We start from the raw sequence: 113,249 nt of genomic DNA, 5'->3' as shown, positions 1-113,249 counted from the left end.
AGGGGAAATGGTGAATTATTGTATATTCATACCACAAGAGAGTAAGTAGCATTAGAAGAATAAGGCACATCTGTAAGAATTAATATAAAAGGACTTTGAAAAACAAAAAGAATTAGGTGCTTCAGGTGGTTCTGTTAAGATAATCAGACCAAGGTAATGATAGAAATGCAAGTCTGAAGTTATCTCTGGATCACTCAGCTAATCAGATAGACATAAAAGAGTCAAATTAATTTTACTCTCAAGAAAACTAGTTTTTATAGATCGAAAATATGTAGGTAGAAAACAGAAAGCCTCAAAGTTTAGGGGAAATGACAATCAAGTGAAGAAACGGTTAAAATTTTTAATGTTTCCTGTCTTATCTTGGCTTATTTCCCCACTATTCTCCTTGATTTTTTATATCTCACAGCACCCTCAACTCTCAGAACCTGGTAGTCCTGCCACACACAGACTCTCTGTGATTCAGAGGTAACTTCAGATTTGCATTTGTATTGGGTCCGTCAGAACCACGTTACTCTAATAAGTGTTTTCTAATTGTCTAGGATAATTTATGTATGGCATGACAGTGGATTGTTAAGTATAACTTAATGAGAATTTTTGACTAATTTGTAACCTACATTTTTTTTTTATTTCAGCTCATCATGGGGGTACATAAGTTCAGGTTATACACATTGTCCATGTCCCGCCCATCCCCCCCATAACCTACATTCTTTAATGTTCCAATAGCAAAACTTTTGCTTTCCCTGTACAGTGAATTGTGTTTTATTTTCATTGAGATTTTTATATGCCAGATTTATTTTAGAGTTTGCCAACATTGTCAAGATCTGCGTCTGAGACTGCACTGTTTTGCAAAATTGATTTGAGTACTTCAGTTAAGGTTTATGAGGAAAATTTCTTTCAATACCATAAACATATTCAAATACTTTTTTAAAAAAAACATTTGCTTAAAATGTACTTTTTGCTAACATAAATTTCCCACCCCTCTAGAGTTGGAAGTCTAAACATTGAAACATTATGCTACTATGTGAGAATGAATATTAAATTAATTAATTAATTAATTAATTTATTTTTTGAGACAGAGTCTCACTCTGTTGCCCGGGCTAGAGTGCCGTGGCGTCAGCCCAGCTCACAGCAACCTCAAACTCCCGTGCTCAAGCGATCCTCCTGCCTCAGCCTCCCGAGTAGCTGGGACTACAGGCATGTGCCACCATGCCCGGCTAATTTTTATATATATATATATATATATATATATATATATATATATATATATATATATATATATTTTTTTAGCTGTCCAAATCATTTCTATTTTTAGTAAAGACGGGGTCTCGCTCTTGCTCAGGCTGGTCTCGAACTCCTGAACTTGAGCGATCCTCCCTCCTCGGCCTCCCAGAGTGCTAGGATTACAGGCGTGAGCCACCGCGCCCGGCCGATAATGATTTTAATATTCAAAGAGAAACTGACTAGTTTTTCAATATCATTGTATATAGTGACAAAATTAGATTTCAAAAATTTTATTATTTATAACATGTCAATATGTTTACATGTTCCTATATAAAGCATTATACATATATATTTATATCTATGAATTAAAATTTCCTTTTAAATGTCTATGCCTTAAATTTACTTGGTAATATTTACCCAAAATTCTTGTACACAGGTTTCTTTTTTTTATGGCTTTTTTTAATCTAGAAAGAAATTAGTCGTCCTTTGTTTCTAATATGATATGAATTCTTTTACATTGTGTTTGTGATGCAAATTCAAGCTGTTTGTAGCTGATTCATTGAAATAAATGAAATGGGGTTTTTCAGCAGAGATATTTGAGGTCTTTACCTAGGACAAAGTAAGTACTTTTTTATAAGCTTAGCTGGAATAAAAGACTTCTTTCTGGTTTTGTGTTAAGTCTGACCTCTATGGATTGGGCTTCTCCTAAGTGATTCAAGTTATCCATTATTTAGTGAGACAGTCAGCAATGACTGTTCCAAACTGCAGCTTTCAATGCTCTGCATTTTCAATGACTTCTGCCTTCTTGGTTGGCTAATTGGGGAGCTTTCTCCATTCTGTATGAAAAGGACTTTTTGTGCAAATGGTGCATTGATTGAGGGAAAATTTATTTGGGGCTTACTTAATGAGGGGTCTCTTCAAATACTTTTCTGAGGGTAACGTATGATTTAGGAGCAAGTGGGCTACTGTGTTCTTTTCTCAGGACCATTATATTCTTTTTTACAGGTGACATGCATTTGGAGAATAATAAACATAGTCTAAAATGTAAGAAAAAGCAAACCAGAATTCACATCTCCCTTAGGCACACATGACAAGTTCTTTCTTTTTTCTTTTACTTATCACAGTGCTAGAGTGAAAGGCAGAAGTGTGTGAGGCTGAGTAAGGCTGAACATGATTAAGTGCCATTAGACTCGTCAGCTTTCTATCTCAAAGTCATCGTTACTTATTTCCTAACTCATATTCATGTAGGAACGTAAGAAAGAAATACTGAACACATAGGATAGGAGGGTATTCAGAAGATGAGATGTTACTGAGGAGTCTACATACAACACATACCAATCAATCTAGGAGTGAATAAACTCCACTATACCCCCATGAAATGAGATGTAGAGACATTTCCATTAGAGTGGTCTGAAACTTTAGGCTTTGCTGATATTGTTTAACAAAACCATAATACAGAAAAGAAACAACAATTTTATGTATATACTTTTAATAAAGGACATAGGAAGATAAAGCTGGCCAGCATTGTCAGTATTTCTGCAGCAAGACACATGGTTTTAAGAATACTATATACAATCACTTTTAGCAGATTGGTGGAAAAAAGGATTTGTGGCAAATTGGCAACTTGAGCTTAACTGCTGAGGTCCCCAGTGCCTTTCTTTTTCTGGCTCTCCGATACAGTTCATGTATTATTACCAAGACCCAGTCCCAGCTTTCCCGCTATGTTCCTTTGCAGATTTAGCCAGCAGGGTGAAAGCAATTATTCCTTGAATGCATCTTACTGTTTTTTTCCTTTAACACCATTCCCTACTAAGAATCTATCTCCTGATATATTGAATTCATTGTCTATTTTAATTCATTCTGCTGATGGCCATGTACAGGCTGCTCCAAATAACACATTTAATGGTTTTGGACACTGTGCAGGACACAGCCCTAGCCCTTTTGGGGAAGTAAACACTTATGTGTTGCATGCTGTTAGGAGCCACCCATTTATTATTACATTATATCCCACATGCAAAAGGCTACACTTTAATATGGTACACTACAGCTATGGTTGAAGAAATGCAGATGTACCATACCTAATCAACCATTTCCTACTAACTGGATGGAATTCATGAGTTTTCTAAGAACATGGGACTTGTGGAAGAGCCTGATGATCTTGTTAGATGTCCTCTATGCCTCTGCACAGAACCTGTCTTTTGTACCAACTCAGTCTCTCAGCCACTCTGAGAGCACAGGCTCTGGAATATATAAATGGAATGTTCTTCACCTGCTTTGATTGTTAGACTTTTTTTCTAAAAGGAGAGGACAGAGAATCATTGTTTTAAAATATTTGCTTTTGATGACCAGGCAGCCTGCTTTGGGGAAAGTGTGTGTGTGTGCGTGTGTGTGTGTGTGTGTGTGCATGGGCACATGTATATGTAGATACGTGTGACAAGAGGCAAAAAGGGCTCTGAATGACTTATATTCCTGTGAATTTGGGCCTTGTTAAATTTTAGATGCATGTTACAATAATGTATATTCAATACTCTTAAAACATACCTGCTAAGATTGTGCTTAAATCTCCATTAACCTCGATGTCTACACATTGTGCAATTTGGCATAAACACGGGAAAGCACATTGTTTTTTCTGGCAAAGACAGCCTGAGATTGGGCTCCTGGGTGCCACAGGAGATAATGGCACTGGTGAAAGATATGTGTCACACAGGGCAAGTGGGGGAAACAGGCACATATTGCATTTCTATCACACAGAAAATAAGAATTGTATAAATTGCACACTTTAAGATTTTTGACAAAGTGGAACTCTTTTGGAATGTGATCCTGTCCTAATTGCTCTTAATGTTCTAAGTTGTTCCATGGTAATTCCAATACTAGGAAGCCAAGTCAACAGTATACTGGACATGGTAACTGTGGGCTCTGCCCAAGACAGCTATGTGCTTTTAGAGGGCACTTCATCTCTTTTCCCCTTAATTTTTCCAGCTATACCACGGGGAAAATAATTTTAATTCACTTTCCAAGGACATTGTTGGAACAAATGGGAAAACATTAACAAAGTGCTCTAAGCTCTGTAAGAACAAATCAGCAATGAGCATGGAAGAAAGGATGAAGGACACTCTTTTGCTTAGAAATACTATTATGATTAAACTTTTCATTCTAGTCCTGAAATTAAAGACATATAAGAGCACTAGGGAGTTAACATAGCACCTTTCAGCTGTAGGATTCTAACAACAAGTATCTTCATTTTGCAAATGGGGAAGATGAGTACCAAAGATTGAGGAATGAGATCCCATAGGGGTTACTGGATAGGGATCCAAGGAAATGCAAGCAAAGAAGGCAGATCAGGGTATGCTAATTATTAAACAAACCGATGTCTTCGGGATCAGTAACCAACCAGTTGGATGCCTACGTACATTGGTCAGTACTCAAATGATCCATGGATAGGGATATCATCAGAGTCTATATACTAATGGGATCAAGGTGCTAAAATAAGGATAGGGTTTCTTTTTTCTCCAAGCCCCAGGTAAAACCCTGATTTAGGGTGGGCACGGTGGTTTACACCTGTAATCCCAGCACTTTGGGAGGCTGAGGCAGGAGGATCGCTTGAGGCCAGGAGTTTGAGACCAGTTGAGTAAGACCGTGTATCTACCAAAAAAAAAAAATCCCCCTCAAAACCCTGATCTATTTGGCCTTTTGAAGATAGTGTAAATCTGTAAGACATTTGACAATCAGCTTCGCGTTTCCCTCCAAACCCTAATCTATTTGGCTTTTTGAAGACAGTGCAGATCTGCAAGACATTAGACAATCAGCTTTGCATTATAGCTCTCTAGAGTTTTACCCTCCCAGTGCTTCCCTGTAGTTTACTGACACTTTATTTTATGACCTTATTTCTGTGGGAGCTGACTGCTGATATACTCTATGCATCAAAGAAGTTCTTGGTGCCTTTCTGACTTTGAATCATAGTTAGCAGCTGCTCTGCCTAAACTCTTGGCAGAAGATGATAGATGGGAAAGGGGAAGATTGCTTTGAGGCCTACTGTCTGTGCAGTAAGTAATGGCCCTGCATTTAGAGAACGGTACATTTCTATATGAATAGAAGGCAAGGCTTGTCCGTCAGAAGACCATGTGGATGACCAAATAACCTTTCAAGAGAAATCTAAACAAGAGAGTGTTTTAGAGAAAGAGCAGAAGGGGGATAACTTTTTTCCATCTGAACATATAAGATTTCATCATGAAACCCAGTGTACATAGTCTTCTAGGCTGCTTCCTGGCTTCTGAGTTTGAGAAACAGGCCCTAATAGATTTACTCATGTCTACTATCTCTCAAATGAAATGCTGACCCATTCATTTAATTTATGCTAAAATATCACCTTGGTCTGGGAGGCTGAGGCGGGAGGATTGCTTGAGGTCAGGAGTTCAAGACCAGCCTGAGCAAGAGTGAGACCCCCCCGCCCCGGTCTCTATAAAAAATAGAAAAATTAGCCGGACTTAGTGGCGCACACATGTGGTCCCAGCTACTTGGGAGGCTGAGGCAGGAGGACTGCTTGAGCCCAGGAGTTTGAGGTTTCAGTGAGTTACGATGACACCACTGCACTCTAGCTGGGGTGACAGAGTGAGACCCTGTCTCAAAAAAAAAAAAAAAAAAACTCACCTTGGTTAAAATGACCTAGGGAGTCCAAATGAACAGGTTTTGTTGTTGCTTTAAAAAGCCAGACTGCCCACCTTCTCAGCTCCACTGGAGCCCCAACACCGAATTGTTTGTGGCAGGTAACTAACTCTCTTTTACTCAAGAAGATTTTTTGGGGGGATAATTTAGTAAACCTAACAATCCCTCTAGAAGCTCAATTCCTTGATATCTGTAAAATGCCTCTAACTCCCACTGATCTCTTTAAGAGTTGTGAGCTTTTATTGTCAGCAGGTGGGCACAGGAGTGCTGGTTGAAAAATGAAAAACATCATTACTCTTAGGTATTATTATTATAAAGAAGCAGCATTAGTGTTCATACTCATTGATTCAGGCACTAGGACTGAAAAAAAGGCTGATTATAAATAAATGGGGAAATGGACGTAAACTATTTTAATGGCTAAACTACCACTGAAGCTAGAAAAAAGAAAGCAAGGAAGGAAGGGAGGGGGGAAGGAAGGAAGGAAGGAAGGATTGGCATATTTGGTTATCACTATCTGTACATTAACCCTTGCTGTGAAAACAGATTTTTAGTGCTACTCCTCAGGCTAATGTCAGCTGTGAAACTTTACCCTTATGAATAGTATTGTCATTAAACCTGAAAATGACCCTGAAAAACCCTTAACAAAACATATGGTCTATAATTTAGGCTTGTAGTTTTTCTTTATCATAAAAGTAATTCATAAAGGCTAAAATAAAGCTAGGTAGCACATAAATGAATAAAAGTAATTGGAGAATTTCACCACAGCCTGGCATTAAAGGTCTTTAAAACACTAATTGTTATGTTTAATAAAGTAGAAGTCCTGACCTGATCTGATTTTATCTTCTCAATTAGCTGTGGTACTTTCAGGAATCTCTGTGACAGAGAACAGGTTTTACATTGTTGTTCGATTCCCAGTTTGAAGACCTTGGTCACAGTGTATTGAATTACCCTCTCAAATTTTAGATACCTAATGTAAGGATGGTTTAAAGCTCAGCAAATATTTAAACTGTTATTTAGAGACAAAGCATGATTAAATAAATGCCTCAGATTTTTTAACCTTAATTTTCACAACACGATAGCAGAATTTTGTATAGATATGCTGCACATACACATGTCTATAAATGCACATGCACACAGCAGCAAATATAGTCTGATTCCCCTCAACATCAAAAAGACCCTATAGATATAATTCATAGTCTTTCTATGGGAATTAAAGACTCCAAAGAAGTCTTCTGAATTCCCTCTTACCTGATAAAATGAATGAAAAAATATATATTTTACATTTAGGCATTCACAGATTGGGGGAGGGGAAATGAAGAAAGAAAGGAAAACTGGCTTGAATTAACTGCTACCAAATTGGAGTTCAGTCAGTAAATTAAATAATGTAAAGTCCTGAAACATTTGCACAGCAAGTATTTGATGGAATGCTTTCAAATTGTGAAGGTTTCAATCCAACATGGTGACTTATTTTGAAGATTAGAATGGTTCCCAACAATGAACTCTATAAGCCTCGTGGGAGATGGTGGATCCTGGGAATGAAGAGAAGAAATTCACAGGTGAGCTGAACAGCTGTAAATATTCACACGTTAACACCCATTTGACAAGAATATGTAACCACTATGAAAAGCATAGATTAGCATTGAAAAATGTTAAGTGAAAAAGGAAGGATGCAAAACGCTATCGGTATTTTTAACCTGAAAATTGTCATCTGGAACAAAAGACTGAGAAAATGCACTAAACTGTTGAAAGTGGTGGATTCATGGGTAATTTATTTTCATTTTCTCTACTTTCTACTTGTATTTTCCATATTTTCTTTAATAAATGTGTAATTTGATAACTTAAAAATAATTTATTTTTAAAATCCACACAGAAATTACATGAGCTTTGAAATTGGGCAATTCTCAATTTGAATTCTATTATAGCTTTGCCTCTTGGGCAAATAATGTCAATGGATCTTAGTTTTCATATCTGCAAAACAGGCATGATAAAGTCTACCTAAAGCAATATCTGGCATATAGTAGGCCCGCAAGTAGCTTTTATTAGTATAAGCTTTCTGGAAAACAATTTGGCCATATACATTGGGCCTTTAAAAAATTCATGCCAGTAATTTTGCTTCTAGGATTCCTTTTCATGGAAATGATTACAAATGAGCAGAAAAACTTATGTTCAATGATATTATTCACATTATTCATAATAGTGGAAAATTGGATAAAATCTTAATGTTGGATAGCATAGAATGGTTAAATAAACAGTACCTTGAAATAATGAGAAATTATTTTTGGCATTAGTGAAAAAAGCAGAAATAAAAAGAGAACATAGATCTTAATTTTTAAAAAATATATTCATAGAAAATACTGGAAAGATACAATAAAATGTTAATGAGAGTTATCTTTAGGTGGCAAGATTATGAGTGATTTTAATTTTCTTCATAGATTTTTCTCTTTTCTATTCTGAGTATGCTTAATATACTTTTGTTTAGAGATGGGGTCTCACTATGTTGCCCAGTCTGGCCGTGAACTCCTGGGCTCACACGATCCTTCTGCCTCAGCTACATGCCTACAGGCACATGCCACCACACCCAGGTAATATACTTTTAAAATTAATTCTAATATGTATTATTATTTTCTGATTATAAGAGCAATGCATGTTCATCATAGAATACTTGGAAAATATAGAAAAGAATAAAGAAAAATAATGACCTATAATCAGAGGTCTGTTTTCAGAGACTGTTTTCCATCCTTCCTCCTCATTCATTCATTCATTCATTCAAGAAATATTTACTGAATACTTACCATGTGCCAGGCACTGTGCTAGAGGCAGGTACTAAAATGTGAACAAGACATAGTCACTACCCCCAAGGAGCTTACAATCTTGTGTGGGAAGCAGACAAGTAAATATTATAGCACTGAACAAAAGTCTCTTGTAACAGTATTATGGTAGCACCAGGAAGAGACATATAGCTCAGCTGTGGGGTCGGTCAGTGATACCCTAAATAAGTGATGTGGAAGCTGGAACCTGGAGGATAAATATTATCCAGCTAGCTGAGGGGTGGAGGAGGTGAGAGGTTGCTGAGGAAGCCTCCCAGTCAGGGGCATGTTTGAGGGACTGAAAGAAGTAGAGCATAGAGTGTGGGGATAGGACCGGTGGAGAGGAAGCTTCAGAGTTGAGAATTGTGAGATGAGCCTGGAGAGACAAGTAGGGGCCAGATCATGAAAGGGTTTGTAAATCATGGTAAGGAGTTTCAGACTATGCTGAGGCCAATGGAAGAGCCATGAACAAATTTGAAATTTTCATCATTCTAGTTGTAATATGAAGAATGGACTGGAAGAGGGACAATATTGAAGGCAGGGAGACCAGTTAAGAGGCTATTTCAGTGATAAAGATGACACATGATCTAGAGGTCATAGTAATTAGAACAGAGAAAAGTGCACAGCTTCCAGAGCTAGAAAAGAATTATAATCAACATACCTTGGTGATTAATTAGGTGGGGGTGAGGGAAAAGCAGCGAGAGCAAAACAGGAAATGGATCTTTTTTTTTTTTTTTGGTTGGAGTGAAGTTGAAAGGCACTTGGTTACTCAGGTCTGGAGCTCAGGAAAGAGTTCTGGGCTGGAGACACATATTCAGTAGTTAACAGTCTATATATATGGCCTTTAGCCAAAGAACGGATAAATTCCCTAAAAAATAAGTAGGGTGATGGTCAGAAGAAAACCCAGCAAAGTTTGGGAAGACACTATTCTAAGGAGGCTTCCAGTGGTAGAGGGGAGGGAAGGAGAGTGTAAGAAGTTTGAGAGAAAGTAAGAGAAGGTTTTCCTTTTTGCTTTAATTTTTAAAATTTAAATACAGTAAAATTAACTTTTGCTTGGTATGTAGTTCTGTGAGCTTTTACAAATGCATAGAATCTTGTAACTATCATCATGGATAGAATGTGGAACCTCCCCTCACTCCTAACCCTGGCAACCACTGATGTGTTTTGCTCCCCATAATTTTGCCTTTTCCAAAATGTCATACAAATGGAATCTTACAGTATGTAGCTTTTTGAGACTGGGTTTTTTCACTTACCATAATGCATTCAAGATTCATCTATGTTGTTGAAAGTATCAATAGTTCATTCTTTTTTATTGCTGAATAGTATAGTTTGTTTATCCATTCACATATTGAAGGATATTTGTTTTGTATTCCAGTTTGGGGCTATTCCAAATAGAGCTGCTATAAACATTCATATACAAATTTTTATGTGAACACAGGTTTTCATTTCTCTAAGGGAAATATTCAGTGTTGGGATTATTGGGTCAAATGGTAAGTGTTTGTTTAACTTTATAAGAAACTTTATAAGGAACTGCCAAACTGTTTTTCAGGGTGGCTTTACTATTTCGCATTCACAACAGAAATGTATGAGAGTTTGGATTGTTCCACATTCTTGTCAGCACTTAGTATTGTCACAATATTTTAAAAAAATTTTATCCATTCCAGTATTGGTGTAATGGAATCTCTTGTGGTTTTAATTTGCATTTTCCTAATGGCTAGTGATGTTAAGCATCTCTTCTTGTGCTTATTTGCCATGAATTTGTATATCTTCTTTAATGAGGTGTGCATTCAAATCCTTTGCTCATTTTTTATCATGTTGATTTTCTTCCCTTATTTTTGAGCTTTTATAGCACTTTACATATTATGGCTATAAGTCCTTCATCAGATATGTGTTTTGCAAATATTCTCTCCAGATCAGTAGCTGGTTAACCTCTTTTTTTTTTTTTTGGTTTGTTTGTTTTTTGAGACAGAGTTTCACTCTGTTGCCCCGGCTAGAGTGCCGTGGTGTCAAGCTCTCAGCAACCTCAAACTCCTGAGCTTAAGCAATCCTTCTGCCTCAGCCTCCCGAGTAGCTGGGACTACAGGCATGCGCCACCATGCCTGGCTAATTTTTTTCTATATATATATTTTAGCTGTCCAGATCATTTCTTGCTATTTTTAGTAGAGACGGGGTCTCGCTCTTGCTCAGGCTGGTCTCAAACTCCTGATCTCGAGAGATCCTCCTGCCTCGGCCTCCCAGAGTGCTAGGATTACAGGCATGAACCACCTCGCCCCGCCTGGTTAATCTCTTAACAGTGTTCTTTGCCGAGCAAACATTTTTAATTTTGTTGAAGTCTAATTTGTAATTTTTTTCTTTTATGTATATATATATTTTTTGATTTTATTTATTTATTTATTTATTTTTTATTTCAGCTTATTATGGGGGTACAAAAGCTCAGGTTATATATATTGCCCATGTCCTGCCCATCCCCCTGAGTCAGAGCCTCAAGCATGTCCATTCCCCAGACAGTGCGCCTGGCACTCACCATGTAGTCATACCTCCATCCCCTCCCCCCACACCCCCCCTCCCCGAGTCAGCACCTTCAAGCATGACCATTCCCCAGACGGTGCGCAACGCACTCATCATGTAGGCACACACCCATCCCCTCCCCCCAACCCCCGCCTCAGTCTGATATCCAGTTAGTATCATTCCCCAATATGCATTTAGGTGATGATCAGGGAAACCAATTTTCTGGTGCGTACATGTGATGCTTGTTTTTCCATTCTTGGGATACTTCACTTAATATAATGGGTTCCAACTCTCTCCAGGAGAACCAAAGAGATGTCGTATCACCGTTATTTCTTATAGCTGAGTAATACTCCATGGTATACATATACCACAGTTTACTAATCCATTCGTGAATTGATGGGCATTTGGGTTGTTTCCACATCTTTGCAATTGTGAATTGTGCTGCTATAAACATTCGGGTGCAGGTGTCTTTTTTATAGAATGACTTTTGTTCTTCTGGGTAGATGCTCACCCTTACTCTGTCGCCTGGGCTAGAGTGCCGTGGCGTCAGCCTAGCTCACAGCAACCTCAAACTCCTGGGCTGAAGCAATCCTCTTGCCACAGCCTTCATAGTAGCTGGGACTACAGGCATGTGCCACCACACTCGGCTTGTTTTTACTATTTTTAGTAGAGACGGGGTCTCACTCTTGCTCAGGCTGGTCTCGAACTCCTGACCTCGAGCGATCCACCCGCCTCGGCCTCCCAGAGTGCTAGGATTACAGGCATGAGCCACCACCCGCGGCCTTTTTTGAGTTAATTTTTGTATATGTTGTAAGGTGTATATGGTGAGGATGTCCAGTTATTCCAGTACCATTTGTTAAAAAAACTATTTCTTTCATTGAATTGCCATTACACTTTTGTGGAAATATCAGTTGATAATTTTTATGTAGGTCTATTTCTGAATTTTATTGTCTGTATTTTGTATTTTATCTTCTTTCATTGGTTTATGGGACCATCTTCCTGCCAATATCACACTGTCTTGACTACTATAGCTTTATAGTATGTCTTAAAAATTGGATAGTTTGAGTCCTTTAACTTTGTTTTATTTTTTCAGAATTGTTTTGGCTATTCTAGTTCCTTTTCTTTTCTATATAAATCTTAGAATCATCTTATGTTTCTTTACAAAAAACCCTGCTGAAATTTTAATTGGGATTGCATTAAATCTATATATCAACTTGAAGAGAACTGATATCTTAACTATATTGAGTCTTCTGACCCATGAACATGGTATGTCTCTCCATTTATTTAGGTCTTCTTTGGTCTCTTTCACCAGTGTTTTGTAGGTTTCAGCATTCAGACCCTGTATATGATTTGCTAGATTTATACCCAGCTATTTAATTTTTTTGCAGTTATAGATGGTATTGTGTTTTTAAGTTTGGATTCCCAAATGTGCATTGCTAGTGTACAGAAATACAATAGATGTTTGTGTGTTGATCTAGTGTGCTGTGAACTTGCTAAACTCCCTTATTAGTTCTAGGAGTTTTTGTAGATTCTTTGAGTTATCCATATATGTAACAATGTCATCTGCAAATAAGGATAGTTTTATTTCATTTTTTTTTCTAATTGGAGTGCCTTTTATTTCTTTTTCTAGCCTTATTGCTTATGTTAGGACTTTCATTATAATATGGGATAGGAGTGATATGAAAGAACGTATAAAGCTGTGGTTAATGGAAAAAAGAACCACCAGTAAGTAAGTAGGTAAGTAGTGGAGACATATCAGGTCAGTAGAGGCTGGAGATCACAAATTTGTAATCAGTTGTAATCAGTATTTGTAATCAATTGCATTATTTTTGTAGTATTTCTCAGCAGCCTGGGTACAGGAATAGAGAAGGCAGACATTTGGATTGAATTTAGAATTTGAGATTTTACTGGATAGGGTGGCAACAGAGTTAGTGAGATAAGAACATTGGCAAAAGAGAGGTTGAAGTAAGTGTCTAGGCTGGATAGAGAAGGAGGTTACCCGTGTAAAAATCTTTGTCTTTACTTATATATATATATATATATATATTTTTTTTTTTTTTTTTTGAGACAGAGTCTCACTCTGTTGCCCGGGCTAGAGTGCCGTGGCATCAACCTACCTCACAGCAACCTCAAACTCCTGGGCTAAAGCGATCCTTCTGCCTCAGCCTCCCTAGTAGCTGGGACTACAGGCATGTACCACCATGCCTGGCTAATTTTTTCTATATATTTTTAGTTGTCCAGATAATTTCTTTCCATTTTTTTAGTAGAGACGAGGGTCTCGCATTTGCTCAGGGTGGTCTCGAACTCCTGAGCTCAAAGGATCTGCCTGCCTTGGCCTCCCAGAGTGCTAGGATTACAGGCGTGAGCCACCGTGCCTGGCCTTTACTTATATTTTTGTTATACTTCTTTTCAGTGTTTTTTTCTATATGTAGATATACTCTAATATCTAAATGTTTAAAATTAAAAATGTAACTTTATAATGTTTTCAAGGTTCATCCATGTGGTAACATGTATCTTTTTGTTGCCAAATAGTATTCCATTGTATGGACTTACCACATTTTATTTATCTATTCACCAGTAGATGGACATTTGGGTTGTTTCCACTTTGGGCTATTACGAATAATGCTATGAATATAGTCATGTACAAGCTTTTGTGTTGCCATATATTTTCATTTCTCTTGGGTATATACCTAGGAGTAGAATTGCTGGGTCATCTGGTAATTCTATGTTTAATATTTTGAGGAATTGCCAAACTGTTTTCCAAAGTGACTGTACCATTTCATATTCTCACCAGCAATGTATGAGGGTTCTGATTTCTCCACATCCTTGCCAATACTTGTTATTATCTGTGTTTTGGATTATAGCCATCCTAGTGGATGCTAAGCAGTACTTCATTGTGATTTTGATTAACTTCCCTGATGGCTAATGATGTCAAGCATTTTTATGTGTTTATTGGTCATTTGTGTATCTTCAAATGTATTCAGATCCTTTGCCCATTTAAAAAATTGGTTTTTTAGAATTATTGAATTGTAACGGTTCTTTATATATTCTGCATACAAGTATCTTGTCAGATATTTGATTTGCAAATATTTTCTCTCCAAAGACCACATATTGTAAGATTCCATTTATAAGAACTTTCCAGAATAAGCAAATCTATAGGGATAAAATTGTGACCGCCTAGGAATGGGACTAGGAGGAATGGGGAGTGACTGCTATGGGGTTTCTTTCTGGAGTAATGAAAATGTTCTAAAATTGATTGTGGTGATGGTTACATAACTCTGTGAATATACTAAAAACCACTGAATTGTATGGTTTATGTGGTCGAATTACATGGTGTGTGAACTGTATCTCAATAAAGCTGATAAATATACTTTTAAATTTAAACTGCACTGGGCATCTACCCAGAGGAACAAAAGACATTCTGTTAAAAAGACATCTGCACTCGAATGTTTATACCAGCACAATTAACAATTGCAAAGATGTGGAAACAACCCAAGTGCCCATCAATACATGAGTGGATTAATAAAATGTGGTATATGTATACCATGGAGTTCTCAGCCACAAAAAACAATGATGAACTAGCACCTCTTGTATTATCCTGCATAGTGCTGGGTCCCATTTTACTAAGTGAAGTATTACAAGAATGGAAAAGCAAGCACCATATGTACTCACCATCAAATTGGTATTAACTGACTTAACTCACCAACACTTAAGTGCACATATAGTCGGGTTTGGGGCAGGTGGGAGGGGGGAGGAAGGGATGGGTATATACACACCTAATGGGTGTGGTGCGCACCATCTGGGGCATGGACACGCTCGAAGATCTGACTTGGGTGGATCAAAGAGAATATATGTAACCTAAACATTTTTACCCCCATAATATACTAAAATAAAAAAATTAAAAACACTGCACTCATATACCTTTTCACATAACTCTATTAATTATTCTACAAAATAATTATTTTTAACAGTTGTACAATATTTCATCACAATGATGTACTAATTTATTTCACCACTTTTCTACTGCTAGATATTTAGTTTTCTTTCAAATTTTCTGCTCTTAAAGTGATGATAAATAGTTGTGGAGATTTATGATTATTTCACTAAAATATATTCCTACAATGGAATAGTTACCAGATAAAATTGTATTTTAAGGTTTTTATACATGTTCCCAAACTGCACTCAAAAAATTATCTATGAATTTAAACTCACATCAGCAGTGTATGAGAACATCTGTTTCAACATGTTCCTGCCAACACTAGGTACTATAAATTGTAAAAATTGGCTGATTTAATAGAAAAAAAATTAGTATTAAATATTTTAGGTTATTTTAATTTGTATTTCTTTACAGTGAAGTTGAACAATTTTTATGTTTATTTTTCATTTTAGTTTTTATCTGGTTCATTGTTCACATCCTTTGCCCATTTTCTAACTGCTGTGTTTTTCTTTTGCTTACTGATTTTCAAGAGCTTTGTAAATTAAGGATATTAAATTTTCCATGTTGTATATTTATTTGCCAAGTTTGTCTTTTTATTTTGAAGAAAATATCATCTAGAATCAGTGCATTGTTTTGGGTAAAAGTTATGGCAATACATTTTTATGTACAAAAATTTGAGACAAAATGAAAAAATGTTAGCATTTATTAATTCTAAGTTGTAAACACATGGGTATTCACTTTATTCTTTATCCTTATTTTAATTTAAAAAACTTTTCAAAAGAAAATAAAGAAAAATAAGTATAAGATATCTAATAATTTGGACATACATAACATTCATCCATTCTACTGATAGACATCCAGGTTGTTTTCAGTTTGGAGCCTTTACAAATATCAACTGTAGTAATTATCTACATATATTTTAAAAAATTCTTCATATCTTGATAAGTTTTAAAATGCTTCTCCCTTTTTTGCTGGATTGAGTTGGTTACCTCCTCTTATTGTGGAGAGGACTCACGTCATCCTGCTTTTTGATCTTTTTACATGTGTAGATTGTATTTCTCTAAGATCTTCCATCTAGATACTTAAGTCTTAAAGCCTTGGCCTTTTTTCACAGTTCAGCTCTTTAATTTTTCCCCTTCCTTCTCAATAACATGAGCATGGATTCAGCATGTCCTCAAAGCCTGCCTTGCTCTGAAGCATCTGATTCTAGGGACTCTTTATCAATGCCTGTAATTTGTGGGCCTGAAGAAAATTATCCATCCTTGCAAATGTCTTCTGCTGAGTTGCTCTACACAAAGTAAACTACCCGAAGTAAAACTACCCACTTCTGCAGAGAACAGTGTAGTGAAGAAGAAAGATAAGGTCCAGGTCAAGAAACAGAAGAGCAGAACTGTGTTCTCTCTGACCCAGTTGTATGTACACAATGATAGATTTCAGAGACAAAAATATCTCAGCCTCCAGAAGATGCAAGAACGTTCCAATACCCTGAACCTTACTTTGCTACAAACAGGTTGAGACTTGGTTCCAGAACCAGAACATGAAATCTAAGAGGTGGCAGAAAAACAACTGGCCAAAGAATAGCAACAGTGTGACTCAGAAGGCCTCAATACCTACAGAATACCCAGGCCTCTACTCTTTCTACCACCAGGGATGACTGATGAACACATCTAGAAACCTTCTAATGTGGAGCAACAAGACCTAGAGCAACCCAACCTGGAACAACCAGTCTTGGAGCAACTATTCCTGGACTAGCCAGACCTGGTACATCCACGCCTGGAAAAATCCTTTCCATAACTGTGGAGAGGAACCTCTGTAGTCTTGCATGTTGTTTCAGCAAAATTCTCTTGCTAGTGATTTGGAAGCTGCCTTGGAAGCCACTGGAGAAAGCCATAATGTACTATAACAAACCACTAAGTATTTTAGTATCCCACAAACCATGGATTCATTCCTAAATTACTCCATGACCATGCAGCCTGAAGATGTGTGTAGATGGATATATTAGTCAATTTCAGTCTGGGAAGTGGCTGAATCTGCCTTCCCCCCTCGTAGGATTTTTCTTGTTTTAGAGCTAAGTATTCTGCCATGATACCCTGGTTCTCACTGTGCCTACTGTGTCGATTTGAGGGTGGGGTATAATTGGAGTCTAACCAAAGAAATTCCAGTAATCTTGACTGCTACAGACAACATGATGTCGCTGGATATAGACAAGTAGATATAATAATAGTTTGGATATCTTTAATATTTAGAATGTAACCACAAGAATAGGAAGTAAAAAGTACAAAGATAAGTCACGGATTATCCCCATTTTCCAGGATTGGGAGGCTTCATTTATTACAAACCTCAATTGTTCAGGTAAAGTGTTAAGCTGTAATACACTTCATTGATTTCCTCTACCTCTTTTGGCTCTGTGTTTTACTACAACCCCTAATTTGTTCATTACTCTCATACTTGTAGACAGATGTTTTGTATTTGGCTGCTTCATGGTGATATCAGTACCAGTATGGCTGGTTTAAGTACAAATGAATAAAATATCCATTTTACCAAAAAAGAAAAGCTTCTGCCACTCTTACCTTCTGTGTTTCCAAATACTTTTCTATTATTATCTAAACATGACTTTGTTGCTCCCACAAAACTAATCAGTTTATTTATTTATTTATTTATTTATTTATTTATTTATTTATTTATTTATTTATTTTTTGAGACAGAGTCTCACTTTGTTGCCCGGGCTAGAGTGAGTGCCGTGGCATCAGCCTAGCTCACAGCAACCTCAGACTCCTGGGCTTAAGCGATCCTCCTGCCTCAGCCTCCCGAGTAGCTGGGACTACAGGCATGAGCCACCATGCCCGGCTAATTTTTTTGTATATATATTTTTAGTTGGCCAGATAATTTCTTTCTATTTTTAGTAGAGACGGGGTCTCACTCTTGCTCAGGCTGGTCTCGAACTCCTGACCTCGAGCGATCCACCCGCCTCGGCCTCCCAGAGCTAGGATTACAGGCGTGAGCCACCGCGCCCGGCCCACTTTATTAATTTACATAGACAGAGTACCCTGGAAAAGGCATTGCTTAAAGTGAATTTTGCTTACCTCAGGAAGCATATAAAAATGTATTTCATAGTTCAATAATCACTCAAGATGCCCTAAAAAAGGGTAACATGGTCATATAAATTTGGGAAATAACTTTTTCCACTTTTGGGGATTCACAAAGTTTCTTAGCATACTAAAAGTCCTGATAAGTACTGCATTAAAGACAAAGTTCCATGATATGCACAAAAGAAAGAATCCAATAGTCAAATAAGTTTAGGAGGCTACTACAAACTCCTTTTTTTTTTTTTTGTGAGACAGGTTATCTCTCTGTTGCCCGGGCTAGAGTATAGTGGTGTCATCATAGCTCATTGCAACCTCAAACTCCTGGGCTCAAGTGATCCTCCTGCCTCAGCCTCCCAAATAGCTGCGACTACAGGTGCAAGCCACCATGCCCAGCTAATTTTTTCTATTTTTAGTAGAGACAGGGTCTTGCTCTTGTTCAGGCTGGTCTCAAACTCCTGATCTCAAGTGATCCTCCTGCCTTGGCCTCCCTGAGTGCTAGGATTATAGGCGTGAGCCACTGTGCCTGGCCTACAGTTTCCTTTTGAGAAGTTAAAAGAGTTATTAGCATAGTAAAGGTCCTAAGAATTCCTACACTAAAGACAACTCTGTAATTTTGCTTATATAGGGTTTCATAAATTTATTCACCAGAGAACTTCTTTTCCCTTAAATATCTGACATGTCCAAGTACTGGTGTTTTATAGAATACCCTTAACAAAATGCTAAAATAAGAAGATTAGAGAGATGAGCACCATGGCTAACTGAAATCTAGATACTACTACCATACAGGTTGACTTACCTAAACATCGAGCATTTCATCAGGACTTTGGATAGGAAAACAGATTTAATTCTTCCTTCTTTTTAATCATTGATTATAAGTGAAGGTTTTTAAATGTACTGCCATAATAGAAATAGCATGCTTTGAGGTCGGACAGACCTGGGTTACAATCTTAGGTTAGCCACTTACCAGTTAAACCTCTCTGCACTTCAGTTTTCTCATAAGTAAAATGGGAATAATAACATTCATCTCACAGAGTTGATGTGAGGATTAAATAAGATAACCTATGTCAAGCTAAGTGGCTGGCATATACAAGGTCTTATATAGTACCTGTACTTGTATACAGTAGAAATTCTGTAAGAGAAATAACTGAAGACCTGAGAACCACAGACTGATAGGCTTCCAAATAATTGCTAGCTTTTTTGTGGGAAAAGAATGAGAAGTCTTATCAGAGCAGAGCTTTGAGTTCCCTGGTATTTCTGTTACTAAAATCCTCCTTGTAATACTGAATGACACTGGGTTTATTTACCTTTGAGTTTTGCAAAGAGAAGGTTGTTTAGCTTTTCGCTAGGCCAAAGAGAATCCCATTTGTAAAGCTGTCTGCCACTGATTAACAAATTAGTACCATTTTAGGAGGGTTGGAGTGTGGGGATGGTGCTTTTTGCCTGTTAGTGGGTATTATTAACTCACATAATGGAGTCAGGCAAGAAGAACCTATTTGTAATCTATACCATTTCAGAGAACTGGAATGCACCAGGTCAAGGGTTAAAATTCACAGTAGGAAAGTAAATAACCTGAATGTGATGTTTGTCTGTTTCTGGATCCCCTGGGGTCTTTTAGCACAAGTGACACAAGTGTGAGTTTGCAGGGAATAAGGGTGTCTTTTTCAGTACACTGCACAGGGAAATTATGTATAGAACTTCTGCTATGAGTGCAATATAAGAAAGAAGAGTTTAATATCTTGTTCACCAGGATGAGAACTTACTCCTTTTCTAGTTCTGCTCCCAAGGCTGCTTCTTGGCAGTTCAGGTGGCACTGTATGTGCCTCCCTCAGAATACTAACCTGTCTGAGAGATGCAGGAAATGTGAAAACTGCTATGTTTCCGTTTCCACAGCAAGAGATGATGAGCCTTCTGGATAATCTGTAAGGTTAAAAAGTGAAGATGATCAAATGCCCCTGTGCTTTATATGGGTAGGTGTTCATTCATTTTTCCCTTCTGTCCAATCACTGGAAGCAGCAGACATCTGCAAACCTCTAAAGATTGGTGTGTTACACAGAAGCATTTGTAGCCAGTCCAGACATTCACATTCCAAGAGTAGTCAGCCTGATACACTATGAACTAAGATTATTTTATTTATCAGCATTATCTGATCTATAATACTGGCTGGTATGTGGCTGTGATAATATTAATAGCTCAAGACTATCTGACTTTAATGGAATGTTTTGGGTCTTGCTACTTGCAAAATTACCCTATCTTCCTGATATTCCACTGGACATAATTGAGATAGCTATTACAGTACTTTAGGTGTTTGTGTGTTTCTAAGAAGGAATGAATTATCTAGAAAATAAGAGGCTTTGGGATTAACAAGCAACATTATTTATGGTACAAATGTTTTTGTTTCTGACCTCTAGCCTTTTGGGAGAGCAAAGTACACTCTGAATCAGCTTGCTTAATGTACAGATAATCACTTTTTTCATACTCACAGCATAATAACGTAATAATGGGCCGGGCACGGTGGCTCATGCCTATAATCCTAGCACTCTAGGAGGCCAAGGTGGGAGGATTGTCTGAGCTAAGGAGTTTGAAACCAGCCTGAGCAAGAGTGAGACCCTGTCTCTACTAAAAATAGAAAGAAATTAGCTGGATAACTGAAAATATATAGAAAAAATTAGCCAGGCATGGTGGTGCATGCCTGTAGTCCCAGCCACTCAAGAGGCTGAGGTAGGAGGATCACTTGAGCCCAGGAGTTGAGGTTTCTGTGAGCTAGGCTGACGCCACGGCACTCTAGCCCATGCAACAGAACGAGACTCTGTCTCAAAAAACAAAAGTGGCTCTGAGAATTCTGTCTTTGTGTTTGTCAAACAAAGAGAAAAAGAGGCAGCAAGTGCTTAAGCATACATCTCATACCGCTTGTCCAACATTTCTACCAAGAAGGCAATTGACAAAGAGTGAAAGACAATTCTGGAAGTGCAATGAACTTCCTTGCCTTGCTGCTAGAGAGAAGTGACGCTAATTTGCTCAGTTGTCCACTCCTTGCTGATGATAGGCTGTCTTAGAATTTTATAGGTGTGGTTTGGCAATGAGCCTTTCCAGAAATTGGCTTTTAGTATTCTGCTAGGTGGGTTTCTTTTACTTTTTTCTACTGCAACTTGCACTCTTATTTGGCACAGAACACTTATTCCAAGCAATTATTTGAATTAAAATCATGTACTTGCAGACACTGGGGCCTGAGCTGAAAAACCCGATTATCAACTCCCTTCATGGTTGCACTCTGAGGGTTAGATTAAGCTAAGGCTGCAAAGATAGCTCACTTCGTGAGGACTAAATTGAAAAATGCAGATACCTCAAGAAATCAGGCTATTCATAATAGAAGACAAATACAGAATTTAGGAAGTCAATTCACCTTCTCCTTCTACCATCTGCCCCTATGTTGCTTTCCCCAACCCTACCTGTTCTTGCTGCCTATGCAGTAGTAATTTCACCATTATTCAACAGATGTCTACTTGAACCAAAAATGATGTCATTTTAGTTTTTAGTGTATGCTGGTGAATCTCTTGTTCTCTTCCCGTCTTGTCCTAGATCTCCTCCTTTCCTTTAAAATTCTAGGTTCTCACATAAACCCTCGATACTATGTGAAGTGACTGTGGCAGTATATGTACACATCTTTCTAGCCATTGGTTCTCAGAGATTGGGAAGAACAGGGAAAAAAAAGGACACAGTGAAGTCTGGAAGAACTTAGGTTGAGTCGTGACTGCTGTATGTATGACCTTACATAAGTCACATTGCCTCCCCAGCCTCAGCTTTTTCATCTGTAAAATAGGGGCAATACTCTCTCATTCACAGTATTTTTGGGATACTCCCCCAAACTATGAGAGTTCTCTAATGTTCTGTCCTTGATCCTCTGACTTTCTATTTCATCATTCATTCCCTTGTCCACATGGATGTATGTCAACACTGCTTGGGTGATTACATTTTATCTCCTTTCCTTAGTTTTATTCTTTCCTTGATTATCTCCTTTACCTCTATGGATTTAACTGCCATCTCTATACAAATGACTTCCTTTCTCTAGACAGTGGAATTATTTCCAGTTATTTAAAATGTCTTTTTTTTAATCCTTCCTCTCCACTTCTAGCGTTACTACCACTCATGAAGCCATTGTGACACATGCCCAGCTTTTTGCTACTCTTTCCAGTTCTTGTCTCTCCAAATTCCAATCCATCCTGCATACTAGTTCCTGAGTAGTCTTTCTAAAATTTACCTTGCATTATATCAATATATTACTCAGGATCATAAAATTAATAGTTATTTTCTATTATATCAAGTCTACAAAGCCCTGTACCATCTGGCTACATTTTACTTGTCTAAGACTATAGCCCACAACCCACAGTGCCTACCTGGTACTTCAAAATGGATGGCTTCCTCAGTGTTCTTATCACATTCATGTTGAACCTCTTACCTGGAATGCTATTTCCTTCTTCCTAGCATCTATCTTGATGTTACCCATCCTAACAACATCTAGCCTAAGTCCTGCCTCTCCCTCAAAACTCTCACTAGTATAGCCCATACACTTTTCCCCTTTATTGATATACTCAGTATTTAAGCATCACTAACAATCACATACTTAACACATGTACCACACAGTGCCTAGCACAGGGCTAACCCTACATTAGGTATGTAATTATTAGCATCATTTTATGGCAATGAGCATATCAAGTATCATGTTAGACTTATGTGCTTTTCTTATCTTTTCCTGAAATTGCAAATTCCTTGAGGGCAGAGGTCACCTTGTATTTAACTTTATATCCCTCCGCGGTACCTTGTTTGAAGTGTACCCTAGGAAATGGTTTCCAAATTGAACTGAATGATTAGAGACTTGCATTATTTCAGGAACACATACCAATTTAGAGCTTAGGGTTGGACAATGTAGGTAAAGCAGTAAAATAAACATCCATCGTATTACTGAATGAGGCCAGCTTTCTAGGAGCTGAGGATATAGATACTCCCTCCCTTCTTATCTAGAAACATGGGGGATTAGAAGATGAGGGAATTCCCAGTTAAAAAAAATAAATAAATAGAAACATGGGGGAGAAGTCATTTGGAAAATTCCAAGCTACCCAAAGGAGTAACCCTTCCCTAGCCCAGTGCATTGTGTTTGATGCTTTCAGGGATGAAACCTAAGATTCCTACTCTGAAGAAAAGGCAAATGACAAGTATGAGAATAGGTTATTTATAGGCCAGTGACCAAAATGCTAAGTAGAAGTGGTAAGAGGGAGCAACTGGGTATATACAGAGAGAACCCATCAAGAAAGAAATTCAGTTCTGGAATGTGGAAGGTATATTAATAATGTAAGTTTACACTGGCCTCTAGTTTGTAATAGCATTACTTCTGAAAAAAAGGAACATTTGGTAAAAGATATCAGGTTGTGGTTATTCAGTTTGACATCTGACCCCTAAGTGTCAGATGGTATTATAAAGTATCATACCGTAGAGGTGAAGATAGCTTAGAAATCATGGAATTGAAACTGAGGTCCAGAGAAAAGGGACTTTCCAAAAGCCACACATTGAACCTAGTGGCAGAACTGGGAAATGTTTCCCATGCCAGAGCTCTATCCAGGTTTCCCCATCCTTCTATTTTTGGTGATAGAGGCACAGGAGCTGAGATAATTTGCTTTCAAATGGACCTTAAAAAGGTCTGTAAATTGAAAAGGAAACAGGAGCAAAAGAGAGATACTGGGTGGTATAGTGGCTAAGGGTTTGGACTTTGGAGTTGGGATCTGTCACTTACTAGCTGTGCGACTTTGGGTTTCTCTGAGCTTAGTTTCCTCAGCTATAAAATGGGTTTATTTAATATTTATGACCCACAAAATGATTATGACTATTAAATGTTACAAAGCCTATAAATCACCTCATGCATAATAGGCATTCAACAAATGTTAGTTGCACCCTTTGAATCGATCTAACAATCATTTTCTATATGCAGCCTTATTTTGCCAGGGTTGCAGAGAAAATTGAAATGAAGGTGATGAGGTCTTTGATTTCAATGAGTTTCCATCTAGTCACCTACTGCCCAGACTCTTTACTGGAGCCAGGTTAATTTCTTCATGTCCCCCTCACTTAGCTTGTGGTCTTGTGCATTACAACCTATGACTTTTCCTGTACCTTCTGCCTCTTCATTTCTTGCCACCAATCCAGATGCTATCTAATTTTTAAGGCCCAAATTTTACTTCCTCTGTGAAGTCTTTTCTCTGACCAGCCCAGCCCATAGGAAATCACTCTTTCCTTTGAATTTCCATAGCACAAACTTTATGGTTCTATTCATTTGACCAATAACATATCCTGTATTGTGGGTTTTTTATTTTTTGAAACAGAGTCTTGTTCTGTTGCCTAGGCTAGAGTGCTGTGGCATCAGCTTAGCTCACAGCAACCTCCAACTCTTGGGCTCAAGCGATCCTCCTGCCCCAGCCTCCCAAGTAGCTGGGATTACAGGCATACACCACCACGCTCAGCTAATTTTTTCTATTTTTAGTAGAGACAGGGTCTCACTCTTGCTCAGGCTGATCTTGAATTCCTGAGCTTCCCTCCCAGAGTGCTAGGATTATAGGTGTGAGCCACCATGCCCGGCCTGTATTGTGTTTTGTTAGGCAATTTTTCATGTATGTGTCCTATATCCCCAAATAAATTTAACAGATATTAGTTTTTCTCTCTTCTCCCTCCTTTGCCTATTTTATTCTTGATCAACCAGCCAGACATCCTACCCCACAGTGATACTGCCTGTCATATGTAGGAATAAGAGACAAAAAGGTTTTTTGAAAAAGATCCACTTATTTAATCATCCTAAATATGTAATCATATTTCATGAAAAGGTTTGTTTGGTAAGATGTCAGTATAGGCAAAGGTATCTTAAATTCCTATATAGAGAGAGTTGGTAAAGAATTGACTGAGACTAAGGACTCTTTCATAGTTGGCCCTACCTATCGCCACCATGCATGAAAATAAATAAGGGCAATTTGGTACCCCTCAAGAAGTATATTTTTTGAGGTAGAAAGCACAAATTTAACTTAGGACCCTGTCTAAGTCCTGTGGCAGTGTTTTAAAGTTCCTCAGGCATAATAACACAGGCCTGAAGAACTAAGTGATAAAGTAATTTTTTCTTCAAACAAGATTCAATAGCTGTCTCTGACTGGGAGGTGATTGCACAGAATATTACCCAGAGAGGCTTCTAAACAACAAAGCTCTTGATGTGAAAGCCCTCTCATCTCTGAACCAGAGCTCTTGTATACAGGATATACTTAGAAAGTCTGAGTTGTGATGAGGAGAAGGGCTCTCACCAATCCTTTCAGAAAGTCTAGGGATCACAGCAATCTCTGGCATATGATGGAAGTGTGCTAAGATAGAAGTATCACTTCATCATCTGCCTGAAACAACATCTTCTTCTCATCACACCCCTGTCTGTATCGCCCATAGAATAAATTTCTTCTAAAGAAATTTGTGTGTAAGGCCCTACCCAAGTTGATACCAATTTACCTGCTGAATTAATCTAACAATAATTTTGTATGCATAACTCTATTTTGCTAGGGTTGCATAGAATACTGAAATGAAGGTGATAAGGTCTCTGATCGCAATGAGTTTCCGTCTAGTCCTCTACTGCCCAACTATTTACTAGAGCCAGGCTACTTTCTTTGTGTTCCCTCACTTAGCTTGGGGTCTTGTACAGTACAACCTGTGACATTTCTTGTGCCTTCTGCCTCTTCATTCCTTGCCACCAATCCAGATGCTATCTAATTTTTTAAAAGCCCAAATTCTACCTCCTCTATGAAGCCTTTTCTGACCAGCCCAGCCCACTGGAAATCACCCTTTCCTTTGAAATCCAATAGTACAAACTTTATGGTTCTACTCATTTGGCAAATAACATATCCTGTATTGTGTTTTGTTAGGCAACGTTTTATATATGCATCTAGTCTACCCAAATAAATGCAAGACTTTTGAGTACAGAGACTATACTCTATAATATACCTTATAGGTCCAATTGCATTCCCCTAATATGCTCTCAATAAATACTAGTTTATTTCTTCTATTATTCTTTCTAATGGGTTATTTGTCATGGTAGCAGAAAGCATCAAACTGAAAATAAATCAGAAAGATCTTCTACCTCAAGCAGTATTAATGGGTGTCATACAAAGAAAGTTGTATCCAAATAAAGGAATAAGAATTTAGGCTATATATAAAACACTTAATATGCTAGTGTCTGAAGTCAACATTTTTCTAGATAAGTGTCCAGCATTTGATGTGAAGGAGATTAATTCCTCCAAGCCCTGGTTATCGTTAACAAGATAACACTGTATTAGCAAACTAAAGCAAATTTTTATTTTTGTATTATTAAGTTTTTTTACTTGATAAAAATAGCCCTCCTGGTATATACTCTATAAATATTATCAAAATAAAGAGTTCATTTTCAGTCTCATTACTGAAGCTAAAAGCAGTTTGGCTAGTTAAGGAAAGTTCAGTTCTTTCACCACTAAATTCTTTTAAAATGTTTTTGTCATAGTACACTGGTAGAGAATAACTGGAATAGGCTGTGCACAATTATCATGTACCCTGGGGCTTAATCATGACCTGGAGCTCCCTACTGATCTCTGAAACCAGGCTGATGGAAGAGTTGGGTGAGAAGGAGGAAAGAAACTGACCTTAACTTCTTTACTAGGAAATAAAGGAACTAAGTCTAATGAATAGAGGTCATGTAATTACATTTGATAGATGCCAACGTTGGTACTTACATCAAAGCCAAAACTGAGTTCAGCTCCTGTTAGATAATCACAAAATAGATGTTCTTGGCAATCACTGTTTTGAAGACTCTAATTTGTGGGTTCAGGAAGGGGAATTATTGAAAGGCAGATTACTATCAGTTTAGGTTTATCTAGAAAATAGGGGGAACTGGGAAGTTCCTTATAAAGTCTGGGACAGCTTTAAGCTGGAAAGTTCTGACCTTCTCTACCAGGGTTAAGCCTAGACTGTTAAGAAGTTTTGGCTGGTCTGAAGGTAGTGAGTTATCTCACTTGATTGTTCACAGTCAGTTACAGATTGAACTCCTTGTTCTACTACTTTCTCCCCTCCTCACTACTGCACTTGACTAGTCTTAAAAAAAAAGTAAAAGAAATTTCATAGCTACCATCCAGGGCTCAGGTGACTTACTTCCCTTATAGCCTGGGCAAATACACACCCATGATAGCAACCTCATGGGAGAATATTAAGAAAGATGTTATCTCACCAATCATACTATATATTTTTACATAGTTCAACTTGGGCTTCTCTGTGGGAGGACCCCAACATAAGAACTGCAGATCACTATAAGTTGCTTATTTAAGTCAATGTGAAAATAAACCTCTTATGCCTTCTTGATAAGTTCTTCAGAGTAAATTTTCCTAACAACTGGGCTATATTTCTATTTATCCTAAAGTATTTTTGGATGAGAATACCTCTCAAGCCAGCTAATATCATCATTCAGTCAATGGTATTGATAAAAGAGTTACTCCTAGGTGATGTTACCAACATGTCAGAGCAGGATATCCTGGCCTTCCTTTCCCCTGGAAAAGGCGACAATTTGGAAGCTATCTATGAGCAAAAGTAACTCTGGAAGAGTTCAAGAATCCACTTAGGAAGGTACAGCCATACGGTGGAAGAAAACACCCAAGAATAACCACACAAAAAGGGCAGTAAGGAGATTTTTATTTTGCCTAAATTATCCCATCCCCTAAGCTGGCACTGCTAAGCAGGGACAGGGCATAAATTTAACCAAGGAAGTCAAAGATCTATACACTGAAAACTAGGAAATGATAACAAAAGAAACTGAAGATGCCACAAATAAATGGAAAGATACCGTGTATTCATGGATTGGAAGAATCAATATTGTTAAAATGTCCACACTATCCAAAGCAATCTACAGATTTAATGCAATTCCTATCAAAAGTCTAATAGCATTTTTCACAGAAATAAACATACAATTATAAAATTTGTAAGGAATCACAAAAGATCCTAAATAGCCAAAGCAATCCTGAGAAACAAAAACAAAGTTGGAGACATCACACTTCCTGATTTAAAATTATATTACAAAGCTATAGTAATCAAAACAGTATGGTACTGGCATAAAACCAGATACATAGAGCAATGAAACAATATAGAGAACCCAGAAATAAAGCCCAGCATATATGGTCAACTAATCTTTGACAAGGATGCCATTAATACACAATGGGGCTTTCCATTGTGTATTAACAGTCTCTTAACAAATGGTGCTGGGAAAACTGGATATCCACATATAAGAGAATGAAATTGGACCCTTATTTCATACCATACACACAAAAAAATCAACTCAAAAATGGATGTAAGACCTGTATCTAAGACCTGAAACCCTAAAACTTCTAGAAGAAAACATATGTAAAAAGCTCCTTGACATATGTCTTGGCAATGATTTTCTGAATAGGACACCAAAAAGCACAGGCAAAAAAACCACAAAAATAAATAAGTGGGGCTACATCAAACTAAAAGCTTGTGCATAGCAAAAGAAATAATCAACACAATGAAAATGCAGAATAAACTAGACACTTTAAGTTCCAAAACGGTGGTGTATAAAAAAGCTGGCTTCACTCTCCCCCTCAGAAAACCAAAACCAAATACACAGTGCTGACGTTATCACCAGCAATATCCAGAACTCAACTATGAGGATGAATCAGTTCCTGGAGCCACAGAGAAGTGAAAAATATCCAAGCAGACAGTAAGAGAATTGGACTTCCATATCCCTGACACCCCCTCCTCCCAATCTATCTGGCACCAAGCATGCAGCAAAATGTCCCCTAGGCTCAGGTTTTCTACACTAGAAAAAGTGAGAGTGAAGTAGACAGCCAGCTTCCCCATCATCTTGGGTTCACCAGTAGGAGACTGTCCCTTCTTCAACCCAAGGAAAGCAATGGGAGTGTCTAAAGAGAAAAATATTCATAAGGACAGCCAGAAACAAAGCAGGGAGGTGGGACTACCATTCTAAGCTCTGGAAACCCTGTTCTTTCACTTGGCCAAAGAAGATACCAACTCAGAGTGGCTGTTCAGCAGCACTATGTTGTAGGAGGTATGTTTCATAGGACCTCTGAGAATGAACCCTTTATCAGCCTTCCCACACTGCCAGGATATTACCTTTGGAACCTCCCCCATTTGGGACAGGCAGCACTACCATTGTTTACTAGAGCTGAGCCAAACCTGGACTTACGGTGACACCTAGTGCCAAAAAGGACACAGGGACCTAGCATGGAAAAAACTCAACAGGTAAATTACAAAGAATCTCTAAGCAAACATATCCAATAAAAACTGAAACAAGTTAGACAGAGAATACTGGAATAAATAATTCATCCTTCAATGTAAAGACATAGCCATACATCCTTAAGAAATAAGAGCAAACGGAACTATGACCTGCCCAAATAAATGGACAAAGCAAGGAACCAGTGACTGACCCTAACAATATGGCAATAAGTGACTTCTCTGACCAAGAATTCAAAATAGCAGTTTTAAGAAACTTTAGCGATCTCCAAGATAACACAGAAAATTCAGAAACTTATTGGAAGAATTTAACAAAGAGATTAAAATAATACAAAACCCAGAAATCGTGAAACTGAGAAATACATTTGCTGAACTGAAAAATTCATTAGACCCTCTCAACAGCAGAATGGATCAAGCAGAGGAAAAATTGGTGAACTTGAAGATAAGCTATTTAAAAATACACATAGGAGAAAAAAGAAAGAAAAATAAAAAGGAACACAGATGCCTACAAGATATAGAAAATTACCTCAATTTCCCAAATCTAAAAATTATTTGTGTTTAAGAGGAAGTTGAGCAAGAGGGAGAAAACTTATTGAAAGAAATAATAACAGAAAACTTTCCAAAACTTGAGAAACAGATAAATATCCAGGTACAGGAAAGTCAGAGTAAACCAAACAGATTTGACCCAAATAAGACTAACCCAAGGCATATAATAATCAAACTGTCAAAGATTAAGGACAAAGAAAATATCCTAAGAAGAGCAAGGGAAAAGAAGCAAATAACATATTAACGAGCTCCAATTCATCTGGCAACAGACTTCTCAACAGAAACCATAAAAGCCAGGAGGGAGTGGGATGACATTTTCAAGCTGCTGAAAGAAAAATACTGCCAATCAAGAATACTATATCCAGCAAAGTTATCCTTCAAATATGAAGGAGAGATAAAGTCTTTCCCAGACAAACAAAAGCTGAGAACATTCACCACCACCACAACCATCTTACAAAAAATGCTAAAGGGAGTTCTTCAGTCTGAAAGTGAAGGGGTGTAAAAAGATATTCCATGCAACTAGAAGCCAAAAAAGAGCAGGTGTAACTATACTTATATCAGATAAAGTGGACTACAAATCAAAGACTGGAAAAAGAGACAAAGAAGGTCATTATATAATAACAGGCTCAGTTCTGCAAGAAGATAAACAATTATAAATATCTACAGACCCAACACTGGAGCTTCCAAGTGTATAAATAAAACATTAATAGATCTAAAGAGAGAGGTAGACTGCAATACAATAATACTAGGGGACTTGGAACACCCCACTCTCAGTAATGGACATATCATCTAGACAGAAAATCAACAAAGAAACATTGGAGTTAAACTACACATTAGGCTTAATAGGCTAACTGACATTTACAGGACATTTCACACAATTGCTGCAGAATACACATTCTTTTTCATCAGCATATTGAATATTCTCCAGAATAGACCACATCTTATGCCACAAAACAGGTCTGAACAAATTCAAAATGGAAGAAATCATATCAAGTGTCTTTTCTGACCACAATGGAATAAAAATAGAAATCAATAAAAAGAGAAACTTCAGAAACTACATAAACACATGGCAATTAAACAACATACTCATGGACAGCCAATGAGTCAATGAAGAAATTAAAAAGGATATTTTAAAATGTCTTGAAACAAATGAAAATGGAGATACAACATACCAAAATCTATGGGGTACAGCAAAAGCACTACTAAGAGGGAAATGTATAGTAATAAACACCTACATCAAAAAAGTAAGGCCTTCAAGTAATCAACCTAATGATGCACATCAAAGAACTAGAAAAGCAAGAACAAACCAAACCCAAAATTAGTAGAAGGAAAGAAATAATAAGGATCAGAGCAGAAATAAACACAATTGAGACTAACAAAACAATACAGAAGATCAACGAAATGAAAAATTGGGTTTTTTAAAAGATAAACAAAACTGACAAACCTTTAGCTAGACTAATAAAAAAGGGAGAAGACTCAAATAAATAAATCAGAAATGAAAAAGAAGACATGACAACTGAGACCACAGTAATACAAAGAATCATTGGAGACGATTATGAACAACTATTCACTGACAAATTGGAAAACCTATCAGAAAGGGATAAATTCCTGGAAATACACAATTTATCAAGATTGAACTATGAAGAAATAGGAAACCTGAACAAATCAGTAATGAGTAATGAGATTGAAGCCATAATAAAAAGTCTCCCATCAAAGAAAAGCCCAGGTCGTGATGGCTTCACTACAAATTTCTACTAATCATATAAAGAAAAACTAATATCAATTCTACTCAAACTCTTCAGAAAAATTGAAGAGAAGGGAATACTTCCAAACTCATTTGATGAAGCCAGAATTACCCTGATACTACAGGATATCACTACAAAAAGAAAACTACAGGCCAATATCACTGATGAAGATAGATGTAAAAATCCTCAAAAAATTACTAGCAAACCAAATTCAATAACACATTCAAAAGATCATTCCCCACGATCAAGTGAGATTCATCCCAGGGATGTAAGAATGGTTCAACATAGGCAATTCAGTAAATGTGATACATCACATTAACAGAACCAAGAACAAAAACCATGTAATCATTTCAATAAATGCTGAAAAACCATTTGATAAAATTCAGCATCGTTTTATTATAAAATGCCTCATCAAACTGTGTATAGAAAGAACATACCTCAAAATACTAAAGGAAATATATGACAAACCCACAGTTAACATAATGAATGGGGAAAAATTGAAAACCTTTCCTCTAAGATCTGGAACAAGACAAGAATGCCCACTTTCACCATTTTTATTCAACATAATACTGGAATTCCTGGCCAGAGCAATCAGACAAGACAACTAGATAAAATGTGTCCAAATTGGAAAGGAAGAAGTCAAATTATCCTTGTTCACAGACAATATGGTCTTATATTTAGAAAACCCTAAAGACTCTAGCATAAAACTCTCAGAACGGATAAATGTAGTACAATTGCAAGGTACAAAATCAACACACAAAAATCAGTAGAATTTATATATACCAATAGTGAACAATCTGAAAAAGAGATCAAGAAAGCAATCCCACTTATAATAGCTACAGAGAATATAAAATACCTAGGGATTAACTTAACCAAAGAAGTGAAAGATCTATACAAAGAAAACCATAAAACACTGATGAAAGAAATTGAAGAGGACACCAAAAATGGAAAGATACTCCATGCTCATAGATTGGAAGAATTAATATTGTTTATATGTCAAAGCAACATATACACCAATGCAATCCCAATCAAAATATTAATGACATTGTTCACAGAAATAGAAAAACAATCCTAAAATTTATATGGAACCATGAAAGAGCCTTAACAGTTAAAGGAATCCTGAGCAAAAAAACAAAACTGAAGGCATCATACTACCTAAGTTCAAAATATACTACAAAGCTATAGTAACTAAATCAGCATGGTATTGGCATAAAAACAGACACATAGACCAATGGAACACAGTAGGGAAACCTGATATAAATCCACCTATTTACACAAAACTCATTTTTGACAAAGGCACCAAGAACATACAATGGGGAAAAGACACTCTTTTCAACAAACAGCTTTTGGAAAACTGGATAACTATATGCATAAGAATGAAACTAGACCCCATCTCTTAATATATACAAAAATAAAATCAAAATGGATTAAAGACTTACATTTAAGACCTGGGAACTATAAAATGACTAGAAGTAATGCTCCAGGACATTAGTCTTGGCACAGTTTTTCTGTGTAAGACCTCAAAAGCACAGGCAACCAAAGCAAAAATAGACAAATGGGATTAAATCAAGCTAAAAAGCTTCTGCACAGCAAAAGAAGCAATCAACAAAGTGAACAGACAGTCCACAGAATGGGAGAAAATATTTGCAAACTCTCCATCTGATAAGGAATTAACAACCAGAATACATAAGGAGCTCAAACAATTCAATAGCAAAGAACCAAATAATCTGATTTTAAAAGGGACAAAAGATATGAATAGACATCTCTCCAGAGAAAACATACAAATGGCCAACAGGTAGATGACACAATGCTCAATATCACTAATCCTCAGGGAAATGCAAATCAAAACCACAATGAGATATCATCTCACTGCACTTCAAATTGCTTTTGTTAAAAAGACAAGGAATAATATATGATGGTGAGGATACGGAGAAAGGGGAACCCCCCAGGCTGGGTGTGGTGGCTCACGCATGTAGTCCCAGCTACTCGGGAGGATGAGGCAGGAGGATCACTTGAGCCCAGGAGTTTGAGGCTGCTGTGAGCTAGGCTGACGAAGCACTCTAGCCCGGGTGACAAAGTGAGACTCTGTCTCAAAAAAAATAAATAAATAAAAAATAAAAAGAGAAAGGAGAACCCTCATACACTGTTGGTGGGAATGTAAATTAGTACAGCCACTATGCAAAACTCTATGGAAGTTCCTCATAAACTAAAAATAGAACCATCAAGTGATGCAGCAATTCCACTACTGGGTTTTATCCAAAAGAAAGGAAATCAATATATCAAAGAGATACCTACACTTACATGTTTATCACAGCACTATTTGCAACCAAAATATGAAATCAAACTAAGTGCTATAAATGGATGAAAGGATAAAGAAAATGTGGTATATATACACAGTAGAATATTATTCAGTCATAAAAAGATTGAAATTCTGTCTTTTGCTGCAGGATGGATGGAAATGGAGGTCATTGTGTTAAGTGAAATAAACCAAGCACAGAAAGAGGAATACTGCAGGTTCTCACTCATAGGTTGGAGCTAAAACAGTGGATCTCATGAAGATAGCATATTGATGGTTATGAGAGGCTGGGAAGGGTAAAGGGGTGGAGGGGGATGAAGAGAGGTTGATTAATGGGTACAAATATACAGATAGAAGAAATAAGACCCCATGTTGGATACATCAATAGGGTGACTATAGTTAACAATAATTTATTTTACATTTCAAAATAGTTAGAAGAGAATAATTTGAATGTTCCTAGCATAAAGATAAATACTTAAGATGATGGACAGCCTAATATCCTGATTTGGTCTTTTCATATTATATGAATGTATTAAAATATCACATGTATCCCCAAAATATGTACATTTATTATATATCAATAAAAATTTAAAAACCTCAGTGTAATTTCAAATTACTAGATTCTTTGGATTAATAATGTTAAGTAAAATAAGAATGGTTTCCTCATAGTGATATATCAAAAAAGAATAAATAAACTAGAATTTTGAAATCTTAATAAAAATGAAAATGTAACTTACAGAATGGGAGGAAATATCTGTGAACCATATATCTGATAAGGGGTTAATATTCAAAATACATAGGAACTTGCAAAATTCAAGGGCAAAAAACTGATTAAAAATTGAGCAAAGTATCTGAATAGATATTTTTCCATAGAAGACATACAAATGGCCAACAGGTATGTGAAAAGGTGCTCAACATAACTAATCATCAGGGAAATGCAAATCAAAACTACCATGAGATACCACTTCCTACTTGTTAGGATGGTTATTCTTGAGTCAAAAGATAAATATTGGTGAGGATGTGGAGAAAAGGGAACAATTATCCATTGTTGATGGGACTATAAACTAGTACAGCCATTATGGAAAACAGTATGGAGGTTCCTCAAATAATTAAAAATAGAACTACCATATGACCCAGAAATCCCTCTTCTGGGTATATACCTAAAGGAAATGAAATCAGTACCTCATAGAGATATCTGCACTCCCATGTTCACTGCAGCATTATTCACAATAAGCAAGATACGGAATCAACTGGAGTGTCCGTGGAAGAATGAATGGGTAAGGAAATTGTGATACGCACACACATAGAAAGGATTATAATTCAGCATTAAAAAAGAAGGCAATCCTGCCATCTACAACACCATGGATGAACCTAGAGGACATTATATTAAGTGATATAAGCAACATATAGAAAGAAAAATACTGCATGATCTCTTTATGTATGGAATCTAAAAAAAGAAAAAAAAAGAGTTGAATATAGAGAAACAGACTAGAATGGTGATTATCAGGTGCAGGCAGGACAGGGGGATGGAGAAATGTAGGCCAAAGTGCACAAAGTAAACAGTTATGTAGGATGAATAAATCTAGATATTTAAAGTACAGCATGGGGACTATAGTTAATAATATTGTATACTGGAAATTTTCTAACGGAGTAGATTTTAGGTGCTCTTGTCACAAAAAAGAAGGTAACTATGTGAGATGATGTACATGTTAAATTGCTTACCTGTAGCAATCATTTTACTGTGTATTTATATTTCAAAACATCTTATACATCTTAAATTTTTACAATGAAAAACAAACAAATAAATAAATACACATTTAGAAAAAACAGAGTTACTCCCTTGCAGTGGAAAAAGCCATAGCTCTGCTGCTGGAGTCTTTGTCAATGTCTCTGTTAAGTTTACTGCCTACAGAATATTGACTGTAGCTACCCTCTTCGGAGTTCCAGGGATGCTGCATCTCAAATATAATAAATGTCCATGATCAAAGAGCTCAACTAATTTTGAAAAAAGTAATGATTGGAAAATGGCACAGGCTTTATTACCTGCTGAAACAGTAAAAGGACATAGAACATTCAGAAAGGCACCAGAGCCATAAAGATAAAAAATATTGAGAAATCAGCCCTATAAGAAAATATCAAGGAACTAGGTTTACTCCCTCCTCCCTTGGAGAAAGCTGAGGGGGTCCTTTGTGGGTTTCACATATAAGTAGGCTCTGATTCACAGCAGTTTGCATTTAAGAATCACCCTGACAATCATACCCAACTTATTATTCATGCCACTTATGACAGGCAGAGCCATAGATGCCACCATTTGGAGGAAATGGATCCCAATTTGAATAGAGCAGAGTTATATTATAATCTCTAATTTTTATTATGTAAGTTAGAAGAAAATTTATAATGAGGAAAAGCAGTAATAGAACAGACATCTCTGGATCATTTCCTCAGAAAGCTAAAATGCAGCCTCAAGTCTCTCCAAAGTTTTAAAAAAGATGCCTTAAATTTCTTTGGAAGACTATATGGATCTGTATATTTGTATATGACCAGTAATGCACAGAAAATGGGGGCAACTAAGGATAACACAGAATCAACTGAACAAATAGTACAGCATGAGAACTTGCATTAGAGAACAGTATAGTTTTCTAATAGTCAAAGCTGTTAGATACTGAGATGGGTTATAAAGGAGAGTTGTGGAGTCTCCTTCAGTGAAAAAAACATCAGCTATTTGAGATGGCATAGTGGTCTTACTGAAGTTAAAGGTGGCTTACAGTATATGATTTTATGATTTATGTAAGCAGTAGTTGAATGCTTCAGGTAACATGCAATCACAGCACTGTGTCTCATATATGCTTGTCCAAAAGAAACACATGGCATTGTACTGGAAAAAACACAGGATTTGGAATCAAGATACCTCACTTTAAGTCCAAGCTCTACCTCTTTCTTGCTGTGTGATCTTGGATGAGTTACTTAATATCTCTGAATCTTGGTTTCTTCAATTATAAAATGGGGATGATATTAATAACAATGCCTACCTAACCTGACAGTTGTGAAGGTCAAAGGAAATGAAGAAAAAGTATATGAAAGTGCACTGTAAACTATACAATTATATACTAATTTTTATGATTGAATATTTTTGAAAAGGTTTGGAATTGGAGACTGCTTTACCATGGAGTACTACAGAGCCATAAAAAGGGTGAACTAGCACCTCCTATATTATCCTGGATGGAACTGGAGCCCATTCTTCTAAGTGAAGTATCACAAGAATGGAAAAACAAGCATTGCATGTACTCACCATCAAATCGGTATTAACTGATCAACACTTATGTGCACATTTAGTAGTAACATTCATCAGGTGTCGGGCAGGTGGTGGCGGGGAGGAGGGGATGAGTATATTCATACCTAATGGGTGTGGTGTGTACTGTCTGGGGGATGGGCATGCTTGTAGCTCTGACTCGGGCAGCGCAAAGGCAATATATGTAACCAAAGTGTTTTTACTACTGTAACATTCTGAAATTAAAAAAATTTAAAGCCCTCTTTGTATGATATGATGCTACATCTACACTTAAAGTGTTCCACTTGCCAACAGAAGGCTCAGATATGAATAGTTTTTTCCATAGTGGAGTTGTTTCAAACTACATTAGGACCTGATAAGTCTATGATTTCTATTAGAGTTTGGGTTTTTAAAACCAACACAAGAGTTCTTATCACTTGTGACTACTGTAAATAAAAGTCTATTTAGAAAGACTGAAGGCTGAAGGAAGGTAGGTCAAAATACAGTCAATTTTTCAATAATCAGCAGGAGGAGGTAAGAGAGTTGCTTGTGTTGTAAGTTCTCTGGGCAAGAACTGTTTTCTTTTTTAACCATAAATTTAAGGCTGTTTAGTCTCTTCTTTAGTCCTAGTAATAAACTTTTCTGTAAAACTGGACCTCTGGGTAGAGACACTGGGTCTGGATAATCTAACTGGGCGAAAATTTAGAAAGGCTTGCTCTCTACCTCTGGTCCCACCCCAATGCCTTTCCATGTCCTCATTCAGCCTCTTTCACCTCAGGTAGTTTGTGATAATTGGAAGTTCCTACTCAAAATTGCTGCCAGGTACTGCATTATTGGGACCAGTAGCTAAAAACTACTCTCTGATGGCTGGTATTAGCAACATATGCAAATGTTGGAGGCACAGAAGTAGGTATAGCAACAGGTGGAGACAAAGAATAGGGATGACAACGGAGATACATAACATGAGAACTTAAAATTTTAGCTCTTCACAAGAAGTCTCAAGATGACCCAATGATCTGGTGGGAGAAAGTTGGAAGGATAAAGTTCTGTTTCCTTATTTTTCCTTTGACCTTCTGCCTTTTAGAAAAGTAGACTACAAGCAGGTGTAGGCTTGCCCCTATTACTATCTTTTATTTTTTAATGTATTTAAACCATTCTAAAAGAGAATAAGATTTAAAAAAAATTCAACCAGTGTGAATGAAGTAGGATAAAGAAAGGTGAACTGTTGCCCATTGATTGAATTACAACTTCACATTCAAGCAAAGCACCACGAGTGATCACCTGGCTGTATTATTTACAAGCAGGCACAGTACTGTTTATTATGTTTCCTGATTTATCTGACTGGTTATATAAATCATGGTATCACAAAGCTAGTAAGGAGCCTTCCAAGCTGCTGTGTAATCTTACTGAAGCTACCATGTTTGCTAAACAAATCTGGCCATACTTGCCCTCCTCCAACCAGAGGGCATGTATGAAGTTGATAAGCTTATAAAAATCTTTCTGGACACTATTTACTCACCATGTTATACTGGCTATATTAACATGGACTTTATAGTGCTTGGTCTGCTGACGCAAGACTTCCTTCTGACCCTACTTACCTTGGTTGTCATCCTCATTGTCTTCCCAGGGTTCTTCATTTGCTAGCAGTGGGTTCTGTGACTCATTCATAGATCTCATAGGGAAGGAGTGTCCATCACCGGGGCTGATGGGGAAAGAATGGCTGTGAGCTGCTGCAGCTGATATAGACTTTCTATGAAGGCCATAATCCTCTTAGAAATAGGATGGGGGCATTTCTTAGGAATATTTAAGCTTATTGTCTAAAGCCATGGTGGAATAGGCTCTTAAAATAGCATTGCTCTCAATTTCCATATCTTGTTTATTTGTCTCCATCGCTGTTGACTGTTGTCGTTTGTAAGCAACTCTTCAATTTGCTTCCCACAATGCCCAGTATGGCAATATGCACACAAAGCAAGCTTCATAAATATCATTTAATGATGATGACCCCAATTTATAGCCCATTATCTTATTGCTTTGATTCTAAATTTTCAAGAAAGACGAACAGACTCAGAATCATTGAATACAGTGGAGATACGCTGCTGTGAATTGGTAAGAGATAATTATTGAGTGCCTTGTTATTTATTTGGCTTGCATGGCAGAAATGTTATTAAGGAACTAGGGGAAAGAGCCAGAGTTAGGCATCTCTAGAGTTTAGATTTTGGGGGCAATTATCCACATATGGTAATCCCACTTTGTGGATATCTATGGTAAGCTAGGGTCACCTCTCTGGTTAATTTCTGGCCATTAAGGGATGGGATACATTGGAAGAAACTGAGCTGGCTCTGGGTAGACTGGGATACAATTTAAACATTTGAGTCTATATATCTGAATGCATTCCAAATTTAAATCTGCGTTAATTTTGGATTATTCATTTTATATTACCTATTTCTTTTCTCCTGTTCATGGCTATACTTAATTGAAAGTTGACAGACTTTATTGACAGTAATCTACAGAGAATGTAAGTAAATGGGCTTTGATTATTTTTGTTTTTGTTCTTTATTCCAGAGAAGGCTCATTTTATAATAGATCTTCCTTTGATGTGGTGATGGTGTGACTGGGGTATAGGTAATGCCGGTAACAGTTATTAATCAATATTACCCACTGACATAGTTTTGTCTTGTGATTCATAGACCAGACAGTAGGATATACTACATCTCTTAAATACATGAGCCTGTAAAACATTGACTCGTGCAAAGAAAATATTAGGGCAATGAGTACCAGGGAGGTGGGGGGAGAAATTTTTCCTTAATTATCATCCTACCCCAACAAAGTTTCCTCAAATAAGTGAAATGGAATATATCTCTGTTGGAGGAGGAGCTCTAAAGGAGGCTGCAGGAAGGCTGTAAACAAGCTCTATTCTAGAGCTATTTTAGTTGATGGTCGTTCAATCTGATTCATGAAGTCACTTGGAGGACACAAGCTTAGCTCTGTGCATTTCTCATTCACTGATTTCCCTGCATTTTTTGTTGTAGTTCTAAGAATTACCTACAGTCTCTAAGTCAATCTTTGTTTGCTCCTGCTTTTTATTTTAATTTTGTCCTTCATAAAAATAATATTAGCATTTCACCCCAAAATATGAAAAATGGAGAAAAGAAAAATAATCTCTAAAACTATTGCCCTTACCACGTTTAGCATTTTTGTATATTTCTCTTCTGTTATTTTCCTTCTATAAATATTTATTTAAATTTTTAATCACAGTGTACATACCATTTTGGATTTTTCATTTTTCACTCAAAAATATGGTAAATATTTCCCTTCACTGTGACATAGTCTTTATAACCATTACCTTTTACTACATAATATTCCATCCACTGGAGATATAGATATGTACATATATAGATATTTCTCCATTCCTACATTATTGGATATTTAGGTTGTTTCCTAATTATCAACTGTAAATAACGCTGTGATGAACATTTTTGTGCATAGTTTATCTCTGTCCTTAGGGTAGATTCCCAGATATGGAATTACTGGGATGATGGACATGTAGATTCTTATGGTTTTGGAATAGATATTACCAAATTCAGTTATAAAAGATTGGGTACAGTTTATACTGCCACAAACAAAGCATGAGAATGTCTATTTTATCATACCCTTGCCTTTTGATTTGTCTTTACTAACCTAGAAATGAAAAACTTGGGGAATAGAGTTTCACATTGGACTGATACTTGCTATACACTACAATCAAAATTGAATTTGCCGCTTCAAGGCATGGTCCAGCATCAACTTCTTACAATGGTAATATTTACCTACCTGGACCCAATAGGTATTAACCAGAGCTTCTTGTTATCTCCAAACACCTGCTGGATATTCTTGATGAAGCCAAGGTTGAACCCATTTTTCTCTGGGCCACTTGTAAACACTGGAGTGCAGAAGGCCTCTGGGACAGGGTAGGGGAATTGAAGAAAAGAGAAAGAAAGCAATAAAGGAACAAATTTCAGCACAGTCATGATTTTACAATTCTCTATGAATATGATTTCGTTCTATGATATCTTTTTTTAAAATTTATTTTTAGTGTCATAATCTACAATTGAACTATGATATCTTTTTGCTGTGGCAGCACGGGCCCCTAGTTCTTAGTTATTGCTAAATTACTTAGTAAATATCAGTTTAATCATATAGTACAAACTAAGCTTGTTATTCAATATAAAGAATTATTTTAATAGAATCTCTTAATAAAAAGGCAGGGGAAACACACGATGGTAGAAATAATGAAGCAACTGTGGGGACAGTATGTATTTTGTACTACTGGATTTAAGGAGTAAAGGAACAGATTTAACAGCACTTTACTTGATTCTAAGTGGCAACAACAGCTAAATGGTCGCCATCTTTAGAGCTGGGACCAAAGTACTGACACATAGAGAGACAGTAATGATAGTGATTTTGTTTTGAAAAATTTCAGAAATGAAGATGTTCACGCTGAAGCTTGCAGAGTAAGAAACTGAGTTTTACTTCAGATAAAATATCAATGAGTGAACTATAATCACTTCAAAGACTATGAGGAATTGGACCATGTTAGTGTAAATTATTTTTAGACACACATTTATCCCATTAAGCAAACACTTTCACTGTTGCACTTTGGCTGAATCTGACTACTTCCCATTCGTTCTTTGTTTTCAGACTGTTATCATGAAGCTTTTAGTACTTTTCTACTTTCTAGTTGACCTCTAAAACAAATGTGTTAATCTACCACCCTAGCAAGTGCTACTTATATATTTGATTAAGAAATGGGTGCAAATACTTTCTTAGCTGTTAGCATTATTAGCAAATAAATTTCCATAGTTTAGTGGCTTTTGCACTAACTTTCCTCAAATCTACCCTAGCTAAATATTCAACATTTGGACACTTTCTCCTTACTCCTTATGTACTGATTTGTATATAATGTAAATATTTGTTGCACCATAGATGAAAAAAAAGTGTTGTACTGGAATCCATCAGAAATATAGTCCTCCAAATAGCAGCCTAGTGAATAGAGTAACTGACAGAAAATATGTTCATTTCTTGCACTCCTTTTCTAGAAACTCATTTGTTCATGTGTTTACCTCATATCCACAGTCCCTACACAGCTTCTTGATGATTATAGATATTCATTGATTTGATTTTTTTTCTCAAGCCTTTTGGATTCTTCTTGTTGGTTTGGATTTTTTTTTCCTCAGGACTCTTATTTTTGGATGTGCTTAATAAATTAGATTCTTCTATCTTTATTGACCTCTTCATTCTAACATTCCCTTCTGTACTGATTCTTTCCTTCATTTCCTCATGTGAACACCTTTTAGAAAACTTCTGAGCTATAAATCTGGGGAGCTATTATCCAAATATGTACTATAAAGAGCAATGGTCATTTTTGGTTTTGTGTGGGGTTTCATTCACTAATGCTCTTATTAGTCTGTAAGCTTTATTCACTATGGCGCTCCAGTTTGGTAAAATGTATTTCCATTTGTCTCAGTTTGGGGGCCAAGGGGTGTCACTGTGACTAAATTGCTTCATTGTAAGTTTTTCTCTTCCTTAGAAACAATCCACAGGTCACTCTGATACACATTAATATGTTTTTTTCCTAGTCTTAATATTCAGTCTTACCTAAGGTGGTTTTGTTTCTGCTGACAAGCCAACAATGGTAACCAAAGAGAATCACAAGGCTGACAAAAAACATGCAGGCCACAAAGAGGAGAAAAAGGACATGGAACTTAGAGCGAACACTGGGCAATTCCCCCTAGAAAAGAAATAATAAACAAACAAAACAAAAGATTAAGGTGGTAAAGCTTGGCTAGTTTTCCTATATAGGTTAGTATTAATAGTTTTTCACATGTATAAAATGTCTAGCTGTAATTTAAAAAATAGATTTTGTAAAAAGAAATAGATTTTATAAAATTCTTACAAAATGGTTCTTCTTATTGAAGACCATAACTCATTGTGGATATGATCTCAGCCTACAAGCCTAAAATGGATCCTTGCTTAAGCGCAGTTCAGTGTAAAATAGAGTATATAATGTACCAATTAGAAAAGGATAATGTGAAAAGGGTATACTCAGGCCATAATTGGCATACAACCTTTTAAAGCTTGTACTCCATTTAGTTTGAGATCTTGAAGCCATATGGTCATCCTCTTGTCTCAAGGTGGGCTATTATTCTGGATTCCTTATATGTCATGTTTCCTTGGACATATGTGTATTGAAAATGTCACAGTGATGTATGTAGGAAGTTAAAATATATAGGTAGAATTTTAAAATGTTCTACCTGTAAGTCATGACCTGATTTTAAAGCTGTTGCAAATTTTGTGTGGTTGGTTTTTTCTAGCTGAAGTGGAATGTGCTGGTATATTACATCCTGTGGAACAGCTGTTTAGACAGTAAAAATCAAGCAAGATTTTACAAGCAATTGTAAAAGTAGGTGGTTAAATATTTTTATAGCTATCTGGGACAACTTATTTTCCATGTGGCACCAGATTTTTTTTTTTTTACATGCAGCCTAGACTAGAATGAATGTTCTAAAGTTCTGTAGCATGCAGAGCATATAACATTTTGTCTTCTGAAGAGAACCTAAGAAAACATTTTCAATTCTGGAGTGAGCAGTTGGAGAAATGACTATTGTTTATTTCCTCTTTTCCCATGATGATTATTGTTTTGGTATGATGAATCACTTTGAAATATTTCCAAATGCTCTCTAGTAATAAAGTTAAAAGTGATTCTAAGTGAAGTGGACCTTAACTTCCAAATGCAAGAGTAATTGGGGGGTGGGGAGCAAAACCATCTACTCCAGTTTGGAAGGAGAAAGTTAAGGCTTGGCAACACTTGGAAAGTTCAGATAGTACAGATTTTTTCTTCTCTCAGTGAATATTTTTATTCATTTTTATGTAAGGAAATATTGGGAATCTTCCAGGTTGTATATATTTGAAGGATGCAGAGAAGTGGAAGTAAGCCAGTCAGATGCTTTTAGCTGAGGGGAGGTCTGGATGAAAATTGCATGGGGGCAGAGCAGCCCAGAAAATAGCTACCTCAAGGACTTCAACCTTTAGGAACCTTTATCCGAAACTCTCCTTTTTAAAAATTTTAAAATATCAGTATTATGTTTATTATTTATTCACAACATACCTGAAGTGAGAAAGTCAATGTAAGTGATACAAGAGACAAAAGTAAGTTGACCTACTGAAAATATTAATATGCCATAGCTTTAAGTTTAGCATAATTTAAGTCATAAATTTTTTCCACTAGCTTGCTGTGTGTTTATTAGTTATATTACTTTATCTTTTTCCTTTCTAAAATATTTTAATAGATTTAGTGGGTATAAGTTGAATTCTGTTACATGTCTACATTGTACAGTGGTGGACTCTGGTCTTTTGGTGTACCGATCACCTGTGAAACTCTCCTTTTTGAAATTATCCCTCTGCAAAATCTTGCCCTAAGCACCCCAATTGAATTGGATTGATTTTTGTTTATTTTGAATTTATAGAAAAGATTCCATATATTGCTTTGTAGTCGTTTTTGCCTTGACTGGGATTTTGCTTTCATAATCTCTACCTTTTGAGAAAAATTTTAAAGCTTAAAGCTCACATTTATTTTACTTCTTATTTCTCACATTTAAATGGGCAGTAGGAAATGTCTGGGCATGAGGGACTGAAATAAAGTCAGTCCACACCCTGTGTAGCTGAGGTGGAAGTTTCCCCCGACCCCAATTACTCTTGCAGAACTTTATTCTGCCTGCCATAGCATATCTGCTGTGTTGTTCCTTGATAGAATTCTTAATATGAAACTTTTTTTGTTAGAAGAGGGTGACAGCCCTATGTTCAAAAATACCTTCTCAGAAGATAACCAAGCTGAATCACTCAAAGCAATAACTACCAGAGACAGTTCAGAGGAATATTGGTAGAATAATGCTATTATCTTGTTTCTAAAATAATTCACAGTCTCTGTGAAGAGATTCATGGCCCAGTGTGAAAAGTGTGTATTACTACTTTTACATGAGGCAAAGATCAATCTCTTATGAAAGCAGCTATTGTTTAAATTAATATTGAGAGGAGAGAAATAATCTGATGGTTTTCTGAATTCTTTATTCTAAAGGAACTAGAGTTTCTTCATAGCAGAACGATAATGGGCAGTAGAACAGTGTGTAAGATCACTGGGCTTAGGATCAGACTTAGATAAAAGTCCTGACTTTGAAATTCACAAGCTGGGTGATCCTGGGCAAGTTACTTAACTACCAAGAGCCTCAGTTTTTATTATCTTTGAATGAGACTAGTAATTCCTGCTTTGCCTACTTCATAGGGTTGTTATGAGGATCAGATGAGTTAATGGATATGAAAGTGCTTAAAAAACTGTAAAGTACCATACAAATAGAAGTTGCTGTTCTTAGGGGCACAGCATGTCACCTTGATACATGGCTTTTAAAATACATAGCAGTGTTTATGTTTTCTTGTAAGGGGAGTTTAAAATTAAACTGAGAAAACCATCCCCTAAACCACACTAAAGGGCTCTCTGGCTGGAGAGACTGCAAAGAATCATTTCCCTGAACTGCCAATGCCCTTTTCCTTATGAGGGCAAGCCAAGACAGGTTTTCTTGTCTCTCATCTGTTGGGCATGAGCTAGTCAATTGTGGGAAAAAAAGTGAGGGAATAAGAAAAGGACAAGGCTGTGTTTACCCCTGGTATTGCTTGTGAATACTGGCACATTTCTGGGGATTAATTCATATCCAAATATCATCTTTCAAGAGAGAAAAAAGCATACAGCACCTGGCTGGCATTGTGGTATTTGATTATTGGCTAAGATCGCTAAAAGCAAAATGTGGGAAATGCAATATTATTTACTCTGTTATGAGGGTAAAAGGTGGTTCTTGAACAGTTGCCTACTGTTAAGGACTAAGAAAGGTCTGTAGTGAAGACCAAGGCTGATACTTTCACAGCTGATTGGCTGCAGCAGATTTTCTTCATATTTCAGGGAGTAGCTTGGCATATAGATACAATGCCAAAGGCGGGGTCATGGAAACCTGAGCAATAGAAAATAGATCCTGTGCTGTGGAAAGGGGCCAAGGAAGAGATTTCAAGATGAGTAGCACGGTGAAGCATTTCATATTTGAAGAAAATGTACGAAAAACTTCATTTCTGCTTAAACTTTTGTTTGTGTCTCTGAGTTGGTGATTTTGTTATCTACTATATGATTCCTTATTCTTAAAGTTATTAAATATCTGAACTGATTAGGTAAGTTGAAGGGAAAATGAAAAACACACATTGCTATAGTTTTCTACACTATATTTTCTACACTAGTAGGGACTGAAATACTACTTGATAATTTAAATATTCTTAGCTATTTAGGTTCTCACTGCCTTCCCTTTCTCCTTTTTCTCCAGTTTATTATAATCTGCATTCTGATCACATGATTCATGTTCTTTCCCTACAGCTTTACCTCTGCATTTGAGGTGAGACACTCCTGTTACACATGCTCTTGTGCAATTCCTAAAGTATTAACTAGTAGCTCTGCCCACATCTATCTCTTGCTATTCAGGTTCAGTTTGGACAGCCCTTATCATGGACATCTTAGTAATTGTACTGGAGTTGTGGGGAAGGGATATCTTCTGGAGTCCACTAGCATAAAATAAAAAAAGAACATATTTTGCTATATTTCTGCCAGACCCTATATACACATTTGTAACTGGAAAATCTGCTTTAAGTTTGTATTTTCTAAATAAACGGATATGATTGACATTTTCAAGTAGAGGAAAGATGAAAGGATTTTTTTGAGATTTCATTATAATTATTGGAATCACATTTTGAAAGGTAAAGCACTTTCAACATCTGTTTCATTTGATCTTGGCAATGAGCCAGTAAAGCAGGTAACAGAGCCAGCATTAGATCCCTACTCTCCTAATTTCCAACCCAGTGTTTGTAATACAAAGTTAAAAAAACAAACTTCCTATTTCATTTTGGTCATATGTAAAGATGAGTCAGTATATGTTTCTGTCCAGTAGGAATTTAGCAACTCTCCTTTGAACAGGGAATTAGGAAGTATTTTCTAACAACAGAGGGGTGCTTTGTTAGCCTTTTTCTTAAGAAACTAGGGATTTAGAATTAGTTTCAACATTTTTCAAATCTGTAACTGGTAAGAAGTGGATCTTTACAACTCAACTGGCGAAGTTCATTATAAAGAATCAGTAGGAGTCAAGAGGTTAGGTTCCTGAAGGCCTTAGCAAAATTCTCATGTATGATAGAAACTTGTTTAACTGGAATCTTTAAATAATAGCCTTCTAGATCTCAGAGTATTCAACATGTAAAACTTGGTTTTAGTGCCTTCCCTTCTGGTTACCTCAGTATTATCTATTTCAAAATGTAAAAAGATATAGGGTGAATAATATCAAATTAGAGTAGGCATACATTTTTTCTTGGGTGGGAACCCTTCAAGATATTTTTAACTTACTCTCCAGTATTTGATGAAATAGCTGAAGACTGTTGTAGCAATGTACAGGCAGTAGAGAACAGAATAAGCTAAGAACTGAAGGAAGAATTTGTAGTTGGAAAATCCAATGCAGTTGTTAACCCTAAAAAAAGAAAAAGAAAATCTAATTTGAAATCAGGACCCATTGATTGAGAACACATAGATACATAAATGGACTAAGTAATGGAAGCATGCTATTCCTGCTGCTTTGTTATGTGTCTTGTAGAAACCCAACACAGAAAGAAGTCCCTTAATAAGGAGAGACTGGAAAAACAAGTTCACATCTCACTTGTTTCTCCTTTCATTTATAGGCACAGAGACACTTGGTCTATCTAATAGTTCTGGACTGGTTCCTGATACACCCAAGCAAACCTGGATCCTGGCTACTAAAAATCTATTACAGTTTTAGCAGCTACTCTTGGTATAGTTGTGGGATGTTCTCTTTGTAGTTAGGTGATTTCAGACTGGCTCTCTAAGTCTGCCACACAACATTTGGAGAATTGTTGAATTCAACAACCTAGAATATTTCAAACATAGAGCCAGCTAGCAACAGAACTGAATTGTGTAATGTTGAAGAAGAGAAATATTTGTGCTGTGTGTCATTACTATGCTCAATTGCTAAAGTTAATGGATAGGAGATCATTAGCTTTGTGACCCCAGGAATTCACAACCTATACCTTTGGAGATATATTTATTCTCGCTTTAAAATATTACCCCTCCTTGTCCCCTAAACAAATAAAAAACCCAGTGAATTATGTTGGCAGAAACAGGCATGTTATAACCATGCTTAGGGAAGTAGGCGTATTCAGCAACTTTGACCCTTTTATAGGAGAGAAATGAATCAAAGGGACATACCAAGGGCAGTGATGATCCATTTTTAATACACACCTACAAAGGGGATAAAATACAGTGTGATAAGTGAGGCTATGGAAATGAAGCAACACATCTTTTCACTAGTATTTTTACATGGTTCCAGTATATCCATAGTGACTCCAAAACTATTGTGTCTTCAGTTATTCCCAGGATGAGGCAATCACAACAACACTTTATAGGATCATGCTGCCAGAAAGTTACATGCCTAGAAGTCCAAACTTTAAAAGGGATTGGGAATTCCAGGATATTAGTACAGATAAAAAGGTCTAAGATGTCTCTTCTCATTTTGTTCAATACGCAGTTTAATAAAAGTACAGAAGAAAATATATGGCTATAGCCTCTGTTTGAATCAAAGGTAAGAGAAATATGGGTGGGATAAGCACTCAAGAAGAAAGATGTGAAGATTATATGTATCAACATAAAAATGGGATTTTAAAAAGCTGGAACAATTTGAGCAATAAAATAAAGTAGTATTGCATTATAACACAAAATATAAAATGAATAGCCATGCCTCCATACTGATATAAATAAATCATTCAATAAACAAATGCAGAGAAGAAAAAAATCTTCTAAGCAAAAGAATTCCAAATAATTTATGTAGATACTCCACCTTCAAGGAGAGAAGGCATAATTCCCATTCCTTTAGTGTGGGCTACGCACAGTGACTTCCTTTCAAAGAGTACAGTATAGAAAGGGGGGAGGGTGAATAACTTTACAGTGGAGAAACCTGACAAACACCATGTCAGCCAGATGATCAATATTAACGCTGCAGTTATAAGTCATGTTTACATGTACTCTTGATATGGTGTAATAAGAACGGCACTTTACCTTTACGGTCTTCCTCCCTAAATCACATTGCTTTACTCTAATAATAACGAGAAAAACATCAAACAAATCTCAATCGAGGGACATTCTACAAAATACCCAACCATTAATCCTGAAAACTGTCAAGGTCATCAAAAGCAAGTAAAGTCTGAGAAACTGTCACAACTAAGAGGAGCTAAGGAGACATGACTACTAACTGTAATGTGGCATCCTGGATGGTATCCTGGAGAGATACAGGACATTGCAGAAAAACTGAGGAAAATCTAAATAAACTATGAACTTCAGTTAAAAATAATGTATCAGTATTAGTTCATTAATTGTAACAAATGTACCATCCAAATATAAGATGCTACTAATGAGGGAAACTGGGTGTGGGGCATATAAGAACTGTCTTCACAATAAATCTGTAGGTCTAAAACTGTTCTAAAATTTAAAAATTTATTTTAAAAATGTGGTTTTATTTCTCTTTCCTATCTTTAGAATAGCTTGAACCATCATAATCCCTGTGAGGGTTTTGGCATGTGCTCATTATGATTGAAAGGAAATGTTTTTATCTAGGCATGGTTACATGTTAGGATCAGTCATTTTGTTGTCTAGGCAACTATCAGTGGCCAAGCTCAGCCCAGGGGAAATATGGCTGTCACTTACATGGCACAGACAGAGCAGTGGTGGCAGCGGTCTGGCTTGATCAGATGGCACCGGTCACAGAATCGTACGGCTATAGGAAAAGTAAGGTGGTTAGCACTTGTTAGGGCTCAACAAGAGAGCCTACCTTATTAGGCTTTCTGGATGGCTTGTTATGTACTGATTATAGATAGTCAAACTCATTTCAAATTGCCAAGCAAAAGGTAGATCACATAGAATCATGGTATGTATATTTTTCCTTGTTGGATCAATTTTGAGAGCACCGTTTGGAGGAGGAAAGGAAGAGGAAAAGTTTTATATCTGGATACATGTCATAAGATTTTATATTATAAAACAAACTATACTATCAACTGCTTGAGGGATCTTAAGAAATCAGTTATTCTCTTTTTACCCCAATTTTCCTATCTGAAAATAAGGATTCATATTTTTCTTTTGAGACAGGGTCCCTCTTTGCCACCCTGGCTAGAGTGCAGTGGTATCATCTTAGCTCACTGCAACCTTAAGCTCCTGGGCTCAAGTGATCCTCCTGCCTCAGCTTCCCAAGTAGCTGGGACTACAGGCATGTGCCACCACACCTAGCTAATTTTTCTGTTTTTTTTGTAGAGGTACGGTCTTGCTCTTGCTCAGGTTGGTCTCAAACTACTGAGCTCAAGTGATCATCCCACTTCAGCCTTTCAGAGTGCTAGGATTACAGGCATGAGCCACTGTGCCTGGCCAGGATTCATAATTTTTCTCCTGTCTCCAGAGGTTGGATTGTATGAGGTAGATAAAACTCCTACAACATGATAAAGAGAGTGGTTCTTAGAATAACAATTTGGAGAACAGTAGAGACATTCTAGAACAATTAGTTCAATTGACCGTTTCACACATAAAGGAAGTAATGACTTGGGCCATATCAAGTGATTGTCCAAGGTCACACAGCAAGTCAGATGCAGGGCTATGACCTATGTATAGTTTTCCTGACTTCTTATTTTAGGATTCTCTTCACTCTGTTAAGTCTGATATATAAAATAATTTTCTCCTCCCTCCCTCCCTCCTTCCTTCCTTCTTGTTCCTTAGATGAAAGGCATTTTCCTTTCCTTCTTATTTTCTTCATGTTCATTGATAGAGTATGACTGTGTTTAATGTGATTATTATTAAGTGTGAAACCTAAAATTATGAATAATTTAAACTAATATAATAATTTCATCTGAAGTGTACATTAAGCACACACAACTGATTCAACACAATAAACTGCTAATTCAGCAGAGTTTTGTGTTCATTTCTAATAATGAAGGTATGTGAGACTAAAGTTGTGGGTATAATTGAGTCAAGGAGAAATGGACAGGGATATGCATATCTAGGTCCTTTAGCATATTTTTAAATATATTGTTAATGGCACTGTCCTGGTTTAAGCCACCATCATCTCTCACCTAGATGACTACAAGAGCTGTATAATTGATCACTCTGCTTTCATTCTTGCCCCTTACAATTTCTACTATACAGAGTAGCTTGGTGATCTCCACTAAAAACTCTCAATGGATTTCCAACTCCATTAGAATAGAATCCAAACTCCTTACCATGGCCTGTATCATCTGGTCTCTGCCTATCTCTTCAACCTTATCTTGTACGACTCTCCACCTACTATGTTCCAGTGACACTGGCTGATTATCTGCTCTTGTAATACTCTAAACTGGTTCCTGACTCAGGACTTTTTGTGCTTGCAGTTTCTCCTGCTTGAGATAATCATCCCTCTGCTCCTTGCATGGTGTGATGGTTAATTTTATGTCTCAACTTGACTGGGTCATAGGGTGCCCAGATATTTGGTTAAACATTATTTTTGGGTGTCTCTATGAGAGTGTTTCTGGGTGAGATTAGCATTTTAATCAGCAGATTGTCCTCCTCAGTGTGGGTGGGCCTCATCCAATCTTTTCAGGATCTGAATAGAACAAAAATGTGGAGGAAGGGAGAATTTTCTCTCTTTCCCTGACTACATAGCTGGGACATCAATCTTCTCCTGCCTTCAAACTGGGATTGACACCATCAGCATTCCTGGCTCTCAGGTCTTTGGACTCAGACCGGAACTACATTACCAAATACGTTATATATATGCGTGTGTATATACACACACAGATATTATTATATCTATGTGTGTGCGTGTGTGCATGTGTGTATAACCTATTGGTTCTTTTTCTCTGGAGAACTGTAACTAATAGAGATTTTCATGCTAACAGTGATTCTAGAGAAGCGGAATTTTGAGAATGAGTTTTCTGAATTGGTTCTAGAGTTTCTGGAATTGGCTCTTCAGAAATTCTGATTAAAGATGCTAATGACTCTATTCCCAATAATAAAGACAGCACTGGTAACATGCAAATATGCCAGATATTTTCCATGAATGCTCTTAATCAACCATGTATGAGAAGTAAGTAGCTGGGTGACTGTATATGATACTGTTGAACATTTTTGAAAAACTGATGAATACAATAAGGTTGGCTAGTTGCTCCTAATGTCACTGGACAAAGTGGTGAAAGAAAAGGATGAACTCAGGTATTCAAATTCCCAGCTCAAGTGCTGCATAAATGACATAAAAATTTCAGTGTGTCCCCTGTAGCTATAGGACTGAGATTGCTGAAAATCAAGTAGAGAATTTTATTCTGCAACTACCTGAATTACAATGATAGTTGAATTTTCAGTCTTGCAGGGTGTCTACTGTTAAAATGAGGGCACTGATTGGGAAAGAATGGGATCCTGTAAGTTAGGATGGGGATATGGGTGAATACAGTTATATTGAGCCCCTAAATTCTGATGTGTCTTCTTTACCAGGAGAAGAGGCCTTCCTACCACCAGTGGAAGCAGTACTCCCACCTTCAGTGGTATTGGCCTCTCCATACCTGTCTGAAGGAATTAACCCGGCATTGCCTGAGGAAATTGAGGCACCATGCAAGACAATGCTGATTCTCCTTAGGACCCACCCTTCTTTACTTCTCAACTTATAATTAGACTCAAGCCCCGTAAAGGTAAGGTACTAAGTGTGACCCTTATGGAGGTGTGCTATACTCCAAAAGAACTACTTGAGTTTTCTAATTACACAGATAGAAGTCCACGAAACATGTGTGGGAATGGATACTAAAGATGTGGGATAATATTGGAAGAAACAGAAAGTAAGATCTGGCTGAATTTATTGATAAGAGCTCACGAAGCTGAGACTATGCATTTAATGTTGTAGGTCAGGGAGTTAGAAAGTACTCTAACAGTTTGTTTTGTTGGTTGGCTGAAACATGATCAAAAGGTGGCCCACTGAGTGAATTGGAAGTGCCAGATCTGCTTTGGTTTAATGGAGAGAGAAGGATTCAAAGGCTTAGGGAGATTAGAATGTTAGAGTGGATTTGTCATTTAAGACATGCTCACTCACACTGGGAGGATCCAGAAAACATACTTTTTACCAGTATCGTGAGAAATAAATTCATGAATAGAGCCCCAGCATGTATGAGAGCTCTGTGACTGCTCTTCTCTGTAGGCCAGATCTCACAGTGAGAACTACAGTCACTGAATTGGGAAACCTAAATGCAATGGAAATAATTGGATCCTGGGGTGGCAGGGGCCAAGTGGTGGCACTCAACTGCTAAACATAAGGTGGGCATAGTTACCGTGATGGACAATAGAATCAAAGCAGCAAACAGAATAGTCTGGCTTGTGTAGACCTATGGTGTTAGCTAGTTGATCATGGTGTTCCTAGAAGTGAAATAGATAGGAAGCCTGCTAAATTCTTACTTGATCTGTATAAGCAGAAAAGTTCAAGGGAAGGTGAACAAAAGTATAACCTGAATTATAAAAACAGTCATGACCTCTCAATCAATTTGCAGAATTGAGCTGGTTTATAGACCTAGAATCCTTTGAATAAAAGGAAGGGCAAGTCCCCTTAAGGATGGACCCCAGAACACTATCAAAAATTTATACTGCTAATCTTTCTCCCAGTATTCCCCAAATGGACCTATGACCTTTTACCAGGGTAACTGTGCATTGGGAAAAAGGAAATAATCAGTCCTTTGGGGGAGTATGGTACACTGGCTCTGAACTGACACTAATTCTAAGAAACCCAAAATATCAATGTGGTTCACTAGTCAGAGTCATGGCTTATGGAGGTCAGATGATCAATAGAGTTTTAGCTCAGGTCCATCTCACAGTGGGTCTAGTGGGTCCCCAAACACCTCCTGTAGATATTTCTCAAGTTTCAGAATGTATAATTAGAATAGACATACTTAGCAGCTGGCAGAATGACCACATTAGTTCCCTAATCTGTAGAGTAAGGGATATTACGGTGGGAAAGGCCAAATAGAAGCCATTAGAGCTGCGTCTACCTAGGAAAATAGTAAACCAAAAGCAATACTGCATTCTTGAAGGTATTGCAGAGATTAGTGCCACCATCAAGGACTTGAAGGATGTAGGAGTGGTGATTATTACCACATCCCCATTCAACTTACCAATTTGGCCCACGTAGAAGACAAATGGGTCTTAGAGAATGATAGTGTATTATCGTAAGCTTAATTAGGTGGTGACCATAATTGTAGCTGCTGTACTAGATGTGGTTTCATTGCTCAAGTAAATTAACACATTTCCTGGTACCTGGTATGCATCTGTTGATCTGGCAAATGCCTTCTCCATCCCTGTCAATAAGGCCCATCAGAAACTGTTTGCTTTCAGCTGGACAGGCCTGCAATATACTTTGACTATCTTACCTCAGTACTGTATCAACTCTCCAGCGCTATGTTATAATTTAATTCATGGAGACCTCGATCACCTTTCCCTTCCACAAGATATCACACTGATCCGTTATATTGATAACATTATGATGATTGGATCTAGTGAGCAAGAAGTAGCAACTTCTCTAAAATTATTGGTAAGACATTTGCATGCCAGAGGATGGGAAATAAATCCAACAAAAATTCAGGGGCCTTCTACCTCAGTGAAATTTCTAGGGGTCCAGTGGTGGGGGACATGTGGAGATATGCCTTCTAAGGCAAATGATAAATTGTTGCATCTCGTCCATCCTACAACCCCCCTGCCAAAAAAGAGGCATAATGTCTAGCGGGCCTCTTTGAATTTTGGAAGCAACATATTCCTCATTTGGGCATGTTATTCTAGCCCATTTACTGAGTGACACCCAAAACTGCTAGTTTTCGGTGGGGCCCAGAATAAGAGTACCTGTACCTGCTTTGCTGCTTGGGCCACATGATCCAGCAGATTCAATGGTGCTTGAAGTGTCAGTGTCAAATAGGAATGCTGTTTGGAGACTTAAGCAGGCCCCTATATGTGAATTGTAGGCCCTCAGGATTTTGGAGCAAAGCCCTGCCATCCTTCATAGATAACTATTCTTTTGAGAAACTGGAGAATATTTTATTATTAGTTGGGCCTTAATAAAGACTGAATGTTTAACCATGGGCAACCATGTCACCATGTGACCTGAGCTGCCCATGATGAACTGGATATTATTTGACCCACCAAACCATAAAATTGGACATGCATGGCAAAATTCCATCATCAAATGGAAGTGGTATATATGTGATCAGGCCCAAGCATGCCCTGAAGGCACAAGTAAGTTACATGAAGAAGTGGCCCAAATGCCCATGGCTCCCACTACTACTACACTACCTTCTCTCTCCCAGTCTATACTTATGGCCTCATGAGGAGTTACTTACTTAATTGAGGAAGAGAAGACTTGGGCCTGGTTTTACAGATAGCTCTGTATGATATGCAGGCACCACCCAAACATAGACAGCTGCAGCATGACAGCCCCTTTCTGAGACATGTCCGAAGGACAGTGGTGAAGGGAAAACCTCCCAGTGGGCAGAACTCTGAACAGTGTACCTGGTTGTTCACTTTGCTTGGAAGGAGAAATGGACAGGCATGTGATCATATCCAATTCATGGGCTGTGGCTGCTGGTTTGGCTGGATGGTCAGGGACTTGGAAGGAAGCTGACTGGAAAATTGGAGATAAGGAAATTTGGAGAAGTATGTGAACAGACCTCTCTGGGCAAAAAGTGTGAAGATATTTTGTCTCATGTGAATGCTCACGTCTTAATCTGTTGCGGCTACTATAACAAAATGCCATCGACTGGGTAGCTTCTAAACAACAAATTTATTTCTTATAGTTATAGAGGCTCGGAGGTCCAAGATCAAGGTATTATCAGACTCAGTGTTGGCGAGGGCCTGTTTCATAGATGGTGCCTTCACTCTGTGTCCTCACATGGTGAAAGGGGCAAGGCAGCTCTCTGGGGCCTTTTTATAAGTGTACTAATCCCATTCATGAGGGCTCTACCCTCATGACCTAATCACCTCCCCAAAGGCTCTACCTCCTAATACCATCACCTTGGTGGTTAGGATCTCAACATATGAATTTTGAGGGCAAACAAACATTCATACCAAAGAACCACAGCACAGAATGAATGCTTTCAATAATCAAGTGTATAGAATAACCTGTTCTATTGACACCTGTCAGTCTCTCTTCCCAGCCATTCCTGTTACTGACCAATGAGCTCATGAACAAAGTGGCCATGGTGGCAGGGATAGAGGTTATATGGGCTCAAAAACATGGACTTCCACTGACCAAGACTGACCTGGCTATGGCCACTGCTGAGTGCCCAATCTGCCAGCAGCAAAGAACACTGAGCCCTCAATATGGCATCATTCCCTGGGGTGATCAGCCATCTACCTGATGTCAGGTTGATTACACCGGGCTACTTTTATCATAGAAGGAGCAGCATTTAGCCTTTACTGGAAAAGACATTCTGGATATACATTTGTCTTCCCTGCATGCAATGCTTCTGACAAAAGTACCATCCATGGACTTACAGAATGCTTTATCTACCATCATGATATTCCACACAGCATTGCTTCTGATTAAGAAACTCACTTCACAGCAAGAGAAGTGTGGTGGTGGGCCCATACTCATGGAATTTACTGGTCTTATCATGTTTCTCACCATCCTGAAGCAGTTGGCTTGATAGAATGGTGGAATTGTCTTTTGAAGGGTCAGTTATAGTGCCAGATAGGTGGCAATACCTTGCAGGGCTGAGGCAAGGTTCTTTAGAAAAATGTATATCCTCTGAACCAGCATCTAGTATGTTAGGTTATTAAGTATGAAATGTCTGATTTCCTCAAGTACTAAGTTTGACAGTTGATATCTCTGACATTTCACTTTGACACTTCTTGTTTTATTTTTATTGTGAAGGTACATCCTTAGTCTTTCAATCACACGTTTTGGCTTGTGATTATCTGTCAAATTTTTATTTAGAGCAATTTTTATGAAAACATAGATAAGTTAAAAATTTTGTTATTTTTGAATATGAGTTCTGTTGTGGAACTAATACAGTGCCGATAGCTTGAAATATCAACGAAATATTTGGGAAGGACATGGCTAATGAATGCATGGTACGTCAATGGTTTGAGAAGTTCCAACCTGAGACCAAGGTGGATGATGATGAGCTGAAAGCTTTAGTGGAAGTGAGTCCATCTCAACCTATGCATGAATTAGCAGCAAGGCTTGACGTTACTATTCCAACAATATTGGACCATTTGAAACAAATGGGCAAGGTAAAGAAGCTGGATAGATGGGTTCTACATGAATTAAATGAGCTTCAGAAGAGAAATTGTCTCAAGGCTTGCCTTTCTTTGCCATCACAACATGATATAAAGGCAAACCATTTCTACACTGCATTGTTATGTGTGATGAAAAATGGCTTCTTTTTGACAATCATAAGTGTTTGGCACAATGGCCTGATAAAGATGAAGTGCTGAAACACAGTCCAAAACTGCATATTTAACAAAAAAAGTTAATGGTGTCTGTTTGGTGGGCCAGTGCTGGTATTATCCACTACAGCTTCATGAAACTCAGTCAATCGATTACACTGCATGTCTACTGCAACCAATTGGATGCAATGATGAGGATGTTTGTGATTAAGCAGATGAGATTGGTCAATAGACACAGGCCAATCCTCTTGCAAGACAACACTTGACCACATGTCACACAAACAACACTGCTCAAACTACAGAAGCTGAACTTGGAAACTCTCTGTCATCCACTGTATTCACCAGACCTTGCACTAACTAACTACCACTTCTTACAGGCTTTGGACCACTTCTTGCAAGGAAAAATATTCCATTCTCAATAAGCTGTGGAAAACGCCTTTTGCAATTTCATCACCACTAGCTCTCCAGGCTTCTTCAGTGCTGGCATAAACAAGCTACCATTAAGATGTCAAAACTGTGTCGATAGTCTAGGCGCATACTTTGATTAACTGTACTGCTTCTTGTTTGAGATATAATAAACTATACTTTTGATTTGAAATCAGACATTTCATATTTAATGACCTAATATGATGCTGTTTCTCTGACAGCCAGGACTGACAGGTCCAGGAATCAAGATGGTGGAAATGGGAGTGGCATCACTTACCATTACCCTTAGTGACCCACTAACAAAATTTTTGCACCCTGTTCCTGTGACTTTCTGCTCTTCTGGCCTATAGGTCTTAGTCCCAGAGGGAGGAATGCTTCTGCCAGGAGACACACAACAATGATTCCACTGAACTGGAAGTTAAGACTGCCACCAGGCACTTTGGACTCCTCATTTCTCTGAATCAATAGGCCAAGAAGGCAGGTGCGATGTTGGCTGAGATAACTGATCCCTATTACTAAGGGTAAATTGGACCACTACCCCATAATGGAGATAAGGAAGAGTATATCTAGAATACAGGAGATGCCTTAGGACATCTCTTAGTATCACCATGCCTTGTGATTAGGTCAATGGAAAACTATTATACAACAATCCAATTCAGGCAGAACTGAAGGTTTGAGTCACTCCACCAGGTAAAAAACCACACCTGCTGAGGTGCTTGCTGAAGGTAAAGGTAATGTAGAATGGGTAGTGGAAGAAAGGAGTTATACCAGCTATGACCATGTGACCAGTGATAGGGACTTCTTAGCTTCCATAATCACATGAGCCAATTTCTCATAAAATCTCCCCCCCATATATATACATACACACATATGAATACATTTATTTATTTATACACATATAGATACATATTCTATTATTCTATTGGTTCTGCTTCTCTGGACTACTCTATTACACATGGCTAGTTCCTTAACTTTCAGGTCTCAGCTCAAATGGCATTTCCTCAGAGAAGCCTTTCCTATTACTCTCTATCATGGGCGCTGCAAACCAATGCATCAAGGGTCCAGAGGATAGTGAGTAGTGAATAAGGCAGCCGGTTGGGGATTGTGTGGAACCTGAGGATTCATGCTCTCCCTAAAGAGGGCTGCCACTACGTAGTTCCAGCTAATTTTTGCCATGTGGATATACAGATTGAATGTTGCCAGATTGTCTATCAAGAGAAGCCATAAAAATCTGGATTTGTATGTGGAAATATTCTAATTGTTAAAAACTAGTAACAAATGCAGTTTTAAAAGATACATTAGAAATCAAACAAAACATATCTGAGCCCAATTCATCCCATATACCCCTAGTTTGTAACCTCTGCTCTATTACATCATTCTGTTTACTACTACCTGAAATTATATAATTTCCTGTCTGTCTCCTTTTCATCAGTTTAAACTTCATAAGGGACTTTGCCTGTCTGTTCAATTCTGTATTCTCAATGTTTGGAACAGTGCCTCACTCATAGTAGTCACTTTAAAAATTAGTATTATGGAAGTTCTCAAACATACACTAAAAGCAGAGATAATAGTATAATGAACCCCATGTACCATTACCTAGTTTCAAAAATTATCAATACTGTGCCATTTTCCTCTACCTATTTCCTCCACTGGCTTTTTACTTGATCATTTTAAAGCAAATCCCAAACACTGTGTTATTTCAAACCATAAATATTTCAGTACATATGGATACTTAAAAAAAATCATAACCACTATGATATTACTGCTCTAACAAAATTAACAGTAAGTTCTGAATATCATGTAATACCAAGACCACATTAACATTTCCCCAATTGTCACATGGTATCTTAATAAATATTTGTTGAATAAATAAATGATGAATATATGAATATAAATATCTGACAGTGCACTTTACAAAGCTTTGAAACCTGATCTTCCTTATTATTATAGAAACATTAGGATGACTTGTCAGAAGAGTCTTTGTTTTCAAATTTTAAAAAGCGGAGAATTGGTTCAGCAAGTACTGTTCTAGTCATGCAGATGAAACCTAAGAGCAAAATTCCATAGTGGATATTTACCTAAGAAAAATGAAGATGTATCTTCATACAAATACTTGTACAAGAATGTTTATAGCAGATTGACTCATAATAGCTAAGCACTGGAAACAAGCCAAATGTGTATCAACCAATGTATGGATAAACAAACTGTGATATATTCATGTAATGTTACTTGGCAATAAAAAAAATGAAATACACAAGAATATGCATGAATCTCAAAAACGTTATGCTGAATAAAAGAAGCTGGACACAACAGTACGTACTGTATGATTCCCATTATGTAAAATTCTAGAGGATGAAAAACTAATTTGCAGTAGAAAACTATCAGAATAGTGGTTATCTGGGGGCGATGAGGTAGGGTGGGGTGGGATTGATTGGAAACGGGGCATAACAGAACTTTCTGGGGTGATGGTAATGTTTACAGGGGTTTTAATTACACAGATGTGTACATTTTTCAAAACACATCAAATTATATACCTAAGATTTGTACATGTTTTTGTATGTAAATTTTACCAAAAAAAGAATGATAAAATATTTAAGTGGATATTTACTGATATTAGCTATTTATTTGAAATGTATCAGAAAAATAAGATGACTTGATGGAAGATGAATACAGGGATAGACAGGTGGATAGATATGTGATAAAGCAATATAGTAAACTGGTAGAATCCAGTGTTGGGTGTACAGGTGTTTACTATATCATTCTTTCAACTTTGATATGTATCTGAAAATTTTTATAATAAAATATTGAGGAAAAAACTCAATAGTGGTTTTCAGAAGATGGGAGAAAAAAGGGCTAGTTTGAGAACATATATGACCTTAGCCTTTCTGAGATTTTTGGTGAGCTGCCTCTCTAGCTGACTTTGGATGAACTGACCTCCACTCCCGGTTCTTGTGTAAACTGGTAGCTTCTTGGCCATATCAACAAGCATCTGCTTCTGAACCTCAGGCCTCTCTTCATTTTCATAGCGCTCTTTGTCTGTATAGGACAAATGGAACTGGAAACAGAAGTGATAGGTAAGAGTTTATTATCCAAGGTTCACAGAAGAAATTAAAAACAACAACAAGTATTTGTTACCCACCCCTGAAGCCCAGGCACCAATTTGGCTTATAACTCTCTTAGCCTAATTATCTCAATGATCTTATCTGGCTTTTATCTCAATCAAGGTTACACTCACTCAACTAATAAGTTGCAACCCTGGGCCCCAAACCCAATTACTCTGACTTCAAGACTTGTGCCTTTCCCATTAAACCAAAATATGATGTTGCATACAGATACATGACACATTGCTGCCAGGACCCTGTTGATGATTTACCATGCATATTAAGTTGTGAGTGTTTTTCATAGATGACACTGATGAGAAGCTAGATGAGAGCCCTTGTGACATTGTGTGTATATTCTAATCTTGCAAATGAGTAGAAATTTGGATATTCTCACTATCTGAGAATTTTTTAGTCTGGTATGGACCTTGTCACCACATTAGTGCCACACTTTGCTAATCTTGCAAAAGATATGCCAACACTCTCAACCTAAATTTCTTCATTTGTAAAATAGAGGAAATAATACCTACTTCATAAGATTGGTACAGAAGTGCTGGATAATAAGTAATTAAAAGACTCCTTTAGAAGTCTCATTTTTTGGATCATTTAAAAATATTTGATATTGTGAATCTTTATAATTTTAACTCTTCTAGTTGGTGTGTAATGGTATCTCATTGTGATTTTATTCTGTACTCCTCTCATTACTAATGATATTGAGGACCTTTTCATGAGTTTATTGGCCATTTGGATAGCCTTTTGTGAAATGCCCATTCGAGTCTTTTGTCCATTAAAAAAAAAAACTGGGTGTCTTTTTTGTATTGATTTGTAGGAATTCTTTTTATAGTTTAGATACTAGTCCTTTGTTGAATATTTTCTACCAGTCTGTGGCTTTTCTTTTCACTTCCTTTATGGTGCATTTTGAGGGACAGAAGATCTTGGTGGGAATGTAGATTTATATGACCAGTTTGGAAAATTTTGGCATTATCTTTTTAAGCTAAATATATGCCTTCCCTATGACCTAGCAATTCCATTCCTAGTTATATGCCCAAGAGAAATGAGCATGTGTGCATATGTATGTGTGTGTTAGAGTTTTACATACACACACACACACACACACACACACACACACACACACACACAGTTGGCCCTCCCTATCCGAGGTTCTGCATTCGCAGATTCAACCTACTATGGATTACAAATATTTTTAAAAATACAACAATAAAAATAATACAAATAAAAACAATACAGTATAACAACTATTTACATAGCATTTACAGCGTGTTAGGTATTATAAGTAATCTGGAGATTATTTAAAGTATATTGGAAGATATGCATAGGTTGTATGCAGATACTATGCCATTTTACATAAGGGACTTGAGCATCTGCAGATTTTGGTAACTGTGGGGGTCCTGGAACCATTCCCCTGTGGATACTGAGGATACATACACACACCCAAAAGACATGTACAAGAATGTCCATAGTAGCTTTATTCATAATAAAAAATAATAACAACCCAAGTGTCCTTCACCAATGAGTGAATGGATAAACTAACTGTGATAAAAGGGAAGAACTAACAGCAATAAAAGGAAATGAACAACTGAAAAATGCATCAACATGGATGAATCTAAAAAACACTGTTGAGTGAAAGGCTTACACAGAAATAGTGCATACTATGATTCCTTTTTATGAGATTCAAAAACAAGCAAAAGTGATTTATGGTGATAGAAGTCAGATTAGTGGTTACCTCTCAGAGGAGGTTGATTGGAAAGGGGTATGAAATATGTTTTATGAAGCCAACATCATCCAGATACCAAAACCAGGAAAGGATGCAGCAAAAAAAGTAAACTACAGACCAATACCCCTTATGAATATAGATGTAAAAATTCTCAACAAAATTCTAGCAACCAAATTCAGGTGCTTATCAAAAAGATAATCTATCATGACCAAGTGGGCTTCATCCTAGAGATGCAGGGATGGTTCAACATATGCAAATCTATAAATGTAATTCAACACATAAATAGAAATAAAAATGAAGACCATATAATCCTCTCAATAGAGTCAGAAAAAGTATTTGACAAAATTCAGCACCCTTTTATAAGAATACGCAACAAAATAGGCATAGATGGGACTTACCTAAAAATGATAAAAGCCATATATGACAAATCCACAGCCAACATCATACTGAATGGGGAAAAATTGAAAGCATTCCTGCTTAGAACTGGAACCAGACAAGGTTGCCCTCTATCACCACTTCTATTCAACATAGTGCTGGAAGTCCTAGCCAGAGCAATCAGACAAGAGAAGGAAATCAAGGGTATCCACATGGGGGCAGAAGAGGTCAAACTATTGCTGCTTGTTGATGAGATAATTTAAATTAACTTTAAAAATTGGAAATATATAAATTCACTCTGCTTTATTTAATTTTTTTTTTTAGAGACAGATGGAGTCTTATTTTGTCACCAAGGCTGGAGTGCAGTGGTGTGATCATAGCTCACTCAAGACTTGAACTCCTGGGCACAAGCAATCCTCCTGTCTCAGCCTCCCAAGTAGCTAGGACTACAGGCATGTGCCACCACACTGCTGTGGCCAAACACTCTATTTTAAGAACCATTAACTAGTAAGGTATTTTTATGGTATTATGTCATTCTCAAGTAGAGTGAGAATTAAGTACCCCCCTGGGCGTATGTGGAAATATTCAGGGGCATTTGGGCTGTTACAATAAGTGTGGTATGCTATGGGCATTGAATCCTTAGCCCAGCGTGCTAAAGATTCTGCAATGAACTGAACAGATGCACATAACTAAGAATTTTCCCAATAAAAGGGCAATAAATCAATGTGATATAATAGTACCTAAATATTATAAATTAATAGAAAAAACAACTGGTTATTTTGTTTTCTTAGAAGAATAATTATACTGACTAACACAAAAGTATAAGGCTTTAAAAAATTCTTTTTAACTTTGATAATTAAAAGTAGTGCCTCAGAGCAGCACTTTAAGTTTTGGCAGCAGTACAATTCACAATTGCAAAGATGTGGAAACAACCCAAGTGCCCATCAATACATGAATGGATTAATAAAATGTGGCATATGTATACCATGCAGTTCTATTCAGCCACCCAAAACAATGGTGATATAGCACCTCTTTTATTAACCTGGATAGAGCTGGAACCCATTCTACTAAGTGACGTATCCCAAGAATGGAAAAATAAGCACCACATGTACTCACCATCAAATTGGTTTTAACTGATCGACACTTAAGTGCATATATAGCAATAACATTCATCGGGTGTTGGGCAGGTGGGAGGGAGGAGGAGGGGATGGGTATATACACATATAGTGAGTACAGTGTGCACCATCTGGGGGATGGACATACTTGAAGCTCTGACTCGGGTAGGGCAAGGCCAATATACATAACCTAAACATTTGTACCCCCATAATATGCTGAAATAAAAAAAAGAAAAAAATTTTGGTATATCCTTGGGAATATAACTTTCTTATGGTACACTGTACCTACTTGAAGGGCACAGGCAGAGTTGTTTATATTTGTATGTGATAAATACCTTGTGGTTATTGAACAGGTCAGCTTTGGTTTGGAATAAGATGCCAGGGTTGGATGCTCTATTTCTGGCACTAACCAAGCCTTATCAAAAATTAGAATGCAATGAGCCAGTAAATGCATTTTGGATGGGATGGCTGATGATATGTTGGGATGTATCTGGTATTAGAGAAATTAATTTTGTGGCTATTAAATAGGACCAAAGTACTCTCCTTTTCTTTTTACAAATTAAAAACGATGAAGATGTGGTCTTAAATGTTAGATATTTGCAGTGCTTGTCTAAATCCTATCATGTCACCTAGTTTAGGCCTATAAGATTTCCAATCAATTAGCATTTCTACTGGCCGACAAGCTTCATAAGTAATGTGAAGGGGACAATTGTTTTTTATTAAGACAAAATTCACATAACATAAAATTCCATTTTAAAGTATACATTTTGTAGTGTATAATTCAGTGGCATTTAGTACATTCACAGTGTTGTGCAGTTATCTAGTTCCAGAACATTTTCATCTCCCCAAAAGGAAACCCCATACCCATTATAGTGTCATTCCCCATCCCTCCCTATCCCCAGACCCTGGCAATCACTAATCTATTTTCTGTCTCTGTGGATTGGCCTTTCTAGATATTTCATATAAAAGTGATCAAAACTATGTGGTCTTTGGTGTCTGGTATCTTTCAACTAGCATAATGTTTTAAAGGTTCATCCATGTTGTAGTATACATTGGTACTACATTCCTTTTCATGGCTGAATAATATTCCACTGTGTGGACATACCACACTTTTTAAATCCATTTATCTGTTGATGGACATTTGGGTTGTTTCCACCTTTTGGCTATAGTAAATAGTGCTGATATAAACACTCAGGTATAAGCATTTGTTTTGATAACTGTTTTCAATTCTTTTGAGTATATGAGTGGAATTTCTGGGTCACATGGTAATTCCATATTTAATTTTACAAGGAACTGCACAGCTGTTTTCCATACTGGCTATACCATTTTACATTCCTAGTATCAATGTATGAGGATTCTGATTTCTTCACATCCTCACCAACACCTGTTATTTTTTATTCATTAAATTATTTAATTTTGACTATTCTAGTAGGTGCAAAGTGGTAATCTCATCATGGTCTTGATTTGTATCTCTCTAATGACTTATGATGTCAAGCATCTTTTCATGTGCTTTTCAGTCATTTCTGTATTATATTCTTTGGAGAAATGTCTACTTAAGTTCCTTCCCCATTTTAAATTGTTTGTCTTTTTGTTATTGAGTTGTATGAATTCTTTATATAATCTGAACACTTGACATGTCAGATATATGATTTGCAAATATTTTCTCCCATTACTTGGGTGGTTATCTCATTTTCCTGATAGTGTTGTTTGATGTACAAAAGTTTTTAATTTTGATAAAAGTCAAATTTATCCCCTTTTTTTGCTGCTTGTGTTTTTGGTGTCATATCTAACAATCCATTGCCAAATCCAAGGTCATGAAGATTTTCTCCCAAGTTTTGTAGGTTAGGTCTTACATTTATTTGTCAATTTTTTTTTTATTTTTGGAGACAGGGTCTTGTTCTGTCTCCCAGGCTAGAGTGCAGTGACATCAATATAGCTCACTGCAACCTCAAACTCCTGGGCTCAAATGATTCTTCTGCCTCAGCCTCCCAAGTAGCTAGGACTACAGGCATGCACCACCATGCCCAGGTAATTTTTCTATTTTTTTGTAGAAATAGGGTCAGGCTGGTCTCAAACTCCTGGCCTCAAGCAATCCTCCCACCTGGGCCTCCCAAAGTGCTAGGATTACAGGTGTGAGGCACTGTACCCGGCCCTATCCTTCTTTTAATTGTTATAAAATATACATAACATAAAATTTAACCATTGTAACCATTTTAAAACAAGCTCAGTGGCACTAAGTACCTTCACATTGTTGTATAGCCATCACTATCATCTATCTCCAGAATTTTTTCCATCTTCTCAAATTGAAATTTTATTCTCATTAAACAATAACTCCCCATTTCCTCTTCCTCCCAGTTCCCAGAAAAGACTATTCTACTTTTTATTTCTGTGAATTTGACTACTCTAGGTACCTCATACAAGCAGAATCATACAGTATTTGCCTTTTTTTTTTTTAAGAGATAAGGTTTCACTCTGTTGCTCAGGCTGGAGTGCAGTGGCGTGATCATAGCTCACTGCAACCTTAAACTCCTGGGCTCAAGTGATTCTCCCACCTCAGCCTCCTGAGTAGCTAGAACCACAGGCACGTGCCACCACACCTGGATAATTTTGAAATTTTTTGTAGAGATGATGTCTTTCTATGTTGCCCAACCTGGTGTCAAACTCCTGGCCTCAAGCAATCCTGCTGCCTTGGCCTCCCAAAATGCTGGGATTACAGGTGTAAGTCACTATGCCCAGTACAGTATTCACCTTTTTGTGATTGGTTTATTTCATTTAGCATAACATCCTTGAGTTTCATCTATGTTGTAGCACGTGTCAGAATTTCTTTCCTTTTCAAAAGCTGAATAATATTCCATTGTATGTACATACAAAATTTTATTTATCCATTCATTTGGGTTACTTCCACCTTTTGGCTATTGTGAATAATGTTGCTATAAACATGGGCATACAAATATTTCTTCGAAACCTTCCTTTCCATTCTTTTGGGTATACACTCAGAAGTGGAATTGCTAGATCATATGGTGTTCTATTTTTAATTCTTTGAAGAACCAGTATACAGTTTTCCATAGTGGCTGCATCATATCCACCAACAGCTCACGAGTGTTCCAAGTTCTCTACATTCTCACCAACACTTGCTGTTTTCCATTTTTTTCTTGATAGTAGGCATCCTAATAGGTGTGAGGTGGTATCTCCTTGTGGTTTTGACTTACGTTTACCTAATGATTAGTGATGTTCAGCATCTTTTCATGTGCTTCTTGGTAATTTGTACTTCTTCTCTGGAGAACTGTCTAGTCGAGTCCTTTGACCATTTTTAATGAGTTGTTTGTATTTTTGTTGCTGAATTGTAGAAGTTCTTTTATATTCTAGATACTAGCTCCTTGTCAGATATATGATTTGCAAATATTTTCTCCCATTTTGTAGACTGCCTTTTCACTCTGTTGATTGTGTCTTTTGATGCATGAAAGTTTTTAATTTTGATGTCCAATTTATGTATTTTTACTTTTGTTTCCTGTACTTGTGGTGTCATATCCAAGAAATCATTGACAAATCCAATGTCATAAAATTTTTCCCTGTGTTTTTTCCTAAGAGTTTTATAGTTCTAGCTCTTATGTTTAGGTCTTTGATCTATTTTGAGTTAATTTTTGTATATCGTGTAAGGTAAGGGTCCTACTTCATTCTTTTGCATGTGGCTATTCAGGTTTTCCAGCAGCCCTTGCTGAAAAGACTATCTTTTCTCCAATGAATGGTCTTAGCATCCTTGTTGAAAATTTCTGACTAAATATATGAGTGTTCTTATTTCTAGCCTCTCTATTGTATTCCGTGGGTGTATATGTCTGTCTTTATGCCAGTATCACATCGTTTTTATTACTGTAGCTTTGTAGTAAGTTTTGAAATCAGGAAGTGTGAAATGCCAACTTCGTTCTTTTTCAAGATTGTTTTGGGTATTTGCAATCCCTTTGAAAGTCCACATAAATTTTACAATGGAACTTTCTATTTCTGCAAAAAAAATCATTGGGATTTTGATAGAGATGGCATTGAATCTGTAGATTAATTTGGGTAGTATTGATATCTTAATAATATTAACTCTTGCAATCCATGAACACAGAATGTCTTTCCATTTAATTTTGTCTAATTTCTTTCAGTAATAGTTTTTAGTTTTTATTGTACAAGTCTTTCACCTCTTTGGTTAAATTTATTCCTAAGTATTTTATTCTTTTTGATGCTGTTATAAATGGAATTTTTAAAAAATTTCCTTTCAGATTATTCATTGTTAGTATATCAATACAACTGATTTTTGTGTGTTGATATGTTGATTTTATATACTACAACTTTGATGAATTCATTTATTAGTTATAATAGGTTTTTTTGTGTGGAATCCTTATGGCTTTCTATAAATAAGATCATGTCATCTGCAGACAGAGATAATTTTACTTCTTTCTGTACAGTTCAGATGCCTTTTATTTCTTTTTCTTGCTTAGTTACACTGGCCAGAGGAAGTGTTCCTTCCTTCATTCTTTTTGGAAGAATTTGAGAAGGATAGATGTTATTCTTTCTTAAATATGTGATAGAATTCATCTGTGAAGCCATCTGGTCCTCAGATCTCCTTTGTTGGTAGGTTTTGGATTATAATTTAATTTTTTTACATGTTGTAGGTCTATTCAGATTTTTTATCTCTTCTTGAGTCAGTTTAGGCAATTTGTGTGTTTCCAGGAATTTGTCCATTTCATTTACGTTATCTAATTTTTTGGCACACAATTGTTTTTTTTTTTTTTTGAGACAGAGTCTCACTCTGTTGCCCAGGCTAGAGTGCTGTGGCATCAGCCTAGCCCACAGCAACCTCAAACTCCTGGGCTCAAGCAATCCTCCTTCCTCAGCCTCCTGAGTAGCTGGGATTACAGGCATGTGCACTATGCCCAACTAATTTTTCTAGATATATTTTTAGTTGTCCATATAATTTCTTTCTATTTTTAGTAGAGACAGGGGTCTCATTCTTGCTCAGACTGGTCTCAAACTCCTGAGCTCAAACGATCCACCCGCCTCGGCCTCCCAGAGTGCTAGGATTACAGGCATGAGCCACCGCGCCCAGCTGGCAAACAATTCTTCATATTATTTTCTTACAATTCTTCTATTTCTGTAAGGTTGGCAGTAATAGCCTCATTTTCATTTCGGATACTAGTTATTTGTGTCTGCTTTCCTTTCTCCTTCCCCTCCCTTTCCTTCTCTTCCCTATGTCTTTCTCAGTCTACTAAATGTTTGTCAATTTTATTAAGCTTTTCAAAGTCTCACTTTTGGTTTTGTTATTCCATTGTTTATTATTCTCTATTCTGTTTATTTCTGTTTTAATCCTTATTATTTCATTCTGTTGACTTTGGCTTCAGATTGCTATTTATTTTCCGGTTCTTTAAGATGTATAGTTAGATAATTTATATTGAGATATTTATCCTTTTTAAATATAGGTGTTTATAGCTATAAACTTTCCTCTGAGCACTGCTTTATTGCATCCCATATTTTTGGCATTTTTTTTCATTCATCTCATAATTTCCTTTGTGATTTCTTATTTGATTAATTGGCTCAAAGTACGTTTAATTCCACATATTTGTAAATTCGTAGTTTTCCTTATGTTGTTGATTTCAGTTTCATCCCACTGCAGTCAGAGAAGATACTTTACATGATTTCAACCATTTAAAGTTATTGAGATTTGTTTTATGGCTCAATACATGGTCTATCCTAGAGAATATGCCATGTACACTTGGGAAGAAGCTGTATTCTGCTGTTTTGGAGTGGAGCATTCTATACATGTATGTTACATGTAGCTGGTTTATAGTGTTGTTCAAATTCTCCATTTCCTTATTGATCTTCTGTTTAGTTGTTCTATCCATTATTGAAAAATGGAGTACTGAAGTATCCAACTACTATTGTAGAACTGTGTGTATTTTTTCCTTTAATTTTGTCATAAGTTTTTGCTTCTTATATTTTGTGGCTCTCTTGTTAGGTGCATATGTATATAACTGTCATATAGTCTTGATAAATTGACCCTTTTATCAATATATAATGTCCTTCTTTTGTCTCTTGTAACAGTTTTTGATGTAAAGTCTCTTTTATGTGATATTATTGTGGCCACCCTTGCTCTGTTTTGATTATTATTTGCATGGAATATCTTTTTAGAATCTTTCACTTTCAACTTATTCCTGTCTTTGGTTCTAAACTTAGTCTTTTGCAGACAGCATAAAGACATAACTAGTACAAACTCTATGGAAAGCAATATGGAGATACCTCAAAGAACTAAGAGTAGAACTACCAATTTGATCCAGCAATGCCACTACTGGGCATCTACCCAGAGGAAAAAAAGACATTCTCTAATAAAGACATCTGCACTCGGATGTTTATAGCAGCACAATTCACAACTGCAAAGATGTGGAAACAACCCAAGGGCCTATAAGTACATGAGTGGATTAATAAAATGTGGTATTATGTATACCATGGGTATTACTCAGTCACAAAAAAACAATGGTGAACCTCTTGTATTATCCTGGATGGAGCTAGAGCCCATTCTTCTAAGTGAAGTATCACAAGAATGGAAAAACAAGCACCATATATACTAGCCATCAAATTGGTACTAATTGATCAACACTTATGTGCACATATGGAAGTAACATTCATCAAGTGTCAGACAGGTGAGAAGGGGGAAGAGAGGATGGGTATATTCACACCAGTCGGTGAGGTGCGCACTGTCTGGGGGATAGGCATGCTTATAGCTCTGACTCGTGTGGTTCAAAGGCCATATATGTAACCTAAACATTCGTACCCCTGTAATATTCTGAAATTTAAAAAATTTTAAAAAAGATATGATAGATCATGAGGTTTTTAACCACTCTGCCAATCTCAGCCTTTTAATTGGATAGTTTAATCCATTTACATTTCAAGTGATTATTCGTTAGGAAGGACTTCTACCATTTTGTTCTTTATTTTCTATATATCTTATATCTCTTATGTTCTTCAATTCTTGTCCTTCTCTGTGGTTAATTTTATTTTTCTTGTGTACCATTTCAATTCCAGGAAGGCAAAAATTTAAACCAGTATTTTTTCCTAATGTTTAGAGGTAGTTAAATTCTCTGTTATTGTTTTTTTCCTACTTTAGAACCTAACCTGTTTTAGAGTAGTTACACATTATAAATGCCTGATATGAACACAAATTCTTTCACAAACCCTTCCAAATATTGCATGAAACATTTGGATTCAGCAGAATACAGTTTGAAAATGCTTGATTTAACTGTTGTATTTTTTTTCAGAGTCTTGCTGGGTACTAAAATAATAGTTTTACAGAATTGAACTTGATGAGGCCCCAGAATCCAAGTGGGTTCTTGTTTTCTAATTATATTACCAATGCAGGTAGTGGTTTTCTAGTCTACAAACTCCTTCAATAGCCTATCCTATCCTTAATTCACCTATAAGAGTCCTTCTTTAAGATTACCATGACTCTTTTGTAATAGAAGTTATTTGCTCCTTTTATTGTCCTCTTCATGCTTTATTGGTATTTCTACTTTCCTCTGTTCTTAGCCTTTAAGAAGTAACCAATATTCTTACCTTCTGGTTTGGCTGCTGTGGAAGTGTAAAGATAGACTTCCAGTAGGTCCAGGCAAAGAACACAAAGATGGCATGGTAGAGTATGAGGTAGATAACTGAAATTAAAAAAAATACAGTGTTTACATTATCTTTTTATCTATTTCTAAGACAAAGCTCAATGACAAATTTCTATTTCTTTTCCTATTATCACATATTCTCTAATATTATCATGAAATGTTAATTCTTAGCATTTTCCCATGCAGTGACATCATGCCAGATTTTGAACCAAAGACATTCTGGAAGTTGCATGCCTTTAAAGTTGCCATGTGATTCTGGAAGCAAAGGGGATAATGTCCTTTATATGACAATGGAGGGGAAGCTATTTAATACTTTAGCTAATTGTCATTATCTCTGCTACTGTGGGTACTCAAAGGTGATGATGATATAATTTACACAGCATTTTAGAGTTTACAATAAGCTTTCACATATATTATCTCATTTAATTTTCTCAATAACTTTATGAGATAGGTAATAGTATAAGGATAGCTGATAAACTATCAGGGGTAGTTGATTAACCAAAGTCACACACTTACTCTATAATGTAGCCAGGTATTAAACACAGGACTTCAGACTCTAAATCCTAAGTTCTTTTCAGTAGCTCCAAAGACTACACACTTTTTAAGTGTGAGCTATACTTTTGAGACAGTTGTACATGTGGCTCTCCACTGCCTTTCTTTTCATATTCTTTGCCTCTTAGATAGCTCTTCTGATATGGGGAATTTTGGTATTCTGCACAGAGGTGGTTATAAAACTGAAAATCAGTTTACTGTTTCACTGCAAGTCCTTGAATGGCATGGTCTTATTATTTCAATCCATCAGAAAGACTCAAGGGAATGATGTGACAAGACCAAAGTTAATAGGACTGAGCCATTCATACATTTATGGCTGAATTGGAAAAAGCCTTACTCTCTTGGTCCAGTGCTCAAAGACCAATACTTTAAGACCTTTTACATATGCTTTATTTTTGTAATTATAAAATCTCATCTTAAAATTCAAGCAATATAAGGTAAAAAATAATGTCCACTACATGCATACATCTTACTTCTCACTTCCCCATCCTAAAGCATAACACTTCCTTGGTGTTTGGTATGTATCATTCCAGATCTTATTTTTATATGTTTATATAAATATATGCACACAATAAACATGACATGTTTGTAATATTTTAATTTTTTCATTGTATTTTTTGAAAGGTAATACATTCATAAAGTTCAAACTTTAAAGGTATAGACTAGTATACAGTGAAAACTCTCCCTCCTATCCCTGTCCTTCAGCCACCCAGTTACCCTATGGAAGGAACCAATGTCACAAGGCAATGACTTTATTATGTATTCTTTCAGATTTTATACATATAAAATCACTCAAATATTGTGTTTTCTCACACAAATAGCAGTATTCAATACACACCTTTTTTTGCATCTTACTTCTTTTTCATTTACTGTAAGTTGGAGATCATTACACTTAATATAAATTAGAGAGAGTGAGCTTCCTCACTCTCCTCTTAAAAGGTTACATGGGATTCCATTGCATGAAGGTATCATAATTTATTTAACCAGAATGTCTATGGTGGAAATTTAGTTTTCCCTCCCTTCTCTTGGTACTACAAATAATGCTTCAATGAATAATTTGTATATATGTCATCAGCACATGTACAAAAAATATCTGTAGGATCAATTCCCTGAAGTGGAACTGTGAAGCCAAATGGTATGCCTTTTGGTAGATATTGCCAAATTGCCATTAAGAAAAGTTATATTTAATTTATATTCTCATCATCAATGAATTAGAGTGCCTCTTCCTCCATAGTTTAGCCTTTGTGAAGTGTTATTAGAATTTTTGATCTTAGGTAAGGCCTTTAAATTGTTTTTTATTTTTGTTTCCATTTTTCTTTTTTTATTTCAAAATATTATGGAGGTACAAACACTTGGTCACATAAATTGCCTTTGCACTGCCCGAGTCAAAGCTACAAGCATGTCTGTCCCCTAGCAACAAGCACCACACCCATTAGGTGTGAATTTACCCATCCCCTCCTGCCCCCTCCCATCTGCCTGATCCCCGATGAATGTTACTTCCATATGTGCCCATAAGCATTTATCAATTAGTACCAATTTAATGGTGAGCACATGTGGTATTTGTTTTTCCATTCTTGTGATACTTCACTTAGAAGAATGGGCTCCAGCTCCATCCAGGATAATACAAGAGGTGTTAGTTCACCATTTTTTATGGCTTAGTAATACTCCATGGTATACATATACCACATTTTATTAATCCACTCAAGTATTGATGGGCACTTGGGTTGTTTCCACATCTTTGCAATTGTAAGTTGTGCTGCTAGAAACATTCGAGTGCAGATGTCTTTTTTATAGAATGTCTTTTTTTTTTTTCCCCCTTTGGGTAAATACCCAGTAGTGGGATTGGTGGACCAAATGTTTCTTTATGTTTTATCTTTTGCTGTGGTTTTGTTTCTTTGATTTTATGAGGTTTATTCAGGGAAAATCCAATGCCAAAGTTAGAAGGAATATACGGTAACCCACGTTCCTTCAGTATGGAATCTTTGATTTTAAAGAGATCAGGAGAAAACAATTTTATGTTTACCCTCTCACTGTGCTCTTTGAGAGTAATGAGGTTAACCAATTTGGGTCACCTAAATGGTTGAGAACTAAACTCTTACTCTTGGAAGTATTTTAAGGGCATTAAACTATAGTTTTTATTCCAAAGACTAAGATGGGAAGTGTGGGATTTTAACTTGTTCCAGCTGTTACTACTTACCAATAACTGGTTTAATCATGGAACTGGAAATAGCTGGCTCCCATTCCTGTATTCTAGGGTTTCATAGAATTATGGGTACTTTTTTGTAGATGGGTAGAAAATGAAGGATGTTGAGGTTAAATGCCTAAGTCAAGGTCATTCAATAGATTGCTAGAATAGGGACTATACTACAGATTTCATAAAAATCTCAGAGTTGGGTGAGAGCATAGAGATCACCTAGTTCAACCCTCTTATTTTATAGAGAGGTAAGTGAGGCCCAGGGAGGGCAAGTGATTTGATCAGGATTACCCAGCAAAGGTATGGAAGCAATGGAACCAAGAGTCCAAGTTTCTTCACTTCCAGTCCAGAATGATTTTCCTTAGAGCAGTGATTCTCAAAATTCAGTTTGCATCAAAATCACCCAGAAAGGTTATTAAAATGCAGATTGCCAACCCCTATACCAAAGATTCTAAATCAGTAGTTTGAGATGGATTCCAGGAAGCCAACAACTCCCCCATGTGATTATGAGGTAGATGACCCACGAAAAACAGGGTCTTAGAGGACATTTGGTTGTCCAGCCTACCATCTCAAGAAGGAAGCTCCTCTCCAACATCCCTGGAAGGCAATTACGTCATCTCTACCAATACACTAAAGTGAGTATTCTTGAACTCCAGGCAGGCTTCATGATTCCCAATTTGTTTCTCCCCATATACATATACATATATATATGATGTTCCTAAGCTGTGGTCCCAAATGTATGCATGTCTATTCTTTTTTGCCTTAAAAATGTGCAACACATTTCTTTATAATTAATTCTTTTGTACTTAGAACAGTCATCCTTACAAACTGCAGGGACACTGAGTCTTTCCTTTCAAGTGTGATGTTGCAGTAGGGTTTCAGATCATTAGAGAAATCAAACAGCTATGAACTATATCCCTGAACTGTTGCTACTCATTGACATTGGAATGGAAATGGGAAAACATTTTTTAAGCAAATAGGCACAGTAGAGCCTTTCACTTATCTGGCAGTGATTACAGTCATGGAACATCAGAAGCTGCTAGAGCTATGATTATTGCATGAAAGCCAAAAGCCTTTCAAGTGCTTTTTTTTCTTTCCTTCCACAAGGTGTAAAGGTTTTCAGGGGGAACAGAAATCAACCATAAGGAACATGACCAACTGCCAAGGAAAAATCTACCCAAGCATGAAGTTGTTCTGAATTTAATCACTGTGTTGTGATGTGAATATCCCATTATGGAAATAGCTTCTGAAATGAGAAAGACTACTTGAGCTTTTTTTCTGAAATAATGATTTATAAACACTTTGATAAAAATTATGGAATCTGAAATTACATGGTGGAAATAGCATAAAGTTGTTAGCAACATCTTTCGCCAGCAGGATGCCCTTTCTAAGTGTTGCTTCCAGAGACTAGTAGAAAATGGGTGATTTTGTATGTGTGTGTGTGTGTGTGTGTGTGTGCGCGCGCAGGCACGCACGTATGTGATGCCTGTATGTACTTTCTTAAGAGAATAAGAATGAATGCAGCAAGATGAGCACCAAAGTGGAGAAAAGAGGAAAGTAATGCAGCTTTACTATACATATTCAGCCACATAAATGCTAAGGCTGTTACTGTGGCAATTATATAACACACCTCTTTCCTTTAAAAGCTATTGTTGGAAACTAGTTTAAAAAGACACTATTTTCTGTAACATCTTTCATATCAACTGATTACTAAAAGCATTTGGGTTGGTTGAGGGGACTAATGGGGGAGAGGGGAGTACCTTGCAACTACACAGTATAATTCAAATAGGAACAGTAGCTGTTGCCTTAGCAATTGAAAAAGTCTTCATTAAAATCCCCATTTTGGCTCGGGATGGAAACCCCCAAATTATGATCAGGGGAAAATTTGTCAGCCAGACAGTCACATCTCCCTTTGTGCAGAACACTTAGCAATGAGGTATTGATTCTAATATTTGGGTTCACTGGCTTACTTTACTTTCACTGCTTTACAAGCTCTAACAAAGAGCTACACCTTTTTTTCTCATTAAATTTTATTTATTTTAAAATAATATTAGACCATCATTGCCAGAAATTTAAGGACAATTTCCTCATTACCCCTGCATTCTAAACATAACCACGATTTCCATTTTTAGGTGTTCCTTTCTAGACTATCTATATGCTTACATATTTCTTGTTATCATCAAAGGGTTTGTATAATTTTGTGCATACCTTTTTTCATTTATTATGCTTCTTTTATTAATTCAACTTTTTTTATTTCAGCATATTATGGGGGTACAAAAGTTTAAGTTACATATATTGCCCTTACCCCCACTCCCCCCCGAATCAGAGCTTCAAGCCTGTCCATCCCCTAGGCGGTGTGCATGGCACTCATTATGTATGTATACACCCATCCCCCCCCACATCTGCCCGACACCTGATTAATGTTATTCCTAAATGTAAGAGCTACACCTTGTCTCTCAGCTATCTGAAGGAAAAGAGAGAATGGGGTAAGAGGGCTATGTGTTGTGCTCAAGGACCTAAGGATACTTCATGAAAATACAAGAATTGCCCAAGAGCTGTTTCCATGATTTAGCTACCCCTTAAAATTCAAGATTTTCTCAAAAGTTGTTTCCGAGGTTTAGCCACCTACTCCCTAGAAGTATCCCTAAGGTGGGATCAAATTCTGATGCCAATAAGTGGCATTATGTTTTTAAAGGGCATGGTTTTCCTCATTGATACTCACTTCAAAAGTTAGGGTTATCTCAAGCATACAAATTTCTCCTAATTATCCATTAGGCATCTACCACTTATCAATTTATATAAAACTTTTATAAAGCTGATTATGTTTTCAGTCTATATCAATTCTTGGGGGTAATGAGTCTTGTAAGTTTGCCAACCACTATGCAAAAAGCAGGGATTCATTTTAGTTGTCTTAAACTTAGTATTTTTAAGTTTCAAAGAGCTTTCTAATCCGTGTGAATTGGGATTTGGAGAATGACACCAAGCTAACAAAATACATAAACTTCATATGTTTGTGAACTTGGATTATAGTCCCTTTCGGTTTTTGTTTTTTCCATGCTGAAAAGGCCTTTACTTTTTGGTCTATTTTGAGCATTGAGGTGTTGTGTAAAATACAATAGATTTGGAATTAGATGACTAGGGTTTGAAGTCTGGATCTGCCACTTAATAACTATGTGTTCTTGAGAAGCTGGTTAACCTTTCCAATAATCATATGTGTATATATATGATCATATATATTTATATGTATGTGTGTTCATATATATCATATAGATGTAGTATTATATATAATTAAAATACCTGCCTAACAAGGTTGTTGTGAGAGCTAATTGACTTAATTGTGTGAAAGTAACTGACATACTCTATGGACTGAATAAACATCGGTTTTCTTCCTATCCCTTCTTTCTTCTTAAATCTTAGTGATTTATTTTCTGAGACATGGTGATGAAAATTAAACAGACTTCAGGGGCAGACACACCACTGCTTTGTTTAAAAAGAGGAGAATGCTGGGCACAGTGGCTTACTCCTCTAATCCATCCTGGCACTTTGGGAGGTCTGGGCAGGAGTATCGCTTGAGGCCAACAGTTTGAGACCAGGCAATACAGAAAGACCTTGTCTCTACAAAAAAATTCTAAAAAATAAAAAGAGGAAAATGGTTTGTTTCTAGTCCTCTTATTAATAATGTCTACCCCAAATTTCATTGATTCTTTAATCTTGGGGATAAAGAAGTACACAGGACAATATCCCTTGGGGTATAATCTTTGGCTCCTTTCTTGGTTTAAAATGAATAGTTGGGATACCATCATTCTATAGGTATAATTTGGATTAAGTCCAGCCCAATGCCTCCATGTTGTCAGGGATATTTACAGCAGACTCTGAAGGGGAACAGAAAATCTCTGTTGTCTACATGGTGGCTAGGGATTTGTAAGCTAGTTCACTGGCTGGGGAAGTGGCAGAGGTTCTACCAATCACAGCTTGGTTCCCTCAGAATGTATTACCCTTTGTTGATACAACCAGTAATTCCTCTTCCTCATTAACATGAGGTTGACTTAATTTATTTTAATATCATAAATTTTCAGAGTTGGAAGGGATCTTAGATACTATTTAGTCCAATGGTCTAGAATATACATTGATCTGTTTTACATTATCCCTAATAATTGGTTACCCAGTTTTTGTTTGAACATCTTAAGTAATGGGGAACTTATCAACTACTGGGGTAGCCATTCTATTGTTGGAACACTCTAATTGTTAGATGCATATTTCTCATATTAAGCAGAAATATGCCTCCTGGCAAGGACCTCTCATTGATACTAATTTTCCTCCATGGAGGGAAATCAAATTTGCTTAAAAACAAAGAGATGTATATTCAGACATTTAAAGATCTCTTACAATTCAATAAGACAAACAACTCAATAAAAAATGGGCAAAAGACTTAGACACTTCACAAAAGGAGACACACAGATGGCAAACAAACACATTAAAAGATGCTTAATAACACTAGTCATTACAGAAGTGCAAATTAAAAACCATAAGGAGATACCACCACTTCCTACCAAATACAATGGTAAAACAAGAGAAACAAAAACAAAGTGACAACATCAAGTGATAGTGAAGATGTAGAGCAACTCTCATATATCACTGGTAAGAAAGCAAAATAGTAGAACCTTTTTGGAAAACACTTTGGCAGTTCCCTATAAAGTTAAACATACACCTACCATATGACCCAGAAATCCCACTCCTAGGTATTTACCCAAGAGAAATAAAAACATACGTCCTCACAAAGGCCTGTACATGTATATTCTTATCAGCTTTAGTCAAAATAGCCCAAAACTGAACCAGGAAGCAATCCAAAACCTGAATAAACCAATAACAAGTAATGAGATAGAAGCAGTAATACAAAGTCTTCCATCACAAAGCCCAGGACCTGATGGCTTCACTGCTGAATTCTACCACGTATTTAAAGAAGAACTAATACCAATCCTACTTAAACTATTCAAAAAATTGAGGAGGAGGAAATACTCCCAAACTCAATCTATGAGGCCTGTATCACCCTGACACCAAAACCAGACAAAGACACAACAAAAAAAGAAAACTATATGCCAACATCTCTGATGAGCATAGATGCAAAAATCCTCAACAAAACACTAGCAAACAGAATTCAACAACACGGTAAAAAGATTATTCATCATGATCAACTGGGATTCATCCCAGGGATGTAAGGACAGTTCAACAACATATGCCAATCTGTCAATGTGATACATCATAGATCATTTCAATTGATGCTGAAAAGCATTTGATAAAATTCAACATCCCTTCATGGTAAAAATGCCAAAAAAACTGGGTATAGAAGGAACATATCTCAACACAATAAAAGCTGTATATAATAGACCCATAGCTGGTACCATATTGAATGGGCAAAAACTCAAAGCCTTTCCTCCGAGATCTGGAACAAGACAAGTATGTCCACTCTCAACACTGTTATTCAACATAGTACTGGAGGTTCCAGCTAGAGAAATCAGATAAGAGAAAGAAATAAAAGGGCATCCAAATCGGAAAGGAAGAAGTCAAATTATCCTTGTTTGCAGATGATATGATCTTATATCTAGAGAAAACTTAGAACCTTCACAAAAAAACTATTAGAACTGATAAACAAATTCAGTAAAATTGCAGGATACAAAATCAACATAAAGAAATCAATAGCGTTTCTATATGCCAACAGCAAACAATCTGAAAAAGAAACCAAGAAAGTAATTCCATTTACAATAGCTACAAATAAAATAAAATACCTAGGAATAAATTTAACCAAAGAAGTGAAAGATCTCTACAATTGAAACTATAAAACATTGATGAAAGAAATTGAAGAGGACACAAAAAAATGGAAAGATATTCCATGCTCATGGATTGGAAGAATCAATATTGTTAAAATGTCCATACTACCCAAAAGAATCTATAGATTCAATGGTATCTCCATCAAAATACCAGTGATATTCTTCACAGAAATAGAAACAATAATCCTAAAATTTGTGTGGGACTGCAAAAGACCCAGAATGGCCAAAGCCATCCTGAGCACAAAGAACAAAACTGGAGGACTCATACTACCTGACTTCAAATTATACTCCAGAGCTGTAATAACCAAAACAGCATGGTACCGTCATAAACACAGACATATAGAACAATGGAGCCAAATACAAGACCTAGAAATAAACCCACACACCTGTAGTGAACTTATCTTCAACAAAGGTGCCAAGAACATGAATTGAGAAAAGGACAGTCTCTTCAACAAATGGTGCTGGGAAAGCTTGATATCCATATACAGAAGAATGAAAACAGACCCTCATCTCTCACCATATAAAAAAATCAAATCACATGGATTAAAGACTTAAGTCTAAAGATATGAAACTATGAAACCACTAAAGGAAAACATTGGGGAAATACTTCAAGATATGGGTCTGGGCAAGGACTTCTTGAGTAATACACTCAAAGCACGGGCAACCAAATCAAAATTGGACAAATGGGATCACATCAAACTAAAAAGCTTCTGCACAGCAAAGTAATCGACAAAAGGAAGAGACAACGCACAGAATGGGAGACAATATTTTCAAACTACCCAACTGACAAGGCATTAATGACTAAAATATATGAGGAACTCCAACAGCTCAATAAGAAAATAATCAGATTTTAAAATGGGTAAAGATCTGAATAGACATTTCTCAAAAGAAGATATACAAATGGCCAAAAAGCATATGAAAAAATACTCAACATCATTAGTTATCAGAGAAATGCAAATCGAAACTATAATGAGATATCATCTCACCCCAGTAAAAATGGCTTTTATCAAAAAGGCAATAAGAATGCTGGCAAGGATGCAGAGAAAGGGGAAACTTGTACACTGTTGGTGGTAATGAAAATCAGGGCAACCACTATGGAGAACAGTATGAAGGTTCCATACAAAACTAAAAATATAACTATTAATACCATATGACCCAGCAATCCCACTGCTAGGTATTTATCCAAAAGAAGGGAAATCAGTATATCAAAAAGATATCTGCACTTTCATGTTAATTGCAACACTATTTACAATAGCCAAGATTTGAAATCAAACTAGGTGTCCATCAGTGGATGAATGGATAAAGAAATTGTAGTATATATACACAATGGAGTATCATATAGCCATAAAAAAGAACTCTGCCATTTGTAACAAAATGGATGGAACTGGAGAATGTTATGTTAAGTGAAATGGGCACAAAAGATAAATCTTGCATGTTCTCACTCATATGTGGGAGCTAAATATTTAAACAATTGATCTTATAGAGACAGAGAGTAGAATGATGGTTACCAGAGGCTGGGAAGGGCAGCAGGGAGGGGGGAATAAAGTGGGTATGATTAGTGGGTACAAAAATATGGTTTGATAGATACAATGAATCATATTTCATAGCACAACAAAGTGAGTATAATCAACAATAATTTAGGTTATACTTTAAAAAAACTAAAAGAGTGAAATTGGAATGTTCCCAACACAAAGAAATGATAAATGTTTGAGGTGATAAATACCCCAATTACCCTGATTTGATTAATTCACATTGCATGCCTATATCAAAACATCACATGTACCCTATAAACAACTATTAAGTACCCATAATGAAAAATTTTAAAAATAGCTAAAAACTGAAAACAACCCAAATGTTCCTAAACTGGTGAATGAATAAGCAAATTGCGGTACATTGGTAATATGGAATACTACTTAGCAATAAGAAGGAACAAATTACTCATATATGTACCTACATATATGAATATTAAAAATGTATACTGCTATGTGAAAGAAACCAAATACAAAAGGCTACAAACTGTGTGATTCAATTTATATGACATTATTAGAAAGATAAAACTATAGGGACAGAAAACAGATCAATGGTTGCCAGGGGTGGGGAGTAAGAGGACTGCTTACAAATGGGGCAGAGGGAATAATGTAGGGTAATATATTCTATATCTCTATTGTGGTAGTGTTTACATCACTGTATACATATCATCAACCTGTACACTTAAAAAGGGTGACTCTATTTTATGTAAATTATATCTCAAGAAACCTGACAAAAACAATAATAGGCCAGGTGCAGTGGCTCACGCCTGTAATCCCAGCACTTTGGGAAGCCGATGTGAGCATCACTTCAGGCTGGGAATTTGAGACCAGCCTAGGCAAAATAGCAAGACACCATCTCTACAAACAATTAAAAAATTAGCCAGAAGTGTGCTTGTAGTATTAGCTACTTGGGAGGCTGAGGCAGGAGAATTGCTTGAGCCCAGGAATTCGAGGTTGCGGTGAGCTATGATCACATCACTGCACTCCAGCCTGGGTGACAGAGTGAGACCCTGTCTCAAACAAACAAACAAACAAAAAACAAAGAGATCTACAAATGAACCTTTGCTTTGATGTCTTTTCTTATTAGATTTTCTGATATTTAGCAAAATAAATGATAAGTATTTATCCTGACTTCCCAGTGTAATTTTTTATTTTCCTCAATAGCCATATTTACATGTGTTAGGAATTCGATGGGCTATAGGATTGAAAGTAGTGTTCATAAGTATAAAGCTGGGGTAGGAAGCAAAATCATGACTCTAAAACCTAGCATTGGCTGCACTGTGGCTGATATTTCTTCATATATATTGAGCTTATCATTTTGGCTCAATATATGTCTCCACCCGTCAGTAACCTGATAGAAGTAGTTTTCAGGGGCATGTTGGGAAGGACACAGGAGTATGGAAGTTCTAATCTAGCTCACTGGGGAGAGATGAGTTGAAGCACAGGGAAATCAGAGGTTTGAAATGGTACATTTAGATGTAGTTATATCAAAAGAGATTTGTGCTTTTGGGTAGATGCCCAGTAATGGGATTGCTGGATCAAATGGAAAATAAGCACCACATGTACTCACCATCAAATTGGTTTTAACTGATCAACACTTAAGTGCACATATAGCAATAACATTAATCAGGTGTCAGGCAGATGGAGGGGGAAGGAGAGGATGGGTATATACACTCATAATGAGTACGATGCATACCATCTGGGGTATGGACATGCTTGAAGCTCAGACTCAGGTGGAGCAAGGGCAATATACGTAACCTAAACATTTGTACCCCCATAATATGCTGACATAAAAAAGAAAAAAATAAAAACATATGTTTTATATATTAAAAAAAGAGATTTGTCAAAATGTAAAGGGGCAAAATCACTTTTAAAAAAATTCACCAAGTGATGCGTACAATAGACACCACTGAACTGTATTCCATCCTTAATCCTGCAGTGATTATGAAGGACTTACACTTTTTATTTTATCAGTTTCTGCATTGTTTGCATTTTATGAGGTTCTATTACTTTTATAATCAAGAAAAATAATAATGTTTTATTTTTAAGTATATCATTAGGGAATGGTTAAATACATCATAGTATATCCAACTATGGAATACTTTCAGATTTTAAAAATGAAATACATTTGTATATACTAACATGGAAAGACATCTGTGATATATCATTAAGTGAAAAAATCAAGTTATAGAACAACATGCACAGCATTATCCACCCAACTGAGCCTATACAAATATATACACCTATACTTATATGTTTGTGTGTAAATGCAGAGAGAAAGATCTAAAAGAATACCAATCAAACAAAATATAGTAGTTGTCTGTGAATAGTGATAGGAGAGGGGGCAGTGTTAGGAGGACTTGAGATTATCTTCTACATTTCTGTATTATTTGAATTTTCAATAAATATTATTTTTATAACAAAATTTTAATATTTAAGAATCTTTTAGAAGTAGGTTACCCACTAAAGGGGGCTTCTGTCTGGTCCCCAAACCTTCACTGTAAGGTAATTTTATAATAATAAATAAAAATAGTATATTATTGAGAGCACTGAGAAAACTGCTCAAAACCAAACTGAAGATTTCCTATACAGTGAGTATTAAAGATCATACTGTGGCCCAGACTTTTTCCTCCCAATGCCCTCTCACCTTCTTTATAATATATCACCAATAAGTTAAGGTTAATCTAACTGAGAAGCTAACACAAAGTAGGTATTTCCATGCTCTGGATTTTTTGAATAGAAACCAATTAACTTCTTGTATTAGTTTGCTAGTGCTGCCATAATAAAGTACCACAGACTGGGTGCCTTAAATGACATAAATTTATTTTCTCACAATTTTGGAGGTTAGAAGTCCAAGATCAAGGTCTTGGTAGGTTTGGCTCTTTCTGAGGCCTCTCTCCTTAGCATGAAGATGGCCATCTTCTCCCTATGTCATCACATGGTCTTCTTTCTGTACCTATCTATGTCCAAATTTTCTTTTCTTAATGAGGACACCAGTCAAATTGGATTATGGACTACCCTGGTGACCTCATTTTAACTTAATTACCTTTAAAGGCCCTTTCTCCAAATATAGTCACATTGTGAGGTGCTGGAGGGTAGGACTTCAACATAAGAATTTTGAGGGGACACAAGTCAGCCCGTAACAGCTCTATTATTTAGGAATGATATCTATTTCTGAAAAGGTAGATAATTACAACCATTTTAAGGGAGAAATCAGAAAATTTAATATGCAAACCATTCAAAACACAAAGGAATTTTCAGAGAGTGGGTTGAACTTTTGTTTAAAGTGATTAATGGCCCTTTTTGAAGAGTGAAATTTTTGTGATGAGTGAAAGTGAAATTTTTGAAGATGAGCAACTGTGAGCAATGCATTACTCTTCATTGTATGTGAATTGTCTGATGGATCATGCTTGATGTCTACCTCACTCCTAAGTTGATCTCTTACCCTTACTCCATCCTTGGACCCTACTAAATTCCTAACCTCCGGCTCACCACAGATCCTCACTTCAAGGGTAGAGGAGGGAAGACTTTTCAGTCAAGATCTTCAAAATATGGATAGTATGATGCTTAATAAGATCATTTATGTAAAACATATGAAAATTATGAAAGCAAAATAAATACATTATCATGTCTTTAAAAGTATGATATATGGAAGAAAATATGGACTCATGTCTTTAAAAAAAGAATATCTAAGTCCTATAAAACTAAAGCTGACATATAACATTCAGGACTGTGGTTCATATGACCTGGGCTTTAGTCCTTTCTGTACACTAGAATCAGCATGACCAGGTGAACATATTTTACTTTTTTTGAATCTCAATTGTTCTACCTATAAAATATAAATGCACGGATTCCGACAATCTATTCACAAGAGGAGTCATAAGGAATTACAGTCCTGAAATATGTTATACTTCTTAGAAAAAAGATCTTTTAGATCCTCTCCAATGTTAATACCAATAACAATAATAATCATAGTAGTATTCACTACTATTTATTTTATATTTATCATGTGCCAGAAACTATACAAAGAGACTTATATACTCTTGAGCACTTTCATTAGTACTCAAAATAACCATGAAAGGTAAGCATTATCTCCACTTTACAGAGGAAGAAAGTGAAATTTAGGTTAAGTTCCCCAACATTATATATGTGGTAACTGGCAAAGTCAAGACTCAATCCCAGGTGGGTCTGACACCAAAATCTTTGCTTATTTGCTACTGTTACTATGCTTTTTGCTATTGTTATGTTGCTTTTAACAGTACAGTAGATATTGAAATTTATCAGGAACTGTATTAGTTTCCTAGTGCTGTGATAACAAATTACAACAAACTGGATGGCTTAAAATAACAGAAATTTATTTTCTCAGCTTTGGAGGCTAAAAGTCTGAGACCAAGGTTTAGGCAAGGCCATGCGCTTACTGAAGGCTCCAGGGGAGGATCCTTCCTTCCCTCTTTCTAGCTTCTGGTAGTTGTTGGCAACCTTAGCATTCCTCTGTGGCAGCATAACCCCAATCTCTTGCCTCCATCTTCACATGGCCATCCTCTCTCTTTGTGTATCTGTATATCCAAATTTCCCTCTTCTTAAAAGGACACCAGTTACTGGATTAGGGCTCACTCTAATCCAGTATGAACTCAGCTTAAGTTGATTACATCTGAAAAGACTCTATTTCTAAATAAGGTCACATTCACAAGTTCCAGGTGGACATGAATTTTGGGAAGACATTCTTCCACCCAGTACAAGAGCCATTAAGTAGACAAGAAATGTGAAAACTTCTGCAGTACGTTTGACTATGGTTTCCTTAAGCTTTGGAGACTAATGAAATGTTATGTGTTTTGAGGCTTTCATTTCTTTGCCTTGTATTTTGTTTGACTTTGGCAAATAATATTCTTACTGACAGTCATATATTGTATTGTGTTCTACTTTAATAGTGCAGCATAGTTTAAACAAGTCACAGATTCACAGGGTTAGAAGGGACCACAGATAGTCATTAGCCTCTTGGTCTGTCTCTAGGCAAGGCTCACTGATTTATGTTAGATAGTTGGGTGTCTGATACTTTTTTATTTAATTTTTTTCAGCATATTACGAGGGTACAAATGTTTAGGTTACATATATTGCCTTTGCCCCACCCGAGTCAGAGCTTTAAGCATGTCCATCCCCCAGATGGTGTGCACCTCCTCCTCCTTCCCATCTGCCTGACACCCGATGAATGTTACTACTACTATATGTGTACTTAAGTGTTGATCAGTTAATACCAATTTGATGGTGAGTACATGTGTCTGATACTTTCTGAAGAGGGGAATCCACAGCACTTAGTAACCTGCCCTACTATTCAGAAATTCTTTACAAGTCGAACCTTTGTATTTTTTGTTATAATTGAATACTGTTTTTGTTTATGGCTTCTACTGTCTCTGAGAATCCTGACATATAAAAAAAGTAACAACTGAGATTGTTAATATTTAACATTTACAAAGCAGTTTACTGCTGTATACTTTCACTAGCTTACAATAAATCTGTAAGATGTTATTAAATTAGCCTCATTTTATAGAAATTGAGGTTCAGAAAGTTGAGGCACTTTCCAAAGGTCATAGAGCTAGTACATGATAGAGCTCGAACTCCAACACAGATCTTCTGTTGCATACATTTTGTGCTTGGTCCCATTATGCCCTGCTGCAGAAGGAAGAAGCAAAACCTAATCTTATTCTTTACTGTGTTGATAAATCCAAGAACTATCAGGAGGAAAGTGCTTTGGAATCACAGAATCCTAAAGTCAGAAGAGACTGTAGAGATCATACATTGTAGTAACAATCTCCTAGAGAACTCAAATCTTGGTAAATGGATTGATGCTATCGGGAAGGCTTTGAACTGAATTGGGCTTACAAATGACACCCCACATGGGTGTAGTTGAGTTCACTGATAACACACACAAAAATAAAGATATGGTACTTTGGACATTGGAAAAAACAGCAATTGAGCATCAAGTTTCTGAGTAAAGAGCTCAGCTAAGCAAACTTAGGAGCTGTACATCGAAAAGTAAAATATAAGCCGGGTGCAATGGCAAGCGCTTATAGTCCTAGATACTCAGGAGGCTAAGATGGGAGGATCACTTGAGTGTAAGAGATCAAGGCCGGCCTGGGCAACATAGCAAGACCCAACTCTAAAAAGTAAAATAAAATAAAATACGAGTGTAAGTTTGGATAGGTGCATGGGCTTTGAAGTCAGACAGTTCTGAGTTTGAATCCTACCACTTACTAGCTAGATGAACTGGGATAAGTTACTTAATTTCTCTAAATTTCAATTTTGCTCTGTATAAAATGGATATGAGTATTTACATCATTGTGTTGATGTAAATATTAAATGATATAATGTATATATAATAATACTTAGCATAGTATCTGGCACAATAAATTGTATTATTATTCCTATTATGATAGAGCATCATCTAAGCCTCCACTCAACTTGTCTTGAAAGTGTGTTGTGGAAAATATTTACTTATAATTATTTATTAATAATATTTTTATATAGAAGATGATCTCTGACCTTAAGAACCATGCACACGAATAAGAGGCAACTCAAGACTTGCTCTAACACTATAATCATAGTGAGCAAACCTTTATTGAGTCATCAGTATGTACTTTCTTCACCACTGTTCTAAGTGCTTTACATACATTAACTCGTTATAGTTATATTTTCACAACTCTATGAAATGAATAGTATTATTATTTCAATTCTACAGATAAATAAAATGGGTACAAGGAGGTAAAATACTTTACTAGGAAGTAGCAGAGCCAGGAGATATATATATATATATATATATATATATATATATATATATATATATATATATACACATATATATATATATATATATTTTTTTTTGAGACAGACTGCAGAGGCATCATCATAGCTCATTGCAACCTCAAACTCCTGGGCTTAAGTGATCCTCCTGCCTCAGCCTCCCGAGTAGCTGGGACTACAGGCATGCGCCACCACACCCTACAAATTTTTCTATTTTTTGTAGAGACGGGGTCTCGCTTGTGCTCGGGCTGGTCTCAAACTCCTGAACTCAAATGACCCTCCAGCCTCAGCCTCCCAGGGTGCTAGGATTACAGGCGTGAGCCACCACACCTGGCCCAGAGCCAGGATTTGAATTTAGACACTGTAAGTCCAGAACATACACTTTTAAATACTATGGTCTACTATCTCCCAACCATTCCACTCTGTTGCCTCTATAGTCAATGCCTCTGTTAAATGACTAATAGCAAACTAGAGCTTTAAAACAGCATAATATGAATGCTAGGTAGGTTAATGAATTATAACAATTAATTTCCATGAAGTGAGAATTAAAAGTGGCTATATAAAGTGGCTACATAAATACTCATGATTGTTACTGATAAAATAACATAAAGCTATAGATTTGTTAAGACTCATGCTTAGCTTATACTTTTTTCAATGGAAAATGCCTCAATCTCTTTAGAAAGGTAGTATAAATTGCAGGTCAAGCCAAGATGATGGTGAGGAGTGGAGAGGAGCACAGTAAATATACTAGAACTGTGATGGTGAAGGAGTTAGCCTTTAAAGTCCCCTAGGGGGGCCCTTACTTCATGCCTTGAAGAGGGGATGGATTGGGCAGAAAGGCAAGATATCTAGGACAACAGTGATGAACCAAGAAAGAGCCTAAGGTCACTATGACAGACAGAATGGTTACCTGTGTCCTTCTCTACCATAAATCTTGGTAATTTCCAATCGCTTTTATACAGCCAACTAGAACAGCCTTGCTGTATATGCACTGCTCTATTTCCAGGTAAGCTTCCTGAAAACTGTCTTCCTAAACTTGCCATTTACCTAAGTGTATTTGTGGGGAAGCTGCTCAATTTATACGCTTTTATGTAATTTACTTTTAGATAGAAAGAAGGATACAGTCCTGACCAATACAATTTACAACATCGTCTTACCTTTTTCTGCTGGGCTCAAAACAGTCACTGTGGGGAAAGGTCAGGGTGGGGAGGAGAGAGAGAGATCAAAATTAGTTATATTTAAAAATGTCTTCTCTAACTCATTTTTCCACAGCATCATTTTTGAGCGATTTGTATGATGGTACTTTAGGAAACCACCAGCCAAAGATGTGGAAAGGCAAGGATGAATAAATTCCAACTTTTGCTGCCTTCTTTCATCTTAAACCTTCAGTAATTAAGAATATCTACTCATTTAACAAAAACAAGGTATAACCTGCTCTGATTTTTTTAAAAATCCAACAAATGGAAACACTCAAGCTATATAACATGGCAGTAAGAACTTAAAAGCTGGTAAATTAGGAGATGATTACTTCCCCAAAGTATTCACTTTAGGATGTCTTTAAATGCCAAGTTTCTCTAGTACATTTGGAGGTAGCACAGTGTGGATGTTGCATGCCAATTCTGAAGTCAGACTGCGTTAGAAGACCAGTTGTGCTATTTTGTGACCCTGGGCAAGTTCCTTAACTTCCCTAACAGTATCTACCTCACAAGGTTACTTAAGAATTAAATGAGTTTATACATGTAAATACTGCTTAGCATAGTATCTAGTAAAACACAAGTACTTAATGAATACTAATTATTATTACCTTTTAACTAAGATTTCACAGAGTATCAGAAATGGAAAGAATTTTAGCAATTATATGGTTTATCTACCTCATTTTGTGGATGGGAAAAATGAACTAGAGTAGTATCAAATGATTTGCCTAAGGTTATAGAGCAAGTTAGTGGTAGAGTTGGGACTAGATTCCAGCCTCCAGGGTTTTTTCCATGTACCGTGTCTACCTCCCTCAATCATCCTTTGCTGGCTTACTGTGATGTACACATAACTTTTGTTCAGAATGTCATTTGTACAAACTAAGGCCTACCTGTCTTTACTCACCTGTCTTTACTATGTGTGTGCATTTGTCCTAGGTGTTGAGGTAAATAATTTATGAGGCATATCTCTCAGTCTTAGTAAGCTGTTTAATTAGGATGGTTTTCATACAAAACAATCCACATTTAAGAATCAGAAAACTGGGGAAAAACACAAACAGAACGCAACTATGTTCTAGGGGCTATTTCCTTAGGCCCTTCATCAGTCATATTTTCTCTTTCTCTTCATATGCTGGTCTGTTTTGTTGAGTCTTTAAAAATTCTCCTTTTAATGATCATTTGAATGGACATTGTTAAAACTATTACATTTTGTCTGTGCTAAAAATCGGACCAGATGATGTTTTCTTCTTTTTTTCTAATAAACCTGCCTACAGACTGATACTAATTCCTTTTTTTTCCAGTTAAAGAATCCTGGTTAAGAATGCTTGAAAGAGGCACATACTCTACTTTGACGATACAATAGAAGGGTAAACAAGAAGACTCGATGGGTCAGCCTGGGACTTTGTGATTTTGCACATGCATGTTGTATGTCTGCATTGATTTCAATAGGCCCTGAATTGGGCTAACAACATCTCTTTAAAATGGAGTGAGAGAGAGCAGAGTTGCTTGAAGACCAATATTAACAAAGAGTAGCTGATAAATTGCTGTTTAGTATATCTCCTTCTACCTCTGGCTGAACACTTGTTCTAAACAAGAGGTGGAAGTCCTAACTCCCATTTGCTTAGTCACCTGCTACAGCATTGTGGGTGAGGGAAGATCACCTAGGACTTGTAGATGTTGGGATGAGACAATATGTACATATAAGAATGAGTGGGAACCAGTGAATTCTCCAGGTAGAAGACAACTATCTTTAAGTAATGACAGGACTCTTAATGTGCAAGTGCGATTGGTTTATGTGATCCAAGAGCAGAGCACACAAATAGAACTAATGGGCAAAAGCTACAGGTTAACACATTTTAACTGAATATAAGAAAAAATGATAAAAATGGTGAAAAATGACAACAACAATGACCAGCAGCCTTGGGAAGGAGTGTTTTCCACTACAGACAATTCAAAGCGTTGCAGAGGACATTCAGATGTTAGTTTGGCAGTGGAATTGACTTTTAAAGTCTTTTTCACACCTGAAATTCTGTAAGAAGTCAATAAGTCTAAGGGAAAAATATTTTCTTGCAATTTTCCCTGTTGGAAGTTGCATACTTCTGAGGAAAAAAGGGGGCCTTTATTCTAAAAGACTGTGGCATTTATCTTGGTAGTTCTGCCTTTCCTTTATTTTTCTAATATTGCCTTTTGTACTATTAGTGGAAAAGGCTAAAATACTTCAGTCACATTTAAAATGAAAATGTTACAAGAGTCACACTGAACTTTTACAAAATGAATACTTAATGCAAATCTCTTAGGTAAGTGTACATTTAGCCACTCTGTGGGTAACTTGCCACACATGATTACAGAGTGATGAGGTGATACATGTAATCACACCTGCTCTGTTTTTTCAAATTTCAGTTTGCTACTGGGGAGTTAAAAGACTGGAGTTATCATCAAATAGCATTTTACACTGTCTCTCCTTTTTTCTCTCATCTATTCACTGATTCTTTGTAGCTAGGTATAGAGAAAAGTTACGGAAGGATGGAGTACATAAAATGGCTTTTCATCACAGACAACTTGTGTTAAAACCAAAGCATATCTCATCACTTCCTTTAAGTAGATGCATATTGTACGGGCCACAGAAGGGTATGAGTAGAATAAGCCTAATTTTGGGCTAAATGTGGAAGGTCAACAATCATAGAAAGGACATGGAAGAAACTCTACAGCAGTGCTGTCCAACAGATATATCATGTGAGCCAGGTAGTTTAAATTTCCTAGTGGAAACATTTAAAAAGGTTAAAAGAAAACAAGTAAAATTAATTTTAATAATATATTTCATGTAATCCAATATATAAAAATATTTTCATTTAAACATGTTATCATATAAAAATTATTAATGAGATATTATATATATATTGCATTATGTTTTTGAAAGCTGGTGTGTATTATATGCTCCAGCACATCTCAATTCAGATGCCACATTTCAAGTGTTTAATAGTCACATGTGGCTAGTGGCTACTGAATTAGTGTAGTTCAAAAGGACTTGTGAAAGGAGGGTGGGAAGTTTGAAAATATTAAGAGTCCAGTGAGATGAGTGCTCACAGAATGAAGTTGTCTTTTATTAATAGTTAATGTTTGTGGAGGGAGTTTATTGTAATGATGTACAGCATACACTTTGGTATGTATTCATATTCTGACTCTGACACCTACTTGTTCTGTGACCTAAAGCAAGTTATTTAATCAATTATTTATTCTGTGCCTCAGTTTCCTCATCTGTAAAATAAGAATAAAATTATTTATGTTATCAAGTTGTTATAAGTATTAAATGATAAAATATGTGTAAAGTACATGGGTGTTTTATACATAAGTAATCAATTATTGTTAGCTATTTATATCATTTTTCTGAGAAAGGTGAATTGTTCAGTGAGGTTTTGTAACAGTTTAGGACAAAACAATTCTGATTAAAAAATGTATGGATTCCCAAAATTATATATGATAGTTTAAAAATAATTCATTCAATGTCAAAATGAATAACTTGGACTCCCACTTTTTCTCTTAGATGTTTCTTAGACTCTAAGTTAGGAGAGGGAATAGAATTTGAAATAGGGAACTGAGATACATTTCTGAGTGTTCTCTGTTGTCAAAAGCAAGCTAATCATGCCAGTCTTCATTTACTCCTCTGAAAAAGTTACTCATACTAGCCACTCATTTACCTTTTAGGCAGTCATTCTCAAACCTAGATTATCTTAATAATTATTTAGGGAACATGATAAAAATATAGATTCCAAGGCTCCCTTCACTTAACAAGTCTCTGAGTGGAAGTACAGGTATTTGTATTTAAAAAAAAACTCAGCAGGTGATTCTGATTATCAGCCAGGTTTAAGAACCATTGGAGTTATTTTAGAAGCTTGGTATGATACCTTATTAGTCAGGTGTGATACATTTAATTGTTTGACATATGAATGACACAACAATATTTTAGATGTGGTAATACGATGATTCATATAGCGCTGAATGGACAGCTTTTACTTCCGTAGAAACTTGGTTTCTAGAAAACGTTCCTTTTGGTTTTTGCCTTATCAGTTTCCATTTCTTCTGACTCTAATGAATTTCCTCCTTTTGAGTAGAATTATTTCCTAGACCTTTTTGTTTTTTAATCCCAAACTGGATACTGTTGGTCATCCGAAATGACAGAGTAGGGAATTCTAGACTGCCATCCCTCCTCCAAAGCAACTAATAAGCTGGCAAAAACTGTCAGACTCAACTTTTGCAGAACTCTGAAATCAAGTAAAAATCTTACAACAACAAGGGGGAAAGACTTGGTGAAGAAAAGAGCTGTTGCTTTGTAGTAAGAGAATGTTGTGACATTTAAAATAGGCTGCCTACCATCCTCCACATCCTAGCTCAGCAGAGGCTGTGAGGATGGTAGCCCACATTTGTGGTGCAGGTTTCCAACGCCAGAGGGTGCAATAAGGACCACACTCTCAAAGAGCAGTGGTTGTGAGCCTCACCCATCTGGTAGCTCACTCAAAGGCCAATGCAAAGGGTTCCCTGTGTTTTGTCTGACTCAGAGTATTTCCAGGGATAGGGCAGCTTCCTGGGTGGTTTCTGTCAGAAGCACTTAAAGGGACAGGTATTGACAACAGCAGTTTGGGGAAAGGGACAAGAGTTGACAATAGACAGACCAAAAAGCCTGGTAGGAAAAAGGTTAACAAAAGTGGGGGAATGAGGCATTTAAATGCTCCCATGTGTGCTATAGAACTGAGAAGGGCATGCACACACCCAAGATGGGATGCATGCTCAGAAAAGGCCTGAGAAAACCTTTATTTTTCACTTCTAGCTGGCCTTCAGGCACTGCACAAGGAGTGAAGGCTAAGGCACAATTACAAATAGCCTGGCTAAGGGGTTGAAGAAGTACTCCAATATAGAGCCAATCTGCAAAGCCTGTAAAGTACATTTTTTCCTCTTTTCTATTTTTTTTTTTACTTCAGGTATTCATAAATCTCCACCAAACTGACTACAGGTTAAAGGAACAGAGACTTCAGAGACCATACACAACAAAGAATACAATTCTTAGAATATAGGTTAGTAAAGTTACAAAACAAGCAAACAACTTATGACAAGCAGTACCAACCAACCCCCGGGAAGGAGGTGAAACTGATTTCCAGAGTTGCCATGTTATAATGGTCAAAATGCACAGTTCTTAAACAAAAAATTACAAGGCATACAAAGAAACAAAACAGTATGGCCTATTAACAGGAAAAAAGAAATTAACAGAAACTGTCCATGAGGAAGCCCAGACATTGGACTACTAGAAAAATGATTTTAAATCAACTGTCTTAAATATGCTCAAAGAGCTAAAGGAAGCCATGGAAAAAGAACTAAAGGAAACCAGGAGAATGATGTCCCATTAAATAGAGAATATAAACAAAGAGGCAGAAATTTTAGAAAGGAACCAAATAGAAATTTTTGAACTGAAAAGGATAACACTGAAATAAAAAAATCACTAGAGACGTTTAATAATAAATAGATTTGAGCAGGCAGAAGAGTCAGTGAACATGAAGACAGGCCAACTGAAATTATTCAGTCTGAGGAGCAGAATGAGAAAAAAAAATTTAAAATGCACAGAGTCTAAGAGACCTGTAGGACACCATCAAGTGTAATAATGGGACTTCTAGAGGGATAGAAAAGAGAAAATAGAAAGAGTATTTGAGAAAGCAACAGCTAAAAACTTCCCAAATTTGATAAAAGATACAAATCTAAACATCTAAGAAGTACAATAAACTCCACATAGAATAAATTAAAGGATATCCACATTTAGACACATTATGGTCAAACTATGAAAAGACAAAGACAAAAAGGAAAGGCCGGGCGCGGTGGCTCACGCCTGTAATCCTAGCACTCTGGGAGGCCGAGGCGGGTGGATCGCTAGAGGTCAGGAGTTCGAGACCAGCCTGAGCGAGACCCCGTCTCTACTAAAAATAGAAATAAAAATTATCTGGACAACTAAAAATATATATAGAAAAAATTAGCCGGGCATGGTGGCGCATGCCTGTAGTCCCAGCTACTCGGGAGGCTGAGGCAGGAGGATTGCTTAAGCCCAGGAGTTTGAGGTTGCTGTGAGCTAGGCTGACACCACGGCACTCACTCTAGCCCGGGCAACAAAGTGAGGCTCTGTCTCAAAAAAAAAAAAAAAAAAGACAAAAAGGAAATCTTTAAATCAGGAAAAGTGACTCTTTACATAGAAGAAATACTCAATAAGACAAATATCTGATTTCCCTCGGAATCTGTACAGGCCAGAAGGCAGTCATATTTAAAATTCTGAAAGAAAAAACATCTGTCAACAAAGAATTCTATATCCAGCAACACTATATTTCAAAAAACGAAAGAGAAAAGAAGACATTCTCAGATAAACAAAAGCTGAGGGAGTTGATTACTAGTAGAACTGCTCTACAAGAAATGCCAAAGGAAGTTCTCCAGTAAAAACGAAAGGGCACTAATTGTAACTCAAACAAAGAAACAAAGAACACTGGCAAAATTAACCACATAGGTAAATATAAAAGTTGGTAGTACGACATTTTTGGTTTTTATTTTATTTTATTTTTTGGTTTTTAACTCTTATTTACTATACAATTTAAAATATAGATCCATAAAACAATAATGCTAAATCTATCTTAAGGGGCACACAATGTATAAATACATAATTTGTGACAATAGAGGATTAAACAGCATGATCAAGTGGGATTTATCCAAGAAATGTAAAGGCAATTGAACATACAAAAATCAATCATGTAATACACCATATTAATAGAATGAAGGAAAAAACCCCACATGATTACCTCAAATGATGCTGGAAAAGCATTAGACAGTATTCTGCACACCTTAATGAAAAAAATGCTCATGCTAAAGAAATTATTAATACAAGGGAATTTATTCAACTTGATAAAAAGCATTTATGGAAAACCCACAGATAACAGTATACTCAATGGTGAAAAGACTAAAAGCTTCCCTCCTAAGATCAGGAACAAGACCAAGATCCCTGTTTTCACCACTTCTATTCAACATTGTACTGGAAGTTCAAGCCAATGAAATTAGGCAGGAAAAAGAATAAAAGGCATCCAAAAAAGGAAAGAAGTGAAATTATCTTTATTGCCAGATAACATGTTTCTACATATAGATAATTGTAAAGAATCCAAAGAACAATCTTAGTGCTAATGAATGAATTCAGCAAAGTTGTAAAATACAAGAGCAACACCCCAAATCAGTTCTATTTCTATGTACTAGCAATGAACAATCAGCAGAGGAAATTAATGAAATGATTCCCTTTACAATAACATCAAAAGGAATAAAATATTTAGGGATAAATTTATCCAAGGAGGCTCAAGACTATACATTTAAAATTACAAAACACTGTTGACAGCAATTAAAGACCTAAATCCATGGAAAAGCATCCCGTGTTCATGGCTTGGAAGACTTGATATTGCTAAGATGGCAATTCTCTCCAAAGCAATCTACAGATTAAGTGCAATTCCCATCAAAATCCCAACTTCTATTTTTGAAGAAGTGGAAAAGGTTAACCTAAAATTCATATGGAATTGCAAAGGAATCTGAATAGACAAAACAATTAAAAAAAAAAGAAAGTTGGAGGAATCACGCTTCTTGATTTCAAAATTTATTACAAAGGTACAGTAATCAACACAGTGTGGTACTTGGCAAGACAGACAAATAAATCAATAGAACATAATTGAGGTTCCATAAATAAATGCATACATCTATGGTCAATTGACAATCATGTCAAGACCATTCAGTGGAGAAAGAATAGTCTCTTCCACAAACAAATGGTGCTGGAACTAGGTAGGCATATCCAAAAAAAGAAAAAGTAAAAAAAAAAAGAACCTGCCAGGATTCCTACCTTACATCACATACAAAAATTAAGTCACAATGGATCAAAGACCTAAGTGTAAGAGCTAAACTATAAAACTCTTACAGGAAAACACACGGGTAAAATATTTATGGTCTTGCATTTGGCAATGGATTCTTAGTTATGACAACAAAAGCACAGGTGACAAAAGAAAAACTAGATAAACTGAATTTTATCAAAATTAAAAAACTTTGTGTATCAAATGATACTACCAAGAAAATAAAAAGACAACCCATGGAATGGCAAAAAAATTTGCAAGTAATTTATCTGATAAGGGTCAAACATTCAGAATATATAAAGAGATATTATAATTCAACAACAAAAAGACAAAGAACCCAATTTCAAAATGGGCAATGGCTTGAACAGACATTTTCCCAAAGAAATAATTGGCCAACAATTACATGGAAAGATGCTCAAATCTTTAGTCATTAGGGAAATAAAATTCAAACACAATGAGATACCACTTCATACTCAGTAAGATAGGTACAATAAAAAATGGAAAATAACAAGTTCTGGTGAGGATATGGAAAAATTTTAACCCTCTTACACTGCTGGTGGAAATCTAAAATGTGTAGCCACTGTGGAAAATACTTTGTAGGTTCCTCAAAAAGTTAAACATAGAATTACCATGCAGTCCAATAATTCCCACCCTTCTTGGTACATACTCAAAAGTATTTAAGACAGATATTCAAACAAATACTTGTACATGAATGTTCATAACAGCACTATTCAGAATAGACAAAAGGTGGAAACAGCCCAAATGTCCATCTACAGATAAATGGATAAACAAACCGTGGTATACATACACAATAGAATATTATTCAGCCATAAAAAGGAATAAATTACTGCTACATGCTACAATGTGGGTGGATCTTGAAAATATTACGCTAATTAAAAGAAGCCAGACAGAAAGGGACACATATTGTATGATTCTATTTATATAAAACATCCAGAATAGGTAAATCCATACAGACAAATGCAGATTAATGGTTTGGTTGGCAGGGACTGGGGGTGGTGGTGGGGAACAGGGAGTGACTGCTTAATGCTTATGAGGTTTCCTTTTGGGGTGACAAAAATGTTTTGGAATTACATAGAGGTGATGGTTGCACAACATTGTGAATGTACTAAATGGCACTGAAGCAAACACTTTAAAATGGTTAATTTTATGTTATATAAATTTTACTCCAATAAAATGGATACTGTTACTTTCTTCCTTCTCTAAAAGTCCAAGCTTTTTATTTTCCTGAGTCAAGAAGAATCCTTTATACTCTTATTAATAAGAGTAATGGCAAGTTACTATCTAATGAGCTCTTAAAATGTGCTGTGAACTGTGATTTATGCTTTTTAGGGACCATGCTATTTAAACCTCACAACAGTAATGCTTGGTATATAGAAAGTGATAAGCAAGTATTTGTGGTATGAATAGACAACCATATAAGCAAGGTACACATGAGGCAACCGAGGTTGAAAGAGATTGGGTAACTTGCCTCCTGGCTAGTAACTGGCAGAATTCAAACTCTAAGAATTGTAGGATAAAAATATCACTTTTGGTTTCAGCTCTAATTTGACATTAGGGAAAATGACATCAGGTTCTATCCCCAGAAAGAAGTTAGGTCCTTAATATTACTTTTTGAGTCACACTGAAACTCCATTTTTTTTAATTTGGTTGTGCTGGAAAAGGCATGGCCTTGGTATCAGGCAGCCTTGACACCCAAATCTCCGCTATTTACTAAATGTGTGACTTTAGGAAAATTTGATTTAATCTTTCTGAAACCCAGGTTGCTCATTAACTTAAAAGATTGTAGAATGATAATGACACGATAGACTGGTGAAGCCAGAATTGGAAGTCAGGGCTTCCTCATTCTCCTGACTTTTAAATAATAGTAACTAATACAAAATGTTAAGAAAACACAGTGCAGGCCAAACAAAATACATCTGCAGGCTACATCTGGCCTGTGAGTCACAAATTTTTACCTTTGTGTTAGCTGAAAGGAGACAGGGTGTTAAAATAGTGTGGTGGTTAAGAGCAGGGACTGTTGAGCCATACTACCAGGGTGGCCATCCAAGCTTGGCCATTTACTAACTCTGTGACCTTAGGTGAGCTACTTAATCTGTCTGTTCCTCAGTTTATTTGTTTGCAAACTGGGCATAATGATAGCATGTATCTTGTAAGATTGTTATAAGGATTAAGTGCGTGAATGTATGTGAGTGTGTGTGTGCATGTGTGCATGTGTGTGTGTGTGTGTGTGTGCAGTCCCTTAGAAATAGTGCCTGGCGTGTAGTAAATGCTATGTAAGTATGTTAAATAAAGCAAAATAAATAAGTCCTAAGCTTCTTTTCAGCTTTTAATATTATATGACTAAGTAAGAACTTACAGAAAGCTGATTATTTACACTGATTCTAACTTGGTCTTTACCTCAGTTTGCTCATCTGTGCTTCAGTTTACACATCTGCACAATGGAGACAATAATGGTGCCTGCCAAATATAGTTATTGTGAGGATTAAATCAATTATTATATAGAGAGTTAATGTATCTAAAGTACTTAGAATATTTTTTTGCACAGAGCAAACACTATATAAGTGTTAGGTATTATCATTATTAATCTTTAAAAGATTTCTTGGCAAAACTTATATGAGTCAATGCTGAAAAACTCCAAAATATGTTTAATAATGCTTACAATATGGCTTTGATCTTAGGAGCAATGTTCATACCATAATAATGGAGTTCAACTTTTGATCCTTCAATTAATCATCAAAAAAAGCCAAAATGGTAAGGTTTGAGAATAGAAAACGTCCCAGTCATTGCATAGTCTGTTTAATGCACCTCAGTACCAGACAGTAATGAAAAAGAAAAATAGTCTAAACTTGTATCTATGAAGGCAACTAATTAAATTTATTTAAAGAGCTATTTCTACATTTTCCATAATATCTCTAAGAAGGAAGTGAGAAAAGTTCAAACTCTGATGCAGAATTTATTAAAAAAGAGTTCTATATTGGAAAAGAGGGTCATCTCCTGCCTCTCTAGTTCATCCCAGTCTACCTAGGGTAGACTGTTGCTTTGTCAGTATGTAAGAGAAAGAAGTTACAATTGGAGTCAAGGCCTGGGGTTGAAAAAAGCAGCACCCCCACCATAATTTGTCAGGTGAGAAGAGTCTGGTATGAAAAAATAAAAGAGTCTTGATTTATGAAGAAACCCCAATGGCAATCACAGCAACAACACAAATAAAGAAACGGGACTTGATTAAATTAAAAAGCTTCTGCTCAGACAAGGAAATAATGAACAGAGCAAATAGACAACCTACAGAATGGGAGAAAATATTCGCAACTATATATCCAATAAAGGACTAATAACCAGAATCTACAAAGAACTCAAGCAAGTCAGCAAGAAAAAAATAAAACAACCCCATTAAAAAGTGGGCAAAAGACATGAACAGAGCTTCTCAAAAGAAGACAAATGGCCAATAAACATATGAAAAGATGCTCAATGACACTAATCATCAGGGAAACGCAAATTAAAACCATAGTGAGATATCACCTTACCCCAGTCATAATGGCTTTTATGAAAAAGTCCAAAAACAATAGATGCTGGGATGGATGCAAGGAGAAAGGAACGCTTATACACTGTAGGTGGGACTGCAAATTAGTACAATCTCTATGGAAAATAGTATGGAGATTCTTCAAAGAACTAAGTCAACCTACCATGTGATCCACCAATCCCACTACTGGGTATTTACCAAAAGGAAAAGAAGTCATTTTATCAAAAAGACACCTGCATTTGAGTGTTTACTGCAACAAAATTCTCAATTGCAAAGATGTGGAATCAACTCAAATGCCCATCAATTCATTAGTGGATTAATAAAATGTGGTATGTGTATGTATATATATATATATATATATATATATACACCATGGAATACTACTTAGCCACGAAGAAGGATGACTTAATGCCTTTTGAAACAATTTGGATGGAACTGAAGAACATTATCCTAAGTCAAGTATCTAAAGAATGGAAAAACAAACACCCCATGCACTCACTATTAAATTGGAACTAACTGATGAGCACACATGTGCATAGAGGTAAGTAAAACTCAATGGAAATCAAGTAGGTGGGAGAAGGTAGGAGAGGATGGGTGAGAACCTACCTAATGGGTACAATGAATAGTATCTGGGTCACGGGCACATTTTTAATCCTGACTCAAGCATTACAAAAGTGATCCCTGTAACCAAAAACATTTGTACCCTGTAATACTTTGAAATAATAAATAAATAAGTAGTCTTAGAAGAACATGGGAGTGAGGGGAGGAGATGTCCAACAGGACAGGAGTCCTAATGTGAGGGGAGTGGAAATATTCTGGAGTTCCACACTGAATGATAGGGAACATAGTAGGTCACATGTTTAAAGATGTTGGCAGTGGGATTCTAGTGTTGAAGTGACAATAAATATTAGTGGAATATCTTCTGAGAAGAGACTAGGATTCTTCAGTGTGAGAAGCTGAGCATAAGGGGAGATTTTACTGTGAGAAAAGCAGGGGTCCTGTTGTAACAAGATAGGATATGATATGAAAACTCCATTGTGAGTTGATGAGAACATTACAAGGCCTTTAGTGATAAGGATAGGTGACTAGGGGGAATCCAAGTGGGAAATATATAGGGGGAGGAACTTGAGATTTGTGTTGGAAAATTTTGTGGAATTCTGAGTTTGAATGCACAAGCTATACTGTGGGAATTATTTTATAAATAAGGGGGGGGATGGAACGCTCCCTAGTGTGACAGGACACAGTACAAGGGAAGACCACAGAATTATAAAAGGGGTGTTCTAATGAGAGGGAGCAAGAAATGATATTTCCATTGGGAAGGATAGAAAATATTAGAAACCCCAGTGGGAAAGAATGGGATTTCCTCAGTTTGAGAAGACAGGGATCAAATGCAATTCTAGGGAGGAGTAAGAGGAAATAATAAGAAACCCCAAATGAAGAGAAGGGCAGAATGTGGGGCTAACAGTGGAAGAGCACTGCAGGAGGTGGGGAGTAGGTTTCCCAGAAAAAATAACAAGGAAGAATCATGATTGGAAAAGTAGTGGCCCTTTGATGAGGTATCAGAGAGATTGTGGGAACCCTTGAGGGAAGGTAAAGAGATCACTGTAGTGGGAGAAGACAGGGGAAAAGGCAGGATCATCACATGATGAAAGCAGGGTCACCAGTATGAGGTGTCAGCAAATAATGTGGGGCCCCTAATGGGAAGGAGTTAAATGCTCCTCCAAGCAGGAAGGCAGGAGACTGAAGGGAACCCCAGTGTGATAAAAATCAGGGGCTCTAGTGTGAGGGGAAAGGTTGTATTGTAGAACCCCCATTGCATTAAAGAAGATGAGAAAATGAGGAGAACCCACACAGAAAGAGAATGGAGGGCTTACCACTATGTGAAATGAGGAGAGAACAGTGAAATAGAACAGGGTATACTGTGGGGTCACAAGTGGGTGAAGTTATGAAGCACTTCAGCCAGTGTGAGAGGATTGTGGGAAAAGGATGCAACCCAGTGTGGGTAAAAGGAGAGCTATTATGAGAGTACAGGAAATATTTGGGGATTCTTAGTAGGGAGTCCCTACTACGGAATCCTAGTAAGATTCTAGTGGGAGGGAAAATGGTGGGCCTCCTAGTTGGATGTATTGGTGGGATTTGTAGTGTGAGTGGGCAGTTTAAGGACACGAGGTATGTTGTTTCCTCAATTAGGTAGGGTGGGGACTCCCAGAAGGAGAGCACAAGGCGCCAAGTGGTTGCCCTGCATGAGAAAAGGGGGCCCTAGTGGGAAGCGCCAGGAAATTGTGGGTAGGGCAACGAAATAACAAACCCTAAGTGGGAGGCGATGCCGACATGGTGGGACCCTCGTGGGAGGGCCCAGGAAATACTGTGGGAAGCCAGAGACTGGAGACAGGGAGCTCTCCAAGGAACGAAAGGAAAACCGCAGAGTGAGGGCTGAGAACACAGGGGACACCAGTGTGAAGGGTAGGGTGGACGATTATGCTGGAGCATAATTTCCCCACCTTAGGTGCCCAGCCCCACTTACCCAGGCAGAGTTCAAAGACGTAGGCATAGTAGGACCAGAGCACGACGAGGACAATAACAAGCACTGGTACCCAGGAAAGTACCCGGCGGCAGCACCGTAGCCCCCCAGACAGAGCCATCTTCCAACCCCGCCGCATCTTCGGCTCGAAGATCGACCGACCAGGCCTGCTGGCGCTGGGTCGGAACTGCTCGGGCGGCGGCTGGGAGGCGGGAAGGCGCGCTGTGCGGCGCTCCACTGCCTAGCCTGGCGGGAACCGTCTCGCCAAGCTGATGCCACCTGTGGGGCTGCACGTCTGAGTGCGTCCAGCCTGGCACAATAGGCGTGAGTCACGGCGTGGAGGAACTGGCCATGTTGGAGCGGAAGGTGATCCGTCAGGCAGTCGAGGCTGGGCACGCTCCGGAGTGCAGTCCCTCCCCTTTCCGCTTCTTCCCCTTATCCCCCACCCCTTGGCTTCAGCTCTAGATGCAGGCTGGACCTCTGCAAAACTGTAAAGCGGAAGAAATTTGGGTCCGCCCATCTGCTCTTACTGCACTGCGTCCACCCTGTTCTCTTTGATCTCTGTCTGTCTCTGTCTCTTTGTCTCTCCCTCCCCCCCCTTTCTCTCTCCCTCTTACTGCTCCCCCCGCACTCTTACACACAAACACACACGAGTACACATGCACGCAGTGTGAAAGATGGGAACCATAGCGTCTTTTGACATAAAGGTCATCCAGCTCCATCCTCCCACTGCTGCTTGAACTCTATGCTTAACACGTAGTGCCCTAGTGCTGCAGTCGCTGCTTGGGTAAGTCCATTGACATGGCACCCCTTCCTTCCCTCCCCACAGAATTAGCTTAGTATATTTTCAAAACAAACACATTAGTACAGAAAAACAAATGGAGACAGTGATTCTGGGAGTGGTCAGGGAAAGCTACAAAAGTAGTGATATTTAAGCTGAGCTTTATTAATAAATTAGAGTTTTCCAGGCAAGTGAGATGGGGAGGAACTTTCAGACAGAGGAAGCAGCATTTGCAAAGGCATGAAGTAATGAACGTCCAAAAGTGTTCTGGGAACAGCTAGTGCAGCTTGAGGAAAGTGTGTGTGAAGAGGAGAGGCTGAGAATGAGACTGAGTATAAACTGAGGCTGTGGTGTGAAGACTTTTATATGCCCTGCCAGGGTGTGGGGACATAATCCTGTAAAGCAGATTAGGAACAGCCATCAAAGGTTTTGGAGTAATGGAGTGACATCAGAGATGTGTTTTTGTAGGACTGCCAGGATTTTGGAGATGAAGATGGCCTGGAAGCCAATTGCCAAATGTTTTTGAAATAGTTGCTTTCTGTTAGGTCAACTTTGGTATTATAAAAAGAATGACAAAACAGGGGACCTGTCCCCAAGAAGCTCATGTTCTCATTGGCAATAGGTGTTCATTGACACAAATATAATAATACAAGTAGGTAGGCTCTTGGTATTTATGGATTTGACACTGTTTCAATGATTTCCAAAGGTCTGATACATGAACAAATTGGTTATTTTGCTGAAACCCATGTTTGATTTGCATTCTGTGTGACTACTGTATGGGAAGAAGGATTTCTACAAGGTTGCTCTCCCTTTTTTATTTATGGATATATTTGCAATAAACTTCCTGAAGTGATAAGAGCTTTATTGTTTCTTTTCAGATTAGATTAAGTTAACTTTATGGTTGATTTTGCTAAAGTCATGATGTAATGAAATGCAGAGTTCATTTTAGTTACAATATTTAAAAGCCTGATTAATTATTTGAGCCCTAAGATTCTGATGTGGATACTTTAATGTTTCATTATTCATGAATTTGGGAATCTTGGAACATATATCTTGGAATTGTCAAGGGTATACTATTTAAACCAAATAGCCTTGAGGAGGTAATGATTAAATGTGAAAGGGAAAGTCTGAGTTGGGATTTAAAAAGGAGAGGTTTCTGGGCAAAAGGAAATATGTAGTTGCAAAGATGTGAAATATCACGGCATATTTGGGGTACTGCAAATAATCTGGTCTTGCTGGAAGATAATTACAGTAATCGAGGTGATCAGAGCCTGGGTCTAAGACGGGGGATAAGGGGATGAAGTGGAGGGGGCAGATGTAATAGTATTTGGGGGAGAGAATCAACAGAATTTGTCAGCCAGTTGGCAGGTGAGGGGTGAGATAAATCAAAGCTAGCAACCAGATTTCTATCTTCAATGCCTGGGTGAAAAATGTTGCCAATTGCCATAATAGGGGCTATTGTGAGAAGAGCAGTTTTGGTGGTAGAACATGATAACTTTCATTTTTGGACATGATGAGTTTTGCCTAAATCCTCCTCTTCTAAGGTATCCTCAACACCAATCAAATCATCTGGGGCACGGTGCTTATGATAGGTATAGTTCATACCCAGAGCAGCATGGAGGGCCAAGAACCAGAGAGACAAACCAAGTTCAAATGTATATAGAGCAGGGGTTGGCAAACTATGCTCATGAACCAAATATGGCCCAAAGATTGTTTTTTATGAATAAAATTTTATTGTAACACATTCATGTCTATTTATCTATAGTCTATGGCTGTTTTGTACAATGGCAGAGTTGAGTACTCATGGCATAGATCATATGGCACTCAAAGCCTCCATTTTTTAAAAGTGTTTTTTAAAGACTTTACTTTTTGAGAGCAGTTTTAGATTAACAACAAAATTGAAAGGAAGGTTCAGAGATTTCCCATAAATCCTGTGACCCCACATGCATAGCCTCCCCTATTATCAATGTCCTCCACCAAAATGGTACATTTGTTATAATCTATGAATCTACATTGACACATCATTATCTTCAAAAGTCCATAGTTACATTAGCATTAACTCTGGTGTTGTATAGTCTATGGGTCTGGACAAATGTTATAGTGACATGTATCTACCATTATAGTATCACATGGAGCATTTCCACTGCCCTAAAAATCCTCTATGTTCTGCCTGTTCATCTCTTCCTCCCCATAACCCCTGGTAACTACTAATCTTTTTACTATTAGTTTTGCTTTTCCAGAGTGTCATATAGCTAGAATCATACAGTATGTAACCTTTTCAGATTGATTTCTTTCACTTAGTTATATGCATTTAAGATTCCTCCATGTCTTTTCATGGCTTGATAGCTCATTTCTTTTTAGTGCTGAAAAATATTCCATTGTCTGCATGTACCACAGTTTATCCATTATCCACTGAAGGACATCTTGGTTGCTTCCAAGTTTTCACAATTATGAATAAAGCTGTTATAAACATGTGTGTGCAAGTTTTTGTATGGATATAAGTTTTCAGCGCATTAGGGTAAACACCAAGGAGTGGGATTATTGGATCATATGGTAAGAGTATACTTAATTTTGTAAGAAAGTGCCAAAGTGTCTTCCAAAGTGGCTGTAACATTTTGCATTTCCACCGGCACTAACTGACAGTTCCTGTTTTTCTACACCCTCACAAGCATTTAGTATGATCATTGTTTCTTTCTCTTCAAGTTTTTGGAAGAGTTTGATAAGGATTGGCACTAACTCTTTTAAAATATTTGGTAGAATTCACTATTGAAATCGTGTGGTCCTGTGGAGTTCTTTGTTGGGAGATCATGGATTACTGATTCCATCTCCTTACTTGTTATTGGTCTGTTCAGATTTTTTATTTCTTCTTAATTTAGTGTTAGTAAGTTGTATATTTCTCAAAATTTATCCATTTATTTAAGGTTCTCCTATTGTTGGCATATAATTGTCCATAGTAATCCCTTATGATCCTTGTATTTCCATGAAAAAAAGGAAGAAAAATAAAAATAAATAAATGTAAATAAATAAAATTATAAATGAAATAGCTATTCTCTATTTGATTTATTTTTACTATAGTCTTTATTAGTTTCTTCTAACTTTGGGCTTAGTTTGTTCTTCTTTTTATAGTTCTTTGAAATTAAACTTGGGTTGTTTGAGATCTTTCTTCTTTTTTAATATAGACATTTATTGCTATAAACGTTCCTCTAGTCCTTTTTTGCTTTATCCCATACATTTTGGTATGTTGTGTTTTCATTTTGTCTTAAGGTGTTCTTAAAATTTCCTTTTGATTTTCTCTTTGATCCAGTGTTTGTTCAAGACTGTGTTATTTAGTTTTCATGTATTTGTGAATTTTCTCGTTTTCTAACTGATTTTTAGTTTTATTTCACTGTGGTCAGAAAAGATATTTTGAATGATTTCAGTATTCTTAAATTTGTTAAGATTTATTTTTCTAACCTAACATGTGATATATCCTGGAGAAGGTTCTGTGTGCCCTTGAGAAGAATATTTGCTATTAGGTGGAAAGTTCTGTATATGTCTGTTAGGTCCATTTGGTCTATAGTTTTGTTCAAGTCAGCTATTTCTTTATTGATTTTCTGTCTGAATGTTCTATGTATTATTGAAAGTTGGGTATTTGCACTTCTGAGTATATATCTAAAGGAATTGAATAAGCTGAGCTAAAACAATGAAGGAAAGATGATGGCTAAGAAGGAGGGGGAATTGACTCAAAGTTATTTCATGTCAAAGAAAGCTAGAGGGGCCAGGCACAGTGGCTTATACCTATAATCCTAGCACTTTGGGAGGCTGAGGTGCAAGGATCGCTTTAGGCTAGGAGTTTGAGACCAGACTGGGCAATATAGTGAGACCCTTTCTCTAAAAAAGATAAAAAGAAAAATTAGCCAGGTGTGGTGGTACATGCCTGTAGTCCTAGCTATTTGGGAGGCTGAGGCAGGAGGATTGTTCATGCTCAGGAGTGCAAAGCTGCAGTGAGCCATGATCATGCCACTGCACTCCAGCCAGGGTGACAGCAAGACCCTGTCCCTTAAAAAAAAAAAAAAAAAAGGTAAAATCCAGAGGCAGGAATTTGAAACCAAGACACAGAGCCAGACAGCCCAAACCAGGGAAAGGAGATTAAAAGATGAGAGCAGGAACAAATGCAAATGAGTTTGAATCAATGGCAGCAGCAATTGCAATGGGTGGTTGGGGTACTGGGAAAGAATGTCAGAATGACAGTATGTTTTTAGGGGTGGTAAGGGACGTCTGAGGTGATTATTAAAATGCCTATTAGTGCTTGTAGCTTAGTTTTATGAGTCAACCGGTGTGGGTCATATTAACTAAACAATGGCAGACATTACCCTTTTCTGAATTGGGGCACACTATTTCTATTAAATAGATTTGCCTGAAGGAAAACTTTGACATATTTTGGAGTGTTTTTTAGTGGCAGGAAAGCTCTCATGACTGTTGTTCTGGCTGGTACCCATCCAATTGCACCAAGTATTGCAACTGATTAGTATCAGTGGCAAATACTTGTTTCACCATATATTCTGACTCCCCATGTGAAGTTTCCCAGGCAGATGGAGAAACATGGGATAGCTTTGATAGGTAGGACCTAGCAGGGAGTTGTTGAAGAGATATTAAAACCATATGGGTGGGAAATAATTAGAACTTGGAAGAATTGGTATTCAATAGCCACAGATATTACTGGCAGGGTTAGATAATGGTGATTATCTGAAAAAGAGAAGACAGCATGTTACACTTTTATATCTTCCCTGGACCTATTCAGCATACTGTCTTGTAGATCTTCTTGAGTGGTTTGTACCCCTTCTGGGTACTATGGGACCTGCCAGGGTTGTGGTGTCATATTGTTTGAAGAGGTATAGCAGTGCAGGTACCCTTCCAGCACTTTGATAAAGCATGCCTGTTACTTTGCCTATTGGTTCACAGGTATAGGATAATACAGACATGGATGTGCATGTAGGTAGAATATAGAGGGCTATGAATAGTGCTTTTTAGAATCAGGATATTAAATGAGACCCTTGGTCAAATTTCAGGTTGTTATGAAGTTCATGGAAATGGAATACTTCTTTGATAAACAATGTGGCAGTACTAGTTGTGGAATGGGAGTCTAGGGAAGTAGATGAAACATATAATCTTAATGAGGGTTTTACCACTTCCAGTATGGTGTCATGCCTGTGGGAAGGAGAAAGATCCATGTTGAAGACCAATGAAATGGTATTTTATGGAGAATTTGGTGGTCAGGATAGGATAGAGTAATACTTTGGGGCTTCCATTGCCTGTCCTAGTCTAAAACCATAGTGCCTGTCATATAGCAGGTGCTCAATAAATATTTTTGAATGATTAAATAAATTTTTCACTTACTAGCCATGTTCAGAGTTTTGAATGGGCTGCAGTGACTGCTTAAGGTAGTGTAACAGAACCACATACCTGAAGTTCAGGCTACTCCTTCGATGACACAGAATACTCTGACCATTGGGGTTAACTGTGAGTGGTTAGATGAATAAGCGTCTTAGGTCAAAGATCCCAAGACTACCTCTGGGTTTGATGATTTTCTAGAATGATTCACAGGACTCAGCATATAGTTTTATTCATGGTTATAGTTAAGAGTTGTTCTGGTGATGTAGTAAGGATACACTGCTCGACCATAAGGGAAAAAGACATGAGTGGAGTCCAGAGAAATCCCTGTGCAGGCTTTGTATGCCCTCTTTCTTTTATGAGAGGTTACACATAGTGCTCTCTTCCACCAGCAATGAAAATACAGCAACACATGTGAAATGTTTTCTACCATGGAAGCCCACTAGAGACTCAGTGCCAAGATTTTTTGTTGGGGACTAGTCACATAAGTACTTTCTGCCTAGCACATACCAAAATGCCAGACTGACAGAAGGAAGGTAGGTGTTCAACATAAACCACATTGCTTGTACAAATAGTCTAGGCACAGTGTGCCATCCTAATCAGTTAACTGTTGATTTGGGAATAGTCCAAGAGCCAAGTTCCCAGATGCCAGCCAAGGGCCAACCTTGTAAGCAGGCCCTTCAAATGATAGCAGTCTCAGGCCTGCTACATTAACTGTTTTCTGCACACTATCCATCTGCTGTGCTACAGCTGAGATGGATGATAAGAATGTTCCCAGGCCAGATAATCTTTCAGAATAGGATTTCTCTGCTACCTCCTGAGATTTGGAGCCTGTTTTGACTTTAGGATAATAGGAAAATGAAAAGGAAAAGTATTTATAACAGGAAGTCTACCTCACTTGGCATAGACTAAGTTTTTCTGGCCTCCGATGATCTAAATTGTGATAATTAGATTAGATCTCCATGAAATTTTGTTATCCTTCAAGGTCGTGTATCCATGTCTTAGTGGCCTTGGTCATCAACTTACTTTTCTAATATTGGGTAGCTGTCTTTAGCTATTATCAGCCATTTTTGAGAACTGGGGACTGAGGATGAATTTGCCAGAATAATGGTTGGATCTTAGTAGGCCAATATTATTAGAGAAATAGTTTTCAGTTTCTGGAATGTATAACTCTGTTCTATATAACTCTTTCCTTTTCTGGACAAGTGGTTTAGTGGAGTGATCATTATGAAAGGATGATAAAGAAAATATCCATAATATCCAGCAACTCCAGAACTGCTGAACTTTCTTGATTATCTGGAGGGCTTCTCAGTACAGAACTTGTGAGATGTTTCTCTGGAATCATGTGGATGCCTTGGCTCAACCAACATAGTTTAAGAATTTCTCTTTAAGGCTCTTGAAAGTGAATTTCTCAAGGTTGATCTAGAGGTGATAGTGTTGTATTAATACTTGGTCTAAAATCAAGGGTATCATTCACTTTTAACACAGATGTCACTTGGAGCTTCCTTTTCCCTGGGAATTTAAATAAATGTAGCTTGAATTTTCAATTTCACAACCTGTGCAAGTCCAGTATCCTCCCCATGATTTCTGTGAATGTTTAATCTTATGCTTTCATATATGCCTATTTGTTATTTAGAGACAGAAAGTATTAATAGGTATCAGTGGTTGCCTAGGGCTAAGGGTGGGGAGAGTTGTGAGAGGAAAGGAGGAGTGACAGCTGATGAGAATGGAGTTTCTTTTAAGTGTGATGAAAATGTTCTAAAATTAATTGTGGTGATGGTTACACAACTCTGTGAATTTATAAAAACCCATTGAATTATACACTTTAAATGGGTGAATTGGCTGGGCATGGTGGCTCATGACTGTAATCCTAGCACTTTGGGAGGTCGAGGTGGGAAGATTGCTTGAAGCTAGGAGTTTGAGACAAGCCTGAGCAACATAACAAGACTCTGTATCTACAAAAAAATTAAAAAAAAAAATTGGCCAGCCATGGTGATGTGCACTTGTAGTCCTCGCTACTTGGAAGGCTAAGGTGGGAGGATTGCTTGAGCCCAGGAGTTTGAGGTAGCAGTGAGCTATGATCCTGCCACTGTACTGTAGCCTGGACTACAGAGCGAGACCTGGTCTGAAAAAAAAACATGGGTGAATTGTATGGTATGTGAATTATATCTCAATAAAGCTGTTTTTTTTAAATGTAAGGACATGTGTAGATTTATTAGATATTGTAGAGTTACTGCCAGAAGAGTTGTAGAAGTTTGCTTTCCCACCATCAGTGTATGAGAGTGCCTATTTCCTCACAGCCTCACCAACAGAATGTATTGTCATATTATTTTTTACCAGTGTGATAGATGAGAAATGGTGTCTCAGTGTATTTTGACTTTGTACTTCTCTAATTTTGAGTGAGTTTGAACATATTTTCATATGTTTGAAGATGGTTTTTATATCTATTTTGTGAATTGTCTGTTTATATCTTTCCCCATTGTTCTATTGGGTTTTTGGTTGTATTCACTCAATTCTTAAGAGTTCTTTGTATATTAAGTATATCAACCATTGTCACCCTTAACCATTATTACACTCTACTGATTTTTGGCTCTGGCACTTTATCCACTTAAATACCATTTGTCCAACCTCTGTAATTGTAAATGGCTCAAATACTTGTCATAGAATAATTTAAACATAATGTAGGCCCTCAAATTCACTATCTAGGACCATGTTTCACAGCCATACTCTCCTGAAGCTCTACCATGTCCT

At 36.9% G+C, this 113,249-nt stretch overlaps 1 protein-coding gene and 1 pseudogene across 4 annotated transcripts; one reads left to right on the top strand and one right to left on the bottom strand.

Moving 5' to 3' along the window:
• Nucleotides 1-6,273: 6,273 nt before the first annotated feature.
• ZDHHC15 (zinc finger DHHC-type palmitoyltransferase 15) lies at nucleotides 6,274-104,893 on the bottom strand. 4 transcript variants are annotated; one of them, XM_045538104.1, is made up of 12 exons: nucleotides 104,351-104,782; nucleotides 90,355-90,381; nucleotides 72,247-72,341; nucleotides 61,274-61,394; nucleotides 50,192-50,261; nucleotides 48,701-48,733; nucleotides 47,828-47,948; nucleotides 43,006-43,138; nucleotides 41,182-41,308; nucleotides 38,970-39,073; nucleotides 20,060-20,138; nucleotides 6,274-7,412 (listed from the first exon to the last, which is right to left on the bottom strand). In XM_045538104.1, exons 1-11 carry the CDS (start codon nucleotides 104,484-104,486, stop codon nucleotides 20,092-20,094), a joined length of 1,014 nt encoding a protein of 337 aa, XP_045394060.1. In that variant the 5' UTR covers nucleotides 104,487-104,782; the 3' UTR covers nucleotides 6,274-7,412; nucleotides 20,060-20,091. The 4 variants fall into 4 exon arrangements, with proteins under 4 accessions (XP_045394060.1, XP_045394062.1, XP_045394063.1 ...); XM_045538106.1 differs by lacking the exon at nucleotides 90,355-90,381 and having other exon boundaries at nucleotides 7,114-7,412; nucleotides 104,351-104,893; XM_045538107.1 differs by lacking the exon at nucleotides 48,701-48,733 and having other exon boundaries at nucleotides 7,114-7,412; nucleotides 104,351-104,611.
• LOC123628222 lies at nucleotides 16,287-17,137 on the top strand (annotated as a pseudogene).
• Nucleotides 104,894-113,249: the final 8,356 nt, after the last annotated feature.

This window comes from Lemur catta, chromosome X (assembly GCF_020740605.2).
Source record: "Lemur catta isolate mLemCat1 chromosome X, mLemCat1.pri, whole genome shotgun sequence".
NCBI lineage: Eukaryota > Metazoa > Chordata > Mammalia > Primates > Lemuridae > Lemur > Lemur catta.
This window is presented reverse-complemented; position numbering and strand designations above follow the sequence as displayed.

Coding starts and splice junctions, on each gene's coding strand:
- ZDHHC15 (XM_045538104.1), bottom strand. CDS start 104,486: ATGCGGCGGGGTTGGAAGATGGCTCTGTCTGGGGGGCTACGGTGCTGC. Junction 48,734..50,191: donor CACTGCTCTGTCTGTGCCAT/GTAAGTGACAGC, acceptor TCCCCTTTGTAG/GTGTGTATTAAAAATGGATC. Junction 43,139..47,827: donor ATTTCATCAAATACTGGAGA/GTAAGTTAAAAA, acceptor TTTCTTTTCTAG/GGGGAATTGCCCAGTGTTCG.